Source organism: Lemur catta, chromosome 19, assembly GCF_020740605.2.
Source record: "Lemur catta isolate mLemCat1 chromosome 19, mLemCat1.pri, whole genome shotgun sequence".
Classification (NCBI taxonomy): Eukaryota; Metazoa; Chordata; class Mammalia; order Primates; family Lemuridae; genus Lemur; species Lemur catta.
In genome coordinates this window covers 28,314,657-28,458,835 of record NC_059146.1, presented here as the reverse complement: position 1 = coordinate 28,458,835, position 144,179 = coordinate 28,314,657, and the positions used below count along the sequence as shown (strand labels likewise).

At 45.9% G+C, this 144,179-nt stretch overlaps 2 protein-coding genes and 3 long non-coding RNA genes across 6 annotated transcripts; 4 read left to right on the top strand and 1 right to left on the bottom strand.

Annotated features, from left to right (window-relative positions):
- Window positions 1-28,433: 28,433 nt before the first annotated feature.
- On the bottom strand, window positions 28,434-30,010 carry LOC123624067. The gene is made up of 2 exons (XR_006730057.1): window positions 29,298-30,010; window positions 28,434-29,139 (listed from the first exon to the last, which is right to left on the bottom strand). It is a non-coding gene; the product is annotated as an uncharacterized LOC123624067 (long non-coding RNA).
- An 877-nt stretch (window positions 30,011-30,887) lies between these two features.
- LOC123624066 lies at window positions 30,888-31,918 on the top strand. The gene is made up of 2 exons (XR_006730056.1): window positions 30,888-31,107; window positions 31,417-31,918. It is a non-coding gene; the product is annotated as an uncharacterized LOC123624066 (long non-coding RNA).
- A 564-nt stretch (window positions 31,919-32,482) lies between these two features.
- LOC123624065 lies at window positions 32,483-39,232 on the top strand. The gene is made up of 2 exons (XR_006730055.1): window positions 32,483-38,031; window positions 38,115-39,232. It is a non-coding gene; the product is annotated as an uncharacterized LOC123624065 (long non-coding RNA).
- A 16,030-nt stretch (window positions 39,233-55,262) lies between these two features.
- Window positions 55,263-139,113, top strand: LOC123624063 (carcinoembryonic antigen-related cell adhesion molecule 6-like). Of its 2 annotated transcripts, XM_045531613.1 has the most exons (15): window positions 55,263-55,402; window positions 91,574-91,602; window positions 114,504-114,834; window positions 118,411-118,689; window positions 119,393-119,647; window positions 121,293-121,571; window positions 122,268-122,522; window positions 124,167-124,445; window positions 125,142-125,396; window positions 127,043-127,321; window positions 128,018-128,272; window positions 129,654-129,932; window positions 134,313-134,436; window positions 136,069-136,100; window positions 137,150-139,113. In XM_045531613.1, the coding sequence occupies exons 1-13, from the start codon at window positions 55,339-55,341 to the stop codon at window positions 134,402-134,404; spliced, it is 2,931 nt and encodes a 976-aa protein (XP_045387569.1). In that variant the 5' UTR covers window positions 55,263-55,338; the 3' UTR covers window positions 134,405-134,436; window positions 136,069-136,100; window positions 137,150-139,113. The 2 variants fall into 2 exon arrangements, with proteins under 2 accessions (XP_045387569.1, XP_045387570.1); XM_045531614.1 differs by lacking the exons at window positions 55,263-55,402; window positions 91,574-91,602; window positions 121,293-121,571; ... (7 more) ...; window positions 136,069-136,100; window positions 137,150-139,113 and adding an exon at window positions 113,435-113,578 and having other exon boundaries at window positions 114,475-114,834; window positions 119,393-119,655.
- On the top strand, window positions 90,521-105,671 carry LOC123624064 (carcinoembryonic antigen-related cell adhesion molecule 6-like). The gene is made up of 6 exons (XM_045531615.1): window positions 90,521-90,709; window positions 91,574-91,933; window positions 95,246-95,524; window positions 96,197-96,451; window positions 101,349-101,476; window positions 105,460-105,671. The coding sequence occupies exons 1-5, from the start codon at window positions 90,646-90,648 to the stop codon at window positions 101,438-101,440; spliced, it is 1,050 nt and encodes a 349-aa protein (XP_045387571.1). The 5' UTR covers window positions 90,521-90,645; the 3' UTR covers window positions 101,441-101,476; window positions 105,460-105,671.
- Window positions 139,114-144,179: the final 5,066 nt, after the last annotated feature.

The following is a 144,179-nucleotide window of genomic DNA, read 5'->3' as shown; positions in this document are numbered from 1 at the left end:
GCATAGATTGTCGGCTCATGGTGTCCACCAACTAATGCTGTGACTTCACCAGGAAGAACGGCGGCTTTATAAGTCACTCAGCATTGACTCAATCCTGTAAAGACCTGCTGAGAATTTATTGACATGAAGATTAATAGGAGAAACTATTAAAATTTATAAATGATGCTTTCAGAATGAACACTCAAAGATGCAGAGAAAATGGTCCAACTTTTATGTTTGGAGTATGGACAGCTGTGAGGCAGGCACACCCAAAGAAAGGTGCAGGTGAAACTGTCCAAATTTTACGTTTAGAGTATAGACAGTTGTGTAGAAATATGATTGGAGAAAAAGGGTATGAGCTAATTCTAACAGGCTGAGTCGCAGAACCAGTAAGGCTTTTATATTTAGATTCTGCTTGACCTCTGAGTGCGCCTTCTTCCCTTCTGGGTGCAGGGCAATGCTCTTGCTGGTATGCGGTTTTACAGCAAAAAAAAGTAAAAGGAAAATAGGTCTGATAATTACTTTATGGCCATTTTCCATAGATAACTTTGATTTTCTGGCCAGCTTTCAGAAAGAAGGGGTTCTGGCTTTTACGACCTGCCTTGCGTAGAGGGAGTCTGGTTGCTATGGCTAGCTTCAGGGAAGAATTGGCACAAGAGGCAGGCAGACAAGGCAAAGTCAGAAAATTTTTCCTTCTGAAGCCTTCGCTTTAAGTTAGTTTTTTGAATCCCATGAATATAAGATCACCTGACTGTAGACTGAAAGGAAAAAACCTTCAGGGCCAATTGTTAGCACCTCAAACACTGACACAAAGTGGCAACATGCTTTTTGCATGAGGATCAAGATTAAGCTGTTTTAAAAACAATCTAAATAGTCTCAAAACAATTTTTTTGGGGGGTGTAAACTTGAGTACATGAAATATTTATGAAGAGTAAGACTGTTTTGAGATTCTGTTGGATTTTAACCATCATTCTCTTTTCGTCTTAAAATAAATTACTACACAAAAATTAATAATTTAGGAATATTTTTCTAGGCCAAAACTTTGTTACAGCAACATAATTTACACATAACTGGCTACCTTGTAAAGAGTGGGACAAAAATGGACAAGAGCAGGGGAAAACTAAAGCTTCCAATTTAAGTTCTTCTAACTACAACTTCTAGGATACTTTGAATCCCTAACGGTACTGTTAATATCAGATGATAGTGAGAAAGAAACACCTTTTGTGTTCCTCTCTAAAGACATTGAATCGGTGGAAGTAAACTATACCTGCAGTTAGGATTAAAGGACCAAAAACAAAGTATTTTCATAAATGTCTGACCATAAGTTTGGGGTTTTTTTTTTTTTTGGTTTTTTTTTGCTCTACTTGGTGTTTGATTTATTCTAATTTGCTGACACTTAGGCACATTTGCATTTTTACTTTAAAATTAAACACATAGGTATTTTTTTGTTGGTAACTCAGATTTAGTGATTATCATTAGGCCAAATATTAAATTTACTTATCAAAAATCACACGTTATTTTGTCTTTGGCTGAGTTTATATTTTCATAACCTTATGTCAAATCTTGACACCTCAAGAACATGAAAATGTCCAGTAAAATCCAGGCAAAAAACAAACCTGTGCTGACAATTGACAACATTGCTTTACTAAATACACCTTTACTAAATACACTACATTGCTTTACTAAATACACCTTTTTATTTTTTAATACTAACCCAGCTTATTTACCAAAGATTACTAAATTCATGTGGATCATTTGGGTTTGTTTAATTTATGAGTCCTCCCTTATTTCTAAGCCAGTCTGGAACCATGTAAGCACAAACATGTAATATATGGACATACACAAAACATACCTAAACATATACGCTCTCTCACACGCACACAAAGTTCTCATAGATTTTACCCCAGAACTCCAGCCATAATATGGTAACACAAACTCACCAGTCTGTGAAAGGCAGCTGGATCCAAATTTCTTCTGATGAAACTGGAACTTGCTCACATGGCAAACTTTAGTTGCCCTGATAAGTAACCTAATGAGGCCTGTGCATCAAAGTCCTGGGTAAAGTAATTTCCATGGCATTTTGATTTTTTAAAAAAGCTCTTTACCCTTTTTTTCCCTTCAGTTCAAAATGAGTCACTCATCATGGGCGTTAATACAACAGGAAGTGGTCCTCACGAATAAGTGCGTGACACACTGACAGGAGCCATTTTCTATCTAAAGTCACTGCCCCCAAAGAGATCGGTGCCCATGTTGGCTAATGGCGCCCTTGTCAGAGGTGGAGAGAGGCAGTGGGACCCTCACATTGGGTTAGGGGAGCATAAGGAGGTCTGACTATGGGGACAAGACCTGACCATGATCAAGGACACAGGACAAGTGCCCAGGAAAACGATGGTGTTTACTAAGCGTGGTGTTTATGATCACGGAACATTTTGAAGTTCTTCTAATTCCGTGCTGGGCTGAATAAGGGGCCCCCATTTAACTGGGAACTGTTGCCTGTGCCCTGGGAAAGTTACCTGCTGTGGCAGAAGGGCTTTTGCAACGGGGAGAAAGTGTAATATCCTAATATTGGGAGATTCTGCTGGATTATCTGACTAGAGCCTAATGGGATCACACGTGTCTTTGTAAGGGAGAGGCAGAGAGTGACTTGAGTCCAGAAGAGGAAGAAGGCCATGTGAGTCTGGGTCAGGGAGAAATGGCCATGTCGGGTGGGGGCTGTGAGGCAAAGATGGATGTGGTCTCTAGAAGCGGGAAAAGGCAAAGGCTCCTCACCTCAGCAGCCCTAAGTGCCAGCCTTGACTTCATGACATACAAGGAAAACATAAGGCATCCTTAGCAAGCCAGTGGTGGAGAGAGCTGCCCCCTAGTGTACAGAGAGATCCCAGCAGCTCTTATCCCTGAATGTGGCCTCACTGGGCACCCGACTGGGCACCTGCCCTAGCCTGGTCCTAAAAGCGGACATTTGGGCTCTCACCACTTGGCTGTCTTTGTTGTTTTCTCAAAGTCGGTGTGGGTCTCCTACAGAGGATCCACACACAGGTCACGGGGATTGAGAAGTAGAATCCCCCCTCTCAGTTGTCTTGCTTTTACGCTTACACGTGTTGAGTCTGGTCTGGATGCTTGGGAGACCTGTCTGGAGGTTTGGGGTGGAGAGCAGGAGTGGGCCGTGAGGTGGGGCCTGGAAGAATGGGCTCTGAGAAGGCCAACTGGGCATGGGACAGTGTGAAGCTTGAGTAAGGATTTGGGGTATTGGGTGAGATTTGGGGTTTCGAGGCTCTAAGGGGTCCAGTGAGGAGGGCTTTCATTGGAGGAGCTCAGGATGAGCCTGTGGACTCCGAGTGGGGGGTCGGCCCACCTGGTAAGGGAAGAGCAACTGAGCTTTTGCAGTGAAGTCGAGGATGACGTTCTTCCAACTTGGACAGAGCTGAGGAGTGAGATGTGGACATGAGGGAAGGATAATTTTCTGGAAGTCACAGGTTAACGCCCTGACATTGGGGTTAGGAAGGGCCACCAGATGCACAGGCTGACTCTGCCATCAGCCAGAGCACACAGGCAAGGGGGAGAGCAGAATTCAGGAGAGTCTTGCAGGCCAGAGAGCCAGGAGGAACTGGAGGATGACAGGGTACCCTGGATGAAGACTTGAGGTGAGGGCATTAAGGGATTCAAGCCAGGAAGGATGTTTGTGCATGAGGGAGTCAGACTGGAAAACGTTCTCGAACTGTTGCCTGGGAAATGTACTAAATTCTGGAGAATCTGGAGTTGTTTATGTTTTGTTTTGTTTTTGCGTGGTGCTGGGTTTTGGTGTCCACGTTCCTGCCAGGTAGATAAGGAGCTTGCTTTTACAGCACACCATATAAATAAAAGCAAGAACAAAGACCACATATGATCCTCTCAATAGATGTAGAAAAAGTTTGTGATGAAATTCACCACTTTTTTGATAAAAACTCTTAACAAAATAGACATAGATGGATCATACCTCAAAATTGTTAAAGCCATATAGGATAAATCCACAGCCAATATCATACTGAATGGGGAAAAATGGAAAGCATTCCCGCTTGGAACTGGAACCAGACAAGGTTGCCCCATATCTGCACTTCTATTCAACATAGTGCTGGAAGTCCTTGCCAGAGCAATCAGACAAGAGTGGGGAATCCAGAGTATCCAAATCTGGCCAGAAGAGGTCAGACTCTCACTCTTTGCTGACAATATGATATTATATCTAGAAAACCCCAAGGATTCAACCAAAAGACTCCTGGAATTGATACATGAATTCAGTAAAGTCTCAGAACACAAAATCAATGCACACAAATCAGTGGTGTTCATATATGCCAATAACAGTCAAGCCGAAAATCAAATCAAAGACTATCTTTAGTGCCTTGAGGTAACATGTTCCATTCCTTCTGGGCGATTGCTCAAGGGAGGCAGATGTTTGCACATTAATCTCTTGACCTCATCACCGTGTGCAGGACAATGAGACAACTTGGCTTGCGTGCAAGACCTCAGGCCCTTGGCTATCTGCCCTAGGGAACAGTTTGCAACTTTTTGGGTATGTTTAGAATATGGACAGCTGTGTGGCAGGCACACCCAAAGAATAGTGCAAAAAAAAACCTGCAACTTTTTGAGTGTGTTTACAGTATGGACAGCTGTGTGGCAGGTACCACAAAGAAAGTGCCAAAAAAAAAAAAAAAAACTCTGCAACTTTTTGGGTATGGTTAGAACACGGACAGCTGTGTGACAGGAACACCCAAAGAAACGTGTCAGAAAAACGCTGCAACTTTTTGTGTATGTTTAGAATACGGACAGCTGTGTGGGAAGCCCAGCCAAAGAAAGATGCCAGAAAAACGCTGCAACTTTTAGGGTATGTATAGAGTATGGACAGCTGTGTGGCACGCACACCCAAAGAAAGGTGGAAGCAAAACCCTGCAACTTTTTGGGTATGTTAAGGGTATGGACAGCTGTATGGCAGGGACACCCAAACAAAAATGCAAAAAAAAGAAAAAAACTCTGCAACTTTTGGGTATGTTTACAGTATGGAAAGCTGTGTGGCAAGTAACACAAAGAAAAGTGCCAAAAAAAAAAAAACCTCTGCAACTTTTTGTGTATGTTTAGAATATGGACAGCTGTGTGGCAGGCACACCCAAGAAAGGTGCCAGAGAAAGTGCAACTTTTTGGGTATGTTTAGAGTATGGACAGCTGTGTGGCATTTTACGACAGTGCAGACACGGCAAAGGATTTATAAGTAATCATTAAACCATACTTAGTTGTGGTGGGTGACGATGCATCCAGTTTTTGAAGAAATACCTGATTTTGTTTCGGACATATTTAATATAAATCTGGTGATATAAAAATGAAGCTGTTGTCTTTAGTACAAACATCAGGATCTCATGGATTATAAACGTAGTCACCAGCTTTAAGATCATTTCCTTTTCCATTGGCCATGTTATTGCTCCAGTGAACTCATCAGTTAGGAATTTTCTCATGGCAGGCACTTCGTCTAGTAAAATTTCAAGAATCATTTTCATTATAAATGGAAAATGTGAATACATGAAAAATGATTTTAAAAAGAAAAAAAAATTAAAAGAACTGAGAAATTAAATTGATAATTAAATCAAAGGTACTTCATTAGGCAAAAAAGCCTAGAACAAAAGTAATAAAAAACCACGACCAGAAAAAAAACGAATGCATAGATTGTCGGCTCATGGTGTCCACCAACTAATGCTGTGACTTCACCAGGAAGAACGGCGGCTTTATAAGTCACTCAGCATTGACTCAATCCTGTAAAGACCTGCTGAGAATTTATTGACATGAAGATTAATAGGAGAAACTATTAAAATTTATAAATGATGCTTTCAGAATGAACACTCAAAGATGCAGAGAAAATGGTCCAACTTTTATGTTTGGAGTATGGACAGCTGTGAGGCAGGCACACCCAAAGAAAGGTGCAGGTGAAACTGTCCAAATTTTACGTTTAGAGTATAGACAGTTGTGTAGAAATATGATTGGAGAAAAAGGGTATGAGCTAATTCTAACAGGCTGAGTCGCAGAACCAGTAAGGCTTTTTATATTTAGATTCTGCTTGACCTCTGAGTGCGCCTTCTTCCCTTCTGGGTGCAGGGCAATGCTCTTGCTGGTATGCGGTTTTACAGCAAAAAAAAGTAAAAGGAAAATAGGTCTGATAATTACTTTATGGCCATTTTCCATAGATAACTTTGATTTTCTGGCCAGCTTTCAGAAAGAAGGGGTTCTGGCTTTTACGACCTGCCTTGCGTAGAGGGAGTCTGGTTGCTATGGCTAGCTTCAGGGAAGAATTGGCACAAGAGGCAGGCAGACAAGGCAAAGTCAGAAAATTTTTCCTTCTGAAGCCTTCGCTTTAAGTTAGTTTTTTGAATCCCATGAATATAAGATCACCTGACTGTAGACTGAAAGGAAAAAACCTTCAGGGCCAATTGTTAGCACCTCAAACACTGACACAAAGTGGCAACATGCTTTTTGCATGAGGATCAAGATTAAGCTGTTTTAAAAACAATCTAAATAGTCTCAAAACAATTTTTTTGGGGGGTGTAAACTTGAGTACATGAAATATTTATGAAGAGTAAGACTGTTTTGAGATTCTGTTGGATTTTAACCATCATTCTCTTTTCGTCTTAAAATAAATTACTACACAAAAATTAATAATTTAGGAATATTTTTCTAGGCCAAAACTTTGTTACAGCAACATAATTTACACATAACTGGCTACCTTGTAAAGAGTGGGACAAAAATGGACAAGAGCAGGGGAAAACTAAAGCTTCCAATTTAAGTTCTTCTAACTACAACTTCTAGGATACTTTGAATCCCTAACGGTACTGTTAATATCAGATGATAGTGAGAAAGAAACACCTTTTGTGTTCCTCTCTAAAGACATTGAATCGGTGGAAGTAAACTATACCTGCAGTTAGGATTAAAGGACCAAAAACAAAGTATTTTCATAAATGTCTGACCATAAGTTTGGGGTTTTTTTTTTTTTTGGTTTTTTTTTGCTCTACTTGGTGTTTGATTTATTCTAATTTGCTGACACTTAGGCACATTTGCATTTTTACTTTAAAATTAAACACATAGGTATTTTTTTGTTGGTAACTCAGATTTAGTGATTATCATTAGGCCAAATATTAAATTTACTTATCAAAAATCACACGTTATTTTGTCTTTGGCTGAGTTTATATTTTCATAACCTTATGTCAAATCTTGACACCTCAAGAACATGAAAATGTCCAGTAAAATCCAGGCAAAAAACAAACCTGTGCTGACAATTGACAACATTGCTTTACTAAATACACCTTTACTAAATACACTACATTGCTTTACTAAATACACCTTTTTATTTTTTAATACTAACCCAGCTTATTTACCAAAGATTACTAAATTCATGTGGATCATTTGGGTTTGTTTAATTTATGAGTCCTCCCTTATTTCTAAGCCAGTCTGGAACCATGTAAGCACAAACATGTAATATATGGACATACACAAAACATACCTAAACATATACGCTCTCTCACACGCACACAAAGTTCTCATAGATTTTACCCCAGAACTCCAGCCATAATATGGTAACACAAACTCACCAGTCTGTGAAAGGCAGCTGGATCCAAATTTCTTCTGATGAAACTGGAACTTGCTCACATGGCAAACTTTAGTTGCCCTGATAAGTAACCTAATGAGGCCTGTGCATCAAAGTCCTGGGTAAAGTAATTTCCATGGCATTTTGATTTTTTAAAAAAGCTCTTTACCCTTTTTTTCCCTTCAGTTCAAAATGAGTCACTCATCATGGGCGTTAATACAACAGGAAGTGGTCCTCACGAATAAGTGCGTGACACACTGACAGGAGCCATTTTCTATCTAAAGTCACTGCCCCCAAAGAGATCGGTGCCCATGTTGGCTAATGGCGCCCTTGTCAGAGGTGGAGAGAGGCAGTGGGACCCTCACATTGGGTTAGGGGAGCATAAGGAGGTCTGACTATGGGGACAAGACCTGACCATGATCAAGGACACAGGACAAGTGCCCAGGAAAACGATGGTGTTTACTAAGCGTGGTGTTTATGATCACGGAACATTTTGAAGTTCTTCTAATTCCGTGCTGGGCTGAATAAGGGGCCCCCATTTAACTGGGAACTGTTGCCTGTGCCCTGGGAAAGTTACCTGCTGTGGCAGAAGGGCTTTTGCAACGGGGAGAAAGTGTAATATCCTAATATTGGGAGATTCTGCTGGATTATCTGACTAGAGCCTAATGGGATCACACGTGTCTTTGTAAGGGAGAGGCAGAGAGTGACTTGAGTCCAGAAGAGGAAGAAGGCCATGTGAGTCTGGGTCAGGGAGAAATGGCCATGTCGGGTGGGGGCTGTGAGGCAAAGATGGATGTGGTCTCTAGAAGCGGGAAAAGGCAAAGGCTCCTCACCTCAGCAGCCCTAAGTGCCAGCCTTGACTTCATGACATACAAGGAAAACATAAGGCATCCTTAGCAAGCCAGTGGTGGAGAGAGCTGCCCCCTAGTGTACAGAGAGATCCCAGCAGCTCTTATCCCTGAATGTGGCCTCACTGGGCACCCGACTGGGCACCTGCCCTAGCCTGGTCCTAAAAGCGGACATTTGGGCTCTCACCACTTGGCTGTCTTTGTTGTTTTCTCAAAGTCGGTGTGGGTCTCCTACAGAGGATCCACACACAGGTCACGGGGATTGAGAAGTAGAATCCCCCCTCTCAGTTGTCTTGCTTTTACGCTTACACGTGTTGAGTCTGGTCTGGATGCTTGGGAGACCTGTCTGGAGGTTTGGGGTGGAGAGCAGGAGTGGGCCGTGAGGTGGGGCCTGGAAGAATGGGCTCTGAGAAGGCCAACTGGGCATGGGACAGTGTGAAGCTTGAGTAAGGATTTGGGGTATTGGGTGAGATTTGGGGTTTCGAGGCTCTAAGGGGTCCAGTGAGGAGGGCTTTCATTGGAGGAGCTCAGGATGAGCCTGTGGACTCCGAGTGGGGGGTCGGCCCACCTGGTAAGGGAAGAGCAACTGAGCTTTTGCAGTGAAGTCGAGGATGACGTTCTTCCAACTTGGACAGAGCTGAGGAGTGAGATGTGGACATGAGGGAAGGATAATTTTCTGGAAGTCACAGGTTAACGCCCTGACATTGGGGTTAGGAAGGGCCACCAGATGCACAGGCTGACTCTGCCATCAGCCAGAGCACACAGGCAAGGGGGAGAGCAGAATTCAGGAGAGTCTTGCAGGCCAGAGAGCCAGGAGGAACTGGAGGATGACAGGGTACCCTGGATGAAGACTTGAGGTGAGGGCATTAAGGGATTCAAGCCAGGAAGGATGTTTGTGCATGAGGGAGTCAGACTGGAAAACGTTCTCGAACTGTTGCCTGGGAAATGTACTAAATTCTGGAGAATCTGGAGTTGTTTATGTTTTGTTTTGTTTTTGCGTGGTGCTGGGTTTTGGTGTCCACGTTCCTGCCAGGTAGATAAGGAGCTTGCTTTTACAGCACACCATATAAATAAAAGCAAGAACAAAGACCACATATGATCCTCTCAATAGATGTAGAAAAAGTTTGTGATGAAATTCACCACTTTTTTGATAAAAACTCTTAACAAAATAGACATAGATGGATCATACCTCAAAATTGTTAAAGCCATATAGGATAAATCCACAGCCAATATCATACTGAATGGGGAAAAATGGAAAGCATTCCCGCTTGGAACTGGAACCAGACAAGGTTGCCCCATATCTGCACTTCTATTCAACATAGTGCTGGAAGTCCTTGCCAGAGCAATCAGACAAGAGTGGGGAATCCAGAGTATCCAAATCTGGCCAGAAGAGGTCAGACTCTCACTCTTTGCTGACAATATGATATTATATCTAGAAAACCCCAAGGATTCAACCAAAAGACTCCTGGAATTGATACATGAATTCAGTAAAGTCTCAGAACACAAAATCAATGCACACAAATCAGTGGTGTTCATATATGCCAATAACAGTCAAGCCGAAAATCAAATCAAAGACTATCTTTAGTGCCTTGAGGTAACATGTTCCATTCCTTCTGGGCGATTGCTCAAGGGAGGCAGATGTTTGCACATTAATCTCTTGACCTCATCACCGTGTGCAGGACAATGAGACAACTTGGCTTGCGTGCAAGACCTCAGGCCCTTGGCTATCTGCCCTAGGGAACAGTTTGCAACTTTTTGGGTATGTTTAGAATATGGACAGCTGTGTGGCAGGCACACCCAAAGAATAGTGCAAAAAAAAACCTGCAACTTTTTGAGTGTGTTTACAGTATGGACAGCTGTGTGGCAGGTACCACAAAGAAAGTGCCAAAAAAAAAAAAAAAAACTCTGCAACTTTTTGGGTATGGTTAGAACACGGACAGCTGTGTGACAGGAACACCCAAAGAAACGTGTCAGAAAAACGCTGCAACTTTTTGTGTATGTTTAGAATACGGACAGCTGTGTGGGAAGCCCAGCCAAAGAAAGATGCCAGAAAAACGCTGCAACTTTTAGGGTATGTATAGAGTATGGACAGCTGTGTGGCACGCACACCCAAAGAAAGGTGGAAGCAAAACCCTGCAACTTTTTGGGTATGTTAAGGGTATGGACAGCTGTATGGCAGGGACACCCAAACAAAAATGCAAAAAAAAGAAAAAAACTCTGCAACTTTTGGGTATGTTTACAGTATGGAAAGCTGTGTGGCAAGTAACACAAAGAAAAGTGCCAAAAAAAAAAAAACCTCTGCAACTTTTTGTGTATGTTTAGAATATGGACAGCTGTGTGGCAGGCACACCCAAGAAAGGTGCCAGAGAAAGTGCAACTTTTTGGGTATGTTTAGAGTATGGACAGCTGTGTGGCATTTTACGACAGTGCAGACACGGCAAAGGATTTATAAGTAATCATTAAACCATACTTAGTTGTGGTGGGTGACGATGCATCCAGTTTTTGAAGAAATACCTGATTTTGTTTCGGACATATTTAATATAAATCTGGTGATATAAAAATGAAGCTGTTGTCTTTAGTACAAACATCAGGATCTCATGGATTATAAACGTAGTCACCAGCTTTAAGATCATTTCCTTTTCCATTGGCCATGTTATTGCTCCAGTGAACTCATCAGTTAGGAATTTTCTCATGGCAGGCACTTCGTCTAGTAAAATTTCAAGAATCATTTTCATTATAAATGGAAAATGTGAATACATGAAAAATGATTTTAAAAAGAAAAAAAAATTAAAAGAACTGAGAAATTAAATTGATAATTAAATCAAAGGTACTTCATTAGGCAAAAAAGCCTAGAACAAAAGTAATAAAAAACCACGACCAGAAAAAAAACGAATGCATAGATTGTCGGCTCATGGTGTCCACCAACTAATGCTGTGACTTCACCAGGAAGAACGGCGGCTTTATAAGTCACTCAGCATTGACTCAATCCTGTAAAGACCTGCTGAGAATTTATTGACATGAAGATTAATAGGAGAAACTATTAAAATTTATAAATGATGCTTTCAGAATGAACACTCAAAGATGCAGAGAAAATGGTCCAACTTTTATGTTTGGAGTATGGACAGCTGTGAGGCAGGCACACCCAAAGAAAGGTGCAGGTGAAACTGTCCAAATTTTACGTTTAGAGTATAGACAGTTGTGTAGAAATATGATTGGAGAAAAAGGGTATGAGCTAATTCTAACAGGCTGAGTCGCAGAACCAGTAAGGCTTTTATATTTAGATTCTGCTTGACCTCTGAGTGCGCCTTCTTCCCTTCTGGGTGCAGGGCAATGCTCTTGCTGGTATGCGGTTTTACAGCAAAAAAAAGTAAAAGGAAAATAGGTCTGATAATTACTTTATGGCCATTTTCCATAGATAACTTTGATTTTCTGGCCAGCTTTCAGAAAGAAGGGGTTCTGGCTTTTACGACCTGCCTTGCGTAGAGGGAGTCTGGTTGCTATGGCTAGCTTCAGGGAAGAATTGGCACAAGAGGCAGGCAGACAAGGCAAAGTCAGAAAATTTTTCCTTCTGAAGCCTTCGCTTTAAGTTAGTTTTTTGAATCCCATGAATATAAGATCACCTGACTGTAGACTGAAAGGAAAAAACCTTCAGGGCCAATTGTTAGCACCTCAAACACTGACACAAAGTGGCAACATGCTTTTTGCATGAGGATCAAGATTAAGCTGTTTTAAAAACAATCTAAATAGTCTCAAAACAATTTTTTTGGGGGGTGTAAACTTGAGTACATGAAATATTTATGAAGAGTAAGACTGTTTTGAGATTCTGTTGGATTTTAACCATCATTCTCTTTTCGTCTTAAAATAAATTACTACACAAAAATTAATAATTTAGGAATATTTTTCTAGGCCAAAACTTTGTTACAGCAACATAATTTACACATAACTGGCTACCTTGTAAAGAGTGGGACAAAAATGGACAAGAGCAGGGGAAAACTAAAGCTTCCAATTTAAGTTCTTCTAACTACAACTTCTAGGATACTTTGAATCCCTAACGGTACTGTTAATATCAGATGATAGTGAGAAAGAAACACCTTTTGTGTTCCTCTCTAAAGACATTGAATCGGTGGAAGTAAACTATACCTGCAGTTAGGATTAAAGGACCAAAAACAAAGTATTTTCATAAATGTCTGACCATAAGTTTGGGGTTTTTTTTTTTTTTGGTTTTTTTTTGCTCTACTTGGTGTTTGATTTATTCTAATTTGCTGACACTTAGGCACATTTGCATTTTTACTTTAAAATTAAACACATAGGTATTTTTTTGTTGGTAACTCAGATTTAGTGATTATCATTAGGCCAAATATTAAATTTACTTATCAAAAATCACACGTTATTTTGTCTTTGGCTGAGTTTATATTTTCATAACCTTATGTCAAATCTTGACACCTCAAGAACATGAAAATGTCCAGTAAAATCCAGGCAAAAAACAAACCTGTGCTGACAATTGACAACATTGCTTTACTAAATACACCTTTACTAAATACACTACATTGCTTTACTAAATACACCTTTTTATTTTTTAATACTAACCCAGCTTATTTACCAAAGATTACTAAATTCATGTGGATCATTTGGGTTTGTTTAATTTATGAGTCCTCCCTTATTTCTAAGCCAGTCTGGAACCATGTAAGCACAAACATGTAATATATGGACATACACAAAACATACCTAAACATATACGCTCTCTCACACGCACACAAAGTTCTCATAGATTTTACCCCAGAACTCCAGCCATAATATGGTAACACAAACTCACCAGTCTGTGAAAGGCAGCTGGATCCAAATTTCTTCTGATGAAACTGGAACTTGCTCACATGGCAAACTTTAGTTGCCCTGATAAGTAACCTAATGAGGCCTGTGCATCAAAGTCCTGGGTAAAGTAATTTCCATGGCATTTTGATTTTTTAAAAAAGCTCTTTACCCTTTTTTTCCCTTCAGTTCAAAATGAGTCACTCATCATGGGCGTTAATACAACAGGAAGTGGTCCTCACGAATAAGTGCGTGACACACTGACAGGAGCCATTTTCTATCTAAAGTCACTGCCCCCAAAGAGATCGGTGCCCATGTTGGCTAATGGCGCCCTTGTCAGAGGTGGAGAGAGGCAGTGGGACCCTCACATTGGGTTAGGGGAGCATAAGGAGGTCTGACTATGGGGACAAGACCTGACCATGATCAAGGACACAGGACAAGTGCCCAGGAAAACGATGGTGTTTACTAAGCGTGGTGTTTATGATCACGGAACATTTTGAAGTTCTTCTAATTCCGTGCTGGGCTGAATAAGGGGCCCCCATTTAACTGGGAACTGTTGCCTGTGCCCTGGGAAAGTTACCTGCTGTGGCAGAAGGGCTTTTGCAACGGGGAGAAAGTGTAATATCCTAATATTGGGAGATTCTGCTGGATTATCTGACTAGAGCCTAATGGGATCACACGTGTCTTTGTAAGGGAGAGGCAGAGAGTGACTTGAGTCCAGAAGAGGAAGAAGGCCATGTGAGTCTGGGTCAGGGAGAAATGGCCATGTCGGGTGGGGGCTGTGAGGCAAAGATGGATGTGGTCTCTAGAAGCGGGAAAAGGCAAAGGCTCCTCACCTCAGCAGCCCTAAGTGCCAGCCTTGACTTCATGACATACAAGGAAAACATAAGGCATCCTTAGCAAGCCAGTGGTGGAGAGAGCTGCCCCCTAGTGTACAGAGAGATCCCAGCAGCTCTTATCCCTGAATGTGGCCTCACTGGGCACCCGACTGGGCACCTGCCCTAGCCTGGTCCTAAAAGCGGACATTTGGGCTCTCACCACTTGGCTGTCTTTGTTGTTTTCTCAAAGTCGGTGTGGGTCTCCTACAGAGGATCCACACACAGGTCACGGGGATTGAGAAGTAGAATCCCCCCTCTCAGTTGTCTTGCTTTTACGCTTACACGTGTTGAGTCTGGTCTGGATGCTTGGGAGACCTGTCTGGAGGTTTGAGGTGGAGAGCAGGAGTGGGCCGTGAGGTGGGGCCTGGAAGAATGGGCTCTGAGAAGGCCAACTGGGCATGGGACAGTGTGAAGCTTGAGTAAGGATTTGGGGTATTGGGTGAGATTTGGGGTTTCGAGGCTCTAAGGGGTCCAGTGAGGAGGGCTTTCATTGGAGGAGCTCAGGATGAGCCTGTGGACTCCGAGTGGGGGGTCGGCCCACCTGGTAAGGGAAGAGCAACTGAGCTTTTGCAGTGAAGTCGAGGATGACGTTCTTCCAACTTGGACAGAGCTGAGGAGTGAGATGTGGACATGAGGGAAGGATAATTTTCTGGAAGTCACAGGTTAACGCCCTGACATTGGGGTTAGGAAGGGCCACCAGATGCACAGGCTGACTCTGCCATCAGCCAGAGCACACAGGCAAGGGGGAGAGCAGAATTCAGGAGAGTCTTGCAGGCCAGAGAGCCAGGAGGAACTGGAGGATGACAGGGTACCCTGGATGAAGACTTGAGGTGAGGGCATTAAGGGATTCAAGCCAGGAAGGATGTTTGTGCATGAGGGAGTCAGACTGGAAAACGTTCTCGAACTGTTGCCTGGGAAATGTACTAAATTCTGGAGAATCTGGAGTTGTTTATGTTTTGTTTTGTTTTTGCGTGGTGCTGGGTTTTGGTGTCCACGTTCCTGCCAGGTAGATAAGGAGCTTGCTTTTACAGCACACCATATAAATAAAAGCAAGAACAAAGACCACATATGATCCTCTCAATAGATGTAGAAAAAGTTTGTGATGAAATTCACCACTTTTTTGATAAAAACTCTTAACAAAATAGACATAGATGGATCATACCTCAAAATTGTTAAAGCCATATAGGATAAATCCACAGCCAATATCATACTGAATGGGGAAAAATGGAAAGCATTCCCGCTTGGAACTGGAACCAGACAAGGTTGCCCCATATCTGCACTTCTATTCAACATAGTGCTGGAAGTCCTTGCCGGAGCAATCAGACAAGAGTGGGGAATCCAGAGTATCCAGATCTGGCCAGAAGAGGTCAGACTCTCACTCTTTGCTTACAATATGATATTATATCTAGGAAACCCCAAGGATTCAACCAAAAGACTCCTGGAATTGATACATGAATTCAGTAAAGTCTCAGAACACAAAATCAATGCACACAAGTCAGTGGTGTTCATATATGCCAATAACAGTCAAGCCGAAAATCAAATCAAAGACTATCTTTAGTGCCTTGAGGTAACATGTTCCATTCCTTCTGGGCGATTGCTCAAGGGAGGCAGATGTTTGCACATTAATCTCTTGACCTCATCACCGTGTGCAGGACAATGAGACAACTTGGCTTGCGTGCAAGACCTCAGGCCCTTGGCTATCTGCCCTAGGGAACAGTTTGCAACTTTTTGGGTATGTTTAGAATATGGACAGCTGTGTGGCAGGCACACCCAAAGAATAGTGCAAAAAAAAACCCTGCAACTTTTTGAGTGTGTTTACAGTATGGACAGCTGTGTGGCAGGTACCACAAAGAAAGTGCCAAAAAAAAAAAAAAAACTCTGCAACTTTTTGGGTATGGTTAGAACACGGACAGCTGTGTGACAGGAACACCCAAAGAAACGTGCCAGAAAAACGCTGCAACTTTTTGTGTATGTTTAGAATACGGACAGCTGTGTGGGAAGCCCAGCCAAAGAAAGATGCCAGAAAAACGCTGCAACTTTTAGGGTATGTATAGAGTATGGACAGCTGTGTGGCACGCACACCCAAAGAAAGGTGGAAGCAAAACCCTGCAACTTTTTGGGTATGTTAAGGGTATGGACAGCTGTATGGCAGGGACACCCAAACAAAAATGCAAAAAAAAGAAAAAAACTCTGCAACTTTTGGGTATGTTTACAGTATGGAAAGCTGTGTGGCAAGTAACACAAAGAAAAGTGCCAAAAAAAAAAAAACCTCTGCAACTTTTTGTGTATGTTTAGAATATGGACAGCTGTGTGGCAGGCACACCCAAGAAAGGTGCCAGAGAAAGTGCAACTTTTTGGGTATGTTTAGAATATGGACAGCTTTGTGACAGGCACACCCAAGAAAGATGCCAGAAAAAGTTTAACTTTTTGGGTATGTTTAGAGTATGGACAGCTGTGTGCCAGGCACACCCAAGGAAAGGTGCCAGAAAAGCTCTGCAACTTTTAGGGTATGTTTAGAATATGGACAGCTGTGTGGCATTTTACGACAGTGCAGACACGGCAAAGGATTTATAAGTAATCATTAAACCATACTTAGTTGTGGTGGGTGACGATGCATCCAGTTTTTGAAGAAATACCTGATTTTGTTTCGGACATATTTAATATAAATCTGGTGATATAAAAGTGAAGCTGTTGTCTTTAGTACAAACATCAGCAACTCATGGATCATAAACGTAGTCACCAGCTTTAAGATCATTTCCTTTTCCATTGGCCATGTTATTGCTCCAGTGAACTCATCAGTTAGGAATTTTCTCATGGCAGGCACTTCGTCTAGTAAAATTTCAAGAATCATTTTCATTATAAATGGAAAATGTGAATACATGGAAAATGATTTTAAAAAGAAAAAAAAATTAAAAGAACTGAGAAATTAAATTGATAATTAAATCAAAGGTACTTCATTAGGCAAAAAAGCCTAGAACAAAAGTAATTAAAAACCACGACCAGAAAAAAAACGAATGCATAGATTGTCGGCTCATGGTGTCCACCAACTAATGCTCTGACTTCTCCAGGAAAAGCGGCGGCTTTATACGTCACTCAGCATTGACTCAATCCTGTAAAGACCTGCTGAGAATTTATTGACATGAAGATTAATAGGAAAAACTATTAAAACTTACAAATGGATGCTTTCAGAATGAACACTCAAAGATGCAGAGAAAATGGTCCAACTTTTATGTTTGGAGTATGGACAGCTGTGAGGCAGGCACACCCAAAGAAAGGTGCAGGTGAAACTGTCCAAATTTTATGTTTAGAGTATAGACAGTTGTGTAGAAATATGATTGGAGAAAAAGGGTATGAGCTAATTCTAACAGGCTGAGTCGCAGAACCAGTAAGGCTTTTATATTTAGATTCTGCTTGACCTCTGAGTGTGCCTTCTTCCCTTCTGGGTGCAGGGCAAGGCTCTTGCTGGTATGCGGTTTTACAGCAAAAAAAAGTAAAAGGAAAATAGGTCTGATAATTACTTTATGGCCATTTTCCATAGATAACTTTGATTTTCTGGCCAGCTTTCAGAAAGAAGGGGTTCTGGCTTTTACGACCTGCCTTGCGTAGAGGGAGTCTGGTTGTTATGGCTAGCTTCAGGGAAGAATTGGCACAAGAGGCAGGCAGACAAGGCAAAGTCAGAAAATTTTTCCTTCTGAAGCCTTCGCTTTAAGTTAGTTTTTTGAATCCCATGAATATAAGATCACCTGACTGTAGACTGAAAGGAAAAAACCTTCAGGGCCAATTGTTAGCACCTCAAACACTGACACAAAGTGGCAACATGCTTTTTGCATGAGGATCAAGATTAAGCTGTTTTAAAAACAATCTAAATAGTCTCAAAACAATTTTTTGGGGGGGTGTAAACTTGAGTACATGAAATATTTATGAAGAGTAAGACTGTTTTGAGATTCTGTTGGATTTTAACCATCATTCTCTTTTCGTCTTAAAATAAATTACTACACAAAAATTAATAATTTAGGAATATTTTTCTAGGCCAAAACTTTGTTACAGCAACATAATTTACACATAACTGGCTACCTTGTAAAGAGTGGGACAAAAATGGACAAGAGCAGGGGAAAACTAAAGCTTCCAATTTAAGTTCTTCTAACTACAACTTCTAGGATACTTTGAATCCCTAACGGTACTGTTAATATCAGATGATAGTGAGAAAGAAACACCTTTTGTGTTCCTCTCTAAAGACATTGAATCGGTGGAAGTAAACTATACCTGCAGTTAGGATTAAAGGACCAAAAACAAAGTATTTTCATAAATGTCTGACCATAAGTTTGGGGTTTTTTTTTTTTTTTTGGTTTTTTTTTTGCTCTACTTGGTGTTTGATTTATTCTAATTTGCTGACACTTAGGCACATTTGCATTTTTACTTTAAAATTAAACACATAGGTATTTTTTTGTTGGTAACTCAGATTTAGTGATTATCATTAGGCCAAATATTAAATTTACTTATCAAAAATCACACGTTATTTTGTCTTTGGCTGAGTTTATATTTTCATAACCTTATGTCAAATCTTGACACCTCAAGAACATGAAAATGTCCAGTAAAACCCAGGCAAAAAACAAACCTGTGCTGACAATTGAAAACATTGCTTTACTAAATACACCTTTACTAAATACACTACATTGCTTTACTAAATACACCTTTTTATTTTTTAATACTAACCCAGCTTATTTACCAAAGATTACTAAATTCATGTGGATCATTTGGGTTTGTTTAATTTATGAGTCCTCCCTTATTTCTAAGCCAGTCTGGAACCATGTAAGCACAAACATGTAATATATGGACATACACAAAACATACCTAAACATATACGCTCTCTCACACGCACACAAAGTTCTCATAGATTTTACCCCAGAACTCCAGCCATAATATGGTAACACAAACTCACCAGTCTGTGAAAGACAGCTGGATCCAAATTTCTTCTGATGAAACTGGAACTTACTCACATGGCAAACTTTAGTTGCCCTGATAAGTAACCTAAGGAGGCCTGTGCATCAAAGTCCTGGGTAAAGTAATTTCCATGGTATTTTGATTTTTTAAAAAAGCTCTTTACCCTTTTTTTCCCTTCAGTTCAAAATGAGTCACTCATCATGGGCGTTAATACAACAGGAAGTGGTCCTCACGAATAAGTGCGTGACACACTGACAGGAGCCATTTTCTATCTAAAGTCACTGCCCCCAAAGAGATCGGTGCCCATGTTGGCTAATGGCGCCAATGTCAGAGGTGGAGAGAGGCAGTGGGACCCTCACATTGGGTTAGGGGAGCATAAGGAGGTCTGACTATGGGGACAAGACCTGACCATGATCAAGGACACAGGACAAGTGCCCAGGAAAAGGATGGTGTTTACTAAGCGTGGTGTTTATGATCATGGAACATTTTGAAGTTCTTCTAATTCCGTGCTGGGCTGAATAAGGGGCCCCCATTTAACTGGGAACTGTTGCCTGTGCCCTGGGAAAGTTACCTGCTATGGCAGAAGGGCTTTTGCAACGGGGAGAAAGTGTAATATCCTAATATTGGGAGATTCTGCTGGATTATCTGACTAGAGTCTAAAGGGATCACAGGTGTCTTTATAAGGGAGAGGCAGAGAGTGACTTGAGTCCAGAAGAGGAAGAAGGCGATGTGAGTCTGTGTGAGGGAGAAATGGCCATGTCGGGTGGGGGCTGTGAGCCAAAGATGGGCGTGGTCTCTAGAAGCAGAAAAAGGCAAAGGCTCCCCACCTCAGCAGCCCTAAGCACCAGCCTTGGCTTCATGACACCCAAGGAAAACATAAGGCATCCTTAGCAAGCCAGTGGTGGAGAGAGCTGCCCTCTAGTGGACAGAGAGATCCCAGCAGTTCTTGGCCCTGAATGTGGCCTCACCAGGCCCCTGACTGGGCACCTGCCCTGGCCTTGCCCTCAAAACGGACATTTGGGCTCTCACCACTTGCCTGTCTTTGTTGTTTTCTCAAAGTTTGTCTGTGTCTCCTACAGAGGATCCACACACAGGTCACGGGGATTGAGAAGTAGAATCCCCCCTCTGAGTTGTCTTGCTTTTACGCCTACACGTGTTGAGTCTGGTCTGGATGCTTGGGAGACCTGTCTGGAGGTTTGGGGTGGAGAGCAGGAGTGGGCCGTGAGGTGGGGCCTGGAAGAATGCGCTCTGAGAAGGCCGACTGGGTGTGGGACAGTGTGAAGCTTGACTAGGGATTTGGGGTGTTGGGTGTGATTTGGGGTTTTGAGGCTCTAAGGGGTCCAGTGAGGAGGGCTTTCATTGGGGAGCTCAGGATGGGCCTGTGGACTCCGAGTGGGGGGTCGGACAACCTGGTAAGGGAAGAACAACTGAGCTTTTGCCGTGAAGTAGAGGATGACGTTCTTCCAACTTGGACAGAGCTGAGGAGTGAGATGTGGACATGAGGGAAGGACAATTTTCTGGAAGTCACAGGTTAACGCCCTGACATTGGGGTTAGGAAGGGCCACCAGATGCACAGGCTGACTCTGCCATCAGCCAGAGCACACAGGCAAGGGGGAGAGCAGAATTCAGGAGAGTCTTAGAGGCCAGAGAGCCAGGAGGACTGGAGGATAACAGTACCATTGACACAGACTTGAGGTGAGGGCATTTAGGGATTCAAAACAGGAAGGATGTTTGTGCATGAGGGAGTCAGACTGGCAAACGTTCTCGAACGGTGGCCTGGGAAATGTACTAAATTCTGGAGAGTTTCGAGTCGTTTTTGTTTTCTTTTGTTTTGTTTTGTGTTTTGTGTGGTGCTGGGTTTTAGTGTCCACGTTCCTACCGGGTAGATAAGGAGTTTGCTTTTACAGCACACCATATAAATAAAAGCAAGAACAAAGACCACATATGATCCTCTCAATAGATGTAGAAAAAGTTTGTGATGAAATCGCCACTTTTTTGATAAAAAATGCTTAACAAAATAGACATAGATGGATCATACCTCACAATTGTTAAAGCCATATAGGATAAATCCACAGCCAATATCATACTGAATGGGGAAAAATGTAAAGCATTCCCGCTTAAAACTGGAACCAGACAAGGTTGCCCGGAATCTCCAGTTCTATTCAACATAGTGCTGGAAGTCCTTGGCACAGCAATCAGACAAGAGTGGGGAATCCAGAGTATCCAAATCAGGGCAGAAGAGGTCAAACTCTCACTCTTTGCTGACAATATGATATTATATCTAGAAAACCCCAAGGATTCAACCAAAGGACTCCTGGAATTGATACATGAATTCAGTAAAGTCTCAGAACACAAAATCAATGCACACAAATCAGTGGTGTTCATATATGCCAATAACAGTCAAGCTGAAAATCAAATCAAAGATGCAACACTTTTCATGATAGCATGAAAGAAAATTAAACCTTTAGGCCAGGCGCGGTGGCTCACGCCTGTAATCCTAGCCCTCTGGGAGACCGAGGCGGGTGGATCGCTCAAGGTCAGGAGTTCGAGACCAGCCTGAGTGAGATCCCGTCTCTACTAAAAATAGAAATAAAAATTATCTGGACAACTAAAAATATATATAGAAAAAATTAGCCGGGCATGGTGGCGCATGCCTGTAGTCCCAGCTACTTGGGAGGCTGAGGCAGTAGGATCGCTTAAGCCCAAGAGTTTGAGGTTGCTGTGAGCGAGGCTGACACCACGGCACTCACTCTAGCCCGGGCAACAAAGCGACACTCGCTGTCTCAAAAAAAAAAAAAAAAAAGAAAGAAAATTAAACCTTTAGAAGTATATTTAGTTAAACAGGTAAGAGACATATATTGGGAGAACTGAGAAATACTGAGAAAAGGAATTGTAGAAGATGTAAACAGATGGAAAACCTTACCATGCCCATGGATTGGCAGAATGAATATAGATAAAATGTCCCTACTGCCTAAAGTGATCTACAGATTCAATGCAATCCTTATTAAAATATCATCATCATTTTTCACAGATCTCGAAAAAATATTCCTATGCTTCGTATGGAACAAGAGAAGACCCTGTGTAACCAACGCAATCTTAAGCAAAAAGCCCAAATTGGGAGGCATCAGTCTACCAGACTTCAAGCTATACTACAGGCTATAGTAACCAAAACAGCATGGTACTGGCACAAGAATAGAGATATAGACCTTGGGAACAGGACTGAGAACCCAAACATAAAACCATCCTCATAGTGTCATCTCATCTTTGATAAAGCAGACAAAAATATTCACTGGGGAAAAGAATCTCTATTCAACAAATGGTGCTGGGAAAATTGGATAACCACATGCAGACGATTGAAACTGGATTCTCACCTCTCACAAAAATCAATACATGATGGATAATGGACTTAAACCTAAGACAGGAAACCTTAAGAATTCTAGAAGAAAATGTTGGGAAAACTGTTACAGACATTGGCTTAGGCAAAGAATTCATGAAAAAGACCCCCAAAGCAGTCACAGCAGCAACAAAAATAGATAAATGGGACTTGATCAAATTGAAAAGCTTTTGCACAACCAAGGCAACTATCATGAGAGCAAACAGACAACCTACACAATGGGAGAAACTATCTGAATGCTACACATGTAACAAAGAGCTGATAACTAGAATCTATATGGAACTGAAGAAAATTAACAAGAAAAAATCAAACAACCCCATTAAAAAGTGGGCAAAGGATATGAAGAAAAACTTTGCAAAAAAAGACAGAATAATGGCCAGCAAATATATGAAAGAAGTGCTCAACATCTCTAGTCATCAGGGATATGTAAATCAAAACCACAATGAGATATCACCTAACTCCAGTAAGAATGCGTTTTATCAAAAAGTCCCCAAACAACAAATGTTGGCATGGATGCAGAGAAATAGGAACATTCTTATACTGCTTGCTGGTGGGACTGCAAATTAGTACAACTTCTGTGGAAAGTAATTTGGAGATATCTCAAAGAACTAAAAATAGAAATATCATTTGATCCAGCAATCTCACTACTTGGCATCTACCCAAAGGCAAAAAAGACATTTTACAATGAAGACATCTGCACTCAAATGTTTATGGAAGCACAATCCACAATTTCAGTGATGTGGAAACAACCCACGTGGCCATCAGTACATGACTGGATTAATAAAATGTGGTGTATGTGTAAAACAAAACAGGTAAAAAACAAAACAATGGTAAACTAGCACCTTGTATATTATCCTGGGTGGAGCTAGAGCCCATTCTTCGAAGTGAAGTATCACAAGAACGAAAAAACAAGCACCATGTGTACTCGCCATCAAATTGGTATTAACTGGGAAAAGGAAAATAGGTACTAACTGACCAACACTTAGGGGCTCACATGGCAGTAATATTCATCTGGTGCCGGGCAGGTGGGACAGGAGTGAAGGCGATGGAAATTCATAACTAATGGATGTGGAATGCACTGTCTGGGGGATGGGCATGCTTGTAGCTCTGGCTTGGGCCATCCAAAGGCAATATATGTAACCAATATGTTTGTACCCCCATAATATTCTGATATTTAAAAAAGGAAAATTCATTAACTAATTCAAAAAATAAAAATCAGAAACAAACATAAAAAAAAAAAAAAGAACGTAACATTTCCTGTAGTGTCATGGATGATAGAAGAATTCTTTGTTACACTAGTACCTGAATTTTGAATAATTGTAGAGGTTCCCCAGTGGACTTGCGTGGGTGGCTCTTGGAAGCAGTATGAGGAAAAATCTCTTCAGCACAACAGTTTGGTCCCCCGTCAGTATTGAAACCATCCCCATTCTTCATCCACAGCACCACTTCCATGTCACCTAGTAGGTCTTGTTTATATGAGTCCCACTGAATTCTTCCCATCTTTGATATCATGTTTCCAAATCTATTTCATAAATTGTGAGCTCCTCAAGAAAGCATAAAGATTGGCTTTGCATCCTATTTCTTCATGATTCTCATGCAGCACTGATAGCATGGAGCGATGCCGTTTCTTGGAAAGGGTTGAGGGCTATTGCACATCGTTCCCTAAAGATGTGAGTCCAACAGGCTGCTGCTGCCAAGAGAGCAACCATTTTTAAAAATTGTGATAAAATACACCTAACATAAAATTTAGCATTTTAGCCACTTTTGAGTGTTTAATTCAGGGGTGTTAATTACATTCACATCGTTATGCAGCAATCACCACTGTTTATGTCCAGAAGTCTTTTCATCTTGCAAAACTGAAACTCTGTACCCATTGAACAATAAATTTCCTTTCCCTCATTCTCCCAGCCCATGGAAACCACCATTCCACTTTCTGTCTTAAAGCATTTGACTACTCTAGGTACCACATGTAAGTGGAATCATACACTATTTGTCCTTTTGTGTCTGGCTTATTTCACTTAGCATCGTGTCCTCAAGGTTTATCCATATTGTAGCACGTGTCGTATTTCCTCACTTTAAGGCTAAATAATATCGCGTTGTATGTCTATATAGTATTTTAAGTATCCACTCATCTATTGATAGACACCAGGGCTGCATCTACACCTTGACTATTGTGAGTAATGCTGCTGGGAACACTGGTATACTCATATCTAAGTCCCTGCTTTCCATTCTTTTGTGTATATGCCCAGGAGGGGAATGAGCTGCTAAAGCATACTGTAATTCTCTGTGTAATGTTTTCATGAACTGCCACACTGCTTTCCACAGTGGCTGCACCATTTCATTCCTACCAGTAATGTATAAGCATCCAGTTTCTCTACATTTTCACCAGCACTTTTTATTTCCTGGTTAGTTTTTTAAATTATAGCCATATTAATGGGTGTGAAATGGTTATCTGTTCTAAAATACAGGGTGCTAATAGAAAATTTGAGGTATAGCAAGTCCAACAGATCAAGAGAGGATTGTTATTTAAAAGGTGATCCTTATCCAACTTCCTAACCATAGCCCACAAAGCCCTACTTTAGTGCCCCTCACAGTGTGGGTCTCGAATAAGATACAGAACTTCTACCAGAAGGTCAGTCAACTCACTGCTTCCATGGAGAGAGTCTTGCAATGGGAAAAAGATGTCACCTGAAAAATTAGGGCACACAGTGATGTGGTTGATTTGCATTCTGGCCAACCTCCCCAGCTCTGTACAGATCACCCTTTAGGTCGCGCTGCCCTGAACAGTCTGGGCCCTACCTGTGCTGCTTCTCTCATTGTACTCAGCCCATCTGTTCTGGCCACAGTGGCTTCCTGACCATTCCTTCAACATGCCAAGATGCCCCTGCCCCAGGGCCTTTGCACAGTTATTCCCATCCTGAAACAATCTTACTCTGGAGACCTACCTGACTCTCTACCTCTCTGCTATGGTTTTCTGTGTCCCACAAAAGTCTGTGTGTTGCAAACCTAATTCCTTTGCCTTCATGAATGGATAAATGTCAGTTCTTCCCTCATGAATGGGTTATTAGATTTACAAGGGCTCTGCATTTATGAATGGAGTGGTATCACCATCACAGGAATGGGTTCCTTACCCTGGAGTGGCTTTGTTACAAAGCGAGCTCTCTGTGACATGTGCTCTGTTACCTTTCACCATGTTATCATGCAGCAAGGAGCTCCTTGGTAGATGCGATGCTCCTGGACTCCCCAGCTTCCAGAGTCTGTGGAAAACAAATTTCTTCTCTCTTAAATTGTCCAGTCTGTGATATTCCATTGTAGTAACAGAAAACAAACTAAGACACTCCCTTCCTCAGGTCTCTGCTTAAATATCACCTCATTATGGAGGATTTCCCTGACCACCTGACATAAATTAGAAGGCCCCCCCGGTCTACCCATTCCCTCTCTCCTTCACCTTGCTTTATTTTCCTGGGGAGGACATAGCTCCTTCTGAAATATTGCTTGTTTATTCCACGAATGCCTCTGCCTCCTCACTAGAACATTAGCTCCATGAAGTCATTGACTGTGTCATTACCCTCTGGGTCCCTGCAAGCACTATAAGCCGACACGTAGTGTGTGCTCAATATCTCATTGTTCAAATAAAGTGTTAACTCACTCATGGATTAATACACTAGGAATTGAGTAGAGCCAGGAGTCACTGTGTGTAAAATGGGGACAACTCCAGCCCTGTCAACCTGTAGGAATCACATATAGGGGCCCCTTTGCTGATACCTATTGCTATGTAACAGAACATCCCTAAGTTAGTGGCATAAACTATCCAGCACTGAATTGTGCTCATGGATGCTGTGGGCCAGGGACTCAGATTGCGAGAGTGGAGGTGACTTGTCTCTGCCAGACGATGTCTGAGGCCTAAGATGGAAAGAGTCCAATGGCTCTAGGGGAGGAAAAACTCTACCTTCATCTTCTTAGGGTCTTGGCAGGGCTGGAGACTAAAATGGACATGAGGCAGATTAACAGAAGGAAAGCATACACATTTATTGAATACAAGTTTTACATTGTCTGGGAGCCCTAATGAGGAAATGAAGACCCCACAGAAGCAGTTAGAGTCAATCACTTAAATACTGAGTTGGACAAAGAAGAGTGAGTTCTGGAATGTGATAAGGCAAAGGACTTTGTGCTGGGTAGTGAATGAGGTAGAGAAGTGACCAGGGAGATACGGGTTAGTGGGATGAGGTTTGTTTGTGAGATTTCCCTTGACTTCAATTTCCCATTCTTGATGAAGTTCAGAGTGAATTTCTTGCATGTGCTGTTTGTTTATGTGTTTGAACACAAAAAAAGGCAATATCACGGAACAGCGTATCTCGGGTGGCATAACCTTAACTCCTCCATCTGGAACGGCCGGGGCTGGAATCGTCTGGAGGTATTGGCAATCACTAGTCTGTGTGTGGGCTGTGATGGCTCCAAGGCTGAGCTAGGAAGGTTGACTTGAGCAGCTACAGGTGCCTCCCAAGGTCAAGAGTGTAGAGTGCTTGTGGTCCTGAAGATGCCTTGAGTGCAACCCAGTAAAACCCACTGTGGGTTTTATTTATAGCAGCCTTAGGAAACTAATTCAATTACTAATCACACCAGCAAAGCTTATATATTGATAAATGTGTCTTCATTAAGTCCTTAACTGTTTTTTCTTTCAAAGGTTCTTTTTAAATCAAGCACAACAGTATTTTTGTTTTAAAACCACAGGGCCTGAGCAGTAGGCTTCTGATAAAATAAAAATAAAGGCTCTGAGGCCCAGTGAGAGTCCTGCAGCATTCAAGATGCAGAAGGGGAAGCTCTGCTCTACCCCAGGGGAATTGTCTGTCCCAGATGCGGCCTCTCTGGAACTGTCAGTGCACCCCTCAGAGGAGCAGACTCAAGGTCTGGGGCGTTAGTGGAATTTCAGCCTATCCTTGGGAGAGGGTGTGGACCTGGTGAAGTCTGTGGGAGATGACGCAGTGGCCTGTAAGGTAAGTGGGGGTATGTGGCCCTCAAGAATGCAGAGGGAGGAACATGCAGGTGAGGAGAGGAAGCCCTAGATACGGACAGCACACGGAGTCCCCAGGGCAACATCCTGAGGTTTTGTTGCTAACGAAGATGGATTTGAAAGCAGCAGTTGCTCTGAATCCCCGTCCTGCAGTCTACTTGCTGTAACCACTCCAAGGTGCCTTCTCCCCTCTCACACCCCAGCCGGGATCACCTGGGCACGGAGGAGAGGCCAGGGGTTCTGAGGCTTCAGATCCAGGGACCCTGCAAGTGAAAGAAGCAGCAGGACTCTTCCCCTGCCCCTGTCAAGAGGTTGTCTTGGTGTATCTCTCCGTCAAAACTGTGGGGAGCTCTGCTTCTGTGCTGCGTCCTCCCCTCTTCTGCCACATCCTGCCTGTGTCACCATCAGGGCACTAATGCAGCTCAGTGTCTGCAGAAGAGCCTCTAAAAGCCTCCGAGTCCCACAACCCAGAAGGGACTGTGGTGGCACTCACACGCTCTGCCCCTCCCCTCGTGGTGGTCACTGGGTTGTCTCTGTGTCTCCCCTTTGGGTTTCATCCCCACCAGCCAACACCACTTCCCCCAAGCTCGCTTACCCACCTGTGTCCTCCAGGGGGCCAGGCTGCCCTGCTCCTGTTTGGGATAGCTTTCCTCCACCTCAAGTAAGGAAAGGTATCTCCAAACACCAAGGTGGATGCCACTTCCGGGTCCAGCTTCCCTTCCCGGACAGGAGCTTCCGTCATCCCCCTGGGCTATTCAGCCCAGAATTTTGGCCTTTGACAGCCCTCTTTCCTGTTGGGTCAACCCCTTGTGGGCTGCAGCCCCTCAGCACCTGAGGCAGCCGTGGACACCTCTTCCATCCAATTGCCTGGGCTTTTTCCACCCTTACACCTTTCCCCTCCTCTGGGTCCTGGTCTTAGACCCTGAGCCCAAGAGGAGATAGACGGAAGCCACTACAGAACCAGGCAACAGGGCTACAATGCCTTTTGTGATCATTCTGTTTATTTGCTCACATACAAGCCAGTCTTCTCAGGACAGCAGCCGCAATGGGCCAAAAAGGAGGAAATCCAAGAGCGTAGGACACATTCTCCAGACAGTGGCTGATATCATGCCAGGAAAATCACCATCATCCACCAGCACACGGTCCTTTAACCACACTCGATCTCTTATGAGTCCTTAAACCACAATCACATCTGTTGGTTTCTGAAACATCTTCTTTGGGAAAAGTATATGGGATGCACGCAGTGCTTGCTTCCTGCTGATTCATGGAGTACAGGTATAATTTGTGGGCATATCGGGTATCGGTGAAGTCAAGGCTTTTGGTGCACCCATTACTTGAATAACATACGTTGTAGCCATTAAGTGATTTCTCCTCTTTCACCCTCCCACACTCCCCAGCCTTCCAAGTCTCCAGTGTCTGTCATTCCACACTCGAAGTCCATACCTACACATTATTTAGCTCCCACTCATAAGAGAGAGAGAGAACGTGTGGTGTTGCTTTTCAGTCTCTGGGTTGTTTCACTTCCGACCGCGGACTCCAGATCCATCCACGTTGCTGCCAAAGACATGACACCATTCTTTTCCTGTGGCCGAAGAGTATTGCACTGTGTATATATGCCACCTCTTTTCTCCAATCATCCACCGACAGATATTTCGATTGATTCCATATCTTTGCCATTGTGAATAGTGCTGCAATAAACATATGGGTGCAGGTATCTTTCTGGTGTAATGATGTCTTTCCCTTTGGGTAGGTGCCCAGCAGTGGGCTTGGAGGATCAAATGGTAGTTCTCATTCTGGTCTTTGAGAAATCTCCATAACGTTGTCTGCAGAGGTCGTACTGACTTACTTGCCACCAACAGCGTGTAGGCATTCCTTTTCTCCATATCCTCACCAACATCTGTGAATTTTCATCCCTGTAATAGTAGTAGCCATTCTGTCTGGTAGATCATTTCTGGTTGTGCTTTGAATCTGCATTTCTCCGAGGATTAGTGATGTTCAGGATTTTCTCATTTGCTCGCTGGCCATTTGCAAGTCTTCTTTGCACGGATGTCTGTGTGTGTCCTTTGCCCAGATTTTAATGGGATTATTTGTGCTTTTTCTGGTTAGTTGCTTGACTTCCTCACATATTCTCGATGATACTCTCCCTTCCGATGCATAGATTGTAGTACTTTCTTACATTCCGCCAGTTGTCTGTTACTGTTTTGCTGTGCAGAAGATTTTGAGTTGACTTAGGCCCCTGTGTCGATTTGTTTTTCTTTTGTTGCCTGTCCTTTTGAGCTCGTAGTCATGAATTCTTTCCTGAGACGAATGTCCAGAGAAGATTTCCACAGGCATTGTTTGGGTGTAAAGTATAAAGTTTCAGGTCTCACATTTATGTCTGTAAGCACTCATGAGTTGATATCTTTTTTGCTTGTTTGCTTGTTTTTGTTTTGAGCCAAATTTTCACTCTGTCGCTGGCCCTAGAGTGCAGTGGCATCAACATTCCTCAAAGTAACTCTTGGGTCCAAGCGATCCAAGCGCCTCAGCCTCCTGAGTAGCTGGCACTACAGGCACACACCAGCATGGCTGGCTAAGTTTTCTGTTTTTTGTAGAGATGGGGGTCTCGGTCTTGGGCGGGCTGCTCTCAAACTCCTGGCCTCAAGCGATCCTCCCACCTTGGCCTCCCAAAGTGCTAGGATGACAGGCATCAGCCACCACACCCAGCCTGATTCTTCACACGGTCACAAGCAGGAGTCCAGTTTTATTCTTCTGCACATGGAAATCCAATTTACCCAGCATCGTTTGCTGAAAAGGGTGACTTTTTGCCCAGAGTACGTTCTCGCTGACTTTGTCCAAGATCAGTTGGCTGTAGATATGTGGCTTTCTTTCTGGGTTCTCTCCTCTGTTCCATTAATCTTTTTGTCTATTTCTTCCACCAGTACGATGATGTTGTCATCCTCATGATGGCCTCGTAGAATAGGGGTGTCATTTTTCAAAGATAGAAAAATCAGGTCACTGACAACTGACAACCCTTTCTTCACGGACCAGAAAAGTATCTTCTTCAACAAAAGAAATGTAAGCATCTCCCTGAATGAAGAGTTCTGCCCGTTTCCTGGACATGTCATGAATTCCTGTCCTAGATACATGCTTCCCATGTACAGGATACATGAAGCCACAGCATCCGTCATCAATTCCATGGCTCTCTCTTTTAGGGCCAAAATCAAGGAGTCCTTGCAGAACATGCTGAGTGTGCCTCCTAGCTGCAGTAGCCTGGGTGCTCCTCACACAGGAAGAGTCATCCTTTTATACAAGTTTCAGGAGTGTCATACGCTGAGCCCACCCACACTTGCACAAGCTATCCGGAGCTCGGCCAATCAGTTTCTACCAAGACAACAACAGCTCAACCAATCACCTTCTGCCAAGGCATCACGCCCCACCCAGTTTCAGCACTTCCCTCTGACTGAACGGGGACCGGACTGAAAGTCTCAAAACATTCAGCATTTTGCTGTTGTAAGGAGGAAGCAACTGCAAATTGCACTGAGGAAGTTTACGCCCACATCGTTGATGTTTTGAGTGTTTCGTTTTCCGCGCAACAAAGAGCGAGCTACCTTGTTGTTTGGCAAAAGCAACAAAGCCCGAACTTCAGCTCAGCATCTGCGGAAACCACCAAGATAACGGTAACGTGGGAAAGCACTGTGTAACATTTCTGTCCACTGTGTCGACTTGTTGCGTGTTTCTTGTTTGGGGCAGCAAGAAGGAGATGTGGTCTTTTCAGACACACACACACACACACACACACACACACACACACACACACACACACACACACAAACACAGTGAATCTGCCTCTCCTGAGACAAAAGCTGAAAACAAGGAAGCTGACAGAATGTTAAACGGGTAACCTGCTCGGGTGATATTTTGAGACTACGTTTTCCTTGCTGCAAAGATCGAGATAGGATCCTTGTCTTTTTGCTTGTTTGTTTCAGAAAAACAAGAAGGAAGTGAAGTCAGCCATGCTGCCCAAGACACATATGCTCTGCTTCTGCAACCCAGGAAGGAACTCAGCCTTGCCTAGGCTGAAAAGAACACGAAACTAATGAAGCCCTGACTCGGTTTAAGCCATGAAAGCATTTCGACCTGCACTTCACTGTCACCAGGTCCTTGTTTTATCAGGGTGGTTAGGGCTGTTTTGACTGTGTGTTAAGCAGTGCCCGCTGGTTCCCGGTCTCAGAACTGGCTGTATAATTAACCGACTTCATCATCTTCACTTCCACTTTCTTCTCCACTAACTCCAACGTTGAGACATAACTTGATTCCTCTACGAATTACAGACTGAAGAATCTCTACATCAGCCCGTGACCTATATGCCCTTCAAAATATTTCTCCTTTTCAGACCAAAGCAATGTACGTGTTTCATACAGAAATTTATGCCTTTGGCTAGACGTGCTGCCTCCCGAAAATAAATGAAACCGAACAATAATCCAACTACCTCCCGACCACTTACTCAAGGCTTCTTGCGTTTGTGTTTTCCCTGGGCCACCGTCACTCCCACTGAATGAAATAAACCTCTTTAAAATATTTGACACAGTTTAAAGTTTCCACTAACATTGCAGAGCAAAGGACAGAGCCAGTGTGAGGTCCAGCAACTGTGTTTCAAAATGACTTCCCTGGAGTCCCATAGGTGCCCTACAGGATGCACAGAGTCGTGAGCACTTTCTGCCACTCTCGATGCCAATGACAGTTTGGGACATTTGTTTTACTTCTGTGATAGTTTCAGTTTCAATAGGGAGCGCCGCTCTGTCTTGTAATGCCCTTCCTTCCTGGTGCTCCAATATGCCAAGCCCTGGCTCCCCTGCGTGGGGCAGGGTGTCCCAGGTCTCACAGCCACTAGGCACAGGAGTCACCAGGCAGCCCTCTTGATGGGTCCACGACTCACCCAGGAGCCCCTGATCTCACTGGAAAGGCTCCTTTTGGCAAAACGACAAAAGGGGAAGTGGTTGTTAACCTTAAGTGTGAGAGACTGTTTTGAAGAAACGGTTGAGGAAAGCGTTTTTCCTTTCTCTTCTTCTTTCTGGTAACACGGAAAGTTAGTGCAAAATACTTGGTCTCCTTGAGCCAAGGGGCACAAAGTCTGTTTCGTGCGGCTCATTTGAAAGCTGCTTAACAGTATTGAACACTCTGCACCAAAAGCCTTCGCTCCAAGGGCCGAATCACTACAGCGAAGGAAACGGTGAACACCAAGGACTCCTTCCACACACGGACACTGGAGACTATGATCTCAGCCCTGGCTCCCAGCCCACAGGTTCCCTCAAGAAATCACTCCCCCGAGGGCTTGCTATCTGGAAGCTTCTGCTGGCTCTCTGACTCGGGGCTGTGCGGCCCAGGACGGTGTCCTTCCCTCAGGAACCCAAGGCAGAGACTCAGGGTCTTCTCAGAGCCCTTCCCTATGTTTCTCTCTCACTCCCTCACATGCCTGGTCAGTGTGTTGGTGCTGAGGAGGCTGCTGGTATTTCCCTTAGTGTTGTCATGTGGATTTGGCTATTTCCGATTACTGTGATAGTTGTCAATTTGGGCAGACCTGGCCCGGGTTGGGCCCCATCAGGATGACAACAGTAAGGCTGGAGAAGGGTACCGCAGGCTGGGAACTACTTCTCCAGGGCTCACGGTCCCCCAGCTGAGGAAAGGGGTGGGTCGAGTTGCCCACGTGGAATCCAGGAGAGGGGACGAGGGCACCAGGAAGAGTAGAATCCGGCCGGGGGGTCAGAGTGGGGAAAGCAAGAGGAGGAGAAGGGAGGGAGCATAGATAGTGCAGAGGCAGATGGCGGCCACACCAGGGGTGTGAGGCCATTCAAGAGGGGACCCGCATTTGAACCTCGTGGTTTCTGAACAGACGTGCTTCCGGGACAGCAGCCTGGAAAAAGAGTGGCCATGCAGGGTGAGGGCAAGGGTGGGGGACAGGGTGGAGACAGGGCTTTTGCAGAGTGACGGCCAGGCTCTTCCAGTGCCCAGCTCTGACCAGGGTGAGACGTGGGCAGCTGGCCATTCAACTTGGCCTTCCCTTGGCAGTGGCAGCAGTGCCAGGCCAGGCTGCAGAGAGAGCCACATGTCACCCACAGCACTCCAGGGTCTCCTAGAGCCTAGAAAACAAGCCAGCTAGTCTGTCCTGAAGCTGGGGGTGTCACCAAGGCAGGGAGCCAATCAGAGAGATGTGGTCCCAGGGAGTGGCTGATTGGTTGTCTGTGGGCAGGAATGAGAGGCGGAGACATGAGAAGGCCCAGTGTGGGGGGTGAGGAAGGAGTGCGGGTTGGATGTTCCAGAATCCAGCTCTGAGATACCATGAAGAAGGGAGAGGGATGGGAGCCCGGGTCCTACGTAAGTCGGGTGGGCTCCAGGTGGCGGGTACCTCGCAGGGCACCAGAGCTTTCCACGCAGACTTTTCCGACTTCATACTTCAAAGGGCCATGATAGCATTATGATTCAGGCAGGTTCCTGGCCAGCAGCTCGTGAAGTTGTTATTTTTCCACGAAAGATTTGTTAGAAGTGAAACCAGCCAGTTTTCAAAAACTGTTCATTCCACCGCCACGGATATATTTGTCCCAATGGAAAGCCTTTTCTCCATCGGAAGCCCGTGGCACACCGCTCCTGCTGCGGCCTGCCAAGGGGTGGAGAGTGTGCTGGAGACCACCGGGCAGGGCTGCCACCTGACCCAAAAGGCTTATCGGGATGGCTGCCCTGGTATTTGGTTCCCAGGTGACCCAGGTGCTGTTTTTGGCCCATAGGAGGCCAGTATTTACCTGCTAGGAGTCGCTTGGTGATGCTGTAGAACCTCATCTTTGTAGGCTGCAGGTCTCCAGATGAGGCTCCATAGGCCTGCAAGTCCCACACAGCAGCGGGGGACTGTGGTCGAAATGGCAACTTCTGCCCCCTACCCTCGTGGTGGTCACTGGGTTGTCTCTGTGTCTCCCCTTTGGGTTTCATCCCCACCAGCCAACATTACTTCCCCCAAGCTCACTTCCCCACCTGTGTCCTCCGGGAGGCCAGGCTGCCCTGCTCCTGTTTGGGATAGCTTTCCTCCACCTCAAGTAAGGAAAGGTATCTCGAAACAACAAGGTGGACACTGCTTCTGGGTCCAGCTTCCCTTCCCGGACAGGAAGGTCTGCCATCCCCTGGGCTCTTCAGCCCAGAATTTTGGCCTTTGACAGCCCTCCCTCCTGTTGAGTCAACTCCTTGTGGGCTGCAGTCCCTCAGCACCTGAGGCCCCGTTGACACCTCTTCCATCCCATTGCCTGGGATCTTTCCACCCTGAGACCTTTCCCATCCTCTGGGTCCCAATCTCAGACCCTGAGCCCAAGAGGAGATACATGGAATCCACTACACAACCAGGCAACAGGGCTACAATGCCTTTTGTAATCATTCTGTTTATTTGCTCACATACAGGCCAGCCTTCTCAGGACAGCGGCTGCAATGGGCCAAACAGGAGGAAATCCAAGAGCGTAGGACACATTTTCCAGACAGTGGCTGATATCATGCCAGGAAAATCACCATCACCCAGCAGCACATGGTCCTTTAACCACACTCGATCCCTTCTGAGTCCTTGAAACACAATCACATCTATTGGTTTCTGAAACATCCTCTTTGTAAAAGTATATGGTATGCACACAGTGTTTGCTTCCTGTTGACTTATGCAGTACAAGTATAATTTGTCACGTGGGTATATCAGGTATCGGTAAAGTCAAGGCTTCTGGCGGATCCATTACCTCAATAACATATGTTGTAGCCATTAAGTGATTTCTCCTCTTTCACCCTTTCACACTCCCCACCCTTCCAAGTTTTCAGTGTCTGTCGTTCCACACTCTATGTCCATACCTAGACATTATTTAGCTCCCATTCAGGAGAGAGGGAGAGAACGTGTGGTGTTGCTTCTCAGTTTCTGGGTTGTTTCACTCCCGACCGTGGACTCCAGATCCATCCAAGTTGCTGTGAAAGACATGACGTCACTGTTTTCCTATGGCCAAAGAGTATTGCACTGGGTATATATGCCACCTTTTTTTCCCAATTATCCACTGAGGGACATTTAGGTCCACTCTGCTCTGAGCCTTATTTTTGTAGACAGTCACACACAGGAGTCCAGTTTTATTCTTTGCACATGGAAATCAAATTATTCCAGCATCATGATTTCAAAAGGTTGACTTTTTGCCCAGTGTATGTTCTTATTGACTTTGTCCAAGATCAGTTGGCTGTAGATATGTGGCTTTATTTCTGAGTTCTCTATTCTGTTCCATCAGTCTTCATGTCTACTTTTCAACCAGTACAACGATGTTGTCACCATTATTGCCTTGTAGGATAGGCATGTCATTTTTCAAAGACAGGTGGACCATCAGGTCAGGTATTACTGGCAACCCTTTCTTCAGGCACCAGAGAAGTATCTTCTTCAACAAAAGAAATGTAAACATCTCCTTGAATGAAGAGTTCTGCCCGTTTCCTGGACATGTCATGAATTCCTGTCCTAGATACATGCTTCCCATGTACAGGACACATGAAGCCACGACATCCATCATCAATTCCATGGCTCTGTCTTTTAGGATCGAAATCAAGGAATCCTTGCACAACATACTGAGTGCACCTCGTGGCCGCAGTGGCCTTGAGGAGTCCTCACACAGGAGAGTCATCCTTTTATTGAACTTGCATTGGTGAAGTACACTCATCCCACCCTCACACCCCAGGCCAGCAGGAGCTAGGCCAATCAGCTTGTGCCTGAGGGGGAAGCCCCACCCAGTTTTAATGTTACACTTTGACTAAGCTCTGATCAGACACAACGTATCAAAACAATCACAATTTTTTGCTCTTATTAGGTGGAGGCACGTGGAATTGAACCGTTGAATTTTACGCTCACATTGTTGGTGTTTTGAGCCCTCCGTTTTTCTTGCAACAAAGAACGAGATATGTTGCTGTATAACAAAGTGAACAAAGCCCAAGGTTCAACTCAGCATCTGAGAAAATCATTTTAAAAAAAAGAAAGAAAAAAAAAACCCCAGTAAACCAGAAAAGCACTATTTAACTGGTTAAATCATTTGGCTCTCCAACGTTGACTTGTTGCAGGTTTCTTGCTTTGGGAAGCAAGAAGGATATATGTTCTTTTTACAGAGACCAAGAAAAAGTAGTCAGTCTGCCTGTCCTGAGAACAAACTGCAAAACCAGGAAGCTGAGAGAAGGTTAAAAGGGTAACCAGCATCGTTGATGTTTGAGTAATTCGTTTTTCTTGCAATCAAGATCGAGATGTGTTTTGGTTTTTGTTGTTACTTACAAAGGCATCCAAGCTTAGAAGTCAGCAATGCCTCTGAGGAAATGTTGAAGAAAATGGTAAAAAGCAGGCAGATAACATGATTTCATTAGTGAAATCTTCTCGATTTTCTGTGTCGACTTGGTGCGTGGTTTCTGTTTGGTGTAGCAAGAAGGAGATAGGGTCTTTTTGTAGAGATAGAGTAAAAAATTCAGCCTGCCTCTCCTGAGATGACCTAAAAAACAAGGAAGCTGAGAGAAGTTTAAACCAGTAAACTGCACTGTTGATGTGCTGAGTACTTAATTTTTCTTACAGCAAAGATCGAGATACGTTGGGATTTTCTTGTTGAGAAAAGCAACGTAGCTGCAAAGTCAGCAATGCCTCTGAGGAAACCGTCCACACAACAGCGAAGCAGAGAAATACGATTTCACTAGTTGAATCTTTTAGATTTTGTGTGTTGACTTTTTTCGTGTTTCTCCTTCTGGGTACCAGGAAGGAGATAGGGTCATTTACAGAGAGCAACAGTAAAAGCCAGTCTTCTGCCTCTTCTGAGACCAACATAAATGAAGAAGCTGAGAAAATGCTACATGGGTAGCCTGGACTATTGATGCTTTGGGAACTCAGTTTTTCTGGCAGCGAAAATCGAGCTATGTTGTGAATTCAGTCCTTTCACTGAGGAAAGCATCCAAAACGTGGTAAAGCACAGGAAGACGATTTAACTGGTTACGTCTTTTAGGTCTCCTGTGTCGACTTGCTGTGTGTTTCTTGTTTCGGGCAGCAAGAAGCGCATACGATCTTTTCACAGACAGAAAGAAAAAAAGTCGTTCTGCTGCTCGTGAAATGAAACTTAAAAACAAGGAAGCTGAGAGAAGCTTAAACCGGTAGTACCCTGCATTGCTGATGTGCCGAGTACTTCATTTTTCTCACAGCAAAGATCGAGATATGTTGGGTTTTTCTTGTTGAGAAAAGCAGGAAATCTGGTAAGTCAGAAATGCCCCTTAGGAAACTGTCAAGAACACAATTTAACTGTTTCAATCTTTTAGATTTCCTGTGTTGACTTATTCCATGTGTCTTGGTTGGCAGCAAGAAGGAGATATGTTGTTTTTAGAGAGACAAAGAAGAAAAGTCGGTCTGCCTCTCCGAAGACCGACATAAAATGAAGAAGGTTAGAGAATGTTAAACGGGCAACCTGCACGGTTGATGTTTTGAGTACTCGTTTTTTTTGCAGCAAAGCTCAAGATATGTTGATTTATTTTTCTATTTGCAAAATCAAGAAATCTGAGAAGTCTTCCCTGTCACTGAGGAAACCGTGCAGAATTCGGTAAGAAAGAAAAACACCATTTAATCCGTTAAATATTTTAGATCTACTTTGTTGACTAGTCGCATGATTCTTGTTTGGGGCAGGAACAAGGACATATGGTCTCACTATAGACACAAAGAAGAAAAGTCAGTCTTTCTCCCCTGAGAGGCACATTCAACGGAGAAGCTGAGAGAAGGTTAGTAGGTAACCTGCATTGTCGCTGTGTTGAGTACTTCATGTTTCTTGAGGCAAAGATTGAGATATGGTGTTGTTGTTGTCATTTTTTTTTCAATATTGAAAAGCAACAAAGCTGACAAGTCAGCAATGCTTCTGAAGAAACCATCAAAAAAACAGTAAAGCAGAGAAATCACAATTGAACTGGTTAAATCTTTTAGATTTCCTGTGTGTGTTGTATGTTTCCTGTTTAGAACAGCAAGAACGAGATATATTCTTTTTACAGAGACAAAGAAACAAAGTCGGTCTGCCTCTCCTGAGTCCAGCCTAAAATGAAGAAGCTGAGAGAATGTTAAACGGGTAACCTGCACGGGTGATGTTTTGAGACTACGTTTTTCTTGTGGCAAAGATCGAGATATGATTCTTGTTCTTTTGCTTGTTTGTTTCAGAGAAGCAAGACGGAAGCAAAGTCGGCCGCGTCGCCCAAGCGACATATGCTCTTGTTCTGCAACAGAGACAGGATCTCAGCCTTGCCTAGGCTGGAAACAACACGAAAATGATGAAGCCCTGACACGGTTTAAGCCACGAAAGTATTTCGACCTGCACTTCTCTGTCACCAGGTCCTTGTTTTGATCAGGGTGGTTAGGGCAGTTTTGACTGTGTGTTAAGCAGTGCCCGCTGGTTCCCGGTCTCAGAACTGGCTGGATAATTAACTGACGTCATCTTCTTCACTTCCACCTTCTTCTCCACTAACTCCAACTTTTAGATATAACTTGATTGCTCTACCAATTACAAACTGAAGAATCTCTACATCAGCCTGTGACCTATATGCCCTTGAAAATATTTTTCCTTTCCGGGCCAAAGCAATGTACATGTTTCATACAGACATTCGTGCCTTTGGCTACAAGTGCTGCCTCCTGAAAATAAATGAGACCAGACAATAATCCAACTACCTCCAGACCACTTACTCAAGGCTTCTTGCGTTTGTGTTTTCCCTGGGCCACCGTCACTCCCACTGAATGAAAATAAACCTCTTGAAAATATTTGACACAGTTTAAATTTTCCATTAACATTGCAGAGCAAAGGACAGAGCCAGTGTGAGGTCCAGCAACTGTGTTTCAAAATGACTTCCCTGGAGTCCCATAGGTGCCCTACAGGATGCACAGAGTCGTGAGCACTTTCTGCCACTCTCGATGCCAATGACAGTTTGGGACATTTGTTTTACTTTTGTGATTGTTTCAGTTTCAATAGGGAGCGCCGCTCTGTCTTGTAATGCCCTTCCTTCCTGGTGCTCCAATATGCCAAGCCCTGGCTCCCCTGCGTGGGGCAGGGTGTCCCAGGTCTCACAGCCACCAGGCACAGGAGTCACCAGGCAGCCCCCCTGACGGGTCCACAACTCACCCAGGAGCCCCTGATCTCACTGGAAAAGCTCCTTTCGGCAAAAGGACAAAAGGGGAAGTGGTTGTTAACCTTAAGTGTGAGAGACTGTTTTGAAGAAAACGGTTGAGGAAAGCGTTTTTCTTTTCTCTTCTTCTTTCTGGTAACACGGAAAGTTAGTGCAAAATACTTGGTCTCCTTGAGCCAAGGGGCACAAAGTCTGTTTCGTGCAGCTCATTTGAAAGCTGCTTAACAGTGTTGAACACTCTGCACCAAAAGCCTTCACTCCGAGGGCCGAATCACTACAGTGAAGGAAACGGTGAACACCAAGGACTCCTTCCACACATGGACACTGGAGACTATGATCTCAGCCCTGGCTCCCAGCCCACAGGTTCCCTCAAGAAATCACTCCCCCGAGGGCTTGCTATCTGGAAGCTTCTGCTGGCTCTCTGACTCCGGGCTGTGCGGCACAGGACGGTGTCCTTCCCTCAGGAACCCAAGGCAGAGACTCAGGGTCTTCTCAGAGCCCTTCCCTATGTTTCTCTCTCACTCCCTCACATGCCTGGTCGGTGTGTTGGTGCTGAGGAGGCCGCTGGTATTTCCCTTAGTGTTGTCATGTGGATGTGGCTATTTCCGGTTACTGTGATAGTTGTCAATTTGGACTGTCCTTGCCTGGGTTGGGGCGCATCAGGATGACAATAGCAAGGCTCCTGGAGTAGACCCTGGGCTGGGAACTATTTCCCCAGGGCTCACTGGTCCCCAAGCTGAGGAAAGGCGTGAGTGGAGTTGTCCATGTGGAATCCAGGAGAGGGGACGAGGGCCTCGGGGAGAGTAGAATCCGGCTGGGGGGTCAGAGTGGGGAAAGCAAGACGAGGAGAGGGGAGAAAGTATAAATAGCACAGAGGCAGTGGCAGCAGCACCAGCGGTGTGAGGCCATTCAACGGGGGACCTGCATTTGATCCCAGTGGTTTCTGAGCAGACGTGCTTGCAGGACACCAGCCTGGAAAAAGAGTGGCCATGCATGGTGAGGGACATAAATTGTCCTCCTCTGGTTACAAGCGACCCCTGGCTAAACTGAGCTCTCCGTTGAGAGAAGCCATTCCAAACCCTGAGTCATAGTCTAGTTGGTGTTGAAGGATAGTTCACGTCTTGCGCCCCCCACCCTGGGCCCCTCCTTCAGTGTCAAGATGCCTGTGGTGGGCATTAGTTGCCCCACTCCAGACTCCAGACTCCCCATGCAGGGCTGTTCCCAAACCAGCTACTGGCCTCAGTCAGAGGCCAGATCAGTGCAAGCTTGAGCTTGAGGCACCACCCTGCAGATTGCCCCAACTCCTGATCCCATCCCGGGGAGGTGGCACACCTCCCTACCCTGGCACATGCATGGCTGGGGGTGGGGACAGTCGGGCAACAAGCACCCCCCAGCTCTGTTGCTGCACGGCAGTGGACCATGCTTACTGATTCCCCCTTCTTCCAGGGGAATTCGAGTGTTTAAGTAAAAAACAGTATACCGTTAACTTAACTCCAGGCCTTTAAGATTGTATTAGGTGACTAAACGTGAAATGTCCAACCTCATCCATCCTCGAACCAAATAAGGAAATTGAACGTTTCCTACGTAATAACCCAACACACAAGGGATCTCATCTCATTTACCTTGCCTTTGACAGAATAATTGCAGTTATAAGACAGTATAATTCAAGGTTTCATTTAACAGCTACTTCTCACACTCCAGCACATATATTGGATTACAATAATACCATTTTCCTTAGACATAGGTTTGCAGCTATAAGTTAACCATTCAGCCAAAATTTTTCCCAAGGGACATTTAGATGGAACTTTTCTATGTTGCAACAAAACCCACAAATAACAAACAAAGACAATACAGAGAATTCTAAACACAAAATGCCAGGCCTATCAAACAAATGGGAATCCAAAGGAGAGAGACATCACCCCAAAATGCCCTGCCATAGGGCTAAAAGGTTCGAAAATCTCCCCAAATGGTAGCTTAGTCTCCCTGTTCCCTGAGAACTGCAAATGAGCTCCATCCAAACCAGGTCCCCTAGTTCCACTTAACCCTGTGATTTCACCCCACAAACGGTGTGCCTTGGAAACCAATAGAAAAGTATGAAAACCCTCCCTAAATGGGTACAATTGGTGTCTCTGGGTGCACCCTGGGGAACTTACCAAACAAATGGCCATGGTGTCTGGACATTTCCCAAATCCATTTTCTTTCCCTCAAGTCAGTACAGGTTGCAGGGAGCTGTGTCTACTTCGGGGAAACAGAGTCAGGAGTTCCCTGGAGTTAGGCTACAGCAGCTGCTGGGACCATCCCACACTCTCTCCCCTTAAGAAGAAGCTGTTTCTCCCAGTAAAGACCCACAGCGCGGCCAGAGCTATTCTCCTGTTCTGGGGGGCCGTTTCACTGGGCTGCCAATTGGCCCCACCCAGGGAAGCCAAAATCTGTCATCAAAGCTCGGAGCTTGTCCACAAGGCCACATCAGAAGAATGAGGAGAAGGAAAGAGAAATTTGTTACTTTGCCAGAAAAGGAGGATGAACGGCAGATTATCATTTGGAAATCCAAATTCCTGTACACAAGCTCAAGTACAGAGGTTTTAGAGGGAGTACCCTCAGTTCTAGGCTATTGTCATTAATGATTCTAATCATTATATCTCTGCTGAAGTCAAAGGCGTGACCTCCGCCCACCTGGGAGGCCCACCCAGACCTCCAGAGGCCAGGCGCTGGACCTGGGTTGGAGCTGCAGTTCGGCTAAGCTACCTCCTGTAACACAGAGAACAAAAGAAATTCCCCTGCCCCTCCCAACTACCTTCAAGAGACAGAGATTGAAGGCCTCAGTTCCCAAAAAGACTGGGGGAAGTTTTAAAGAAACAGAAAACATATTTTGCCATTTTTTTTCCCCAGGCCATTCCCTCTGTTACAAAATCAAGGCCAGAGTATAGACTACTGTGGCCTGGGGGGCTGAGCTGGAGTGAAAATTGGGGTAGGACCGAGGCCAGAGGGGACCATTTGAAAAGTGTGGTGCCGGTGAAGCCCCTTCCTCCCCCGCCCTCTGGCAGGGGCAGGAGAACCCCTGCATGGGTAGGGCAGCTGCCCAGGAGTGGGTGTGTGGGATACACCTTTCCCATGGAAACACCCGGGCTCCTGAGGGCAGTCCCCACAGGCGCAGCCTGCCATGTTCTGTCTGTTTACCTTTTGAGCTCTTGTGCATCAGCTACAGGCCAGAGGGCTTCTCTTGTCTCAAAGCTGGACTGTCATCTCACAGACTCTTGGCCATCTCCTCAGAGTCACAGGCTTCTGGTGGGCCGGCTTCAGCCACTTTCAGATGCTAACAGGGAACTGGGTGGGTAAGACAGATGCCTGCGTGAGACTGCTCAGGGTGGAGCAGAAGGGCACGGATGCACAGCACCCGGTGCACTGGGGAAGGATGACTGTGGATGGTGTTTGGCATTTGCTGATCCTCTGATGTTCCCTTTCCTGGAAGAAAAGAATCCCCTTCTCTTTTCTATTAACCCATTTCTATCCTAACCCTTTAGTTGCTCCCAAGGAGTACACCATTGACATACCCTCAGTGCAGCCAACAGGGCAGTCCTCAGAAGCCCCCAAAACCACACTGCATGGAATGGAAAACCAAAGAAGAAACGCCCTCTGGCCCATGCACCTGTGCCACAGATCACGGGACTGCTCTCTGTTGCTGCTGTCCCATAGGCAGGCTTACCTGACCAGTCCAGTCCTCCTGTCCTGTCAGGTCTGTGTCCACCTCCACGCATGTGCCTGCCCCCATCTCTTCTGATTGTGGTCAGAAATGACTAGCTGCTTTTGGACACCTCTACCTTCCTCACCCTGGGATTCAATGGGAGCAGGGATTGTTGCTGTTTAAATGACTGACTTCCTCTTTTTCATGTGCAAAATACATTTCTTATCAGTGTTTAACTAATGCCAAATAACTCTTTTCTGTATGTGGCCTTAGGACTAGCTGTGACTTATGACTAAATGATTGCTCTGCTAATGCTCCCTATGTTTCCATAAATTTCTTTGCCTGGGAATAAAAAAGGCAATGACATGTGCTGTGCCCTCTGTCGGACAAACAGATTCCTACACCCCACATTCTCAGTGGTTCCCACCAAAGACCCTCACGCCTCCACTGGGGGCCCCAGGCAGACAGAAGCCCTGCCCCTCAGGGTCCTCATTTACATCCCTGATGTCCCCACCAGTGCACTTTCCTTGTGGTTTTCAGGAATTCAGCATGCCTCTCTGAAACAGAGTCAGTAAACAGGATATATGGAATAGGAAATAGAATCCACCTTTCGGGATATGTGGTTCTTGCAGCTCAGGTGGTCTTCTGTGTCTGGAGCTGAGCCCTTGAGAGACATGGTGGTGAGGGATGTTTGGACACAAGAGGGGACTGAGAAGGAGGGCCTGCTGGGACTAATCCATGATGCATATTGTGGAGTGACAAGGCTGGATGGCAGGAGCTGGCGGTCAAGGGCAAGACCCAGTGAGTTGGGACATGGATTGTGATCCTTTGAGTCAGTGAGTGTCCACTGCAGTGACCCAATCACCCTGAATGTTCTCTGTGAGTATCTGGGTTCCTCCATGGCCCAGGCTGCAGCCCAAATCCACATTACTAGACCCAGGTCACTCAGTCCCTCTCAGGTCCAAGTACACAGCACCTCACCCTCGGAGACCCAGGCTGGCTATGACTTTTTGTCCCAGGCAAACCCGGGTCCTTTCTTGACCAAGAATAGAAAGAAGGGGCTGCTCCCATCCTGGGCTGTTCCTGTCCTGGGGGCCACATACCTGTCTGGAAGCAACAGGTTAATGTTTCGAGTTCAGCGAGCACCGAGTGGGTATGATTGGGACACTTTAAAACAAGGTTAGGACAGGGCTCAGAGGGATAGTGTGGCCCTTGTACAGACCAGAAGCTTCCTCTTCCCTCTGAGGACATTATATGTGGCTTTATTCTGTTTGCCCCAGATGGTCCTTCATCCTCACAGTTTCCCCTCCAGGCTTTCATTCCTGTCTAGGGCAAAGCTCAGGGTCTCCCGCCACACAGCGTCTAACCCACCTACACAGTCTTCGTGGCTTATCAATGGGAGTCTCCACCAATCCACACGAGTCCTTTATCCCTAATATCACTGCAAATAATAGCATATCCTATGCTTAATTACAGAATTGCATCCATAATTCTGTCACTAGTCTCAATAGAACCATATCAAGAGTATCAAAGGCTCTGGTAAGTGAATCTCTGGACCATAGGCATTGACCCCTGGGGTGGAGTCTGTTGGAGTTATTACCCAACCTGTGCCCCACGAGCATTCACAAATTCCAGATTCTTACCTGGGACCTTCCCTCTCCATCTCTGCGGACTCTCCACCACTTGCTTTTCTGATTTCTCTTGGATGACTTTGGGTCCAGCCTGGAATGTAGGGAGAGGGTTCTTCTAGCCTAAGAATGTCCCATATATGCAAGGGGCTTTATGGAGAAGGAAGGACGAAGTGTCCTCAAGATCAAGTTGTTGCTTTTTGTCATTGAAGTGCAGGAGTTCTTCAGATATTCTATATATGAATCTCTTACCAGATATATATTTGCAAATGTTTTCCCCCATTCCAGTGGTTGCCTTCTCAGTCTCTTGATTGGTCCTTTCAAACCTAGAAGTTTTTTATTTCTGTTTTCATTTTTTTTAATTTTTATTTAATTTCAAAATATTTTTGTTACATGAATACCTTATATGAGGCTTAAGTTGGGGCTTTTAGTGTGTCATCACCAGAACAGTATTCATTGTACCTGACAGGTAAGTTTTTACCCCTCCTTCCTCCCACCTTCCCCCCTTCTTGGATTCCAATGACCTTTACATCACTTTGTGCCATGAGTGCCCATCATTTAGCTTCCAATTATTAAAGAGTACATGTGGTGTTAGTTTCTCTGCTCCTAAGATACTTCACTTAGGATAGTGGTCTCCAGTTCCATCCAAGTTGTTGCAAAAGACATTATTTCATTCCTTTTTAGGGCTGAGTAGTACTCCATGCAGTGTATCTACCACCTTTTCTTTATCTACTCATGAGTTGCTGGGCATTTAGGTTGATTTCATAGTTTTGCAATTGTAAATAGTGCAGCAGTAAACATTCAGCTGCAGGTGTATTTTTAATAAAATGACTACTTTTCCCATGGGTAAATCCCAGTAGTGGGATTGCTGGATTGAGTAGTAGGTCTACATTTATTTCTTTAAGGAATCTCAACACTGTTTTCCATAGAGGCTGCACTAACCTACAGCCCCACCAACAGTGTACAAGCATTTCTTTCTCTCTGCATCTACACCACCATCTATTGTTTTTTGACTTTTTAATAATAATAGCCATTCTGACAAGGGTAAAGTGATATCTCATTGTAGTTTTAATATGCATTTCCCTGATGATTAGTGATTTTGAGCATTTTGTCATACATTTGTTGGCCATTTGTCTATCTTCTTTGGGAAACATCTGTTGACGTCTTTTGCCCACATTTTAATGGGGTTGTTTGTTTTTTCGTGCTGATTTATTTGAGTTCTTTGTAGATTCTGTATATTAGCCCTTTATCAGATGTGTAGATTGCAAATATTTCCTCCCATTCTGTAGGTTGTCTATTAACTCTCTAGATTATTTCTTTTGCTGTACAGAAGTTTTTTAATTTAATTAAGTTCTGTGCATTTATTTTTGTTGTTGCTGTATTTGCCTTTGGGATCTTAGTCATAAACTCTTTGCCTAGGCCAATGTCTGGAAGAGTTTTCCCTGTGTTTTCTTCTAGAACTTTTATGGTTTCACACTGTATAATCAAGTCTTTTATCTACTTGAATTCATTTTTATGTATAGTGAGAGATAGGCATCCTGTTTCATTCTTCTGCATGTGGCTATCCAGTTTTCCTAGCACCATTTATTGAACAGGGCTTCCTTTCCCCAGTGTGTGTTGTTGTCTGCTTTGTCAGAGATCAGTTGGTTATAGGTAGATGATTTTACTACTGAGTTCTCTATTCTGTTCTTTGGTCTATGTTTCTACATTTATACCAGTACCATGCTGTTGTGGTGACTATAGCCTCGTAGTAAAATTTGAAGTCTGGTAATGTGATGCCTCCAGAATTGTTCTTTTTGCTTAAGATTGCTTTGGCTCTTGAGGCTTTTTATGTTGTTCCAAATGAAGTGCAGAATTGCTTTTTCCAGATCTGTGAAATATGATGTTGGTATTTTGATGGAGATCACATTGAATCTGTAAATCACTCTGGGCACTATGGACAATTTTAACAATGTTGATTTTACCAATTCATGAGCATGAGATGTTTTTTCATTTGTTTGTGTCATCTATGACTTTTTTCATCAACGTTTTATAGTTGTTCTTGTAGAGATCTTTCACCTCCTTGGTTAAGTACATTCCTAGATATTTTATTGTCTTTGCAGCTATTTTAAATGGTATTAAGTCCTCGATTTGAATCTTAATTTGACTATTGTTAGTATATAGAACTGCTATTGATTTTTCAAAACTGATTTTGTAACTTGAGACTTTGCTGAATTTATTTATCAATTCTAGGAGTCTTTTGATGGTGTCTTTAGGGTTTCCTAGCTATAACATCGTATCATTAGTGAACAGAGATAGTTTGACCCCCCTCTTTCCTGATTTGGATACCCTTTCTTTCTTTCTCTTGCCTCATTGCTTCTGGCTAGGACTTACACTACTATGTTGAATAGAAATGGTAACACTGGGCATCTTGTTCTTGTTCCAGTTCTTAGGGTGAATGCTTTCAGCTTTTCCCCATTCAGTATGATGTTGACTGTGGGTTTGTCAAAAATGGCTTTTATAATTTTGAAGTATACGCCCTTTATGCCTTGTTTGTTGAGAGATTTATCATGAAACGGTGTTGAATTTCATCAAAGGCTTCTCTGGCACCTATTGAGATGATCATATGGTTTTTGTTTTTGCTTCTGTTTATGTGCTGAATCACATTTACTGATTTGCGTATGTTGAAGTATCCTTGCACCCCTGGAATGAAACCCACTTGATCATGGTGAATTTTCTTTTTGATGTACTGCTGAATTCGGTTTGCTAGTACTTTGTTGAGGATTTTTGCATCTATGTTTATAAGCGATATTAGTCTGTAGTTTTCTTCTTTCATTGTGCCCTTTCCTGGCTTTGATATCAAGGTGATACTGGCTTCATAGAATGAGTTAGAGAGGATTTTATCCTTCTCAATGCTATAGAATGATTTCTGCAGTATAGGTATCTCTTCTTCTTTGTAGGTTGGTAGAATTCTGCTGTGAATATGTCTGGTCGGGGGCTTCTTTTTTTGAAAGTTTTTTTATTCTTGCTTAAGTCTTGCTGCTTGTTATTGGTCTGTTCACGGTTTCTATTTCTTCCTGATTCAGGCTTGGTGTGTTTCCAGGAATCTATCCAATTTCCCTATGCTTTTGAGTTATTGTGTGTAGAATGTTTGGTAGTATTCTCAGGTGTATTTTGTATTTCTCTGGTGTCAGTTGTAATTTCTTCTTTTTGATTTCTGATTGAGCTTACTTTAGTCCCTTCTCTTCTATTTCTGTTTAATTTAGCTAGTGGTCTACCGATTTTGTTTTTTCAAAGAACCATCTTTTTGTTTCTTTGATCCTTTGTATTGTTCCCCGGCCCCTGCCCTGCTCCCCATTTCATATAGTTCTGCTCTGAGCTTTGTTATTTCTTTTCTTCTCCTGGCTTTGGGTTTGGTTTGTTCTTCTTTTAATAGTTCCTTCAGATGATGACATTAGGTTGTTAAATTGTAATCTTTTTTGTCTTTTTTATGTAAGCATTTAAGGCTATGAATTTTCACCTTAGGACTGATTTTGCTGTATTCTATAGATTATGAAAGCTTGGGTCCCCTTTATCATTCAGGTCAAGCAATCTTTTGATTTGCATTTTAATTTCATCATTGACTCAAGGATCATTAAGCAGGAAGTTGTTTAATTTCTATGATTTTGTGTAGAATTGACTGTTTCCCTTGGAATTGATTTCTAGTTTTATTCCACTGTGGTCTGAGGAGGTACATGGTATGATTTCAATTTTTTTAATTTTATGAGACTTATTTTGTTTCCTAAGATATGACCACTCTTGGAAAATGTCCCATGTGCTGATGAGAAGAATGAATATTTGGTAGTTTTTGGGTAGAATGTCCTGTAAAGGTCCGTTAGGTCCATTTGTTCTAGAGTTTCATTTAAGTCCAGTGTTTCTCTATTTACGTTCTGTTTTGATGATCTATCCAGCTCTGTCAATGGGGTGTTGAAGTCCCTGGCAGTTATGATGCTACTGGTTTATTTGTTTGCTTAGTTCTAGTAGAATTTGCTTTATGAACCTGGGAGCTTCTGTGTTATATGCATATATATTAATATTTAGGATTTTTATGTCTTATTATTGAATTGCTCCCTTTACCATTATAAGATGACCATCTTGGTCTATTTTTAACGATTATTGATTTAAAATCTATTTTATCTGATATGAGAATGGCTATACCTGCTCACTTTCGGTTTCCATTTGCATGGAATATTACTTTCCATCCCTCTACCTTGAGTTTGTGTGAATCCTTCTGAGTTAGATACATTTTTTGGAGACATCATATGCTTGGGGTGTTTTTTCATCCATTCAGCCAGTCTATGTCTTCTAAGTGGGGCATTCAGACAATTCACTTTGAGTGTTAGTATTGATATGTGGGACACTGTTCTGTTCATCATGTTGGATGATACCTTGTTGTTTGGTTTTCCCTCCAGTGCTATTGTTTTATTAGAACTGTGAGATTCAAATTTATGCTGTTTTTACACTGGTAGATATCTATTGTGCTCTTCTATGTAGAGTGCAGTTTTCAGTATTTCCTGGGCAGGTCCAGTAGTGAAAAATTCCCTTAGTGTTTGCTTGTCTGGAAAAGTCTTTATTTCTCCATCAGTTATGAAACTTAGTTTTGGGGGGGAAAAATTTCATGGCTGGTAGTTTTACTGTTTAGGAAGACTAAAAATAGGGCTCTAATCCCTTCTGGCTTGTAAGGTCTCTGCTGAGTGGTCTGCTATTATCCTGATGGGTTTTCCTTTGTATGTTAGTTGTTGCTTTCATCTTGCAGATGGTAGAATTTCTCCTTCATTTTGACTTTGACCAGGTTGATGCCTGCATGTCTTAAAGATGTTCTATTTGCTATGAATCTTTTCTGTATTTGATGACCATCTTGTATCTGGATATCTGACTCTCTGGTCATACCAGAAGTTTTCCTCAATAATTCCCTTGAATAGATTTTCCATACTTTTCACTTTTTCTTCTTCTCCCTCTGGGATACCCAAAATTCATATATTGGCCTGCTTTGCTTTTTCCCATACTTCTCTGAGTGATTGTTCATTCTTCTTTAATCTTCCTTTTCTGCATCTTTGACTGACTGGGTTCATTGGAAAGCCTTGTCTTCAAGCCCTGAAATTATTTCTTCTGCTCAGTCAAGCCTGTTGCTGAGGTTTTCTGCTGCATTTTGAAATTCTCTAAATGACTCTTTCATTTATTTAAGCTCTGTTATATCTTTTCTAATGGTGCCTATCTCTTTAGCAAGTATTGCATTTTTTATTCATGTCCTGAAACTTTTTTTTGTTTGTTTCTTCGTGCTGGTGTTCAATTTTCTCTTCAATCCCATTCATTTTATTTGCCATCTGTATTCTGAATTCCATCTCTGACACTTTGAACATTTTCTGTAGGTTGGCGTCCATTGACATCCTTTGGGGGTGTCAAAACAGCTTCTTTTTTTCATGTTGCCAGAGTTCTTATTCTGGTTCCTTCTCATCTGAAATCAATTCTCCCAGCTCAAGACAGATAAGCATGTAGTGCACCTGTTCTCCCCTGCTGGGACTCTCCTACGTAGTGCGAAGAAGAGGTCCCTGGATGGTGCACATGCGTCATACTCAATCATTGATCTGGCCGAGGATGGGTGGCTGTACTGTGAGTGTTTAACACTACTGATCTCCTGTGTCTCCTGCCTTGACATTCCCCTGTGGTTGTCACTGGTGGTCCCAACATTGCAGAGTGAGTGAATGCCCCACCTGGGTCTGTCGGCTATTGGGAATGTCAGCCCGAGCCAGCTTGAGAGCAGCTCCACTCAGATCCACATGCAGTGGCATTTGTCAGGCTACACCAGCTTGAGCACACCCCTACCCACACCTGTGGGTGGCACTGATTTTCTGCCCACATTGGCTTAGGAGCTGCCCTGCTCAAATCCACAGGTGGCAGCATTTGTTCTCCATGTGGCTTGAGTGTAGTCCTGCTCAGACCTTCCAGTAGTGGCAATTGACAGGCTCAACCAGCTTGAGGGCCAACCATTCGGATCTACAGATGGCAACATTTGTTGGCTGTGGGCCAGCTTGAGCACAGTTCCACCTGTGCCTGCAGGGGTGATGACTGTCAGCCAGTCTGGGCTGAGAGATGCCCTGTTCAGATCCTCTGCCTACAGAGTTTGTGAGCAGGAAGCTGGCTTAGGTTCAGCCCACCCACATCGACAGGCAGCAGTGATTGTCAGATTGCACAGGTCCCCCACTTGCAGTGGGGGCATGTGGCACCTGCCCACAAGACTCAGGACAGTGCCTGGCCTCCCTGCTCCCACCACATACCACAGACTGGCAGGGGCGATGAGGAGGCAGCAGCAATGGTATTGACACCTGGGTAAAGGCAGCACTCTGGGTCTAGGGTTTAAAATGGCATGTGCAGGCTGCTCCGAGTCCGCCGTATTGGCCCCAAGACTGAAAGGTTTTTGTTTTGATGTACTCCAATTTCTCTACTTTTTCCTTTGTTGTATACACTTTTGGTGTCCTAACAAAGAAACCATTGCTAAATCCAATATCATGAAGTTTTGCCCTATGTTTCTCTAAGACTTTTGTAGTTTTAGGTCTTACATTTAGGTCTGTGGTCCATTTTCAGTTCATTCTTGTGTGAGGTAAGGATCCAATGTTGGCATTATGTGGAGAATATAAAATCCTCATACTCGACAGGTGGGAATATAAAATGATGCAGCCACTTTGGGAAACACTGTGGCTGCTCTTCAAAAACTAAAGATAGAATCATCATATGAAACAGCATCAACTCCTGGGTACATACCCAAAGAACTGAAGACAGAGACTCAGATACATGCATGGAATGTTCACTGTAGCAATTTTCCCAATAGGTAAAATGCGGAAACAACCCACGTGCCTAACAGCAAGTGATGGATGAACACATCTGGTGCATGCATTCAACAGAATGTTAATCACCAATAAAAGGGAATGAAGCTCTTATGCCTGCTACAACATGGATGGACCTTGGAAGCAGCGTGCTAAGTGAAATAAGCCAGAAACAAAATGACATATGTTGTATGATTTTGCATATATGAAATATCAAGAATAGGTAACTTCATAGAAACAGAAAGTAGATTAGAGTTTATCAAAGTCTGGAGGCACGGAGGAATGGGGGGGTCATTGTTTAATGGATACAGAATTTCTGTTTGGTGTGATGAAAGTTTCCAGTAGCAAAATAGTGGTGATGGGTGTTTAACTTTGTGAACTATAGTTCATTCCACTTAATTACACACTGAAAAATGTTGAAGTTGCACATTTTTCAAATATATTTTAAAACAATTTTTAAAAGTCTTTGACGGAAAAATAACCCACCACATAAAACACACTCACTGTGATCAGAGAGTCCTCAATATAATCATGTATGGTTATATTCCACTTAATAGTGGAATAGTTCATTCCACTTAATTACACACTGAAAAATGTTGAAGTTGCACATTTTTCAAATATATTTTAAAACAATTTTTAAAAGTCTTTGACGGAAAAATAACCCACCACATAAAACACACTCACTGTGATCAGAGAGTCCTCAATATAATCATGTATGGACTACAGACACCTCATGACCCTCTGTAAGAAAGATCCAAACATTTAGCGACATGAGGCTGACCAGCCAACCGCGGATGCACAAAGTAAATGTATTTGCAAAGAGACTGAGGGTTAAGCTGGACACACAGACCACAGCACTCCCAGGACATGCACGCTTCCGGTGGCTTCTGATTTTATCTGACCCCACCCACTATTCAGATCTTGTTTTGGGGTTCAATTAGGGGAGATAATAGGCCTGTCCCCTGGACAGTCTGCCTGAGGACACAGGGCCCTCCACTAGGTCTCTACACTCATCTCTGACCATCTGGACATTGTGAGGAGGACTCTAGCATGGGCTCAAGGACAACACAAGAGAATCAGCTACTGAGAGGAACCCAGGGTTGGAAGAGCTGATTGATGAGCCAGAACTGGGTCCCTTCAGGTTGTGATTCAAGCTGACCATGAAGCAGGACCTCTTGCAATCCGGGCACCCCCGAGACAAAGTTCCCTCCTGGGGCTTCCTCCCTGGTGACACATCAGGGTCCCTCATGATCAAGCTGTCCAGAGAGTGCAGCACCTTGGACAGCGCCAATCTCAGCTCCACCCTTCTCCCCTACCCGGGATCAGGGCTCAGAACACATGGCAGAGGCCAGTGAAGCCAGAGATTGAGAGGGGGCGAGGGCGACCACAGGAGCAGCTGCCTGGAATGGGAGCAGGTCGGGGCACTAACCTAGGCAGCAGCAGAGGCCCAGGGAGAAGGTGGTGCAGGGAGAAAAACCCAGGCAGGGGCAGGAGAGGAGAGGAGGACACAGGCTCTGTGTGGGAGTGCAGTGTGGGACAGTGAGTGTGACGCCATCTCAGCAGGTGAGGCCAGGTGCAGGTGAACAGAAGAGGAAGCAGCTCCACCTCCCCCGTGCCAGGACATGAAGTGTGTGGTGCTGTGTCCCCAGAGTCTGGGTCCCCTGTTCTGGTCCCTGGGAGTGAGAAGTGAAGTTACCCTGTCTCTCCTTTCCTCCTTGCGCCCCTGACACTGACTTTCCTCTCCTGCCCCTCCATCTTCCACTCCCGGACCTCCACTCGGCACTCGGCCCCAGACATCACTGTCCCCCCGGGGGACATGCACAGTGCAACCTACGGCAGACAAACACAGACAGACTGGGACTCACAGAGCTGGAACCTGATGGAGCTTTGACAACACATAGGCAAGACCCAACGGGAAATGTCTACAGGTGGATGTTGAACAAAACACGCCCCCTGGTCCTGCGCCTCTGCCCTCTACACTTTCCCCGCTGCCCACCAGGGGGCGGCAACGTCCCCCAGCTGGAGCCTCCCCCGGCGCCGACCTCCCTCAGTGCCTCCCTCAGCCCGGCAGGGACTGACCCTCACCGGCTGCGCCTCAGCCCATGGTGCTCCTCTCTCTCCAAGCTCCCCAAACCACACTGTCACCTACTCCGCCACCAGGCGTCCGCCACCTGAAGGCCGCTCCCCCTGCAGGCGGCTCCTGCCTTGTGCACCTGCGTCCTCCCCAAAAGGGCACTTTCCCTCATGACCTTCTCTCCAGCCTCATCGCCTATCTGCACCTACTCACCAAATGCCGCCCGGCTGCGCCTGTCCTGGTCCCTGGGGAATCAGGGCCCAGCCCGGAGCTGACACGGAAGAGGGGCTCCTTGACGGTGGAAGGAAATGGACCAGACACACGGTGACCTGCCCCGCAGTGTGTGAAGACAGGACACAGGCACCGTGGAGGTGTGACCACCCGACCCCTGCTCTCTGGCAGATGTGGGGCCTCGACCCCCCATGACTGGGGAGGGAGGACACAGCTCGACAGGTGGACAGGGGTGAGGGAGGAGCCCCTTCAGTTCCCAGGCTCAGCCCACCCCCACCGCCCCTGAGCTGTGAGCAACTTTACCCCCCTCGCACACACGGGCTCTCTGGCCACTGCCTGTCCTTCCTCTGCACAGAGGGGCTCGACCAGGCCCTAAAACCCTCACCCAGGTGAGTGAGCAAGGGGAGGGCTGAGCCCTCCTGGCCACAGAGGCCGTCAGAAGCCAGCACGAGTCTCTCCAGGCCTGAGCCCCTGCTCTGCAACACCTGCCCCCTCCTGGGTCTCTGAGAGGTGCATCCTTTGGGGTCCCCGTGCAGCTGCACACCCCCCTGCACCACCCATGGGAAGGCAGGTTCACCACAGGACAGTCAGCAGCACAAAAGACAGAGGCCACACAGGACGGTCAGGGACAACCTGGATGGGCCCTGAGTCACGAATCAGCTACCAGACCCCAGGGAGCCAGACAGTGCCTGAGACCTGTCCCTGGTGACCACAGGGCCCACAGCCCCCAACTGACCCACCAGCACAGGCCTCTCCTCAAAGGACAAATGAGAGCCTCACACTCACACCTCCAGGAAGGACAGTTCCCCCTGGGACACCTGGGTCCTGGAAGCTGTGGCCAAGCTAGACCCAATGAGAGAGGGAGGGTCCCTGTCACTAGTCATCACTCAGCTTGCCCGATGCACAACCTCTGTGTCTCTGTGTATGTCTGAGTCTGTTTTGGTTGTACCTGTGTGTGTGTGTGTGTGTGTGTGTGTGTGTGTGTAGGTTGGGGTGAGCAAATCCTTGCTGAAAAAGGCAAAGGCCTCAGGAGGTTTCGGAGGCCTGAAATGTGGACAGAGGGAAAGGGGAAGGAGGGACAAGGAGGTAGGATTGAGAGGGGAGGGGACAGGGAGGTATCCTAAGCACAGACCCCGCCCCAATCCCCTGACCCTGGAAAGTGCTCCTGCCCCAGGGGGAGGCTCAGCACAGAGGGAGGAAGGACAGCAGAGCTGACAGGTCAGACCAGTCCTGCTCCGGAGCGTTCCTGGAGCCCAAGCTCTTCTGCACAGAGGACGGAGCAGGCAGCAGAGACCATGGAGCCCCCCTCAGCCCCTCCCCGCAGAGGTCGCGTCCCCTGGCAGGGGCTCCTGCTCATAGGTGAGATGGACAATGCCCTGGGGGTGGGTGGGAGGAGGGAGCACAGACACTGGCCTGGGTCTCCTGGGGAGGACGGGGCTCTGGGAGGGACAGGTCTTCTATTGGAGCCTGAAGAGGTAAGTGGACAACAAAGCGGGAAAGGAGGTCACTACCTGAAGGTCACATTGAACTGGAATTGGAAAGAGGCAGGACAGTCTCAATCGCTCTGTGTTCTCCAGGTTAATCATCAATGCTCACTGCATTTTGAAAATGGTAATAACTATGTCAGGGTGACGCTTCAGGTAAACATAACCAGGGGCACTGAACATGGCCCTTACCCACTAGTGTCAGATATTATCTTATGTTCATTGTGAAATAACCACCAGGACATGGAGGGCCCTGGGAACGCTCATTCACTCACCCACAGGTGTCGCAGCCTGTCCCAGGCTCTGGGGCACAACAAAGGTCAGACACGTCCCTGCCCTCACGGAGCTCACGTCCCAGTGGGAGGAAGACAGACAAGCAGAGAGATCTCAAATGTGAGGCCAGCTGTGGACAAGAGCCACGGAGGGATCAGGCAGGGAAAGGTCGGGAAGGGAAGACCCAGGGTCCCTAGAGGAGGTGGCCAGGGAAGGTCCCTCCCAAGGACGGCCCTGAGTGTGAGCAGGGATCTGAGGGCAGTGGGGGGTGACCCATGCAGACACCTGGGAAGAGGATTCCCAGCAGGGGCATGGCCAGTCCAGAGGTGCTGGAGTGATGGTGGTCACACTGCTGACCTTGACACAGAGGACACACTCACACACTCATACAGTCACACACATGCCCCAAGGCTGAGGGTGAAGAGACTCCTCAGGACCCAGGGCCCATCTTTCCATCCCAATTCCAAGGTCCCAATATGGATTGATTCTCTCTTCTCCCTCCTAGTCTCACTTGTAACCTTCTGGAACCCGCCCGCCACTGCCCAACTCACTGTGGAATCCGTGCCGCCCAATGCTGTGGAGGGGAAGGACGTTCTTCTAGTCGTCCACAATCTGCCACAGGATGCTATAGGCTACAAGTGGTACAGAGGGGACCAGACGGACAGCAACCGTAGAATACTAACATATATCATAGACACTGGAACTATTTTCATGGGGCTTGAACACACTGATCGAGAGACAATATACCCCAATGGATCCCTGCTGCTCCACAACGTCACCCAGAAGGACACAGGATACTACACCCTGGACCTTATAAGGAAAAATCCTCTAAGTAAAGCAGTAACTGGACAGTTCCGCGTGTACCGTGAGTGACCCCTCTGTGACCTTTGGGTGTTGGGGGAGTTAGTTCTACTTCACACACGTGAGGTGGTCAGGCCTGGACAGTCCCTACCTCCCTCTGCATTATGTCCCATGCTGGGGTTTGGGCTCTTAGTACAGGACACACAGTGTGGGACAAATGTCAGAAGATCAGAATCCTTTCCTGCATCCAGACCCTGCAGACATTCCCTGTGGAGGAAGAACCAGTGTGCCAGGTACCTCAGCAGGGGAAGATCAGTCTCAGACCAGCCCCTGTGCCCTCCGCATAAACATGGCCCATAGAAAAACCCTGTAGGATCCGGTCAGGACCTGGCTTGAGGAGCCTCCTGGGATTCTCACAGAGAAGCTCAGGCAGAGGGCTCCTGAGTCCAGCTGACCCTGGGGAGCCCGTGATCAAGGTCGGGGTTGGCCCCCTGAGCAGGTCTGACTGGAAGCCATGATCTTCCAGATGTCTGAGGACTGTGGTTCCAGGAGCTGGTCACCAGCCAGGGCTGACCCCACAGCCTCATCTGGGCAATCACAGTGCCTGGTAAGTCAACGAAGACTCAGTGTGAATGGCACAGACGGACAGTTTCCTCAGGCCATGAGCTCACTGTTCTGGGGGACTTAAGAGACTTCAGGGAAGTCAGTGTCCCCATGGGGAGGGACAGAGGACAGAGGACACTCCTGGAAGCTGCCTGTCCACCAGGGATCAGTCCGAGAGGTTCTCATGGATCCAGCAACAATCGATGATGTTTATTTGGGCAGCTCCTCTGTACGAAGCTTTAGGTCATGTAATTGTGAATATTTTAATGTTAATTCACAGATAAGATAAGCCAGAGACCATTTACCATGTATCCTATTTTATTGAGGGGAAAGTGAGGCACAGGGCAACAGAGTCATTGAATTAGTGTCACACAAAACATGACTGAAGATCAGAGTCACAGGAGGCCTGTCTGCACCCACAGCCTCAACCTCCCTCAACTCCAGGGGCCTTATTAGGCATCGGGGGACCCCAATGCCAGTGGTGGGTTCAGCTGCATCTGCAGCTCAGAGGAGGAGATTCTGGTCTAGGGAGTGAAGAGCAAATGGAGAATTAGTCAGTTTCACTCTAGAACTAAATCACCTGTCTCAACAAGCAGAGTCAGTGTCAGGAATGCCCGGCCTCCCCGTCAGCCACACCCCCCACTGGACTCTAAACCAGGTGCTTCCTGGTGTGTCCGTGTCACTCCCACGGAGGGTACAGGAGAGGACGTAGCTTTCTTTCTTCCCACTCACACGCTGCACCAGCACAGGGCCCAAGGTGCAACACTCTCAGTTCTCTGATGGAGGGAAGGAAAGATTGAATGAATGAATGATCCATAACCTCTTCAGAGACTGGATCCTGGATGCAGAATCCTAGGAAGTTCTGACCACGGCTGTTCCCTCTCCCTCAGGGGCTGAAACCTATGACCCACCCCTCTGACTCCTGTCCCTAAAGCCACCAGGAACCTCATCCCGTGTGACTCTGGGGCTTCCCAGCTGTGGGTGGTTTCAGGACTCTCTAATTCTGGTCCTGGGGTCTCTGAAGTCCCTGGAACCCCCCTGCTCACTGCCATGGCATGTCTGCCTCTTTCTGCTTCTCTGTGTCCCTCATCTTCCTCCCCCTTCATTCCAGCTGGGACTATGCCTGCCCTGCACAGCTTCCTCCACCCTCCAGCTTTCCCCTGACACTCCAACTAACAACAGATGCCTGTCCTGGTCCCTTCCCACTAACCCTGTGGACAGACCCACCTCCCAGGCAATAGTAAAGGCAGAGAAATCAGTCAGAGTAGCCACACTTGCGAGGCTCCATCACAAGCCAATGTCCCCAGGTCACCAGGAGAACAACCTTCTACTGTGTCCCAACCAGGGCTTTTTCCTTCTATGTGGCCAAAAAGTGGGACAGAGCATGGGACATAGATGGGTGATCCCTCCATCTACTCTCAACACTGCCTGACCAGGGGTCAGAGGAGAAGGACAGGTCTGCAACTCCCAAAGCCACAGGCTCATTTCACCGACTGACTACTGATCGCAGCCTCGTCCTGGCGTGGGGCTCACATCCTCCATGGTTCCTGGGACCTTCCCAGGTGGAGCTGGCCAGACCAGTGCTCTCTGAGGGATGATAGCCTGCTCCACAAGCACCTGCATCCCACATGATGACACCAATATGAGCAGGTGGCATCCCTCAGATGGTGAGATGCACGAGCCAGGGTGCCTCACGTAGACTCTGCCCAGTTTGCACAAATTTGATCAAACCCTACTTGTGTTTCCTGCGGTCAACAGAAAGGAAGAAAGTGTTCACATGCCTTGTCGGGCTTGTCCCCATTTTGAATAACTCTCCACAGGAATCAGGGACCTGGAGCTCTTTGTAAATTGACTAACATCACACATATCACTTCTCCTGCTTTAGTATCTTTCTTTTCTTATTATTGAGACATCTCAGACTTCCCTCTGACCAGTTCTGTCCTCCCAACAGCAATCACGTATCTCTCTCGACCCAGGGAGTCACCGATTCCAAACCAACTTCAGCATCTTCCTTTGAGCGTAATGTGACCTGCTGGACTGCAGAGCTTGGTCCAAGACCTTATCCTGCTCTCTAGAGAAATATTCCTCCCAGCAATTGGTCTTAGATCCTGAGTATTAATAATACGTTTCAGACACGCAAGAAACTTAACTTCTCATATTCCTATCCCATCTGCCCAACACACGAGGTCCATGAGGCCAGATTCCAGCACGTTCGTGCTCCCCACTTTGCACCAGTCAGCTCTGCATTTGCAAACGTCCATGTGTATTTCTGGAATGATCCACACACAGTCCTCACCTGCCCTCTGCATGGGGAGAAGGGACATTAAGGACCAAGGGCAGGGAACATGGCTTTGCTCCAAACTCACCAGCTCCTACCTGTCCCTTCACTCTTTTCTAGATCATTCCTTGGACTCCGTTCTACCTTTTAGGAGACACTGGCTCATGTCAGTCACCATCAAGCAACTTGGAAAAACTGCCCCTACCTGTGGCCCCACAGCCTGACTGCTGAGCTGATCTCCAGGCTGGCTCCTGCTCTCCCTGCGTTATTTATGCTCAAACACCCAGGCCCAGGCCAGGCTGCCCAGTAGCTTCAGGGTCTAAGGACAATGGGAAGTCCCATCAGTACCCATCTCTGCGATATCTGAGGACAGCCTCAGAGAAACACACCTAGGGGGGCAAAGTAGGATTATGAAGGTAGGAGGGACCTAACGCCTACACATTCCAGGTGGGGACCACAGGGTCAGTCAGGCAGTCAGGGAAGGACCAGGAGAGGCGTCAGGGTGGGGGTGCAGGGGCACTCTGTCTCCAGGTGCTGTGTCCGTCCACCACCCAATGCTGCTGCTCAGTTGAGAAAGTCTGTGCATCTCCCACACACAGAGCAGGTGGCCTCACGTTCTCTGAGCCCTCAGATCATCATGCATGTGTCTTGTGACACACACTCCTGCCTTGGTCTTTTAATCACTCAGGTTGGCTGACAGGTGAGAGATGCCAACCCTGATTGAAGGATGCCTTTAGAGGAATCAAAGGTACCACACAGGGCAAACTTCTTTCTATTATCTGCACAGCGGAGTTACCCAAACCCTCCATCACAAGCAACAACTCCAGCCCCATGGAGGACAAGGACTCCGTAGCCTTAACCTGTGAACCAGAGCATCTGAACACAACTTACCTGTGGTGGAAAAATGGTCAGAGGCTCCAAGACAGTGACAGGCTACTGATGTCCCTGAACAACAGGACCATTATTTTACTCAATATCACAAGGAATGACACAGGACCCTATCAGTGTGAAAACTGGAGCCCAGTGAGTGCCAGCCGCAGTGACCCGGTCACCCTGGATGTGCTCTGTGAGTATCTTCTGTTCCTCCACGGCCCAGGCTGCAGCCCAAATCCACACAGCCAGAGACCAGGCCATTCAGTCCCTCTCGGGTCCAAGTACACAGACCCTCACCCCTGGACACCCAGTCTGGCCAAGACTTCCTGCCCCAGGCAAACCCAGGCCAGCCCAGCCTTGAGCAAGAATAGGAGGGAGGGGCTGCTCCTGTCTTGAGATGCTCATGGTCAACAGCCTGTGATGACAGAAACAGGTCAATGTCTCAATGTCTCAGACACAGGTTATGGTTGGGAGTTTTTTTTTTGTTTGTTTGTTTTTTTAAGATACAGGGTCTCACTTTCTTGCCCAGGCTGAACTACACTGGTGGGATCATAGATCACTGTAACCTCAAACTCCTGGGCTCTAGCAATCCTGCTGCCTCCTGAGCAGCTAGAACTACAGGTACTCACAACCAAGCCCAGTTAGTTTTCTTAATTTGTTGTAGAGACCGGTGTCACTATCTTGCCCAGACTGGTCTCAAACTCCTGGCCTCCCACCTTAGCCTCCAAAAGCACTGGGATTACAGGTGTGAGCCGCCACACCTGGCCAGGTTGTAACTTTTTAAACAAGATTGTGACAGGATTCAAAGGGACACAGTGGCCCTTCTACAGACCAGGAGCTTCCCCTTTCCTCTGATGACATCACATGTGGCTTCATTCTCTTTGTCCAGATGGCCCCGACGTCCCTACCATTTCCCCCCCAGACTCCTATTACCGTCTAGGTGCAAACCTCAACCTCTCCTGCCACGCGGCCTCTAACCCACCTGCACAGTATTCCTGGCTTATCAATGCGAGTCTCCAGCAATCCACACAAGAGCTCTTCATCCCCAATGCCACTGTGGATAATAGCGGATTCTATGCCTGTATCGCCTACAACTCTGCCACTGGCCGCAACAGGACCACAGTCAAGACTATCACAGTCAAGTTTCTCCCAGTTTCTGGTAAGTGAATCCCTGGAGAAGTGGCATTCAGTTTTGGCATGGACTATTTATTTCTGGTAGTCACACAAGGGCCATAAAGAAGTTTTCTTTCCCAGCCTGAGTTCTGGACACAAACATGTCCCAGGTTCTCCGTGCCCCGCCCCCCCCAAACCCTCCCACTCCATCTTTGCCGATTTTCTCCTCCCCTGGCTTCTCTGATTTCACACACATGACCTTGGGTTCAGCCTGGAGTGTGGAGAGGGGGTTCCCCCAGCCCCAGAGAGACCCATCTAGTGGGACGGGCTTCACAGAGGGGAGAGGAGGAAGAGGCCTCAAGATCAAGTGGCTTCTCTCTGTCACCAAGTCCCTTTCTGTCACAGTTTTCTTTTCTTTTACCTACACCATGAGCTCCAAGGAACACAGGAGGTTTTAACTTAGGCTCACATTATTTTTGCCCAAATGAGAAGATTAAACTCCCTTGGTGGAAACATGAGCATCTTGGAGCTCTGCTCCCTACTCGCCTGGTGACCAGCTGTGCTGTGACTTCATCCAGGGTGGACGGGTGTTTACAAAGACCGTGAAGGTACCAGCCACTATATAGCATATATAGTGGTGAAATATACATAACAGAACTTTTTCATCTTACCATATTAAACTCTGTGCTGAATAAAGCTAATTCTAATTCTCTATTCCTTGTCCCCAGAGTCCCTGGTCCACCATTCTATTAATACTTTCTTTCTATATGTAGTCAACTATTCCAAGTACCTCATATAAATGGAATCATACAACATTTGTCCTTTTGAGTCAGTCTTATTTTGCTTAGCATAACTTGTCTTCAAGGTGCAACTCTGTTGCAGCGTCTATCAGAATGGTATTCCCTGTTTAGACTGCATAACATTCCATCATATGGATGTACCTCATTTTGCCTATCCACTTATCTTTCGATGGGCTTTTGAGTTGTTTGCACAATATGTCTATTGTGAATAATGGTGCTGTGAATATGGGTGTACAAATATCTGTTTGAATTCTTACTTTTGGCCAGAACTGGAATTGCTGGATCACATGGTAATTCTTTGTTTAATTTTTTGAGGAATTGTGATACTGTTTTCCACAGGACCATTTTACATTCCCACCAGCAATGCATAAGAGTTCCAATTTTCCCACCTCCTCAAAAACACTTCTTTGAATTTTCCTTTCTTATCAAAGCCAGCCTAATGTATGTGAAGTCATATACCATTGTGGTTTTGATTTGCATCTCCTAAGTATTAGTGGTGTTGAGCATCTTTTCATGTTTTTATTGGCCATTTGTATGTCTTCCTTGAAGAAATGTCTATTTTACTCCATTGCCCACTTTTAATTGGAGTTTTGTTGCTGTTGAGTTCTAATAGTTCTTTATATATTCTGGAAATTAATCCCTTATCAGATATATGATTTGCAAATATTTTTCCCTTTCCATGGGTGGCCTATTCACTTTGTTGCTAGTGTCCTTTCACATACAAACATTTCTAGTCTTCATGAAGTCCAATTTATCTACTTTTTCTTTTGTTGCATATGCTTTTGGTGTTATAGCCAAGGAATCATTGCCAAATCCAATCTCATGAAGCTTTTACAGGATGTTTTCTTCTAAGAGTTGTATACTTTTACTTCTTACATTTAAGTCTTTGATCCTTCTTGAGTTTATTTTTGCATATGATGTTACGTAAAGGTTCAACTCATTCTTTTGTGTGTATATTCAGTTTTCTCAAAATCATTTCTTGAAAAGACTATCCTTTCACCATTGAATAGTCTTGGTACCCTTGTCAAAAATCATTTAGCCATATATACCAGCATCTATTTCTGGACTTTCTATTCTTTTCCATTGGTTTCTATGTCTGTACCAAACTGTATTGATTTGGCTTTGTAGTAAATTTTTAAATCAGGGTGTGAATCCTCCAGCTATATTCTCACATTTCAATATTGTTTTGACTATTTAGCATCCCTGAGATTCCATATCAATTTTAGTATACATTTTTCTATTTCTGCAACAATGTCCCTGGGATTCTGATAGGGATTGCATTGAATGTGTAGATCACTTTGGGTGGTATTGTCATGTGAATAAGTCTTCCAACCTATGAAAATAAAATATCTTTCTATCCATTTACATCTTCTTTAATTGTTTTTGGCAATGTTTCCTAGTTTTCAGGGTACAATTCCTTCACTTTCTTATTCCTAAGCACTTTATTCTTTTTTACACATCAATTGAATTATTTTCTTAATTTCATTTCAGATTGCTTATTGTTAATATATAGAAATACAACTCCTTTTGGGATGTTGATTTTGTATCCTGTAACTTCACTGATTGCGTTTATTAGTTCTAACAGTTTTTGAAAAAATTGTTCAACTTTTCTACATATATGTTTCTGACATCTGCAAAGAGAGATAATTTTACGTCTTTCCAATTTGGATGTCCTTGTTTTTTCTTGCCTAAGTCTCTGACTAAGGATTCCAATACTATGTTGGAAAGAAGTGGCAAAAGCAGGTATCCTTGTCTTTTTCCTAATCATAAAGGAAAAGCTGTCAGTTTTTCACCATTGAGTATATGATGTTAGCTTTGGGCTTTGCGTATATTGCCTTTATTATGGTGAACTAGTTTCCTTCTGTTTATACTTTGAGTGTTTTCACTAGGAAACAATGTTGAATTTTGTCAAATGTTCTCATTGATTTAATCTCCTTACTAGTTATAGGTCTATTCAGATTATCTATTTCTTCATGATTCCATCATGGTAGGATTTGTGTTTCTAGGAGTTTCTCCATTTCATGCAGTTATCCCATTTGATGGCAAAAATTATTTCTAGTACTCTAATAATCTTTATTATTTCTGTAGAATTCGTAGTAATGTCTCTGCTATCATTTCTGAATTTTGTGATTTGAATCTTCTCTATTTCTTTCCTTAGTTAATCTTGATAAACATTCAATCTTTTTTTAAGAACCAAGTTTTGGTTTCATTGATTTTCTGTATTGTTTTTCTCTTCTTCACTCTAATTTTTATTATTTCCTTCATCTGCTATCTTTGAGTTTAGTTTGCACTTTTTTGGCAGGGGAGACAGAGTTTCACTCTGTCACCCTGGGTAGAGTACAGTGGTGTCATTGTAGCTCACTGCAAACTCAAATTCCTGGGCTCAAGTGATCCTCCTGCCTCAGCATCCCAAGTAGCTGGGACTACAGGCACAAGCCACAATCCCCCCCTAATTTTTCTGTTTTTAGTAGAGATAGGGTCTCACTCTCATTTAGGCTGGTATCAAACTCCTAAGCACAAGCAATCTTCCCACCTTAGCCTCCCACAGTGCTAGGATTACAGGTGAGAGCCAACGCACTGCCTTGTTCTTATTCTGTCTACTTACATTGTAAAGCTAGGCTGTTGATTCAGATCTTTCTTCTTTTTAATATGTTTACAGTTATAAATTTCTTGCACAAGATTATTAACTTGTGCAAGCAAAAATTGCAACAAGGGTACCTACTTCATAGTATTGTTTTAAAGATTTGAATATTAATACTCAATTGCATCTTATCAAAATGCCACACACAGACGAAATGTTCTATAAAAGTTAGCTGCTATTATTACTTTTCTTACCATTAGGCTTGAAGTCAGGTAGTGCTAGAGTCAAATCTCAGATCCACCTTTCACCAGCCATATGACTTTTGGTAAGTTTTTTCATCACTGTAAGCCTCTGTTTTTTTCATTTGTAAGATGGAAATAATGTATTTCTGACAGAGTTACTGTACATTTCTAATGAGATACTCATAAAGGGTTTAGCACAGGGCCTAGCACATACTAAATACCCCACAACAGTAGCTAACATTAGCATTAATTGTCAACCTTGAATTGACTGCCAAAGGCTAAGCCCCAAGTGGTTACAACACAAATAAAGAAGAAACAGAAACAAAACATATTGTGTGTGTGTGTGTGTGTGTGTGTGTGTCTGTGTGTGTGTGTCTGTGTGTATGAGTGAATGGGGGGCATTACACAAGAAAACCCACTGGGACATGGTTACTGACTAAATATGGGAGGGGAAAAAAGGAGCTAAGTGCAAAGTCTCAAGCCTGGTACATTCATTTTCATCCACTGAGATGGAGACATACTGGGATTACACACACAGGATAATTTCTTGGGGAAAATGCCTGTGAGGGAGAGTGGGGCAGGGGTGGGAGGAGCCTGGGAGAGCCCTCAGACCACACTGCAGATCTGATGCCTGTGAGGGACAAAGAGAAGCGCGTTTCAGGCTGCAGTGCAGCTCTAAGGGAGTTTCTGCAAGGCTGATGGGGCGTCCTCAAGCCAGTCACCCATCAGAGGAAACCAGCGCCTGGCGGAATCAGGCTTCCCTTCACACCGCTGCTGGGAGCCCCTGGAAAGCAAGGTCTCTGTGCAAACGAGGTGGTGAACCCAGAATGCACTGGCCTGGGCCTTCTGTCAACTCAGTCCCTGCCACAGAGACCTGACAGGCTCATATTCATGGCTCTGGGACACTGAGAAAAAGATGCAACCACAAAGAGGTGGAAAGTTCTAATAACATACACAAATTGCAATGAGCCTTTCTCATATTTCAAAGCCTTCAAAAATATCTGAGCCCAGAAAGCCCAGGACAGAATTGACCAAGGAATGATCACCAACCTAAAACATGGTGACAGGGGAATAGAAATTGCAAGGATAGAGTTGGTTAATCACCTCCCAGCACCCTTTCCACACACACAAAACTACTCCTTGAAGGAAAAAATAGAGACTACCTCATGCTGGCAGTCGTTTTCTGGGGTGCCCCCAACTGTAAAACAATTCCACTTCATTCCTTCTCTTCTTTTCTTCCCATGCAGATGGTTCAATACACAGAAATTCTCTGAGCCTATCCACTGGAGCCATTGCTGGCATTGTGATTGGAGTCCTGGCTGGGGTGGCTTTGATAGCAGCCCTGGTGTATTTTCTGTACTTCAGGAAGACTGGTGGGTATGATGGCCTTTCCTCTGTTTGGTTTCTGCCAGGCTAACTGCCATGCTCGGAAGAGGGAAAGAAGGTCTTCACCTGTCTCTGGGCCTGGAGCTCCTCCTCCTCCCCCTAAACTCCTACTTCTCGGCACTAATTCCTGCAGGTCTCTTCTTCCCTCGTCTTCATGCTCCCTGCACCCCACTGTCTCCTGGACACGGCTATTTCCCAGGCCTTGCTCATTTCTTCCCCACATTCAGCACACTGTCAGAGCCTCTCAATCTTTTTGTAACATCTCCCACTTATGTCGTTCTCTCCATTTCCATAAACCTAGCTAACCAAGGCCCTCAACAGCTGCTCCCAGCACTGCATGACTTCCTCTCTCCAGACTCTCTGAACCCTCCTGCATACCGCTGCCTCACTACCTTCCTGAGAACTAGTTCACCCTCCTACTCAAGAATCCATAGTGGCTTACTCTGGCCTTTTCGATAGGTTCAAATTTCTTCTCTTTACTAATCCTTCTGACTTCTTTACCACTACGCCCTAGTATAATCCACCATCCTACTTAGATCTGTCTCCCTACACAGCCCTGCACTCTCACCCCATACACACATAGAATTCTTAGTTTCCATGCTATGCCTAGAACCATTCCAAACAGGGTGATGTCCCCTCCACTGTCTGCACTCTGGAGTTACCCACACTTCCACACAACCACGAATCTCTGACCTCGTGGAGAACAAAGACTGTAGCCTAAACTGTGAACCTGGCACTCAGGACACAACCCACCAGTGGTTGAGAATCTTTTGCTGATGACTAATTCTTGTGTTTTTCATTTACAAACTTTATGTCCCTCAGGGAAGATAACACCTAAGGCCAAAGAGAATATCTGAGAAGCTCCTATTCATAATATTCAAATAATTATCATACAAAAATAGAAAAGAATAAATGCCACAGGAAGACAGAAAAATCTATTGGGAAACATGGCTACACATAAGAATCCCCGGGAAACTTTTTAAAAGATCAACTGATGCTCAGACTCAACCCACAAATTCCAATTTAAGTGGTCTGCAGTGGGACCCAGGCATTGATAATTTTTAAACCTTCCCAGATGCTACTGATATGTAGCCAAGATGGAGACCCCACTATTATAGGTAGGACCTGGGCCTAAATCTGTGGTTCTTAGCTAGGAGTAAGCATCAGAATTACTTAGAGAACTTTTTCAATGTACAGGAGCCTATACTTCGCTGGACCTTTTCATTAATGGGCTCCACCCTGAACACAGCAATTCAATTAAGAAACAAGCTAAATTGAGAAGCCACCTTATTTGATATGTCAAATTATATGGGAAGAATTGTCAAATAATATGTGATGGTGAACCTTCTCTAAGTTATTACATTTATTGCTATGTTATTGACATGAGGGTTCTAACACTTATATGAGATTCCCAGATATCTAACATGTTATCAATCATTATGTCATAAGCCACAGAAATAATCAGATTTCCTTGTGGATTGTGTCATTATCATAATGAACTTGCATCAGATTTTTAATCATAGACATTTTAAGTCTTTGTCGTTCACAGATTGTTGCTTTGATGCTTTTCTGAAAGCATTTGCAATCAGCTAGAGTCCAAAATTGCTTCTTCTTCAAGGAGATTTATGGAAAAGACTCTGACAAGTGTTCTTGAATACAGGTTTCTGATAACTTTACGATTATACCATTGGATTGCCTAGAAATTTCCAAAACCTTAATAAAGAGACTGATAGCTTCCTGAAGCTGCTAACCAAGATCAAGCAGGGGAAAAAAGTAATTACATGGGACTAAATGAACTAATGAGCACAGTTTTTATGACTTTTTATTTGGAATTTTACTTGTTCTTTAAATGTTTTGTTTTCCAGATTTAAGGAAACGTTTTTCTTTTAAGCTATTTATACCTTATAGGTATTTGGTAAAGTACACTTTGGGAACAAACACAGAATCATTTACTTTTTCTCCCTACCTAGTTCCTCCCCAGAATTGGGAAACTATTTAGAAGTATTCATATTTGTATGGTAATAGAACTATTTGCATAAATTTAGTATGAATCTGCTCTTCTTGTAATAGGATACATTTGAAAATATTAGTTAAGTTACCAAGGCTTTCACTGGGATGCCGTACTTGAGAATGTACCTAGAATGCACCCATAGGGACTGCACGCAAAGTCTGAAGTCTGCCTAGTTTGGCTTCCTAGTCTTGAGAGGTTTTCAAAAGTTTAATCTGAGATATCTTATCAAAAGTTCCAGCAAAATGAATTTAAAAAGAACCTATGTAGTCCATTGCTATTCTTGCTGCACTTACGTAAATAACCAGGCCAAGTTTTATGAGACTAAACCTATTTTGCAAACAAATTAGTCTTACTCTGATTACCTCTGGTAGAAATAGGGATGACCATAGAGAGAAAAATTATGTTTCAAAAGAAAAATTACACTACACCTGTTATTCAATTGTACCTCTGTTCATTGCTTTTGAGATTTTATTATCTACCTGTAGACTGGAACCTGAACTCTTCTAGTTCCTCCAATCCAATTTTCTCCCATGGGATCAGTAAGAACAAAAACTGCGGCGTTCCTGAAGCCCTAGAAGTCAGAGCTGGACAGCTCAGTGTAAATTTCCAGGCACAACTTTTGTGCCTGGTGTGTGGGCCACTCAGAAAGGTCACAGCATGTCCAATACCATAACTAGAGACACGCACACTGCAAACCAGGACAAGAAGCCAATGACTTCGCGCTGTGGACACAAGACTCCCTGTGATAACGATACTCTTACCCCTCTTAATATTTCCCTGCTCATGCCCACCTATTTCATTAGGCAAGATAATGCTATAAGTATAATTTCATAATCAGTAGCTTGTGCAGGTCACTTGAGGGAGTCTTGGATCTGTCATGTCATCATGTCGAACCCAAATCTTTACATGACCTAAGGGATCCTCTATTCCACTTAGCAAGCAACGTTAGCAGCATCCCTAACACAACAGCTTATTCAAATTGAACGAGGGGTCTCCTTTGCAGTGAGACTTCTAGACTTACTTGTTATCCCTGTTTTAACTTAACCCAGCCATGAGATGCTACATAATAGAGCTGCTACCTACTAGCGAAACAGAGAGAGGTCTGTGCATTTGCTGACACTTCTTGATGCACATCAGATATTATAGACTCAATTGCAAAAATTAACAAACGTGCTACTTGGTTAAAATGGGTAGACTCCTTATCTGGATGGTTCTTTGATCTACTGTCTTTTAGTTGGTTTGGCTCACAGGGACCCTGCCTAAGGAGCATCCTCCAAACTCTTGGCGTCACCCTCCTGATGGTTGTAAGAGTCTTCTCCCTGCTGTATTGTATTCACTAAACATTTTAAATGTTTGCATGCAGCCCAAACATCAAGTGGTCTCTCTTCCAATGGAACGGCAGAAACTCAAAGAAATGTGTGACTGGGAGGACACAGTAACCGTGAATGATGCCTTGCGACTGGAAGCCCAAAATGAGGATAACTGAGAGTAGTACCACTGCCTTAACTTTTGGTCACAATCTCTCCTAGGTGAGAGCCTACTGGCTCCAAAACGGAGTCACTCATGCAAAATGCCACATACTCAAACTGAAACTTTAAGGAAACCTAAAGAACCCAAAAAGGAGCAGTTTTTCCTGAAAAAAGAAGATTCCAGTCTGAGTCAGCATAATAGGGAAGTTCCCTTTGTTTTCACTCTTATGAATAAGTAACCTGAAGTACCTTGATTTTAACAATCAGTTTTCTATTGTTCTGTTTCCTCCTTCTCATTTCATAAAACCTGCTGCTCTGCTGTTGTGTTGCCCAGTGGGAGCTATGATTGTATCTTCTGGAATAGAAGCAGCCCCATTCGTGAATCACAAATAAAAGCCAATCAGATCGATAACTAAATGTGTTGTAATTTTTTCTTTAGAGACATCTTCAAAGCCAGCCATGGCCAGAGGAGTCCTCACTCCACGTGATCCTGACCCCGGCTCTCCTGCCTCCTCTTCCACTTACCAGGACCCTTCTGATTACACAGGGCCACCCAGACAATCCAGAATCATCTCCCCATCTCAGGATCCTTAACTTCATCACACCTCTAAAATATTTTCCTTCTTTTTCTTTCTTTTTTTTTTTAATCAAATAAAGTAACATCGAAGGGCTCCAGGGACTGGGAAGTAGACATTTGTGGAGGCCATTAGTCTGCCTAACACAGGTGCCTTTTATAAACTTGACCCACAACAAAAACTGGCTTTGCCTTCCTTCTGTATCTCTCACTTTCCTGTCTCAACAACAAGCAAGAGCACAAACTTCGAGGTGAAACACACAGCTCTGCCATGCACGGGCTGGATGACCCTGACCAGTCAGTTCACCTCCCTCAGCCCCTTTTCTCATCTGCAGCACAAGGTGACGCTGACTGCATCAGGACCTGCCCGTGGAAGAGGAATTAACGTGAATGACGAATTAGGCACAGGGCCTGGAAGCTGTGAGCCCTCGGGGACATCCCACCCGGTCCTTTCCCTTCGCCATCCTTTTGCTCTCACCTCGCCCATCTCTCCTCTGTCTTCCTTCTCCCCAGGGACTTACTCAGTCTAACCTGCCAGTTGGCAAAGATGCCACCCTACCCATTCTCTCATGATTCTGCTGGAATGTTCTCATGACACAGTCTGCTAGCGACTCAAGGCAGCCACTGTGTTTATAGGGAGATGCCTGCTTAAAAAAGAAGGCCTTTTTATGTTCACATGAAATTTATACATGCGACCTCTCAACTTACACACACCAATCCTACTCCCACCCTGTTATTGTAGACTGGCGTTTGCTTCTCTCATCCTTCTTCAGTCTTTCTCTTTACACCTTGTAAATAAGGAGAGTACAGAGACAGAAATTATATCCTGGACCACAAGAGGGGATTCCTTTAGCAACATGGAAGCTTCCCTTGAACAAGATGAGTGCTTTCCTTGGCCAAGATCAATGCTGTTTGCAAGGCACCCTGAATCCTGTTTCCAGGCTTGGCTTTCAGGGAAACCATTTGACTCAAGGACACATACCTTGACCCCCCAGAAGACAATAACTGTGACAGAAGCCACACCCACTCTGTATATTCCTGCTGTTGGGTAAAGGTATTTTCCAGAATGTTGTGCATGAGCTCCTGCACCCTAATCCTTCCACTCCTGGAAGTTAAGCCTCCCCCTTAACCATTTTCATCTCCAGCCGGCCTGCCAGGGGCTGCAAAACACCCCCCACCCTAGATGACCAGGTGGCCCCTATTCCCATAACTACGAGAGCTCACACTGACTCAGCACTCACTGTGTGCCAGGCACAATCCTGTGGGCTTTATTTGTACTTACTGTACCAAAAATCCTGTGAGCATAATCACCCCCGTTTTTACAGATTAAAAAAAACAAGGCAGAGAAATTACACACCTAACATGGCCAAGTCCATAATTTCACCTCATCCCCCACCCTATCTGGGCAGAGGATGCCCTAAGGTTTCTGAGGTCTCCTGAATGGCATCCACCTTCCAGAATAATTGTTGCCCCCTCTACTTTCAGGATGTGACAAACAGCATTTTGTTTTCTGTCACACTGTTCACCTGTGCACCTACTCCCTAACACCACACTCACAACCGCACAGCCCTCCATAAAAGCTTGATGTTATGAAATTCAGTCTCTCTGGGGACAAAGCAGGGCCACACAAGCTCATAAAAAATGACTCTTACTGAATTGTCAACTATTTGCACAGCCATTCTCTGCCCATAAATGGGGTGCACCAGGGAAAGAACATATGAGAAGGAATGAGGCAAAGAACGTATAAGGAGAAGGAATTATGAGGAGGGCAAGTCCCTGGAATGGCCACAGAGGGGAGAAGATTCTAAACCCAGAAATAGTCATAAAAGACACCCAGAGTTTGTGGCCTTGGAACAACTGCAGTCCCACCTGTCTCTTTCCATGCCTGCTCACATCTGACTTCCTTCTCAGCTGCCTCTCCTGGCCTTGCCTTCTCAGACCAACACTAGAGGCCTGGGAGCTGGGGCCAGACCAGAGCACCCAGCACTGAGCTGTGGGGGTGGAGGAGGCAGAAAAGGGAGACAAGGGTTCCATTCCTAGAGGACCTAGCTCACCTAGGTACACATCACCTGGGCAGGGAATGGATCAGTGAAGGGGTATGCAGGACTCACAGCTTAGGGACTTGCTGCACTAAGGAGTTCTACTTCCTTGGTGTTGTCTGAGAACAAAGGGGTGGGTGTGGAAGGCATCACAACTTTCTCCCAATTAGAAACTCACTGTCCCTCCCTTCCCCCTCTGTTGGGTTACCTTTCTCTGTCCACTTATTTACTCAGCTGTGTTCCAGGAAAACAAAAATCAGTTGAATTCCTTAAGCTTTCAGTTCAGTTCAAGAATCTCCATCATCTTAGTGATAACCAGGTGCAAATATTTTTAAAAGGCTTTGGAGGAAATTTCAATAAGAGCCTTTGCACCACCCACAATACCTCTGTCAACCATTCAGTGGAAGGAACCTGTGATGTGCTGGGGACCTTTATGTTTGCACTTCATCTAATACTCACAATGGCCTTTTTTGAAGTAAGTGTGACTATCCCTCTATTGCAAGATGTCAATCAACTTCTCCCTTGCCTCAGAACTGGTAAAAGATGGAACCAGGATTCATACCCACATATTTCTGAATCTAAAGCTCATGTTTCACTCCACACCATTGTATCCACCAGAATTCAAAGAAAGGAACCATTTCTGCTTCTAACAGAAAAAAAAACACACAGGGTTTTTTCTCTTCAATGAAGAGACAGGATCTGAAATGGGCCTTAGGATGAAGAACAGTTCAGGAGTGGTAAGGCAAGGGATTATTAAAAGAAGGAAAAGAATGAGAATAAGTTCAGACTTGAGAAAGTGAAATGTGGGTCAGGTCATTCTATGTAGATCAAGGGAGTAGATTGGGGCCGTGCTATGGGGGCTTTGAATGGCAGCCTAGGGAATTTGCACTTTATCCTGTAGATGATAGGAATCACTGGAAAGCTTTGAGGAGGTCAGACACATGACAAAAAAGCATTTTCAGGAAGATTACTCTCACAGTATTAGGCAAGAGAACCAAGGAACCGGTTCTGAACATTGGCAACTCACTAGAAACACCTGGAAGCTTGCTTTTCTTTTCTTTTTTTTTTTAACTTTTTGAAATAATTTCAGACTTTCAAAAATGTTCCAAAAATAATGAGAGTCCCCATACACATTTTACGCAATTTCCCCAAATATTCACATTTTAGATAACCACAATGCAACCATAAAAATCAATAAATTATCACGGGCATCGCACAACTAATTAATATACAGGGCGTGTTCAAATTCCATCTATCTTCCCACTGACGTCCTTGTTCTGGACCAGGACCCAATCTAGGATCACACATTGCATTTAGTTATTTTGTCTCCTTAGTCTCCTCTAACCTGGAACAGTTCCTCAGAATTTCTTTTGCCTTTATGATTTTTTTCTTTTTTTTTTTTTTTTGAGACAGAGTCTCACCCTATTGCCTGGGATAGAGTGCCATGGTGTCAACCTAGCTCACAGCAACCTTAAACTCCTGGGCTCAAGGAATCCTTCTGCCTCAGCCTCCTGAATAGCTGGGACTACAGGCATGCACCACCATGCCTGGCTAATTTTTTATATATATTTTTAGTTTTCCATATAATTTCTTTCTATTTTTTTAGTAGAGACGGGGTCTCGCTCTTGCTCAGGCTGGTCTCGAACTCCTGACATCGAGCGATCCACCTGCTTCGGCCTCCCAGAGTGCTAGGATTACAGGCGTGAGCCACCGCGCCCGGCCCTCTTTTGCCTTTATGACCCTAACACTTCTGAAACATACTGGCCAGTCATTTTGTAGCATGACCCTCAGTTTGGGCTTATTTAATATTTTGTTATGGTTAAACTCGGGTTGCACGGTTTGGGCAGGAACAATAGAAGAGATACTGTGCCTTCTCGGTCCATGATATTGGGAGGCCCAGGATGTGGATACCTCTGATCACTGGGATGTTAACTTTGAGCACTAGGCTGAAGTCCCTCCACTGTGAAATGATTGTTTCACTGGGAAGCATTCCCAAACTACCAATGTCTGGGCCACACCACACACCAATCAAATCACACTGTCTTGCACTAAGGCACAGGCATTGGTAGGTTTTAAATGCCCTAATGGGCCGGGCACTATGGCTCACATCTGTAATCCCAGCACTTTGGAAGGCCAAGGCAGGAGGATCACTTGAGCCTAGAAGTTCAAGACTAGCCTGGGCAATAGTGAGACCCTGCCTCTACAAAAAATTTTAAAAACATAGCTGGGCATAATGGCACATGCCTGTAGTCCCACATACTCCGGAGGCTCAGGCAGGAGAACTGCTTCATCCCAGGAGTTTGAGGTTGCTGTGAACTAGGTTGACGCCACAGAATTGTAGCCTGGGCAACAAAACAAGACCCTGGGTAAAAAAAAACATGTGTGTGTGTCTGTGTGTGTGTGTGTGTGTGTGTGTGTGTGTGGTGTGTGCACAGATCATTCTAACCAACAACCAGGGTGGGAAATCAACAGCTTAGACAGTGAAAACTGGAATTCCAGAAATCAGCTAGGAAGACATTCTTGGGCCTCTCTTTTTAAAAGAACATCCAATTCCAGGCACAGATAAATATATCTGGACTTTGTCATGGACTCATGACTGGGGAAAGGGAAGGCCAAAATCCCCTGATTGAGAAGGTGATGGGTGAGTAGACTGCTGTCCAATAACAAGAGAAGGCAGGAGCCTAAATGAATTCTCCACCCCACCTGGCCTATTTTCTCTCCAGACATTAGAGAAACCTGTGCTGCAGGGAAAGCACAAACCAAGTAATTTTACTATCATAAGCCAGACATGAGTCCCAACTGCCCTGGCCTAGAGGGATGATGAACTATGTGATACAAGCACATGACCACACATGCAAAGTTGCACAGTTCCAGGTACACTGAATGAACAATTCACAGCATCCAGGCCAGAGGTAAGTGACCCGCCCCGCCCCCCCTTAAATAATCTTCTTCTCGGCACTTGGTCTTTTGTCCTTAATCTCTTCAGAAGTAAAAGAATAAAGACCCTGGTGTAAATTTCCTGAAATAGGAAAGTGTACACATCTCCTGCTACCAGGCTGTTGAAGCAATAAGACACTGTGCTCAGCTTCCTTAGAGTCATTATCCTGGGGTTTCCATAAAGCAATTTCATCAATCCCTCCCTTAGAGGGGCCATCTGATAACACACAAAAGGAAACACAGATTTAACCAAAATCCAGAGGCAGGAAGGACCCTGACAAAAGCAATCCCTAAGATGTTCACAAGAACCACCAGGGTCTGGACGCTAGTGCAGGAGGAACTGCTGCTAGGCAACAGCTGAGAAAAAGAGAAAGTAGTTTCAACACTCAGGAAGTACTAACCAAAGAATTAACTGAATTACCGCTCAATTATCACACAGCCTCTATCCTTCGAGCCGCCCTATGGGGGCTCACTGAGAGGGCTGGCACATGACTAAATGCAAACACAGGTGAGATGATTTATGGAAGGGTGGGATCAACTGGGTCCGGAATGGCTGGGAAAGTTTCCATGAAAGAGGCAGGATTCAGGTCAGGCCCTGATTGGTTAAGCCTCAGGAAAGCAGAGACAAGGAGAAATATGAGCCCTCGGACCCAGGTGTCAGGCACCACCATAGATGCTAGTTTTGAAGAGGCCCTCAGGAAGGAGAGTGGGTTTCCATGTTATTTTATTCATTCCTCCCAGCCAACATACGGGGTTATTTCAGAGGAGGAAGCTGATCCTCAGAAAGGTGAAGGAACCTGCCAAGGCTGGTGGTGGGTCTGGGATGAGAAACTGGGACAGTGTAGCCCCAGAGCCCATCCCAGCACCCCCACCCCAGAGAGAGAACTGAACGCAGCACATTTAGGGGACAGGAAGGAGCAGGGAGAGAGAGCTGGTGCAGAAAGAGAGGATTAAACAATAGGGAAGTTAGGTAAGCTTGCAAAGGGGGCCATATGTTGTGGAGCCATGAACACTAGACAGCGACATTTGAACTTGATCTTGTGGTTACAGAAGAGCCACTGAAGGTTTTGAGTAAGGGAGTAACCAAGGTGACACCTTGAGCAAGACCAGGGGGATGGTGAAAATGGGTCCTGGGTTCCTAAGCTAAAGAGATGTTACTCACAACAGCAAGGGAGGCCACATGATGCAGTGGAGCAAGAACTGGCCAAAGAGGCCATAGCCCTGGGTTTAAATGCAAACTAAGGTCATGGCTGTGTTAGGGAAGTTATATGCTCTCCCTGGGCTTCAGTCTCTCTTCAGCCACAAATCAGGAGCAGGGAGAATTAACCTAAGTCACCCTGAAGTCTTGCAACTCAAAGTGTGGTCCCCAGCCAGCAGCAATGGCATCGTCCAAACACCCACCAGAAATGCGGAACCTCAGGCCCCACCAGAACAATCAGAATCCGTATTTAAGCAAAAGCTTTGGGTGATGCAAAGCACGGTACAGTTTGTGAAGCGCTTCTCTAAAGTGTCTTCCAGTTCTTTTATTTCACACTCACCTCGACTCTGTCACTTCACAGGAGAAGGAAAAATAAAAAAGTCTACCTGTTCACCTCCTTTGTGCCCTTTCCTAACCCTAACAGGCCCTCTCGGACTCGCCCACATCCGGGTAGCGCATTAGGGAACACCGGTGGGGCAGTGCTGCCACCGTGTGGCCATAGTCGGTAAATGCACGTAACTATCGGACTCCGGTGAAGGAGCGGGAGGGGCTGGGGTGAAGTCCAAGTCACAGACTAGACAAGAGAATCACACTGGCCCACATCGACTGAAAATAACGGTCTGAGGGAGCTCAGCCTGCACCATGCAGCGATGTCACATTTCAAAGGACAGTTTTTATAATACCTAATATGGTGTATCGGGGGAAACCTGGGTTCCAAGCCAAGCTCTGCCCTTGCAACCTTAGAAATCACTCTGACAGGTATGTTCAGACACCCAGTCCCCACCTGAACTCCGCCAGTAAACTTGTAATTTTCTAAGGAAATTTACTCTCCTGTCACAATTCTTTTTCATCCTGAGCCAAAGTGTGTCTGATACATGCCACAGGACTCCAGCCCCCATTTGGCACCACACCCCATTCAGAAAGCCAAACCCCACACCAGCTGATCTGGGGACACTGACTCCCTGCTTGTGCTTCTGCTCAGCCATCCCACACCTGCATAGGTGTAGACTTTTTATTCAATTTTATTTTTTAAGACGCGTGTCTTGGAGCCTGCTCTGCACTGTGTGCTGGAGAGACAGAGATGATCAGACCTGGTCCCTGCCCTCACAGAGCTCCAGGCCACAGAGGGACCCCCACCCACAGCCAGACCAGTTCCGCTCAGTGAGACACACCACGAGAGCCACAAACACAGGCTTCTTTCGCCCATCTCACCAATGCCCTGTGGGAAACCTTCCACTTGGTTTTCTGGGCTCAGTTTTCCTCATTTCAAGCTCACAGTGAAAACAAGAGAATGCAAATGTCCCCAGCAGTCCTTTGCACAGTCACAGTTGGACCAGGGGTTTCCTTCTGGCTAATCCAGGGTGTTCGGGGCTCCTGCTTCATTCTGAATGTTCTCTCTTCTGTCGGAGCTCACCACACCTGCACGTGCAGCAGCCGGTAGCTGCACACCAACAGAAAATCTAGCAAGTCAGGAAATTTGTCTTACCCCCATGGCTTCCAGGCTGGCTGACTGTACGATGTTAATTAATCCTATAACTTCCCTGCACTTTGATTGTCACTTCTGTAAAACACGGCAGGTGGATCAGGTCACCCACGGTCTGTGTGTACAGTGAGGGCTCCCCCGAGACAGCACCACCCCTCATCTCCTCAGTGTCCACCATCGAGCAAATACCAGGCACACATCAGGCACTGAAATGTTCACTGAATGTGTGTGTGAATAAACGACTATTACTTGAACAATAGTCGTGGAATTGATCAACAAATATTTCCAAATGTCTACTACACTGGAGAATGGGGAAACCAAATACCCGAGGAGAATGGTGTTTTCTCCCTACCTTCCCCTCACCCCCTGCCTGGCAGAAGCCTTCGCACCTCAGAGGGATAAAGAGTGTTCTCGAGATGGGTCATAAGAAGTTGTCAATACTAACAAGAGAAAAGTCCATTAGTCTCCGAGGAGTTTTATATCAATGGACCTCAGGGACCCAAAGCCCCCTCCTGTGACCCACAGGATGCCACCCCCACCCCAAGTCCATGGAGGAGAACCAGACGGAGTGAAGGGAGCCAGGGCCTGGGAGAACAGAGGGGTAAACAGACTGAGGGGCCCAATGGGAGCATTTTCGGTAAGATTTTCTTGCTGGTAATGGGGTGCACTTTCACACACTTTCTAACATATCAGGCCTAGTTAAGGGGTCACAAAACTATCACTCAGTTCAACAAACATTTATAGAGTAACTCCCAAAGTGCAGGCCCTGCATAAGTTCAGGAAATACAAAGACAAACAATAAAACCTCTGCCCTCAAAGACCCCCAACCAATAACCTCCAGAGAGTCCCTATGCTACGACATGCCCCTCTCTGCCCTCCGCCAATGCAGCCCTACCCCACCTGTGAGAACAGCTCAAGTTCCACCCAAGCCCGAGTCCCAAGCCAAAAGTCAGAGTCCCTCTTGGTCCCCAGGGCACTCCTGCCACTTCTGAAACTCGACTGCACTTGCACCTCTAGGTTTTATGAAGTGTATTCATCTCCCCGGCTAGACTTGAGCCTCCTGAAGACAGAGACCATTTTTAGAATTTTCCAGAAATAATCCACATCCACGGTTTTTACAAAACCAAGCCCAGGCCAAGCCTGAGCCTTCAACTCGAAGACAGTGTCCACTGCCCAGCACAGTGCCCGGCCCCTGCGGGTGCTTTATAAACTCTGTGGTAGCAAAGCTACAATCAACTCTCCAACATGCCAACAGGCTGGGACTATTTGAAAACTGAGAGACAAAGAATAATCAAACAAATCTCAAAAGGGGGTTCACTCATGCCTCGCCCCTTCTCCCCTCTTAGTGGAAACAAAGTCATCCCACCTGCTCTCACTCCCACCTGGAGGCTTCCAGGGGGAGCTTCCTGTTAACCTTTCCTTCAGCCCCACAAATATCACCCAGCATTCAAGCCCAGCCTCTCCTCTTTCTCTGAGCACATTTCCTATTGTCTCCCATAACCCTTAACGTTTACTGTAAGTATTATTAACATTACCTTTCTTCTTTTGCCTGGGGCTGTTTACAAACAAGGTCTGGAGCCAGGAGCCCCAGCAGCTGGGCAGACACACTTTAGGGCTCCTTCCGTCCTGTGGCTCCTGTTTCTCAAACCCTCTTGGACCTGAAGCTCTGGGGGATCTTCCACAACCCACTTCCCTCTCCTTTAGGCTGCAACAGCCAAGCCTCGGGCACCTCCCCGACAGATGGAGGAGGAGGCCTGACTGAACCCACTGCTCTAGGGCCAGCGTCTTGGGCAAGGGGGAGCTGCCTCTTCTCCTGGATCCTGCTCTGCTGCCACCTTGCGTGGCTACAGAATTGGAGGGAAATGTGAACAGAGCAAGGACAGGGCAACTTCCCAGGCAACAACACTAATGTGACCGATATTGTGCCAAGGATGGGAGCGGGAGGACAGAGGGGAACACAGACCATGTCATTCTCTCTTTTTCCAGCACTTAACACCCCCTTTCCTGACAGATATTCAGCTAGAGAGAATCACTGCAAGGTATAAGGAAATCCAAACAAGGAAAAAAAGACTTGAGGAAGAAATAACGCACCGGGGTGGGGAGGCGGGCAGGAGTACAGGAGGGAACAAGCACTGCTGCCAAGTTATCAGTCACCTTCTTATGTTCTTAAGAGTGCTGCACTTCTTTTGTTTGACCAGTTTTACCTCCCAGATTCCCATAACACACATGATCTGATCTGTTACCTAACAGCAAAGTCAGCGTCACCTCATCTGTTCTTGCCCTCTCGTGGGAACACTGGCCTGGGAGTAATGTGCAGACTGACCGCCAGGCCAAGTACCTGCCCTGAACCACCCAGAGAGATCAGGACCTTCTAACTGGGAATCTTCATCCACACTTGCAGCCACTCAGCACAGCACTGACAGTCACAATGAAAGTTCTAGGCTCTTCCCTCCTTCTGTTGCTGCCACTAATGCTGATGTCGAGGGACTCTAGCAGCCCAAATCCAGGTAAATAAGATCAATTGTCTATGGAGGGAGAAAGGAGGAGAAAATGTGCCAAAACGGGACACACCTGCATCACAATGTAGCTACAGGGATTTGGGATGTGTGACCCTTTCTCAGTGCCATTTACCAAAAGGAGGAACCGTACTTGCACCCAAATGGTGATGTGAGGGTTAAATGAGATATTGTGTGTAGAAGTGTCTGCATCTGTAGCTGCCAAAATATGTATATATAGGTAAATACTAGATCAACACAGATTTGCTCCCTTGCCTTCTCCCCCAACCCCTTTGTGGAAAACGGATGTATTTCCCCAAGACCAAACTTAGTGGTGGTGGTGGGAGGCTGTTGAAGGCAACTATACATTCACAGAAGACAAGGAAGTCCTTGTTGATGTTCTTTACAGTGCACTGGACATGCCACCAACACTGATTTTGTAACTTGAGACTTTGCTGAAGTTATTTATCAATTCCAAGAGTCTTTTGGTGGAGTCTTTAGGATTTCCTAGATACAACATCATATCATCAGTGAACAGAGATAGTTTGATCTCCTCATTCCCAATTTGACTACCATTTATTCTTTCTCTTGCCTGATTGCTTCTGGCTAGGACGTCCAGTACTATGCTGAATAGAAGTGGTGACACTGGGCATCCTGCTCTTGTTCCAGTTCCTATGGGGTATGTTTTCAACTTTTCCCCATTCAGTATGATGTTAGCTGTGGGTTTGTCAAAAATGGCTTTTATAATTTTGAGATATGTTCCCTCTATGCCTTGTTTGTTGGTTTTATCATGAAAGGGTGTTGAATTTCATCAAATGCTTTTCTTGCACCTATTGAGATAATCATACGGTCTTTGTTTTTGCTTCTGTTTATGTGGTGAATCACATTTACTGACTGCGTATGTTGAACTGTCCTTGCAAGCCTGGAATGAAACCCACTTGATCATGGTGAATTTTCTTTTTTATGAGCTGCTGAATTCGGTTTGTTGAGGATTTGCTAGTACTTTGTTGAGGGTTTTTGTGTCTATGTTCATAAGGGACATTGGTCCGTAGTTTTCTTCTTTCATTGTGTCCTTTCCTGGCTTTGATGTCAAGGTGATACTGGCTTCTTAGAATGAGTTAGGGAGGATTTTCTCCTTCTTGATGCTATGCAGTGATTTCTGCAGTATAGGTACCAAGTCTTCTTTCTAGGTCTGGTAGAATTCTGCTGTGAATATGTCTGATTGGAGGCTTCTTTTTTTGAAAGATTTTTTTTATTATTGCTTTAATCTCACTGCTTGTTACTGGTCTGTTCAGGATTTCTATTTCTTCCTGATTCAGCCTTGGGAGTTGTGTGTTTCCACGAATTTATGCATTTTCTCTAGCCTTTCTAGTTATTGTGTGTAGAGTTTTTTTGGTACTATTCATGGGTGATATGTTGTATTTCTCTGGTGTCAGCTGCAATTTCTTCTTTTATGTTGGTCCATAGATTATTATTGCTATATTAGAGACAGAGATGTTCTCAGGAGTTTTGCAGGGCTTTGCTCTGAAGGAATATGTGAACATGTTAGCTCGCATATCAAAAGCTGCCTCCCCTCAAGAGGGCATCTCAGAGGTCAGTGGCAGTTGCTTTCCAAAGTGATGCTGCAGTCTCAAACCAGTGGTCTTCACCTGCTTTGAAAGACAAAGCAGGTTTTCATGGAGCCATGGGATGAAAACTGATCAGAGTGCCCGCCAGAGAGACAGACACCTGTGGCTAAAAGCAATTAGCCCAAGAGACAGCTCTTGCTTGACTCCTGATTACCTGTCTCAATCCACAATAACTAGGTAAAGAAATATGGAGCCACTATACCTCTGTTTAACTTTTCTGCTAAAGTGACAGTTTTATCTTAGAACTTAGAAGTTTGTCTTAGAAAGATTTTGTAATCATTAGCTCACATAGATAGAGTTAATTAAGGGATCCCTGGAAGTCTTTTGGGAGACTTTGAAAGTAAAACCAACTACCTGTTATTATGTAAATCTGTTACCCCTGGCAACCCATCACTGTACCCATAAATACTGATGTGAAACTTCACTCATGGCCTCACAATTTACAGGAATATTGTGGGGTCTCCCAAGCCCCCCCTTTTCATAAATCTATTCTTTATAAAACTGTACCTTTGTCTCTGTGTATTCCTTTATTTCTATATTCTATTATTTTCTATTTCTTATTACTTCCTTATCGTTTGCAACAACCCTTGCCTGGGGGACCCGATTCTTTGCTGGGAGCGTAGCTAACTCCCTGCACTTTTTCATTTCTGATTGAGTTTACTTTAGTCCTTTCTCTTCTAGTTCTGGTTACTCTAGCTAGTGGTATACTAATTTTTTATTTTCAAGAACCGTCTTTTTGTTTCTTTGATCCTTTGTATTGGTTTTGTTTGTTTGTTTATTTGTTTCAACTTCATATAGTTCTACTCTGAGTTTTGTTATTTCTTTTCTTCTGCTGACTTCGGATTTGGTTTGTTCTTCTTTTTCTAGTTCTTCGAGATGTGACCTTAGGTTGTTAGTTTATGATCTTTTTGTCTTTTTGATGTAGACATTTAAGGCTATGAATTTTCACCTTAAGACTGATTTTGCTGTATCACATAGATTTTGTGGGGTTTTTTATTTGTATTTTTTTATTTTTTTGAGACTAAGTCTCACTCTGTTGCCTGGACTAGAGTGCCATGGCACACGCCTAGCTCACAGCAACCTGAAACTCATGGGCCCAAGCAATCCTCCTGCCTCAGCCTCCTGAGTAGGTGGGACTACAGGTGCTCACCACCACGCTCAGCTAATTTTTTGCCTCTACTTTTATTTTCCTGGATAATTTTTTCTAAGGGGTCTCACTCTTGCTCAGGTTGGTCTTGAACTCCTGACCTCAAGCGATCCTTCTGCCCTGGCCTCCCAGAGTACTAGGATTACAAGCAATGAACCACCATGGCCTTGTCAGTATCCCATAGATTTTGAAAGCTTGTGTTCCTTTGTCATTCCAGTCAAGCAATCTTTTGATTTCCATTTTAATTTCATCCTTGACCCAAGAATCATTCAGCAGCGAGTTGTTTAATTTCCTTGATTTTGTGTAGATTTCTTTCTCTTGGAATTGACTTCTAGTTTTATTCCACTATGGTCTCAGAAGGTACATGGTATGATTTCGATTTTTTTGAATTTGCTGAGGCATTTTTGGTGTTCTAAGATATGATCGATCTTGGTGAATGTCCCATGTGCTGATGAGAAGAATGTATATTCAGTAGTTTTGTGGTAGAATATTCTGTAAAGGTTCATTAGATACATTTGTTCTAGAGTCTCATTTAAGTCCAGTGTTTCTTTATGTATTTTCTCTTTTGATGATCTATCCAGCTCTGTCAGTGGGGTGCTGAAGTCTGTGCAATTATGATGCTACTATTTACATGTTTACTTAGTTCTAGTAGAATTTGCTTTATGAATCTGGGAGCTTCTGTGTTACATGCACATATATTTAGGATTGTTATGCGTTATTGTTGAATTGCTCCCTTTCCCATTATGAAATGATCATCTTTGTCTTTTTTTACCCATTATTGATTTAAAGTCTATTTTATCTGCTAGGAGAATGGCTACCCCTGTCCACTTTCGGTTTTCATTTGCGTGGAATACTGTCTTCCATCCCTCCACCTTGAGTCTGCGAGTCCTTGTGAGTTAGATACCTTTTTTGGAGACAGCATATGCTTCAGGTATTTTTTTTTTTTTATCCATTCAGCCAGTCTATTTCGTCAAAGTGGAGCATTAGGACCATTCACTTTCAGTGTTCATAGTGATAGGTGGGACACTGTTCTGTTCATCATGTAGGATGATACCTTGTGGTTTTGAGTTTCCTCTGGTTCTATTGTTTTATTAATACTATGAGATTCAAATGTGCGCTGTTTTCACACTGATAGGTATCTACTGTGCTCTTCCCCATAGAGTGCAGTTTTCAGTATTTCCTGGGCAGGTCCAATAGTGAGAAATTCCCTTAGTGTTTGCTTGTCTGGAAAAGTCTTTATTTCTCCATAAGTTATGAAACTTAGTTTTGTGGAAAACAAAAAATTCAAGGCTGGTAGTTTTCCTGTTTAGGAAGACTAAAAATAGGGCTCTAATTCCTTCTGTCTTGTATGTCTCTGCTGAGTGGTCTGCTATTATCCTGATGGGTTTTCCTTTGTATCTTAGTTGTTGCTTTCATCTTGCAGATGGTAGAATTTCTCCTTCATTTTGACTTTGACCAGGTTGATGCCTGTTTGTCTTAAAGATGTCCTATTTGCTATGAATCTTTTTCTTGTTTGATGACCATCTTGTATCTGATATCTGACTCTCTGGTCATGCCAGGGCAGTTTTCCTCAATAATTCCCTTGAATAGATTCTCCATACTTTTCACTTTTTCTTCTTCTCCCTCTGGGATACCCATAATTCGTATATCAGCCTGCTTTGCCTTTTACCATACATCTCTGAGTGGTTGTTCATTCTTCTTTAATCTTCCTTTTCTGCATCTTTGACTGACTGGGTTCATTGGAAAGCCTTGTCATGAAGCCCTGAAATTATTTCTTCTGCTCAGTCTAGCCTGTTGTTGAGGTTTTCTGCTGCATTTTGAAATTCTCTAAATGACTCTTTCATTTTTTTAAGTTCTGTTATATCTTTTCTAATGGTGCCTACCTCTTTAGTAAGTATTGCATTTTTTTTATTCATGTCCCGAAACTTTTTTTTTGTTGTTTCTTCATGTTGGTTATCAATTTTCTATTCAATCCCATTCATTTTATTTGCCATCCATATTCTGAATTCCATCTCTGACACTTTGACCATTTTCTGTAGGTTGGCGTCCATTATTTGAGACCTACTGACATCCTTTGGGAGTGTCAAAACAGCTTCTTTTTTTCATGTTGCCAGAGTTCTTATTCTGGTTGCTTCTCATCTGAAATCAATTCTCCCAGCTCAAGACAGATAAGCATGTAATGCACCTGTTCTCCCCTGTTGGGATTCTATGTACTGTGAGTATTTAATAATACTGCTCTCCTGTGTCTCCTGCCTCATCATTCCATTGTGGTTGTCACTGGTGGTGCCCATATTGCAGAGTGAGTGAATGCCCCACCTAGTTCTGTCGGCTATTGGGAATGTCAGCCCAAGCCAGCTCGAGAGCAGCTCCACTCAATCCCCATTTGTCCAGCTACACCAGCTTGAGCACAGCCCTACCCACACTGTGGGTGGCACTGATTTTCTGCCCACATTGGCTTAGGAGCTGCCCTGCTCAAATCCATGGGTGGCAGCATTTGTTGTCCCATGGGGCTTGAGTGTAGTCCTGCTCAGGCCCTCTAGTGGTGGCAATTGACAGCCTGAATGAGCTTGACACCCGTGCACTCAAATCCACAGATGACAACATTTGTTGGTTGTGGGTCAGCTTGAGCACAGCTCCACCTGTCCATGCAGGAGTGATGATGTCAGCCACGCTGGCTTGACAGCTGCCCTGTTCAGATCCTCTGCCTATAGCGTTTGTAAGCAGGAAGCTGGCTTAGGCCCAGCCCACCCATGTCGACAAGCAGCAGTGATTCTCAGAGCACACAGGTCCCCCACTTGAGTGGTGGCATGTGGCACCTGCCCACAGGACTCAGGACAGTGCCTGGCCTCCCTGCTCCCACCCCATACTACAGACTGGCAGGGGCGATGAGGAGGGAGCAGCAATGGAACTGACACCAGGGTAAAGGCACCACAATGGGTCTAGGGTTTAAAATGGCAGCAGCCACAGCACCCAGGGTTTACAAGCCACTGGGTCACTGCTGTGTCCTCTCTCCAGAGCAATGCCTCTGCAGTTTCCAAATACCTCCCTATGTCAGTCCTGTGGTCTTCTGCAGTGCTGGGTCCCTCCCACAGGTTGGATAGCAATGATTGTGGGGCAGTGTGGAGCCCTGGGATTCCCTCCTTTGTGCTTTCCCCACGTGTGTGCTCGTCTTTCCTGTGTACCTCCAAAGCACAGCACAGGTCACCTGTCTTCCCCCTTCTTCATTTTGGGTGCCTACTGTCACCTCTCCTTTGATTCACAGTGCCATCTAGAGGTGGATACCATACTCACCACCTTCAAGCCTCTCCAGGGGAGTGGCATGCGCAGGCTGCTCCTAGTCCGCCATATTGGCCCCAAGCCTGAAAGGTTTTTGTTTTGATGTACTCCAATATATCTACTTTTTCCTTTGTTGTATACACTTTTGGTGTCCTAACAAAGAAACCATTGCTAAATCCAATATCATGAAGTTTTGCCCTATGGCTCTCTAAGACTTTTTGAGTTTTATGTCTTACATTTAGGTCTGTGGTCCGTTTTCAGTTCATTCTTGTGTGAGGTAAGGGTCCAATGTTGGCATTACATGGAGAATATAAAATCTTCATACTCGACAGGTGGGAATATAAAATGGTGCAGCCACTTTGGGAAACACTGTGGCTGCTCTTCAAAAACTAAAGATAGAATCATCATATGAAACAGCATCGACTCCTGGGTACATACCCAAAGAACTGAAGACAGAGACTCAGATACATGCATGGAATGTTCACTGTAGCAATTTTACCAATAGGTAAAATGTGGAAACAACCCACGTGCCCAATAGCACGTGATGGATGAACACATCTGGTATATGCATTCAACAGAATGTTAATCACTGATAAAAGGGAATGAAGCTCTTATGCCTGCTACAACATGGATGGACCTTGGAAGCAGCGTGCTAAGTGAAATAAGCCAGAAACAAAATGACATATGTTGTATGATTCTGCATATATAAAATATCAAGAATAGGTAATTTCATAGAAACAGAAAGTAGTTTAGAGTTTATCAAAGTCTGGAGGCACGGAGGAATGGGGGGGGTCATTGTTTAATGGATACAGAATTTCTGTTTGAGGTGATGAAAGTTTTCTGTAGGAAAATAGTGATGATTGTTAACTTTGTGACTATAGTTCATTCCACTTAATTACACACTGAAAAATGTTGAAGTTGCACATTTTTCAAATATATTTTAAAACAATTTATAAAAGTCTTTGATGGAAAAATAACCCACCACATAAAACACATTCACTGTGATCAGAGAGTCCTCAATATAATCATGTATGGACTACAGACACCTCATGACCCTCTGTAAGAAAGATCCAAACATTTAGCGACATGAGGCTGACCAGGCAACTGCGGATGCACAAAATAAATGTATTTGCAAAGAGACTGAGGGTTAAGCTGGACACACAGACCACAACACTTCCAGGACACGCATGCTTCCGGTGGCTTCTGACTTTATCTGGCCCCGCCAATTATTCAGAACTTGCTGTGGGGTTCTGATAGGAAAGATAATGGTCCTGTCCCCTGGACAGTCTGTGTGAGGACACAGGGCCCTCCACTAGGTCTCCACACACAGCTCTGATCATCTGGACATTGTGAGGAGGACTCTAGCATGGGCTCAGGGACAACGCAAGAGAATCAGCTACAGAGAGGAATCCAGAGATGGAAGAGCTGGTCAATGAGCCGGAGCTGCACTCCTGCAGGTCACCAGTTCAGGCCATCCTGAAGCAGGACCTCTTGTAATCCGGGCATTCCTGAGACACAGCTCTGTCCTGAGGCTTCCTTCCGGGTGACACATCAGGGTCCCTCATGATCAAGCTGTCCAGAGAGTGCAGCACCTTGGACAGCGCCAATGTCAGCTTCACCCTTCCCCCCTCACAGGGCTCAGAACACATGCCAGAGGCCAGTGAGGCCAGAGATTGAGACAGGGCGAGGGCGACCACAGGGGCAGCTGCCTGGAATGGGAGCAGGTCGGGGCACTAACCTAGGCAGCAGCAGAGGCCCAAGGAGAAGGTGGTGCAGGAAGGAAAACTCAGGCAGGGGCAGGAGAGGAGAGGAGGACACAGGCTCTGTGGGGTGCAGCGCAATGTGGGACAGTGAGTGTGACACCACTTCAGCAGGTAAGACCAGGCGCAGGTGAACAGGAGAGGAAGCAGCTCCACCTCCTCCGACCCAGGACATGAAGTGTGTGGTGCTGTGTCCCCAGAGTCTGGGTCCCCTGTTCTGGCCCCTGGGAGTAAGAAGTGAAGTTGCCTTCTTCTTCCTTCCCACTGTGCTCCCTTGACACTGACCTTCCTCTCATGCCCCTTCCTCTTCCACTCCCTGACCTCTACCCAGTGCTCAGCCCCAGACATCGCTGTCCACCCCACTCACCCCAGGGACACGCACAGTGTAACCTACCACAGACAAAAACGGACAGATTGTGACTCACAGAGCTGGAATTTGATGGAGCTTTGACAATACATAGGCAAGACCCCACAGGAAATGTCTACCTGTGGATGTTGAACAAAACATGCCCCCTGGCCCTGCGCCTCTGCCCTCTACACTTTCCCCGCTGCCCACCAGGGGGCGGCAACGTCCCCCAGCTGGAGCTTCCCCCGGCGCCGACCTCCCTCAGTGCCAACCTCAGCCAGGCAGTCTGACCCTCAACCCCAGTGCCTCAGTTGACTGTGCTCCTGGCTCTCCAAGCTCCCCACACCACACTGTCATCTCCTCCGCCACCAGGCGTCCGCCACCTGAAGGCCGCTCCCCCTGCAGGCGGCTCCCGCCCTGCGCACCTGCGTCCTCCCCAAAAGGGCACTTTCCCTCATGACCTTCTCTCCAGCCTCATCGCCTATCTCTGCACCTACTCACCAAATGCCGCCCGGCTGCGCCTGTCCTGGTCCCTGGGGAATCAGGGCCCAGCCCGGAGCTGACACGGAAGAGGGGCTCCTTGACGGTGGAAGGAAATGGACCAGACACACGGTGACCTGCCCCGCAGTGTGTGAAGACAGGACACAGGCACCGTGGAGGCCGTGACCACCTGACCCCTGCTCTCTGGCACATGTGGGGCCTCGACCCCCCATGACTGGGGAGGGAGGACACAGCTCGACAGGTGGACAGGGGTGAGGGAGGAGCCCCTTCAGCTCCCAGGCTCAGCCCACACCCACCGCCCCTGAGCTGTGAGCAACTTTACCCCCCTCACACACACGGGCTCTCTGGCCACTGCCTGTCCTTCCTCTGCACAGAGGGGCTCGACCAGGCTCCGAAACCCTCCAGGCCAGACCCCAGGTGAGTGAGCAAGGGGAGGGCTGAGCCCTCCTGGCCACAGAGGCCATCAGGAGTCAGCACGGGTCTACCCAGACCTGACCTACTGCTCTGCCCCACCAGCCTGAGTCTTTGAGAGGTGCATCCTTTGGGGTCCCTGTGCAGCTGCCCACCCCCCTGCACCACCCATGGGAAGGTAAGTTCACCACAGGACAGTCAGCAACACAAAACACAGAGGCCACAAAAGATGGTCAGGGACAACCTGGATGGGCCCTGAGTCACGAATCAGCTACCAGACCCCAGGGAGCCAGACAGTGCCTGAGATCTGTCCCTGGTGACCACAGGGCCCACAGCCCCCAGCACAGGCCGCTCCTCAAAGGACAAATGAGAGCCTCACACTCACACCTCCAGGAAGGACAGTTCCCCCTGGGATACCTGGGTCCTGGAAGCTGTGGCCAAGCTAGACCCAGTGAGAGAGGGAGGGTCCCTGTCACTAGTCATCACTCAGCTTGCCCGATGCACAACCTCTGTGTCTCTGTGTATGTCTGAGTCTGTTTTGGTTGTACCTGTGTGTGTGTGTGTGTGTGTGTGTGTGTGTGTAGGTTGGGGTGAGCAAATCCTTGCTGAAAAAGGCAAAGGCCTCAGGAGGTTTCGGAGGCCTGAAATGTGGACAGAGGGAAAGGGGAAAGAGGGACAAGGGAAGCAGGACTGAGAGGGGAGGGGTCAAGGAGGCTTCCTAGACACAGGCCCCGCCCCAGTCCCCTGACCCTGGAAAGTGCTCCTGCCCCAGGAGGAGGCTCAGCACAGAGGGAGGAAGGACAGCAGAGCTGACAGGTCAGACCAGTCGAGCTCAGGAGCATTCCTGGAGCCCAAGCTCTTCTGCACAGAGGACGGAGCAGGCAGCAGAGACCATGGAGCCCCCCTCAGCCCCTCCCCGCAGAGGTCGTGTCCCCTGGCAGGGGCTCCTGCTCATGGGTGAGAGGGACGATTCCCTGCTGGTGGGTGGGAGGAAGGAGCACAAACACTGGCTGGGGGCTCCTGGGGAGGGACAGAGGGCTTCTGTTGGAGCCTGAAGAGGGGAGGGGACAACAAAAGGGGAGAGGAGGTCACAACAGGAAGTAGCATTGAACTGGAATTGGAAAGAAGCTGGACAGTCTCGATTGCTCTGTGTTCTCCAGGTTAATCATCAATGCTCACTGCATTTTGAAAATGGTAATAACTATGTCAGGGTGACGCTTCAAGTAAACATAACCAGGGGCACTAAACATGGCCCTTACCCACCAGTGTCAGATATTATCTTATGTTCATTGTGAAATAAACACCAGGACGTGGCTGGTCCTGGGAACGCTCCCAGTGGGAGGAAGACAGACAAGCAGAGAGATCTCGAATGTGAGGTCAGCTGTGGACAAGAGCCACGGAGGGAACAGGCAGGGAAAGGTCGGGAAGGGAAGACCCAGGGTCCCTAGAGGAGGTGGCCAGGGAAGGTCCCTCCCAAGGACGGCCCTGAGTGTGAGCAGGGATCTGAGGGCAGTGGGGGGTGAGCCGTGCAGACACCTGGGAAGAGGATTCCCAGCAGGGCATGGCCAGTCCAGAGGTGCTGGAGTGATGGTGGTCACACTGCTGACCTTGACCCAGAGGACACACTCACACACTCACATTCACACACAGACCCACAGTCCCCCACACACTCACACAGTCATACACTTACATACACACTGACACACACTGACACACATGCCCCAAGGCTGAGGGTGAAGAGACTCCTCAGGACCCAGGGTCCTTCTTTCCATCCCAATTCCAAGGTCCTAATATGGATTGATTCTCTCTCCTCCCTCCTAGTCCTACTTGTAACCTTCTGGAACCCACCTGCCACTGCCCAACTCACTATGGAATCCGTGCCGCCCAATGCTGTGGAGGGGAAGGACGTTCTTCTAGTCGTCCACAATCTGCCACAGGATGCTCTTGGCTACAACTGGTACAGAGGGGACAAGGTGGACAGCAGCTATCGAATTGTATCATATGTGACAGGCACTCAAGTAAACACCACAGGGCCTGCATACAATGGTCGACAGACAATTTACCCCAATGGATCCCTGCTGTTCCAGAACGTCACCCTGAATGACACAGGACACTACACTCTACACCTCATAAAGGCAGATCTTCAGAATGAAGAAGTAACTGGACAGTTCCGCGTGTACCGTGAGTGATTCCCTGTGACCTCTGGGTGTTGGGGGGTCAGTTCTACTTCACACACACGGACTTGTGAGGCCTGGACTGTGCCTGCCTCCCCCTCTGCATCATGTCCCATGTTGGGGTTTGGGCACTTAGTGCAGGACACACACAGGGGAGACAGACTTCAGAAGATCAGAATCCTTTCCTGCGTCCAGACCCTGCAGACCGTACCTCAGCAGGGGATCGGTCTCAGTTCAGCACCCTGTGCCCTCCCCATGGACATGACCCTGGCAAAGACCCTGCAGGACTCAATCAGGTCCCTATCCTCAACTCCAGGGGCCTTATTAGGCATCAGGGGACCCCAACGCTAGTGGTGGGTTCAGCTGCATCAGCAGCTCAGAGGAGGAGATTCCAGTCTGGGGAGTGAGGAGCAAATGGAGAATTAGTCAGTTTAACTCTAGAACTAAATCACCTGTCTCAACAAGCAGAGTCAGTGTCAGGAATGCCCGGCCTCCCCTTCAGCCCCGCCCCCTTCATTGGACTCTAAACCAGGTGCTTCCTGGTGTGTCCGTGTCACTCTCACAGAGGGTACAGGAGAGGATGTGGCTTTCTTTCACCCTCCACACTGACATCTGAACCAGCACAGGGCCCAACTTGCGACTCAGGAGTTCTCTGATGAAGGAAGGAGGGAATGAATGAATAAATGATCCATAACCTCTTCAGAGACAGGATCCTGGATGCAGAATCCTAGGAAGATCTGACCACGCCTGTTCCCTGTCCCCTCAGGTTCTGAGACCCAGCTCCATCCCTCTGACCCCTGCCCCAAAGCCACCAGGAACCTGTCTCATGTGACTCTGGGGCTTCCCAGCTGTGGGTGGTTTCAGGGCTCCCTGGTCCTGGTCCTGGTGTCTCTGAAGTCCCTGGAACCCCCCTGCTCACTGCCATGGCACATCTAGCTCTTTCTGCTCTTTCGTGTCCCTCATCTTCCTCCCCCTTCATTCCAACTGGGACTGTGCCTGCCCTGCACAGCTTCCTCCACCCTCCAGCTTTCCCCTGACACCCCCACTAAGAACCACTGCATGTCTTGGTCCGTTTGTGCTAACACTGTGGCCAGGCTCACCTCATGGGCAATAGTAAAGGGACAGAAGTTAGAGCAGCCACTCCTGCCAGGCTCCATTATGAGCCAATGTCCCCAGGTCACCAGGATAACGACCTTCCACTGTGTCTGCACCCAGGGCTCTTTCCTTCTCAGGCCAAAAAGTGGGAGAGGGCATGGGACAAGGACGGGTGACCCCTCCATCTGCTCTCTACACTGCCTGACCACGGGTCAGAGGAGGACAGGTCTGCAGCCCCCAAAGCCACAGGCTCATTTCACTGACTGACTCCTGACTCCAGCCTCCTCCTGGCGTGGGGCTCACATCCTCCATGGTTCCTGGGACCTTCCCAGGTGGAGCTGGCCAGACCGCTGCTCTCTGAGGGGTGACAGCCTGCTCCGCAAGCACCTGCATCCCTCATGATGACACCGATATCAGAAGGTGGGGTCCCTCCGATGGTGAGATGCACGAGCCAGGGTGCCTCACGTAGACTCTGCCCAGTTTGCAGAAATTTTATCAAACCTTAGTTGTGTTTCCAAAGCTCAACAGAAAGGAAGAAAGCGTTTCACATGCCTTGTCCGGCTCCTCCCCATTTTGCATAACTATCCACAGGAATCAGGGACCTGGAACTCTTTCTAAATTTATTACCATCACACATATCACTTCTCCTAATTTGGTATCTTTCTCTTCTTATTGCTGTTGAGACACCTCAGACTTCCCTCTGACCAGCTCTGTCCTCCTAACTGCACTCACGCGTCTCTCTCAACCCAGGGAGTCACCGATTCAAAACCAACTGCAGCATCTTCCTGTGAGCGTAATGTGACCTGCTGGACTGCAGAGCTTGGTCTAAGACCTCATCCTGCTCTCTAGAGAAATATTCCTCCCAGCAATTGGTCTTAGATTTCGAGTATTAATAACATTTTTCAAACATGGAAGAAACTTAACTTCTACTATTCCTATCCCATCTGCCCAACACACGAGGTCCATGAGGCCAGATTCCAGCATGTTCTTGCTACCCCCCTTCACCAGTCAGCTCTGAATTTACAAACGTCCGTGTGTATTTCTGAAATGATCCACACACAGTCCTCACCTGCCCTCTGCATGGGGAGAAGGGACATTAAGGACCAAGGGCAGGGAACATGGCTTTGCTCCAAACCCACCGGCTCCTACCTGTCCCCTCACTCTTTTCTAGATCATTCCTTGGACTCCATTCTACCTTTTAGGAGTCACTGGCTCATGTTAGTCACCATCAAGCAACTGGGAAAAACTGCCCCAACCTGTGGCCCCACAGCCTGACTGCTGAGCTGATCTCCAGGCTGGCTCCTGCTCTCCCTGCGTTATTAGTGCTCAAACACCCAGGCCCAGGCCCAGTAACCTCAGCGTCTAAGGACAACAGGAAGTCCCGTCAGTACCCATCTCTGCGATATCTGAGGACAGCCTCAGGGAAACACACCTAGGGGGGCAAAGTAGGACTATGAAGCTCGGAGGGACCTAACACCTGCACATTCCAGGTGGGGACCACAGGGTCAGTCAGGCAGTCAGGGAAGGACCAGGAGAGGTGCCAGGGTGGGGGTGCAGGGGCACTCTGTCTCCAGGTGCTGTGTCCGTCCACCACCCAATGCTGCTGCTCAGTTGAGAAAGTCTGTGCATCTCCCACACACAGAGCAGGTGGCCTCACATTCTCTCAGCCCTCAGATCATCATGCATGTGTCTTGTGACACACACTCCTGCCTTGGTCTTTGTTTTTTGTTTTTGTTTTTGTTTTTGTTTTTTTGGTTTTTTGGGTTTTTTGTTTGTTTGGTTGGTTGGTTTTGTTTTTTTTTGTTTTTTTTTTTGAGACAGAGTCTCACTCTGTTGGCCGGGCTAGAGTGCCGTGGCATCAGCCTAGCTCACAGCAATCTCAAACTCCTGGGTTCAAGCAATCCTTCTGCCTCAGCATCCCGAGTAGCTGGGACTACAGGCATGTGCCACCATGCCCGGCTAATTTTTTTCTATATATGTTTTAGCTGTTCAGATCATTTCTTTCTATTTTTAGTAGAGACGGGGTCTCGCTCTTGCTCAGGCTGGTCTCAAACTCCTGACCTCGAGTGATCCTCCTGCCTTGGCCTCCCACAGTGCTAGGTGCCTTGGTCTTTTAATCACTCAGGTTGGCTGAGAGGTTAGAGATGCCAACTCTGATTGAGGGATGACTTTAGGGGAATCAAAGGTGCCGCAAAGGGCAAACTTCTCTCTGTTATCTGCACAGTGGAGTTACCCAAACCCTCCATCACCAGCAACAACTCCAGCCCCGTGGAGGACGAGGACTCTGTCGCACTAACATGTGAACCTGAAACTCAAGACACAACTTACCTGTGGTGGATAGATGGTCAGAGGCTCAAGGACAGTGACAGGCTGGTGATGTCAATGGACAACAGGACCATCATTTTACTCAGGATCACAAGGAATGACACAGGACCCTATGAGTGTGGAAACTGGAACCCAGTCAGTGGCAACCGCAGTGACCCAGTCACCCTGAATGTGCTCTGTGAGTATTTTCTGTTCCTCCACGGCCCAGGCTGAAGCCCAAATTTGCACAGCCAGAGACCAGGCCATTCAGTCCCTCTCAGGTCCAAGTGCACAGACCCTCAGCCCTGGACACCCAGGCTGGCCAAGACTTCCTGCCTCAGGCAAACCCAGGCCGGCCCAGCCTTGAGCAAGAATAGGAGGGAGGGGCTGCTCCTGTCTTGAGATGCTCATGGTCAACAGCCTGTGATGAGAGAAACAGGTCAGTGTTTCAATGTCTGAGACACAGGTTATGGTTGCGATTTTTTTTTTAAGCATGTTGACCAGGCTGAGAAACAGTGTTGGGATCACAGGTCACTGTCACCTCAAACTCCTGAGCTCAAGCAATCCGCCTGCCTCATCCTCCTGAGTACCTAAAGCTACAGGCATGCACCACCAAGTCCAGTTAGTTTTTTTAATTTTTTGTAGAGAGGGTGTCTTGCTATATTGCCCAGGCTGGTGTTGAACTACTGGCCTCCTACCGTGGCCTCCAAAAGCACTGGGGTTACAGGTGTGAGCCGCCACACATGGCTGGGTTGTAACTTTTTAAACAAGATTGTGACAACATTCAAAGGGACACTGTGGCCCTTCTACAGACCAGGAGCCTCCCCTTTTCTCTGATGACATCACATGTGGCTTTGTTCTCTTTGTCCAGATGGCCCCGACGTCCCCACCATTTCCCCCCCAGACTCCTATTACTGTCCAGGTGCAGACCTCAACCTCTCCTGTCAAGCAGCCTCTAACCCGCCTGCACAGTATTCCTGGTTTTTCAATGGGAGTCTCGAGGAACCCACACAAGAGCTCTTCATCCCCAACCTCACTGTGGATAATAGCGGATCCTATGCCTGTTTCGCCTACAACTCTGCCACTGGCCACAACAGGACCACAGTCAAGACTATCACAGTCTCCAGTAAGTGACTTTCTGAAGGATTGGCATTAAGTTTAGACATGGACTATGTCTAGTGTTCAGAGAAGAGCCATAAAAAAGTTTTCTTTCCCAGCCTGTGTCCTGGGCACAAATGTGTCCCAGGTTTCCCCCTGAGCCCTCCCACTCCATCTCTGCAGACTTTCTGCTCCCCTAGCTTTTCTGATTTCACACACTTGACCTTGGGTTCAGCCTGGGGTGTGGAGAGGGGGTTCCCTCAGCCCCAGAGAGCCCCATCTAGTGAGAGGGGCTTCACAGACGGGAGAGGAGGAAGAGGCCTCAAGAGCAAGTGGCTCCTCTCTGTCACCAAGTCCCTTTCTGTCACATTTTTCTTTTCTTTTACCTACCCCATGAGCTCCAAGGAACACAGGAGGTTTTAACATAGGCTCACATTATTTTTGCCCAAATGAGAAGATGAAACTCCCTTGGAGGAGGCATGAGCATCTTGGAGCTCTGCTCCCTGCTCGCCTGGTGACCGGCTGTGCTGTGACCTCATCTAGGGTGGACAGGTATTTACAAAGAGAGTGAAGGTAACAGCCACTATATAGTATATATAGTGGTGAAATATACATAACAAAATTTACCATTGTAACCATTTTAAGTGGAAAGTTCTGTGCTATTAAGTACATTTATAGTGCTGTGCAACTATCACCACTATCCATTTCCAGAACTTTTTCATCTTACCATATTAAACTCTGTGCTCACTGAAAAGAATTCTCTAATCCTTGTCCCCAGAGTCCCTGGCCCACCATTCTATTAATACTTTCTTTCTATATGTAGTCAACTATTCCGAGCACCTCATATGAATGGAATCATAGAACATTTGTCCTTTTGAGTAAGTCTTATTTTGCTTAGCATAATGTCTTCAAGGTCCAACCCTGTTGTAGTGTGTATCAGAATGGTATTCCTTGTTTAGACTGCATAACATTCCATTGTATGGATGTACCTCATTTTGCCTATCCACTTATCTTTCGATGGACTTTGGTGTTGTTTGCACAATTTGTCTATTGTGAATAATAGTGCTGTAAACACAGGTGTGCAAATATCTCTTTGAATTCTTACTTTCGATTCTTTTGAGTACTTGGCCAGAACTGGAATTGCTGGATCACATGGTAATTCTTTGTTTAATTTTTTTCAGGAATTGCGATACCGTTTTCCATAGGACCATTTTACATTCCCACCAGCAATGCATAAGAGTTCCAATTTTCCCACCTCCTCAAAAACACTTCTTTGAGTTTTCGTTTTTTATCAAAGCCATCCTAATGTATGTGAAGTCATATATCATTGTGGTTTTGATTTGCATCTCCCTAAGTATTAGTGGTGTTGAGCATCTTTTCATGTTTTTATTGGCCACTTGTATGTCTTCCTTGAAGAAATGTCTATTTTACTCCGTTGCCCACTTTTAATTGGAGTTTTGTTGCTGTTGAGTTCTAATAGTTCTTTATATATTCTGGAAATTAATCTCTTATCAGATATACGATTTGCAAATATTTTTCCCTTTCCATGGGTTGCCTATTCACTTTGTTGCTAGGGTCCTTTCACATACAAACATTTCTAGTCTTCATGAAGTCCAATTTATCTACTTTTTCTTTTGTTGCATATGCTTCTGGTGTCATAGCCAAGGAATCATTGCCAAATCCAATGTCATGAAGCTTTTACATGATGTTTTCTTCTAAGAGTTGTATAGTTTTAGTTCTTACATTTAAGTCTTTGATCCTTCTTGAGTTTATTTTTGTATATGATGTTACGTAAAGATTCAACTCATTCTTTTGCGTGTATACTCAGTTTTCCCAATATCGTTTGTTGAAAAGACTACCCTTTCCCCATTGAATAGTCTTGGCACCCTTGTCAAAAATCATTTAGCCATATATACCAGCATTTATTTCTGGGATTTCTATTCTTTTCCATTGGTTTCTCTGTCTGTACCAAACTGTATTGATTTGGCTTTTAGTAAATTTTGAAATCAAGATGTGAATCCTCCAGCTATATTCTCTCTTTTCAAGATTGTTTTGACCACTAGAGTCCCCGAGATTCCATATGAATTTTAGTATACATTTTTCTATTTCTGAAAAAATGTCCCTGGGATTCTGATAGGGATTGCATTGAATGTGTAGATCACTTTGGGTGGTATTGTCATCTGAATAATAAGTCTTCCAACCCATGAAAATAAAATATCTTTCTATCCATTTACATCTTCTTTAATTGCTTTTGGCAATGTTTTCTTATTTTCAGGGTACAATTCTTATACCTCCTTATTCCTAAGTACTTTATTATTTTTTATACTAATGTGAATTGAATTATTTTCTTAATTTCATTTCAGATTACTTATTGTTAATGTATAGATATACAATTCATTTTTAGATGTTGATTTTGTATCCTGCAACTTCATTGATTGCGTTTATTAGTTCTAACAGTTTTTGAAAAAACTGTTAGGGTTTTCTACATAAATGTTTATGACATCTGCAAACAGAGATAATTTTACTTTTTCTTTCCAATTTGGATGTCCTTTTTTTTTCTTGCCTAATTCTCCAGCTAAGGATGCCAATACTATGTTGAATAGAAGTAGCAAAAGCAGGCATCCTTGTCTTGTTCTTAATCATAAAGGAAAAGCTGTCAGTCTTTCACCATTGAGTATATGATGTTAACTTTGGGCTTTTCACATGTTGCCTTCATTATGTTGAGGTAGTTTCCTTCTATTTATACTTAGTGTGTTTTTACTAGGAAAGAATGTTGAATTTTGTCAAATGATCTCATTGATTTAATCTCCTTACTACTTATAGTTATTCAGATTTTCTATTTCTTCATGGTTCCATCGTGGTAGGGTTTGTGTTTCTAGGAATTTCTCCATTTCATCTAGTTATCCCATTTGATGGCAAAAATTATTTCTAGTACTCAAATAATCTTTATTATTTCTGTAGAATTCGTAGTAATGTCTCTGCTTTCATTTCTGATTTTGGGGATTTGAATCTTCTCTATTTTTTTCCTTAGTCAATCTAGTAAAGATTGTCAATCTTTTTTGAAGAACCAAGTTTTGGTTCTATTGATTTTCTGTATTGTTTTTCTCTTCTCCACTCCAATCTTTATTATTTCCTTCATCTGCTATCTTTGACTTTAGTTTGCCCTTTTTTGCAGGGGATGGGGTGAAAGATTTTCATTCTCTCGCCCTGGGTAGAGTGCAGTGGCGTCAATGTAGCTCACTGCAACCTTAAACTCCTGAGCTCAAGTGATCCTCCTGTATCAGCCTCCCCAGTAGCTGGAACTATAGGCATGCACCACAACAGCCCCCTAGTTTTTCTATTTTTAGTAGAGATGGGGTCTCACTCTCATTCAGGCTGGTATCCTGAGGATTGCTCATGCAGTCCTCCCACCTCAGCCTCCCACAGTGCTAGGATTACAAGTGTGAGCCACAGCACCCAGGCTGTTTCTATTCTATCTCCTTAAGTTGTAAAGCTAGGCTGCTGATTCGGATCTTTTCTCTTTTTTAATGTGCTTATGGTTATAAATTTCTTACACAAGATTCTTAACTTCTCTGAGCCTCAGATTCCTCAACCAAAAATTGCAACAAGAGTACCTGCTTCATAGTATTGTTTTAAAGATTTAAATATTAATAGTCAATTAAACCTTTAGGAAAATACGACACACAATGGAAATGTTGTATAAATATTAGCTGCTACTATTGCTGTCATTATTATTAGCGCTGAAGTCAGGTAGTCCTAAAGTCAAATCCAAGGTCCACCTTTCAACAGCCATATGACTTTGGGTAAGTTCTTTCATCACTGTAAGCCTTTGTTTTTATCATTTGTAAAGTGAAAATAATGTATCTCTGACACAGTTATTATACAGGTCAAATGAGATACTCATAAAGTGTTTAGCACAGGGCCTAGCACATAGTAAGTACCCCACAATAGTAGCTAACATTAGCATTAATTGTCAGCCTTGAGCTGACTGGTGAAGGCTAATCCACAAATGATTGCAATAGAAATAAAGAAGAAACAGACAAAAAAGGTATTTTACACGTGTTTGTGTGTGTGTGTGTATGTGAATGGGGGGCATTACACAAAAAACCCACTGGGACATGGTTACTGACTAAATATTGGAGAAGGAAATAAAGGAGTTAAGTGCAAAGTCTCAAGCCTGGTACATTCATTTTCATCCACTGAGATAGAGACATACCGGGATTACACACACAGGATAATTTCTTGGGGAAAATGCCTGTGAGGGAGAGTGGGGCGGGGAGGAGCCTGGGAGAGCCCTCAGACCACACTGCAGATCTGATGCCTGTGAGGGACAAAGAGAAGGGCGTTTCAGGCTGCAGTGCAGCTCTAAGGGAGTTTCTGCAAGGCTCATGGGGCGTCCTGAAGCCAGTCACCCATCAGAGGAAACCAGCGCCTGGCAGAATTGAGCTTCCCTTCACACCCCTGCTGGGAGCCCCTGGAAAGCAAGGTCTCTGTGAAAGGAGGTGGTGAACCCAGAATGCACTGGCCTGGGCCTTCTGTCAACTCAGACCCTGCCACAGAGACCTGACAGGCTCATATTCATGGGTTTGAGAAAAAGATGCAACCACAAAGGCACGGAAAGTTCTAATAATATACAAAAATTGCATGAGCCTTTCTCACATTTCAAAGCCTTCAAAAATATCTGAGTGAAGAAAGCCCAGGATGGAATTGACCACAGGCTGATCACAAACCTAGAGCATGGTAAGAGGAAAAACATTGCAAGGACGGAGTTGGTTAATCACCTCCCAACAACCTTCCCACACACAAAATATGTACTCCTTGAAGGAACAAGTAGAGACTACTTCACGCTGACAGTCGTTTTCCAGGGTGCCTGCACTGTAAAACAATTCCACCTTCATTTCTTCTCCTCTTTTCTTCCCATGTAGGTGGTTCATCACACAGAAATTCTCTGAGCCTCTCCACTGCAGCCATTGTTGGCATTGTGATTGGAGTCCTGGCTTGGGTGGCTTTGATTTAGCAGCCCTGGTATATTTTCTGTACTTCAGGAAGACTGGTGGGTATGATGGCCTTTCCTCTGTTCGGTTTCTGCCAGGCTAACTGCCATGTTCAGGAGAGGGAAAGAAGGTCTTCACCTGTCTCTGGGCCTGGAGCTCCTCCTCCTCCCCCTAAACTCCTGCTTCTCGGCACTAATTTCTGCAGGTCTCTTCTTCCCTCATCTTCATGCTCCCTGCACCCCACTGTCTCCTGGACACGGCTATTTCCCAGGCCTTGCTCATTTCTTCCCCACATTCAGAACATCGTCAGAACCTCTAAATCCTTTTGTAACATCTCCCACTTATGTCGTTCTCTCCATTTCCATAAACCTAGCTAACCCAGGCCCTCAACAGCTGTTGCCAGCACTGCATGACTTCCTCTCTCCAGACTCTCTGAACCCTCCTGCATACCGCTGCCTCACTACCTTCCTGAGAACTAGTTCACCCTCCTACTCGAGAATCCATAGTGGCCTACTCTGGCCTATTCGATAGGTTCAAATTTCTTCTCTTTGCTAATCCTTCTGACTTCTTTACCACTACGCCCTAGTATAATCCCTCATCCTACTTAGATCTATCTCCCTACACAGCCCTGCACTTTCACCCCATACACACATAGAATTCTTAGTCTCCATGCTATGCCTAGAACCATTCCAAACAGGGTGATGTCCCCTCCACTATCTGCACTCTGGAGTTACCCACAACTTCCACACAACCACGAATCTCTGACCTCATGGAGGACAAAGACTGTAGCATAAACTGTGAACCTGGCACTCAGGACACAACCTACCAGTGGTTGAGAATCTTTTGCTGATGACTAATTCATGTGTTTTTCATTTACAAACTTTATGTCCCTCAGGGAAAATAATACCTAAGGCCAAAGAGAATATCTGAGAAGCTCCTGTTCATAATATTCAAATAATTATCATACAAAAATAGAAAAGAATAAATGCCACAGGAAGACAGAGAAATCTATTGGGAAACATGGCTACACATAAGAATCCCCGGGAAACTTTTTAAAAGACAAGCTGAGGCTCAGGCCCAACCCACAAATTCCAATTTAAGTGGTCTGCAGTGGGACCCAGGCATTGATAATTTTTAAACCTTCCCAGATGCTACTGACATGCAGCCAAGATGGAGACCCCACTATTAAAGGTAGGACCTGGGCCTAAATCTGTGGTTCTTAGCTAGGAGTAAGCATCAGAATTACTTAGAGAACTTTTTCAATGTACAGGAGCCTATACTTCGCTGGACCTATTCATTAATGGGCTCCACCCTGAACACAGCAATTCAATTAAGAAACAAGCTAAATTGAGAAGCCACCTTATTTGATATGTCAAATTATATGTGAAGACTTGTCAAATAATATGTGATGGTGAACCTTCTCTAAGTTATTACATTTATTGCTATGTTATTGATATGAGGGTTCTAAAACTTATATGAGATTCCCAGATATCTAACATGTTATCAATCATTATGTCATAAGCCACAGAAATAATCAGATTTCCTTGAGGATTGTGTCATTATCATAATGAACTTGCATCAGATTTTTAATTATAGACATTTTAAGTCTTTGTCGTTCACAGATTGTTGCTTTGATGCTTTCTAAAAGCATTTGCAATCAGCTAGAGTCCAAAATTGCTTCTTCTTCAAGGAGATTTATGGAAAAGACTCTGACAAGTGTTCTTGAATACAGGTTTCTGATAACTTTACGATTATACCATTGGACTGCCTAGGAATTTCCAAAACTTTAATGAAGAAACTGATAGCTTCCTGAAGCTGCTAACCAAGATCAAGCAGGGAAAAAAGTAATTACATGGGAGACTAAATGAACTAATGAGCACAGTTTTTATGACTTTTTATTTGTAATTTTGCTCATTCTTTAAATGTTTTGTTTTCCAGATTTAAAGAAATCTTTTTTTCTTTTATGTTTTGTTTTCCAGATTTAAGGAAATCTTTTTTTCTTTTAAGCTATTAATACTTTATAGCTATTTGGTAAAGTACACTTTGGGAACAAATATACAATCATTTACTTTTTCTCCCTACATGGTCCCTCCCCAGAATTGGGAAACTATTTAGAAGTATTCATATTTGTATGGTAATAGAACTATTTGCATAAATTCAGTATGAATCTGCTCTTCTTGTAATAGGATACATTTGAAAATATTAGTTAAGTTACCAAGGCTTTCACTGGGATGCCGTACTTGAGAATGTACCTAGAATGCACCCATAGGGACTGCACACAAAGTCTGAAGTCTGCCTAGTTTGGCTTCCTAGTCTTGAGAGGTTTTCAAAAGTTTAATCTGAGATTTCTTATAAAAAGTTCCAGCAAACCAAACTTCAAAAGAACGTAAGTGGTCAATTGCTATTCTTGCTGCACTTATGTAAATAACCAGGGCAAGTTTTATGAGACTAAACCTATTTTGCAATCAAATTAGTCTTACTCTGATTACCTCTGGTAGAAATAGGGATGACCATAGAGAGAAAAATTATGTTTCAAAAGAAAAATTACACTACACCTGTTATTCAATTGTACCTCTGTTCATTGCTTTTGAGATTTTATTATCTACCTGTAGACTGGAACCTGAACTCTTCTAGTTCCTCCAATCCAATTTTCTCCCATGGGATCAGTAAGAACAAAAACTGCGGCGTTCCTGAAGCCCTAGAAGTCAGAGCTGGACAGCTCAGTGTAAATTTCCAGGCACAACTTTTGTGCCTGGTGTGTGGGCCACTCAGAAAGGTCACAGCATTTCCAATACCATAACTAGAGACACGCACACTGCAAACCAGGACAAGAAGCCAATGACTTCGCGCTGTGGACACAAGGCTCCCCGTGATAACGATACTCTTACCCCTCTTAATATTTCCCTGCTCATGCCCACCTATTTCATTAGGCAAGATAATGCTATAAGTATAATTTCATAATCAGTAGCTTGTGCAGGTCACTTGAGGGAGTCTTGGATCTGTCATGTCATGTCAAACCCAAATCTTTACATGACCTAAGGGATCCTCTATTCCACTTAGCAAGCAATGTTAGCAGCATCCCTAACACAACAGCTTATTCAAATTGAACGAGGGGTCTCCTTTGCAGTGAGACTTCTAGACTTACTTGTTATCCCTGTTTTAACTTAACCCAGCCATGAGATGCTACATAATAGAGCTGCTACCTACTAGCAAAACAGAGAGGGGTCTGTGCATTTGCTGACACTTGTTGCACATCAGGTATTATCAAGATTCAATTTCAAAAATTAAAAAACGTGCTACTTGGTTAAAATGGTCAGACTCCTCATCTGGATGGTTCTTTGATCTATGGTCTTTTAGTTGGTTTGGTTCACAGGGACCCTGCCTAAGGACCATCCTCCAAACTCTTGGTGTCACTCTCCTGATGGCTGTGATAGTCTTCTCCCTGCTGTGTTATATTCTCTGAATGTTATAAATGTTTGCATGCAGCCATATTTCAAACATCAAGTGGTCTCTCTTCGACTGGAATGACAGAAACTCAAAGAAATGTGCAACTGGGAGGACACAGTAACCATGAATGATGCCTTGCGACTGGAAGCCCAAAATGAGGATAACTGAGAGTAGTACCACTGCCTTAACTTTTGGTCACAATCTCTCCTAGGTGAGAGCCTACTGGCTCCAAAATGGAGTCACTCATGCTAAATGTTGCATACTCAAACTGAAACTTAAGGAAACAGAAAGAACCAAAAAAAAAAGAAGAGCAGTTTTTCCTGAAAAGAGGAGATTCTAGTCTGAGTCAGCATAATAGGGAAGTTCCCTTTGCTTTCACTCTTATGAATAAGTAACCTGAAGTACCTTGATTTTAACAATCAGTTTTCTATTGTTCTGTTCCTCCTTCTCATTTCATAAAACCTGCTGCTCTGCTATTGTGTTGCCCAGTGGGAGCTATGACTATATCTTCTGGAAAAGAAGCTCCCCCATTCGTGAATCACAAATAAAAGCCAATCATATTGATAACTAAATGTGCTGTAATTTTTTTCTTTAGAGACATCTTCAGAGCCAGCCATGGCCAGAGGAGTCCTCACTCCACGTGATCCTGACCCCAGCTCTCCTGCCTCCTCTTCCACTTACCAGGACCCTTCTGATTACACAGGGACACGCAGACAATCCGGCATCTTCTCCCCATCTCAGGATCTTTAACTTACTCACATCTCTAAAGTTGATTTTACCAAATAAAGTAACATCAAAGACCTCCAAGGATGCAGACCTGACTGGTGCAAAGCAGGGAGCACAAACGTGCTGGAATCTGGCCTCATGGACCTCGTGTGTTGGGTAGATGGGACAGGAATATGAGAAGTTAAGTCTCTTCCATATCTCAAGAGTATTATTAATACTAAGGATCTAAGACAAATTGCCGGGAGAAATATTTCTCTAGAGAGCATGATGAGGTCTTGGACCAAGCTCTGAAGTCCAGCAGGTCACATTACGCTCACAGGAAGATGCTGCAGTTGGTTTGGAATCAGTGACTCCCTGGGTCGAGAGAGAAGCATGAGTGCCCTTAGGAGGATAGAATTGGTGAGAGGGAAGTCTGAGGTGTCTCAACAGTAAAAACAAGAGAAAGATACCAAATTAGGAGAAGTGATATGTTTGATGTTAGTAAATTTAGAAAGAGCTCCAAGTCCCTATTTCCTGTGGAGAGTTATGCAAAATGGTGAGGAGCCCGACAAGGCATGTGAAACGCTTTCTTCCTTATCTCACCCTTCTTCAGTCTTTCTCTTTACACCTTGTAAATAAGGAGAGTACAGAGACAGAAATTATGTCCTGAGCCACAAGAGGGGATTCCTTTAGCAACATGGAAGCTTCCCTTGAACAAGATGAGTGCTTTCCTTGGCCAAGATCAATGCTGTTTGCAAGGCACCCTGAATCCTGTTTCTAGGCTTGGCTTTCAGCAAAACCATTTGACTCAAAGACACATTCCTTGACCCCCCCAGGAGACAATAACTGTGACAGAAGCCACACCCACTCAGGGTATTCCTGCTGTTAGGTAAAGGTATTTTCCAGAATGTCGTGCATGAGCTCCTGCTCCCTAATCCTTCCACTCCTGGAAGTTAAGCCTCCCCCTTAACCATTTTCATCTCCAGCCGGCCTGCCAGGGGCTGCAAAACACCCCCCACCCTAGATGACCAGGTGGCCTCTATTCCCATAACTACGAGAGCTCACACTGACTCAGCACTCACTGTGTGACAGGCACAATCCTGTGGGCTTTACTTGTAGTTACAATCCTCACCAAAAATCCTGTGAGCATAATCACTCCCAGTTTTATAGATTAAAAAACCCAAGGCAGAGAAGTTAAGTAATGCACCTAATGTGGCCCAAGTCCATAATTTAACCTCATCCCCCACCCTATCTGGGCAGAGGATGCCCTAAGGTTTCTGAGGTCTCCTGAATGACATCCACCTTCCAGAATGACTTTTGCCCCCTCTACTTTCAGGATGTGACAAACAGCATTTTGTTTTCTGTCTCGCTGTTCACCTGTGCACCTGTTCCCGAACACCACACTCACAACCGCACAGCCCTCCATAAAACCTTCATTTTATGGATCTTGGTCTCTGGGGGGAAAGCAGGACCAGCTATTCAGTCTCATAAAAAGTCACTTTTACTGAATTATGAACTATTTGCACAGCCATTCTCTGTCCATAAATGGGGTGCACCAGAGAAAGAACACATAATGAGAAGGAATTAGGCAAAGAAGTATAATGAGAAGGAATTATGAGGAGGGCAAGTCCCTGGAATGGCCACAAAGGGGAGAAGATTCTAAACCCAGAAATAGTCATAAAAGACACCCAGAGTTTGTGGCCTTGGAACAACTGCAGTCCCACCTGTCTTTTTCTATGCCTACTCCCATCTGACTTCCTTCTCAGCCGCCTCTCCTGGCCTTGCCTTCTCAGACCAACACTAGAGGCCTGGGAGCTGGGGCCAGACCAGAGCACCCAGCACTGAGCTGTGGGGATGGAGGAGGAAGAAAAGGGAGACAAGGGTTCCATTCCTAGAGGACCTGGCTCACCTAGGTACACATCACCTGGGCAGGGAATGGATCAGTGAAGGGGTATGCAGGACTCACATCTTAGGGACTTGCTGCACTAAGGAGTTCTACTTCCTTGGTGCTGTCTCAGAACAACAGGGTGGGTGTGGAAGGCATCACAACTTTCTCCCACTTAGAAACCCACTGTCCCTCCCTTCTCCCTCTGTTGGGTTACCTTTCTCTGTCCACTTATTTACTGAGTTGTGTTCCAAATGAAAAGAATTTCCAGTTGAATTCCTTAAAGTCCCAAGCATTCAGTTCTGTTCAAGAATGTCCATTATCTTAGTGATAACCAGGTGCAAATATTTTTAAAAGGCTCTTCAGGAACTTCTGATAAGAGCCTTTGCACCACCTACAATACCTCTGTGAACCACCGAGCCATAAAATTGAAGTAGAAGTCACCTGCTATGTGCTGGGGACCTTTATGTTTGCACTTCCTCTAATACTCACAATGGTCTTTTTTGAAGTAGATATGACTACCCCTCTACTCCAAGATATCAAACAACCTGTCACTTTTCTCAGAACTGGTAAAAGATGGAACCAGGATTCAGACCCACATATTTCTAAATCTAATGCTCATGTTTCACTCCACTCCATTGTAACTACCAGAATTCAAAGACAGGAAACATTTCTGCTTCTAACAACAACAACAACAAAAAATCATGCACGGCTTCAATGAAGAGACAGGATCTGAAATGGGCCTTAGGATGAAGAACAGTTCAGGAGTGGGAAGGCAAGGGTATTATTAAAAGAAGGAAAAGAATGAGAATAAGTTCAGACTTGAGAAAGTGAAATGTGGGTCAGGTCATTCTACGTAGATCAAGAGAATAGATTGGGGCCATGCTATGGGGGCTTTGAGTGGCAGCCTAAGGAATTTGCACTTTATCCTGTAGATGACAGAACTCACGGGAAAGCTTTTAGGAGGTCAGACAAATGACAAAAAAGCATTTTCAGGAAGATCACTCTCACAGGATTAGGCAAGAAAACTAAGGAACCGGTTCTGAACATTGGCAACTCACTGGAAACACCTGGAAGCTTTCTTTTTTCTTCTTTTTTTTAACTTTTCTTTTTGAAATAATTTCAGACTTTCAAAAATGTTTCAAAAACAGTGAAAGTCCCCGTATACTTTTTACTCAACTTCTCCAAGTATTCACTTTTTAGATAACCACAGTACAACCATCAAAATCAATAAATTATCATGGGCATCGCACAACTAATTAATATGCAGGGCGTGTTCAAATTCCATCTATCTTCCAACTGATGTCCTTTTTCTGGACCAGGACCCAATCTAGGATCACACATTGCATTTAGTTGTTTTGTCTCCTTAGTCTCCTCTAACCTGGGACAGTTCCTCAGAAGTTCTTTTGCCTTTATGACCCTAACACTTCTGAAGCATATTGGCCAGTCATTTTGTAGCATGACCCTCAGTTTGGGCTTATCTAATATTTCATCATGGTTAAACTCGGGTTGCACGGTTTGGGCAGGAACAATAGAAGAGATACTGTGCCTTCTCGGTCCATGATATTGGGAGGCCCAGGATGTGGATACCTCTGATCACTGGGATGTTAACTTTGAGCACTAGGCTGAAGTCCCTCCACTGTGAAATGACTGTTTCACTGGGAAGCATTCCCAAACTACCAATGTCTGGGCCACACCATACACCAATCAAATCACACTGTCTTGGGGTAAGGCACAGGCATTGGTAGGTTTTAAATGCCCAAAGGGGCCAGGCACTATGGCTCATGCCTGTAATCCCAGCACTTTGGGAGGCCGAGGCAGGAGGATCACTTAAGCCTAGAAGTTCAAGACTAGCCTGGGCAATAGTGAGACTCTGTCTCTACAAAAAATTTTAAAAACATACCTGTGCATAGTGGCACATGCCTGTAGTCCCAGCTACTCCGGAGGCTGAGCCAGGAGGACTGCTTCAGCCCAGGAGTTTGAGGTTGCTGTGAACTAGGTTGATGCCATGAAACTCTAGCCTGGGCAACAGAAGGAGACCCCGTCTAAAAAAAGTGTGTGTGTGTGTGTGTGTGTGTGTGTGTGTGTGTGTGTGTGTGTGTCTTTGTGTATGTACGTATATGCACTACAGGTCACTCTAACCAACATCCAGGGTTAGAAATCAATAGCTCAGACAGTGAAGATTAGAATTCTGGAAATCAACTAGGAGGCCATTCCTTGGGCCTCTTTTTTTAAGAGAACATCCAATTCCAGGCACAGACAAATATATTTGCACGTTGTCATGGACTCATAACTAGGGAAAGGGAAGGCCAAAATCCCCTGATTGAGAAAGTGATGGGTGAATAGACTGCTGTCCAATAACAAAAGAAGGTACGAGCCTAAATGAATTCTCCAGCCCTCCTGGCTTATTTTCTCTCCAGACATTAGAGAAATTTTTGCTGCAGAGAAAGCACAAACCATGTAATTTTACTATCATAAGCCAGACATGAGTCCTAATTGCCCTGGCCTAGAGGGATGATGAGCTATGTGATATAAGCACATGACCACACATGCAAAGTTGCACATTTCCAAGTACACTCAATGAACAATTCACAGCATCCAGGCCAGAGGTATGTGACCCACTCCTCCTTAAATAATCTTGTTCTCTGCACTTGGTCTTTTGTCCTTAATCTCTTCAGAAGTAAAAGACTAAAGACCCTGGTGTAAATTTCCTGAAATAGGAAAGTATTACACATCTGCTACCAGGCTATTGAAGCAATAAGACACTGTGCTCAGCTTCCTTAGAGTCATTATCCTAGGGTTTCCATAAAGCAATTTCTTCAGTCCCTCCCTTAGAGGGGCCATCTGATAACATACAAAAGGAAACACAGATTTAACCAAAATCCAGAGGCAGGAAGGACCCTGACAACAGCAATCCCTAAGGCGTTCACAAGACCACCAGGGTCTGGACGGCTGGTGCAGGAGGAACTGCTGCTAGGCAACAGCTGAGAAAAAGAGAAGGTAGTTTCAACACTCAGGAAGTACTAACCGAAGAATTAACTGAATTACTCCCTCAATTATCAGACAGCCACTATCTTTCAAGCTGCCCTATGGAGTCTCATTGAGAGGGCTGGCACATGACTAAACAATAACACATGGGTGAGATGATTTATGGAAGGGTGGGATCAACTGGGTCCAGAATGGCTGGGAAAGTTTCCATGAAAGAGGCAGGATTCAGGTCAGGCCCTCACTGGTTAAGCCTCAGGAAAGCAGAGACAAGGAGAAATATGAGCCCAGGGAGCCAGATGTCAGGCACCACCATAGATGCTAGTTTTGAAGAGGCCCTCAGGAAGGAGAGTGGGTTTCCATGTTATTTTATTCATTCCTCCCAGCCAACATACGGGGATATTTCAGAGGAGGAAGCTGATCCTCAGAAAGGTGAAGGAACCTGCCAAGGCTGGTGGTGGGTCTGGGATGAGAAACTGGGACAGTGTAGCCCCAGAGCCCATCCCAGCACCCCCACCCCAGAGAGAGAACTGAAAGCAGCACATTTAGGGGACAGGAAGGAGCAGGGAGAGAGAGCTGTGGCAGAAAGAAAGGATTAAACAATAGGGAAGATACGTAAGCTTGCAAAGGGGGCCATATGTTGTCGAGCCATGAGCACCAGACAGCGACATTGATCTTGTGGTTACAGAAGAGCCACTGAAGGTTTTGAGTAAGGGAGTAACCAACGTGACACCTTGAGCAAGACCAGGGGGATGGTGAAAATGGGTCCTGGGTTCCTAAATTATAGAGATGCCACTCACAACGGCAAAGGGAGGCCACATGATGCAGTGGAGCAAGAACTGGCCAAAGAGGCCATAGCCCTGGGTTTAAATGCAAACTAAGGTCATGGCTGTGTTAGGGAAGTTATATGCTCTCCCTGGGCTTCAGTCTCTCTTCAGCCACAAATCAGGAGCAGGGAGAATTAACCTAAGTCACCCTGAAGTCTTGCAACTCAAAGTGTGGTCCCCAGCCAGCAGCAATGGCATCGTCCAAACACCCACCAGAAATGTAGAACCTCAGGCCCCACCAGAACAATCAGAATCCGTATTTAAGCAAAAGCTTTGGGTGATGCAAAGCACGGTACAGTTTGTGAAGCGCTTCTCTAAAGTGTCTTCCAGTTCTTTTATTTCACACTCACCTCGACTCTGTCACTTCCCAGGAGAAGGAAAAATAAAAAAGTCTACCTGTTCACCTCCTTTGTGCCCTTTCCTAACCCTAACAGGCTCTCCCAGACTTCCCACATCCAGGTGGACCTTTAGGGAACATCAGTGTGGCTGTGCTGCCACCGTGTGGTCATGGTCGGTAAATGCATGTAACTCAGTGTCATGAGCGAAGGAGCCTAGTTAAGGGCTCAGGAAACTGTCCCTCAAATTGACAAACACAGAGTATTCCCCAAGTGCCCAGCCCTGCGTAATTTCAGGACATACAAAAAACAAACAATAAACAGCCTCTGCCCTCAAAGACCCTGCTGTTCCACACGTCCCCCAGCCTGGAGCCTCCCGGGGAGCGACCTCCCTCAGTACTGGCTCCTCAATACACTGTGCTCCTGGCTCTCCAAGCTCCCCACACCACTCTGTCACCTCCTCCGCCACCAGGCGTCCGCCACCTGAAGGCCGCTCCCCCTGCAGGCGGCTCCTGCCTTGTGCACCTGCGTCCTCCCCAAAAGGGCACTTTCCCTCATGACTCTCTCCAGCCTCATCGCCTATCTCTGCACCTACTCACCAAATGCCGCCCGGCTGTGCCTGTCCTGGTCCCTGGGGAATCAGGGCCCAGCCCGGAGCTGACACGGTAGAGGGGCTCCTTGACAGTGGAAGGAAATGGACCAGACACACGGTGACCTGCCCCGCAGTGTGTGAAGACAGGACACAGGCACCGTGGAGGTGTGACCACCCGACCCCTGCTCTCTGGCAGATGTGAGGCCTCGACCCCCCATGACTGGGGACGGAGGACACAGCTCGACAGGTGGACAGGGGTGAGGGAGGAGCCCCTTCAGTTCCCAGGCTCAGCCTACCCCCACCGCCCCTGAGCTGTGAGCAACTTTACCCCCCTCACACACACGGGCTCTCTGGCCACTGCCTGTCCTTCCTCTGCACAGAGGGGCTCGACCAGGCCCTAAAACCCTCCAGGCCAGACCCCAGGTGAGTCATCAGTGGGAGGCTGAGCCCTCCTGGCCACAGAGACAGTCAGGAGCCAGCACGAGTCTCTCCAGGTCTGAGCCCCTGCTCTGCCCCCACCTGCCCCCTCCTGGGTCTCTGAGAGGTGCATCCTTTGGGGTCCCCGTGTAGCTGCCCACCCCCCTGCACCACCCATGGGAAGGCAGGTTCACCACAGGACAGTCAGCAGCACAAAAGACAGAGGCCACACAGGACGGTCAGGGACAACCTGGATGGGCCCTGAGTCATGAATCAGCTACCAGACCCCAGGGAGCCAGACAGTGCCTGAGACCTGTCCCGGGTGACCACAGGGCCCACAGCCCCCAACTGACCCACCAGCACAGGCCTCTCCTCAAAGGACAAATGAGAGCCTCACACTCACACCTCCAGGAAGGACAGTTCCCCCTGGGACACCTGGGTCCTGGAAGCTGTGGCCAAGCTAGACCCAATGAGAGAGGGAGGGTCCCTGTCACTAGTCATCACTCAGCTTGCCCGATGCACAACCTCTGTGCCTGTGTGTATGTCTGAGTCTGTTTTGGTTGTACTTGTGTGTGTGTGTGTCTGTGTGTGTGTGTAGGTTGGGGTGACAGAATCCTTGCTGAAAAAGGCAAAGATCTCAGAAGTTTTCAGGGGCCTGATGTGAATAGAGGGAAAGGGGAAAGAGGGACAAGGAGGTAGGACTGAGAGGGGAGGGGACAGGGAGGCGTCCTTGGCACAGACCCCGCCCCAGACCCATGACCCTGGAAAGTGCTCCTGCCCCAGGATCAGGCTCAGCACAGAGGGAGGAAGGACAGCAGAGCTGACAGGTCAGACCAGTCCTGCTCTGGAGCGTTCCTGGAGCCCAAGCTCTTCTGCACAGAGGACGGAGCAGGCAGCAGAGACCATGGGGCCCCCCTCAGCCCCTCCCCGCAGAGGTCGCGTCCCCTGGCAGGGGCTCCTGCTCACAGGTGAGACAGACGATGACCTGGGGCTGGCCAGAGGAGGGAGGAAAGAGGGGTCTCCTGGGGAGAACGGGGCTCTGAGAGGGACAGAGGGCTTCTGTTGGAGCCTGAAGAGGGGAGGGGACAAAAAAGGGGCAGAGGAGGTCACAACAGGAAAGTAGCATTGAACTGGCATTGGAAAGAGGCAGGACAGTCTCAATTGCTCTGTGTTTTCCAGGTTAATCATCAATGGTCACTGCATTTTGAAAATGGTAATAACTATATCAAAGTGACGCTTCAAATAAACATAACCAGGGGCACTAAACATGGCCCTTACCCACCAGTGTCAGATATTATCTTATGTTCATTGTGAAATAAACACCAGGACGTGGAGGGCCCTGGGAACGCTCATTCACTCACCCACAGGTGTCCGCAGCCTGTCCCAGGCTCTGGGGCACAACAAAGGTCAGACACGTCCCTGCCCTCACGGAGCTCACGTCCCAGTGGGAGGAAGACAGACAAGCAGAGAGATCTCAAATGTGAGGTCAGCTGTGGACAAGAGCCACGGAGGGAACAGGCAGGGAAAGGTCGGGAAGGGAAGACCCAGGGTCCCTAGAGGAGGTGCCCAGGGAAGGTCCCTCCCAAGGACACCCCTGAGTGTGAGCAGGGATCTGAGGGCAGTGGGGGGTGAGCCGTGCAGACACCTGGGAAGAGGATTCCCAGCAGGGGCATGGCCACTCCAGAGGCGCTGGAGTGATGGTGGTCACACTGCTGACCTTGACCCAGAGGACACACTCACACACTCATACAGTCACACACACTCCAAGGCTGAGGGTGAAGAGACCTGCTCCGGACCCAGGGCCCATCTTTCTATCCCAATTCCAAGGTCCTAATATGGATTGATTCTCTCTCCTCCCTCCTAGTCTCACTTGTAACCTTCTGGAACCCCCCCGCCACTGCCCAACTCACTATGGAATCGGTGCCACCCAATGCTGTGGAGGGGAAGGATGTTCTTCTAGTCGTCCACAATCTGCCACAGGATGCTCTTGGCTACAACTGGTACAGAGGGGACAAGGTGGACAGCAGCTATCGAATTGCAGGATATGTAACAGTCACTCAAGTAAACACCACAGGGCCTGCATACAGTGGTCGAGAGACAATTTACCCCAATGGATCCCTGCTGTTCCAGAACGTCACCCTGAATGACACAGGACACTACACCCTACAACTCATAAAGGCAGATCTTCAGAATGAAGAAGTAACTGGACAGTTCCGCGTGTACCGTGAGTGATTCCCTGTGACCTCTGGGTGTTGGGGGGTCAGTTCTACTTCACACACACGGACTTGTGAGGCCTGGACTGTGCCTGCCTCCCCCTCTGCATCATGTCCCATGTTGGGGTTTGGGCACTTAGTGCAGGACACACACAGGGGAGACAGACTTCAGAAGATCAGAATCCTTTCCTGCGTCCAGACGCTGCAGACAGTCCCTGCAGAGGAAGGACCAGTGTGACGGGTGAATCAGCAGGGGATCAGTCTCAGTTCATCCCCCAGGACCTCCCCATGGACATGACCCTGAGAAGGTCCCTGTAGGACTCAGTCAGGGCCTGGCCTGAGGGTCCCCCTGGATCCTCACAGAGAAGCTCAGGCCCAGGGCTCCTGAGTCCAGGTGACCCTGGGGAGGGCTGAGTTTTGGTCTCCTGACCTGGGGCCACAATTTACCAGCTATCCGAGGGCCATGGCTCCAGGAGCTGGTCACCAGCCAGGACTGACCCCACAGCCTCATCTGGGCAATCACAATGCCCAGTAAGTCACCTGAGACTCAGTGTGGATGGCACAGATGGACAGTTTCCTTAGGCCATCAGCTCACTGCCCTGGGGGACTTAAGAGACTTCCGGGGAAGTCCCTGTCCTTATGAGGAGGAACAGAGGACAGAGGAAGCCCCTGGAAGCTGCCTGTCCACCAGGGACCAGGCTGAGAGGTTCTCATGGATCCAATAACAATTGATGCTGTTTATTTGGGCAGCTCCTCTGTACGAAGCTTTAAGTCAGGTAATTGTGAATATTTTAACATTAATTCACAGACAAGATAAGCCAGAGACCATTTACCATGTATCCTATTTTATTGAGGGGGAACTGAGGCACGGGGCAGCAGAGTCATTGAATTACGGTCACTCAGAATATGACTGAAGATCAGAGTCACAGGAGGCCTGTCTGCAGCCACAGCCTCAACCTCCCCTCAACTTCAGGGACCTTATTAGGCATCGGGGGACCCCAACGCCGGGGGTGGGTCCAGCTGCATCTGCAGCTCAGAGGAGGAGATTCTGGTCTAGGGAGTGAGGAGCAAATGGAGAATTAGTCAGTTTAACTCTAGAACTAAATCACCTGCCTCAACAAGCAGAGTCAGTGTCAGGAATGTCCGGCCTCCCCCTCAGACACTTCCCGCACTGGACTCTAAACCAGGTGCTTCCTGGTGTGTCCATGTCACTCCCACAGAGGGTACAGGAAGGGACGTGACTTTCTCTCTCCACACTCACACCCTGCACCAGCACAAGGCCAAGGTGCAACACTCTCCATTCTCTCATGAAGGAGGGAATGAATGAATGAATGATCCATAACTTTTCAGAGACTGGATCCTGCATGCAGAATCCTAGGAGGTTCTGACCACGCCTGATCCCTGTCCCCTTAGGGGCTGAGACCCAGCTCCATCCCTCTGACTCCTGCCTCTAAAGCCACCAGGAAACTGTCTCATGTGACTCTGGGGCTTCCCAGCTGTGGGTGGTTTCGGGGCTCCCTGGTCCTGGTCCTGGTGTCTCTGAAGTCCCTGGAACCCCTCTGCTCACTGCCATGGTGTGTCTGGCTCTTTCTGCTCATTTGTGTCCCTCATCTTCCTCCCATTTCATTCCAGCCGGGACTGTGCCTGCCCTGCACAGCTTCCTCCACCCTCCAGCTTTCCCCTGACATTCCCACTACCAACAGATGCCTGTCCTGGTCCCTTCCTGCTAACAGTTTGGCCAGGCTTACCCCCTGGGCAATAGTAAAGGCACAGAAATCAGTCAGAGCAGCCGACCCTGCCAGGCTCCATCACGTGCCAATGTTCCCATGTCACCAGGAGAATGACATTCTACTGTGTCCCCACCCAGGGTTCTTTCCTTCTGTGAGGCCTACAAGTGGGACAGGCCATGGGACAAGGACGGGTGACCCCTCCATCTGCTCTCTACACTGCCTGACCACGGGTCAGAGGAGGACAGGTCTGCAGCCCCCAAAGCCACAGGCTCATTTCACTGACTGACTCCTGACTCCAGCCTCCTCCTGGCGTGGGGCTCACATCCTCCATGGTTCCTGGGACCTTCCCAGGTGGAGCTGGCCAGACCGCTGCTCTCTGAGGGGTGACAGCCTGCTCCGCAAGCACCTGCATCCCTCATGATGACACCGATATCAGAAGGTGGGGTCCCTCCGATGGTGAGATGCACGAGCCAGGGTGCCTCACGTAGACTCTCCCCAGTTTGCACAAATTTTGTCAAACCCTAGTTGTGTTTCCTGCGGTCAAGAGAAAGGAAGAAAGCGTTCACATGCCTTGTCGGGCTCCTCCCCATTTTGCATAACTCTCGACAGGAATGATGGTCGTGAAACTCTTTGTAAATTTATTACCATCACAAATATCGCTTCTCCTAACCTGGTATCATTTTTCTGTGTTTATTACTGAGACACCTCAGACTTCCCTCTGACCAGCTCTGTCCTCCTAACTGCACTTGCGCGTCTCTCTCGACCCAGGGAGTCACCGATTCAAAACCAACTGCAGCAGCTTCCTTTGAGCGTAATGTGACCTGCTGGACTGCAGAGCTTGGTCCAAGACCTCATCCTGCTCTCTAGAGAAATATTCCTCCCGGCAATTGCTCTTAGATCCCGAGTATTAATAACACTTTTCAGACATGCAAGAAACGTAACTTCTCATATTCCTGTCCCATCTGCCCAACACACAAGGTCCATGAGGCCAGATTCCAGCATGTTTGTGCTCCCCTCTTTGCACCAGTCAGCTCTGCATTTGAAACCATCCACGTGTGCTTCCGGAATGATCCATACACAGTCCTCACCTGCCCTCTGCATGGGGAGAAGGGACATTAAGGACCAAGGGCAGGGAACATGGTTCTGCTCCAAATCCACCAGCTCCTACCTGTCCCCTCACTCTTTTCTAGATCATTCCTTGGACTCCGTTCTACCTTTTAGGAGTCACTGGCTCATGTTAGTCACCATCAAGCAACTGGGAAAAACTGCCCCAACCTGTGGCCCCACAGCCTGACTGCTGAGCTGATCTCCAGGCTGGCTCCTGCTCTCCCTGCGTTATTAGTGCTCAAACACCCAGGCCCAGGCCAGGCTGCCCAGTAACCTCAGCGTCTAAGGACAACGGGAAGTTCCATCGGTACCCATCTCTGCGATATCTGAGGACAGCCTCAGGGAAACACACCTAGGGGGGCAAAGTAGGACTATGAAGCTCGGAGGGACCTAACGCCCACACATTCCAGGTGGGGACCACAGGGTCAGTCAGGCACTCAGGGAAGGACCAGGAGAGGTGCCAGGGTGGGGGTGCAGGGGCACTCTGTCTCCAGGTGCTGTGTCCGTCCACCACCCAATGCTGCTGCTCAGTTGAGAAAGTCTGTGCATCTCCCACACACAGAGCAGGTGGCCTCACGTCCTCTCAGCCCTCAGATCATCATGCATGTGTCTTGTGACACACACTCCTGCCTTGGTCTTTTAATCACTCAGGTTGGCTGACAGGTGAGAGATGCCAACCCTGACTGAAAGATGACTTTAGAGGAATCAAAGGTACCACACAGGGCAAACTTCTCTCTGTTACCTGCACAGCGGAGTTACCCAAACCCTCCATCACGAGCAACAACTCCAGCCCCGTGGAGGACGAGGACTCCATAGCCTTAACCTGTGAACCTGAGACTCAGGACACGACCTACCTGTGGTGGATAAACGGCCAGAGGATCCAAGACAGTGACAGGGTAGTGATGTCCCTGAACAACAGGACCATTATTTTACTCAATATCACAAGGAATGACACAGGACCCTATGAGTGTGAAAACTGGAACCCAGGGAGTGGCAACCGCAGTGACCCGGTCACCCTGGATGTGCTCTGTGAGTATCTTCTGTTCTTCCACGGCCCAGGCTGCAGCCCAAATCCACACAGCCAGAGACCAGGCCATTCAGTCCCTCTCAGGTCCAAGTACACAGACCCTCAGTCCTGGACACCCAGGCTGGCCAAGACTTCCTGCCCCAGGCAAACCCAGGCCGGCCCAGCCTTGAGCAAGAATAGGAGGGAGGGGCTGCTCCTGTCTTGAGATGCTCCTGGTCAACGGCCTGTGATGAGAGAAACAGGTCAAACTCTCAATGTCACAGACACCAGTTATGGTGAGGAGTTTTGGGGGTTTTTTTACAGGGTTTCACTCTGCTGCCCAGGCTGAAGTTCACTGATGTGATCATATAGCTCACTGTAACCTTGAACTCTTGGGCTGAAGCAATCGATCCTCCTGCCTCATCCTCCTGAATAGCTAGGACTACAGGCATACACAACCAAGCCCAGTTAGGTTTTTTAATTTTTTGGAGAGATGGGGTCAGGCTATGTTGCCCAGGCTGGTCTCAAACACCTAGCCTTAGGCAATCCTCCTATCTCGGACTCTCAATCCACTGGATTTAGGTATGAGCCACCAGACCTGGCCAAATTGAAACTTTTTAAACACTGTTGTGACAGGATTCAGAGGGACACAGTGACCCTTCTACAGACCAGGAGCTTCCCCTTTCCTCTGATGACATCACATGTGGTTTTGTTCTCTTTGTCCAGATGGCCCCGACGTCCCCACCATTTCCCCCCCAGACTCCTATTACCGTCTAGGTACAAACCTCAACCTCTCCTGCCACGCGGCCTCTAACCCGCCTGCACAGTATTCCTGGCTTTTCAATGGGAGTCTCCAGCAATCCACACAAGAGCTCTTCATCCCCAACCTCACTGTGGATAATAGCGGATCCTATACCTGTATCGCCCACAACTCTGCCACTGGCCGCAACAGGACCACAGTCAAGACTATCACTGTCTTTGGTAAGTGAATGCCTGGAGGATTGGCATTAAGTTTTGGCTTCGACTATGTCTGCTGTTCAGAGAAGAGCCATAAGAAGTTTTCTTTACAGCCTGTGTCCTGGGCACAAACGTGTCCCAGGTTCCCCCTGAGCCCTCCCACTCCATCTCTGCAGACTTTCTCCTCCCCTGGCTTCTCTGATTTCACACACTTGACCTTGGGTCCAGCCTGGAATGTGGGGAGGGGGTTCCCTCAGCCCCAGAGAGACCCATCTAGTGGGAGGGGCTTCACAGAGGTCAGAAGAAGAAAGGTAAATGGCTTCTCTGTGTCATAAACTTGTCCCTTTCTGTCAGCTTTTTGTTTTCTTTTACCTACTCCATGAGCTGCAAGCAACATGGGAGGTTTCGAAATAGGCTCCCATTATTTTTCCCCAAATGAGAGGAGGAAACCCCCTCGCAGGAGGGATGAGCATCTCAGAGCTCTGTTTCCTGCTCTGCTCCCGGCTCGCCTGGTGACCGGCTCTGCTCTGACTCCATCTGGGGTGGGACAGGCCATGTGGAGAAGGTGCCCGGGTGGCCTGGCCTGAATCCGGCCACACTGTGCTGCCAATCAATGCCAGAGCCTTCCCCTGGTGAAGCTGCAGGGAAATGGGAAGAGAGAGAGCCTGGGGGCAGACTCCTGAGCTCTGTCCTGGCTCCAAAGTCACCAACTTTGTGAGGCTGTGGACACAGCACATGCCACACACCACAGAGAACAGTGAGTGACACCCACGTGGAGAAACAGGGAGATCCACCCGTGGAATCTCTGCATGGGGGGGAAGGGCCAATGCCAAAAAATCTGTGTTTATAGAGAGGGCAAGAGTTCCAGCATATAGTGTGCGTACACACACACACACACACACACACACACACACTCTAAAACATACAGTATACACCCCTCTATATACATCTATCTATGTTATGCATATAGTGTGTAACATACATTTTACCATATTAATCCTTTTTCAGTGGACAGTCCAGTGGCATTAAGTACATTCACATTGTTCTGCTATCATCACCATCATCCACTCATAGACCTCTTTTTTTCCTTCCAAACTGAATCTCTGTGCCCACTGAACACCTGGGCAGAACTGCCCCACCTCCAGGCCCTGCAGCCTGAGAACTCAGCTGGCCCCTAGACTTGCTCCTGGTCTCCCTGTGTTATTTCCACTCAACACCCAGGCCCCGCCATCACCCATCTCTAGGGCGTCCGTGAGAGGTGAGGCCTCAGAGAAAACACACCTCGGCTGGGCAATGTAGGACTGTGCAGCTGGAAGCGGTCAGCACCCACATGTCCCGAGGCCCCTCAGGCAGTCAGCAGGTCAGGGAAAGACCAGGAGAGGTGCCAGGGAATCTCTGACTCCTGGTCCTGTGCCTGTCCACGACCCAAGGCTGTGGCTTAATTCAGGCATGAGAACGTCTGTGCGTCTCCCAGACAGAGCAGGCGGCTTCACATTCTCTGAGCCCTGAGATCATTGTGCATCTGTCTTGTGACACGCACGCCTGCTTTAAAAGTCTAGTAAGGATTAATGCTGGCTGAGAAGTAAGAGATACTGACTGTGGTTGAATGATGCCTTTGGAGGAACCAGTGGTACCACACAGGGCAAACTTCTCTCTGTTACCTGCACAGGGGAGTTACCCAAACCCTCCATCACGAGCAACAACTCCAGCCCCGTGGAGGACGAGGACTCCGTAGCCTTAACCTGTGAACCTGAGACTCAGGACACAACCTATCTATGGTGGATAAACGGTCAGAGGCTCCAAGACAGTGACAGGGTAGTGATGTCCCTGAACAACAGGACCATTATTTTACTCAATATCACAAGGAATGACACAGGACCCTATGAGTGTGAAAACTGGAACCCAGTGAGTGGCAACCGCAGTGACCCGGTCACCCTGGATGTGCTCTGTGAGTATCTTCTGTTCTTCCACGGCCCAGGCTGCAGCCCAAATCCACACAGCCAGAGACCAGGCCATTCAGTCCCTCTCAGGTCCAAGTACACAGACCCTCACCCCCGGACACCCAGGCTGGCCAAGATGTCCTGCCCCAGGCAAACCCAGGCCGGCCCAGCCTTGAGCAAGAATAGGAGGGAGGGGCTGCTCCTGTCTTGAGATGCTCCTGGTCAACGGCCTGTGATGAGAGAAACAGGTCAATGTCTCAGACACAAGTTATGGTTAGGAGTTTTGAGGTTTTTTTTACAGGGTTTCACTCTGTTGCCCAGGCTGAAGTTCACTGATGTGATCATATAGCTCACTGTAACCTTGAACTCTTGGGCTGAAGCAATCGATCCTCCTGCCTCATCCTCCTGAATAGCTAGGACTACAGGCATACACAACCAAGCCCAGTTAGGTTTTTTAATTTTTTGGAGAGATGGGGTCAGGCTATGTTGCCCAGGCTGGTCTCAAACACCTAGCCTTAGGCAATCCTCCTATCTCCACCTCCCAAACCACTGGATTATAGGTATGAGCCACCAGACCTGGCCAAATTGTAACTTTTTAAACACTGTTGTGACAGGATTCAGAGGGACACAGTGACCCTTCTACAGACCAGGAGCTTCCCCTTTCCTCTGATGACATCACATGTGGTTTTGTTCTCTTTGTCCAGATGGCCCCGACGTCCCCACCATTTCCCCCCCAGACTCCTATTACTATCCAGGGACAGACCTCAACCTCTCCTGCCACGCGGCCTCTAACCCGCCTGCACAGTATTCCTGGCTTTTCAATGGGAGTCTCCAGCAATCCACACAAGAGCTCTTCATCCCCAACCTCACTGTGGATAATAGCGGACCCTATACCTGTATCGCCCACAACTCTGCCACTGGCCGCAACAGGACCACAGTCAAGACTATCACTGTCTTTGGTAAGTGAATGCCTGGAGGATTGGCATTAAGTTTTGGCTTCGACTATGTCTGCTGTTCAGAGAAGAGCCATAAGAAGTTTTCTTTACCAGCCTGTGTCCTGGGCACAAACGTGTCCCAGGTTCCCCCTGAGCCCTCCCACTCCATCTCTGCAGACTTTCTCCTCCCCTGGCTTCTCTGATTTCACACACTTGACCTTGGGTCCAGCCTGGAATGTGGGGAGGGGGTTCCCTCAGCCCCAGAGAGACCCATCTAGTGGGAGGGGCTTCACAGAGGTCAGAAGAAGAAAGGTAAATGGCTTCTCTGTGTCATAAACTTGTCCCTTTCTGTCAGCTTTTTGTTTTCTTTTACCTACTCCATGAGCTGCAAGCAACATGGGAGGTTTCGAAATAGGCTCCCATTATTTTTCCCCAAATGAGAGGAGGAAACCCCCTCGCAGGAGGGATGAGCATCTCAGAGCTCTGTTTCCTGCTCTGCTCCCGGCTCGCCTGGTGACCGGCTCTGCTCTGACTCCATCTGGGGTGGGACAGGCCATGTGGAGAAGGTGCCCGGGTGGCCTGGCCTGAATCCGGCCACACTGTGCTGCCAATCAATGCCAGAGCCTTCCCCTGGTGAAGCTGCAGGGAAATGGGAAGAGAGAGAGCCTGGGGGCAGACTCCTGAGCTCTGTCCTGGCTCCAAAGTCACCAACTTTGTGAGGCTGTGGACACAGCACATGCCACACACCACAGAGAACAGTGAGTGACACCCACGTGGAGAAACAGGGAGATCCACCCGTGGAATCTCTGCATGGGGGGGAAGGGCCAATGCCAAAAAATCTGTGTTTATAGAGAGGGCAAGAGTTCCAGCATATAGTGTGCGTACACACACACACACACACACACACACACACTCTAAAACATACAGTATACACCCCTCTATATACATCTATCTATGTTATGCATATAGTGTGTAACATACATTTTACCATATTAATCCTTTTTCAGTGGACAGTCCAGTGGCATTAAGTACATTCACATTGTTCTGCTATCATCACCATCATCCACTCATAGACCTCTTTTTTTCCTTCCAAACTGAATCTCTGTGCCCACTGAACACCTGGGCAGAACTGCCCCACCTCCAGGCCCTGCAGCCTGAGAACTCAGCTGGCCCCTAGACTTGCTCCTGGTCTCCCTATGTTATTTCCACTCAACACCCAGGCCCCGCCATCACCCATCTCTAGGGCGTCCGTGAGAGGTGAGGCCTCAGAGAAAACACACCTCGGCTGGGCAATGTAGGACTGTGCAGCTGGAAGCGGTCAGCACCCACATGTCCCGAGGCCCCTCAGGCAGTCAGCAGGTCAGGGAAAGACCAGGAGAGGTGCCAGGGAATCTCTGACTCCTGGTCCTGTGCCTGTCCACGACCCAAGGCTGTGGCTTAATTCAGGCATGAGAACGTCTGTGCGTCTCCCAGACAGAGCAGGCGGCTTCACATTCTCTGAGCCCTGAGATCATTGTGCATCTGTCTTGTGACACGCACGCCTGCTTTAAAAGTCTAGTAAGGACTAATGCTGGCTGAGAAGTAAGAGATACTGACTGTGGTTGAATGATGCCTTTGGAGGAACCAGTGGTACCACACAGGGCAAACTTCTCTCTGTTACCTGCACAGGGGAGTTACCCAAACCCTCCATCACGAGCAACAACTCCAGCCCCGTGGAGGACGAGGACTCCGTAGCCTTAACCTGTGAACCTGAGACTCAGGACACAACCTATCTATGGTGGATAAACGGTCAGAGGCTCCAAGACAGTGACAGGGTAGTGATGTCCCTGAACAACAGGACCATTATTTTACTCAATATCACAAGGAATGACACAGGACCCTATGAGTGTGAAAACTGGAACCCAGTGAGTGGCAACCGCAGTGACCCGGTCACCCTGGATGTGCTCTGTGAGTATCTTCTGTTCTTCCACGGCCCAGGCTGCAGCCCAAATCCACACAGCCAGAGACCAGGCCATTCAGTCCCTCTCAGGTCCAAGTACACAGACCCTCACCCCCGGACACCCAGGCTGGCCAAGATGTCCTGCCCCAGGCAAACCCAGGCCGGCCCAGCCTTGAGCAAGAATAGGAGGGAGGGGCTGCTCCTGTCTTGAGATGCTCCTGGTCAACGGCCTGTGATGAGAGAAACAGGTCAATGTCTCAGACACAAGTTATGGTTAGGAGTTTTGAGGTTTTTTTTACAGGGTTTCACTCTGTTGCCCAGGCTGAAGTTCACTGATGTGATCATATAGCTCACTGTAACCTTGAACTCTTGGGCTGAAGCAATCGATCCTCCTGCCTCATCCTCCTGAATAGCTAGGACTACAGGCATACACAACCAAGCCCAGTTAGGTTTTTTAATTTTTTGGAGAGATGGGGTCAGGCTATGTTGCCCAGGCTGGTCTCAAACACCTAGCCTTAGGCAATCCTCCTATCTCCACCTCCCAAACCACTGGATTATAGGTATGAGCCACCAGACCTGGCCAAATTGTAACTTTTTAAACACTGTTGTGACAGGATTCAGAGGGACACAGTGACCCTTCTACAGACCAGGAGCTTCCCCTTTCCTCTGATGACATCACATGTGGTTTTGTTCTCTTTGTCCAGATGGCCCCGACGTCCCCACCATTTCCCCCCCAGACTCCTATTACTATCCAGGGACAGACCTCAACCTCTCCTGCCACGCGGCCTCTAACCCGCCTGCACAGTATTCCTGGCTTTTCAATGGGAGTCTCCAGCAATCCACACAAGAGCTCTTCATCCCCAACCTCACTGTGGATAATAGCGGACCCTATACCTGTATCGCCCACAACTCTGCCACTGGCCGCAACAGGACCACAGTCAAGACTATCACTGTCTTTGGTAAGTGAATGCCTGGAGGATTGGCATTAAGTTTTGGCTTCGACTATGTCTGCTGTTCAGAGAAGAGCCATAAGAAGTTTTCTTTACCAGCCTGTGTCCTGGGCACAAACGTGTCCCAGGTTCCCCCTGAGCCCTCCCACTCCATCTCTGCAGACTTTCTCCTCCCCTGGCTTCTCTGATTTCACACACTTGACCTTGGGTCCAGCCTGGAATGTGGGGAGGGGGTTCCCTCAGCCCCAGAGAGACCCATCTAGTGGGAGGGGCTTCACAGAGGTCAGAAGAAGAAAGGTAAATGGCTTCTCTGTGTCATAAACTTGTCCCTTTCTGTCAGCTTTTTGTTTTCTTTTACCTACTCCATGAGCTGCAAGCAACATGGGAGGTTTCGAAATAGGCTCCCATTATTTTTCCCCAAATGAGAGGAGGAAACCCCCTCGCAGGAGGGATGAGCATCTCAGAGCTCTGTTTCCTGCTCTGCTCCCGGCTCGCCTGGTGACCGGCTCTGCTCTGACTCCATCTGGGGTGGGACAGGCCATGTGGAGAAGGTGCCCGGGTGGCCTGGCCTGAATCCGGCCACACTGTGCTGCCAATCAATGCCAGAGCCTTCCCCTGGTGAAGCTGCAGGGAAATGGGAAGAGAGAGAGCCTGGGGGCAGACTCCTGAGCTCTGTCCTGACTCCAAAGTCACCAACTTTGTGAGGCTGTGGACACAGCACATGCCACACACCACAGAGAACAGTGAGTGACACCCACGTGGAGAAACAGGGAGATCCACCCGTGGAATCTCTGCATGGGGGGGAAGGGCCAATGCCAAAAAATCTGTGTTTATAGAGAGGGCAAGAGTTCCAGCATATAGTGTGCGTACACACACACACACACACACACACACACACACTCTAAAACATACAGTATACACCCCTCTATATACATCTATCTATGTTATGCATATAGTGTGTAACATACATTTTACCATATTAATCCTTTTTCAGTGGACAGTCCAGTGGCATTAAGTACATTCACATTGTTCTGCTATCATCACCATCATCCACTCATAGACCTCTTTTTTTCCTTCCAAACTGAATCTCTGTGCCCACTGAACACCTGGGCAGAACTGCCCCACCTCCAGGCCCTGCAGCCTGAGAACTCAGCTGGCCCCTAGACTTGCTCCTGGTCTCCCTATGTTATTTCCACTCAACACCCAGGCCCCGCCATCACCCATCTCTAGGGCGTCCGTGAGAGGTGAGGCCTCAGAGAAAACACACCTCGGCTGGGCAATGTAGGACTGTGCAGCTGGAAGCGGTCAGCACCCACATGTCCCGAGGCCCCTCAGGCAGTCAGCAGGTCAGGGAAAGACCAGGAGAGGTGCCAGGGAATCTCTGACTCCTGGTCCTGTGCCTGTCCACGACCCAAGGCTGTGGCTTAATTCAGGCATGAGAACGTCTGTGAGTCTCCCAGACAGAGCAGGCGGCTTCACATTCTCTGAGCCCTGAGATCATTGTGCATCTGTCTTGTGACACGCACGCCTGCTTTAAAAGTCTAGTAAGGACTAATGCTGGCTGAGAAGTAAGAGATACTGACTGTGGTTGAATGATGCCTTTGGAGGAACCAGTGGTACCACACAGGGCAAACTTCTCTCTGTTACCTGCACAGGGGAGTTACCCAAACCCTCCATCACGAGCAACAACTCCAGCCCCGTGGAGGACGAGGACTCCGTAGCCTTAACCTGTGAACCTGAGACTCAGGACACAACCTATCTATGGTGGATAAACGGTCAGAGGCTCCAAGACAGTGACAGGGTAGTGATGTCCCTGAACAACAGGACCATTATTTTACTCAATATCACAAGGAATGACACAGGACCCTATGAGTGTGAAAACTGGAACCCAGTGAGTGGCAACCGCAGTGACCCGGTCACCCTGGATGTGCTCTGTGAGTATCTTCTGTTCTTCCACGGCCCAGGCTGCAGCCCAAATCCACACAGCCAGAGACCAGGCCATTCAGTCCCTCTCAGGTCCAAGTACACAGACCCTCACCCCCGGACACCCAGGCTGGCCAAGATGTCCTGCCCCAGGCAAACCCAGGCCGGCCCAGCCTTGAGCAAGAATAGGAGGGAGGGGCTGCTCCTGTCTTGAGATGCTCCTGGTCAACGGCCTGTGATGAGAGAAACAGGTCAATGTCTCAGACACAAGTTATGGTTAGGAGTTTTGAGGTTTTTTTTACAGGGTTTCACTCTGTTGCCCAGGCTGAAGTTCACTGATGTGATCATATAGCTCACTGTAACCTTGAACTCTTGGGCTGAAGCAATCGATCCTCCTGCCTCATCCTCCTGAATAGCTAGGACTACAGGCATACACAACCAAGCCCAGTTAGGTTTTTTAATTTTTTGGAGAGATGGGGTCAGGCTATGTTGCCCAGGCTGGTCTCAAACACCTAGCCTTAGGCAATCCTCCTATCTCCACCTCCCAAACCACTGGATTGTAGGTATGAGCCACCAGACCTGGCCAAATTGTAACTTTTTAAACACTGTTGTGACAGGATTCAGAGGGACACAGTGACCCTTCTACAGACCAGGAGCTTCCCCTTTCCTCTGATGACATCACATGTGGTTTTGTTCTCTTTGTCCAGATGGCCCCGACGTCCCCACCATTTCCCCCCCAGACTCCTATTACCGTCTAGGTACAAACCTCAACCTCTCCTGCCACGCGGCCTCTAACCCGCCTGCACAGTATTCCTGGCTTTTCAATGGGAGTCTCCAGCAATCCACACAAGAGCTCTTCATCCCCAACCTCACTGTGGATAATAGCGGATCCTATACCTGTATCGCCCACAACTCTGCCACTGGCCGCAACAGGACCACAGTCAAGACTATCACAGTGTTCGGTAAGTGAATGCCTGGAGGATTGGCATTAAGTTTTGGCATCAACTATGTCTGCTGTTCAGAGAAGAGCCATAAAGGAATTCTCTTTCCCAGCCTGTGTCCTGGGCACAAATGTGTCCCAGGTTCCCCCTGAGCCCTCCCACTGTATCTCTGCAGACTTTCTCCTCCCCTGGCTTCTCTGATTTCATACACTTGACCTTGGGTCCAGCCTGGAATGTGGGGAGGGGGTTCCCTCAGCCCCAGAGAAACCCATCTAGTGAGAGGGGCTTCACAGAGGGAGAAGGAGGAAGGGTCCTGAAGGTCAAGTGGCTTCTGTCACTAACACGTCTCTTCTGTCACTTTTTTTTTTTACCTATTCCATGAGCTACAAGGAACATAGGAGGTTTTGAAATAGGCTTGCATTATTTTTTTCCCCAAATGAGACGAGGAAACCCCCTCGGAGGAGAGATGAGCATCTTGTCACTGTGCTCCCTGCTCTGCTCCCAGCTCCTCTGGGGACCGGCTCTGCTCTGACTGCATCGGGGGTGGGACAGGTCATGTGGAGAAGGTGCCCGGGTCTGTGGCCTGAATCTGGCTACGTTGTGCTGCTGGAGCCTTCCCCTGGTCAAGCTGCAGCGAAATGGGAAGAGAGAGCCTCAGGGCAGACTCCTGAGCTCTGTCCTGGCTCTGAAGTCCCCGGCTGCGTGCAGCTGTGGACACAGCACCTGTGACACACCACAGGGAACAGCTAGTGATGCCCCCGTAGAGAAGTAGAAAGATCCACCTGTAGAGTCTGTGCAGGGAGAAAAGTGGCAGCACGAAAAAGTTTCTATCTGTAGAGAATGTAAGAGTCTCAGCCTTTGATTAACACGAGTCCACAGACCGGGAAGTAAAAGTCCTCTTTGCACTGAGAAATCCTTTAGATCAGAACTTGTTCAGATACAAGGTCAGGAAGACTGGCTGGGCCTTCTTCATTCCCTAATAAATTATTAAGTGGAAGAAAGCGCCTCTTTTCTATGTAAAGCGACAGTACTAGGAAGGCGGCCTGATCACAGGAAGCTCTACGAAAAGGTCACACAAAAGACAATGGGAGAAACATTGCAGGTGACGATGAGGTTGCAGGACATGTGGGCTGAGAAAAGGGTCCTGGTGCGGATGCTACAGAGCTGTCCAGGGGAGTAGTCAGGGGTCAGACTGGGGTCAGAGGGGAGGTGCCGCCCTCTCCTTACAGAGCATCTCCTGAACAAAGACAGCCGACCTTCTACAGAGGGTCACAGCTGTCCCCTGGGTCACCTTTGCACAGCTCACTGTGGGACCTGACAGCTGGCTGAGATCTCTGAGGAAGGAGCATGGCCCCAGGCCCCAGGCCACTCTCAGTGGGTCACCTTCTCTGTTTGTCCACAGAACCAGTGGCACAGCCCTCCATCCAAGGCAGCAGCACCACAGTCACAGAAGACAAGGACTCCGTGGTCCTGACCTGCCTCACAAGTGACACTGGAATCTCCATCCAGTGGATCTTCAATAACCAAAATCTGCAGGTGACAGAGAGGATGCAGCTGTCACAGGACAACATCACTCTCAGCATAAACCCTGTCAAGAGGGGGGATGCCGGGGAGTATCAGTGTGAGGTCTCCAACCCAATCAGTTACCACCGAAGTGACATCTTCAGGCTGACCGTGGAATGTGAGTGACCCCTCACCCCTTCCTACTTCCTCCTGGGAGGATTACTCTGCCAAAGGTGTGCCAAATGGATAAAAGTCCATGGGGCAGAATGTCAATTACAGACCATTAGAGTAAACAGAATTGCCAAGTGGTTAAGAGCTTGGGCTCTGAATCAGATATACTTAGTTTTTTATCCTGGGTCTCGCATTTATTGTGTGACTTTGCATAACATTGTGTTCTTGTTTTTCTGTTAACATTTGTGTGTGTGTGGTAAAATATACAATACATAAGACCTACATTTTAGCCATTTTCAGTGTACAGTTCAGTGGCATTAAGTACATTCGCATCATACAACCGTCACCACTATCCATTTCTGGAACTTTTTCATCCTACCATACTAAGCCCGTGTACCCCTTAAGCAACAACTACCCACTCCCATTCCCCCAGCCCCCAAAACCACCATTCTACTTTCTATCTCTATGTATTTGACTATTCTAAGTACCTCTCATATAAGTGGAAACATACAATGTTTGTCCCTTTTTGTCTGGCTTACTTCTCTTAGCATAACATCTTCAAGGTCCATCCATGTTGTAGCACGTATTACAATTTCATTCCTTCTTAAGACTGAATAATATTCCACTGTATAGATATACCACATTTTGCTTATCCATTCTTCCATCTATGAACACTTAGGTTGCTTCCTTCTTTTGCCTGTTATGAACAATGCTGCTATGAACATGGGTATATAAATACCCATTCTAATCCTTGCTTTCAGGTCTTTTAGGTATATACCCAGAAATGGAATTGTTGGAGCAAATGGTGATTCTCTGTTTAGTTTTTTGAGGAACCACTGTATATTTTCCACCGTGGCTGTACCATTTTACATTCCCACCACCAATGACCAAGAGTTCCAATTTCTCTACATCCTTAAAAATACTTGTTTTCTGTTTTTGTTTTGTTAGCCATCTTAATGGGTGTGACGTGGTATATCACTGGAGTTTTGATTTGCATTTTGCTAATGATTAGCAATGTTTAGCATATTTTCATGTGCTTATGGGCCATTTGTTTATCTTCTTTGGAGAAATGTCTATGCAAGTCCTTTGCCCATTTTTTCAATTAGGATCTTTAGGGTTTTTTGGTTGTTGAGTTGTAGTAGCTCTTTATATGTTCTGGATATTAATCCCTTATCAGATGTATGATTTTCAAATATTTTATCCCATTTTATAGGTGGTCTTTTCACTTTCTTGATAATGTTCTTTAATGCACAAAAGTTTTTAGTTTCCATGAAGTCCAATTTATCTATTTTTTCTTTTGTTGCCCAAGTTTTTGGTGTTATACACAAGAAATCATTGCCAAATACAATGACATAAAGTTTTCACCCTATGTTTTCTTCTAAGATTTTTGTAGTTTTAGCTCTACATTTAGGTCTGTGATCAATTTTGAGTTAACTTTTGTATATGGTATTAGGAAAAGGTTCGACTTCATCTTTCACATGGATATCCAGTTTTCTCAACACCATTTGCTGAAAAGACGATCCTTTCTCCATGGAATGGTCTTGGCACCCTTGTCAAAAGCCATCTGGCCGTATATGCAAGCAATAATTTCTGGGCTCTCTAGTCTACTCCATTGGTTTCTATATCTTGTTTCATGTCAATACCACATTGTTTTGAATACCACAGCTTTGTAGTAAACTTTGAAATAAGGAAGTATGAGCACTCCAACTTTATTCTTCTTTTTCAAGATTGTTTTGGCTATTCAGGGTCCCTTGAGATTCCATGTGAATTTTAGAATGGGTTTTTCTATTTCTGTAAAAATCTCACTGGGATTTTGATGGGATTGCATTGAATCTGTAGTTCATTTTGGGTAGTGCTGCCATCTTAATAATATTACATCTTCCAGTTCATGAAAACAGGACATCTTTTCCATTTATTTATGTCTTCTGTAATTTCTTTCAGCAATGTTTTGTAGTTTTCAGGGTATAAGTCTTTCACATTCTTCTTTAAGTTGTTAATATTCCTAAGTATTTTTTTTTTTTGGAGTTCTTATAAACAGAATTTTGTTCTTAATTTCCTTTTGGATTGTTCATTGCTAGTGTACAAAAATACAACTGCTTTTTGCATGTTGATTTTGTATCCTGAAACTTTGCTGAATTTGTTTATTAGCTCTAACAGTGTTTTTGTGGAATCTTTAGGGTTTTCTACTTAAAATTTCATGTCATCTGCAAACAGAGATAATTTTGCTTCTGTCCAATTTGGATGCTTTTTTTTCTTCTTGCCTAATTCCTCTGGCCAGGACTTCCAATACTCCATTGAATAGAAGTGGCAAAAGCAGGCATCCTTGTCCTGTTCTTGACCTTAAAGGAAAAGTTTTCAGTCTTTCACGATAGAGTATGATGTTAGCTGTGGGCTTTTCATATATGCCCTTTATTAGGTTGAGATTATTTACTTCTATTCCTAGTTTGAGTGTTTTTATCATGAAAGAATGCTGAGTTTTATCCAGTGCTTCTACTGATTGAATTTCATTACTGGTTATAGGTCTATTCAGATTTTATACTTCTTTATTATTCCACCTTAGCAGGTTTTGTGTTTCTAGAAATTTGTCCATTTCACTTAGGTATCCAATTTGTTGGCATACCATTATGCCTAGTACTCTAGTAATCGCTATTTTTGCAGAATTGGTAGTAATGGCTTCACTTTCATTTCTGGTTGTAGTAATTGGGATCTTCTCTCTTTCTTTCTTAGTCAATCTAGTTAAAGGTTGTCAATTATGCTGATCTTGTTTGAAGAACCAAGTTGCAGTTTCATTGATTTTTCTCCATCGTTTTCCTATTCTCCATTCTATTTATCTCCGCTCTAATCTTTCTTATTTCCTTTATCCACTTTCTGTCAGTTTAATTTGTTCTTTTTCTTTATCCTTAAGTTCCAAAGTTAGATTGATTTGACATCTTTCTTCTCTTTTAATGTGTTTACAGTTATAAATTTCTTGCACAAGATTCTTAACTTCTCTGAGCCTCAGATTCCTCAACCAAAAATTTCAACAAGAACCTGCTTCATGGTATTGTTTTAAAGACTTAAATAGTCAGTGAAACCTTCAGCAAAATGCCACACAGATGAAATGTTTCATAAATGTTAGCTGCTATTATTACTACTGTTATCACTAGCCTTGAAGTTAGATAGTCCTAGCTAGAGTTAAATCCCAGATGCACTTCTCACCAGTCATATGACTTTGGGTAAGTTTTTTGACCACTCTAAGCCTCTATTTTTCATTTTTAAAATGGAAATAATATATCCCTAACAGGGTCACTGTATAGATCAAATGAGTTACATGTAGTGTTTAGCACAGGGCCTGGCACACAGTAAGTACCCCACAATAGTGGCTAACAGTAGCATTAATCCTCTAACTTGAGTTGACAGGTGAGAGCTAAGGCCCAAATGTTTGCAACAGAAAAAAAGAAGAAACAGGTGCAACAGGTATTTTATGTAGATATAGATATAGATGGATATATAGATATTTACACACACACATACCTATAAATATGGGAGGGAAGACGCATTACAAAAAAAAAAACCCACTGGGACATAGTTACTGACTAAATAAGGGAGGGGGGGAAAAGGAGTTAAGTGCAAAGTCTCAAGCCTGGTACATTCATTTTCATCCACTGAGATAGAGACATACTGGGATTACACACACAGGATAATTTCTTGGGGAAAATGCCTGTGAGGGAGAGTGGGGCAGGGGTGAGAGGAGCCTGGGAGAGCCCTCAGACCACACTGCAGATCTGATGCCTGTGAGGGACAAAGAGAAGCGCGTTTCAGGCTGCAGTGCAGCTCTAAGGGAGTTTCTGCAAGGTTCATGGGACGTCCCTAAGCCAGTCACCCATCAGAGGAAACCAGCGCCTGGCAGAATTGGGCTTCCCTTCACAGCCCTGCTGGGAGCCCCTGGAAAGCAAGGTCTTTGTGCAAAGGAGGTGGTGAACCCAGAATGCACTGGCCTGGGTCTTCTGTCAACTCAGTCCCTGCCATAGAGACCTGACAGGCTCATATTCATGGCTCTGGGACACTGAGAAAAAGATGCAACCACAAAGGCACGGAAAGTTCTAATAACATACACAAATTGCATGAGCCTTTCTCACATTTCAAAGCCTTCAAAAATATCTGAGTGAAGAAAGCCCAGGATGGAATTGACCACAGGCTGATCACCAACTTAGAAACACAGTGAGAGGGAAAAATAATTGCAAGGATATGGTTGCCTAATCACCTCCCAGGAACCTTCCCACACACTCAAAAAGTATTCCTTGAAGGAACAAGTAGAGACTACTTCATTCTGACAGTTATTTCCCAGGGTGCACCCACTATAAAACAATTCCACCTTCATTCCTTCTCCTCTTTTCTTCCCTTGCAGATGGTTCATCACACGGAAATTCTCTGAGCCTCTCCGCTGGAGCCATTGCTGGCATCGTGATCGGAGTCCTGGCTTGGGTGGCTTTGATTTAGCAGCCCTGGTGTATCTTCAGGAAGACTGGCGGGTATGATGGCCTTTCCTCTGTTAGGTTCGTCCAAGGCTGACTGCCATGCTCAGGAGAGGGAAAGAAGTTCTTCACCTGTCTCTGGGCCTAGAGCTCCTCCTCCTACCCCTACACTCCTGCTTCTTAGCACTAATTCCTGAAGGTCTCTTCTTCCCTGGTCTTCATATTCCCTGCACCCCACCATCTCTTGGACACGACTATTCCAATCCCCATATAGTCTAGAGGAACAGAGCCAATTATGTTCCTCTGTTCCCCAGTCAGGGAAGCCAAGCTCCAAGAAGGAAAACAAATGAGAAAACGAAAGCAGCAGCAGGAGAAAGCAAGTCATGTGCTCCACTGACCACAGTAACAGGACGAGGGAGAAACAGGACAGGAAGAGAACCTAAGAGAAAGCGCAAACAACCAAAGTCCTTTCAGGCAATACGAAAAAACAAAAAACAAAACACAAGAATCTACTCCTGGAAAACAAAACGGGAACGCTCTTAGGGTAGAAGCAGGCACAGAAGCAGTCAATAGAGAATTGACCTAAATGTGAACATCCAGCAACCAGGAAGAGTAAACCCTAGACGGGATCGTGGGCAGACTGAAGAGGCCCTAACAGGAAAGGCAGCACCAACCATGGTTTGAATGAACATCAAGGAGCCCCAAGAAATTACCTGCTGACAGTGTCCTTCCTAACTCAGGGAGCAAAGATCCTGTGCTTGGCAATAGCAGTCACAGTGTCTGATGTTTATTTAGGGCAAGCGACCAGCATGATCTCACAGAGCACAAATCCTCAGCCTCCAACCACACTAAGTAAAGCCACTCACTCAGTGAGAACTGTTATGTTCCACCATGTGCCCTGCCCTGGCAGGGAACCCTAGATTCCCAAATCTCCCTCCCTTATGATTTTTTCTTTTTTGAGACATAATCTCACTCTGTCACCCAGGCTGTAGTGCAGTGGCATCATCATAGCTCACTGCAACCTCCAACTCCTGGGCTCAAGCAATCCTCCTGCCTCAGCCTCCCAAGTAGCTGGAGCTACAGGTGTGCGCCACCACACCCAGCCTCCTTCTGAATTTTGACAGAGGGGTCTCCATTTCCCAATCTTGAGTTGGCATAGGTCCTCACCCTTCCTAGCCACAGGAGTCCCCTGAGACACAGCCACACCAGAAAGGCTCACTCCACCTAGGCCAGCCTGGCCTGAGCAAGATCCCATGATCCCGGGAGCCATTTCCTCATCCTTACTCCTCCGCCTCCTGCCTCTATTGTGGATGTGGGTGTTCTCCTTGGTGAGACTTTCCTTGTCTTTTGGGTGCTCTGGGTGCTCTGTGCCTCAGTGCCCCCCTTGCCACTGGAGCATGTTGCTGAGAAACACATCTGGGCAACAAGCAAGGCCTCGTGAACTGGTAGAAATCTTCAGAAGTGGATGGCGGCCTCCCGTGGCTCCACCTCTGCCCTCCTCTAATACTACTGCGCCGAGTCTGCACCACAGTCTCTGAGGGAAGCGAATTCCTTCACTGACGATGGGCCACCTCCCCACACCCAGCCACTACCACTGCCAGCACCCGCCACCCCTTCAGCTAGAAATCACCAGGACTTCAGTCAGCTTTGCATTTCCACGGATTGGTAACTCTTCTTTTGCTTCCCCAGGTCAGAACCACTCTGACGACTCACCTGACAAGGTAAGCACAGCCACTTTCACTGGCTCATTTTCTCATGGAAATGACTCTGTATAGAACTGGTTATTCTTGAAGACATAAATGTGAGACAAATTTGGGCTAGAGTTCTTCAGCGCAGCAACAAAGAAGTATTGCTAATCACACCCATGAGTCTACCTCACGGCAAGAATGTGCACTTTGGAATCATCCCCATCCTGTGTTGAATACTGGCTGTGACTCTCAGTAGCTCTGTGACTCTGGCCAAGTAACTTACCCTTTTTGACCCTCAGCTTCACCATCTGTAAAATGGGCTTTCTGCCTGCGTCCAAGAGAAGCTGATGGGATTAAACAAGGTACCATGTGTAGAGCACCCAGCACCATGGCCAGAATAAGGAAGACACTAAGTCATTTTCTCTCCTCTACCTTCTACCTGACTGCTCTTCAGTGAAAAGGATAATTTCCATTCTAATGGATCTGAGATCCTGCTTTCCTTTATTTCATGATAATTTCACAGAATTTTTCTCATTCTAACCTTTCAATAGAGCACACATACATACTGAAAAGTGCTAAATCATAATTATACTTTCCTGATGTATGAACTTTCACAAGCTCAACACACCCATATAAATAGCACCCAAATCAAGAAACACCACCTGACCCCCTTCCCGACACTTCCCTCCAGAGAGGAACCACTATCCTGACTTCCAGTGCTGCAGATCAGTTTCGCCTGGTTTTGCTCTTGCACAAATGAGAAATGCAGCATATCCTTATCTGTGGCTTCTTTCATTCAACATTGTGTTGTGAGTTTCATCCATATTGTTACAGTATTTGTGGTTTGCTCATTACGGTTGCTGTGCTATCGTATTCCTTTGCACAAACACCACCGTAATCTAGGTCTTCTAATGATCATTCAGCAGAATGTCAGCAAGCAGAGGATGGGTAATAAGAGCCCTTCTCCAAAGCTCAAAGTTTCAAGTGGTGACAGGTGACAGGCCATGGTGCTGAATCTCACTAAGGAAGTGAGGCCCTGACTCATGACACTGACTTAAGTGATCACTACTCGTGCTTTTCAGATCGATGAAGTTGCATATACTACCCTGACCTTCAAAGCCCAGGAACCAACACAACAAACTTCTGCTTCCCCGTCCTCAGCCACAGAAACGGTTTATTCAGAAGTGAAAAAGAAGTAATGCAACCTGTCCAGCTCACTGCACTGCTGATGTCTTCCAAGTCTCTCACTCTCATCTCTAGGAGATCCCATTACCCTAAGGGGAGAAGGGAAGAAGTCTCCCCCACCCTCTCTTCCCTAATAGGCACCTCCTGGCTGCCTGGTCACGCCCTTCCCTTCAATGTCAATACATGAAATGGTACATCCGGGAATCTGGGAGTCTGTAGGAAACCCAACCTTTCTTGTCATTGAAATTTGACAAAGGCCAACTTGCAACAGAGTTGCCAGAAGCTCCCCACCCCTCCCCCTTTCCCCAACCTGGACTTGCTTTAAACTTATCTATTTAGCACCCACCCAAGTCCTGTCCTACCAGAGTCTAACTTGAATTTGCCGTAACCTTGAGGTTATGCCCTTCTCCACTGAAGTACATGTGCCAGAAAAAAAGAGAGAGAGAGAAAGTAAAGGCAGTAATGGCCTCTCCTTTCTCTCCAAAGACTGGTGTGAACCCACCATACCCAGAAAATGAAATATATAACCCATAGTGACCTTGGAAATCCTATACTTTTGTCCACTGTCAGGGTGGTCTACCTACAGGATCAGGGTCTAGGCATCTTGCTGCTTACCTAAGCCCTTTGGAAAACCTCTCTCCAGAGAACCCACTAGAATCAACTAGGAAAACTATTTGCCAAGGCCCACAGGCACTTCCTGATGGAAAATGCAAAACTGCACTTATGTTTTAATATCTTTATGGGCTTTATTCAAGGAAGTGTTGAAAGAGGGAGGCGGTACAGCTTTGGGAGAAATAAGCCTTTTTTTATTATTTTTTTTTATTTCAGCATATTATGGGGGAAACAAGCCTTTAATAGACACAATCTGCTGGGAACTTGGGAAATGAATCAGAGAGCTACCCTTCAGAGATTATTTAAATTATTGTTTAAAACTGCACAATCTGAGGTATTGGGGTTTTTCTCCTTTTCTCTGAGACATTCTGCCATTTTAATTTTTGTAACAGTTTATTTATGTGAAAAGGGTTATTTTTACTTAGATTAGCTGTTAAGCCAATCTGACTGCCTTAGGTGAAAGAAGCCACCACAAAACCTCAGGTCTCTAGGTCAAGAGCCTCTCGAGGCTTTTTGTCAGAGGTTCCAAATAGAAAGTAAGAAGAGGCTTCCTCGTTCATGGCTAGAAATGGATCTAACTCAGTTTCTAGGCACCTCAGACCAGTCATCAACGAGCATTCTATTCCACGTCTCTCCCTGTGCATCTTCTGTCTGCCCCACTCACTGTCTCAGGAAACCTTGCCTCCGCTAAGGTGCATTTGGTCCTTGAGAAGTGGGAGTATCCTACAGGGACACTATCACCCATGCTGGTGGCATTGTTTACAACTAGACGGCTGTACTGGTGCTAATACCCTTGGGAAACAGGGCTGTGAGAGGGTGTTAGGACATGGGGGGGCTTGTTATAACTCAGCCCTAGGCATCTTGAACAGCCTGTGAGATCTATCTTTTTTCCCATGGGATCCGTGAACATGTATTAGAATAAAAAGGAAGGGCAGGAGGAGAGGCAAACGTGCTTCTCACTCAGCTTTCTTCTACACAGATGGAATCTCTTTGGGGCTCAGAGAAAGGTTTTATTCACTATTGCCTACTTGATCTCATGCTATGCCTAAGAGGCCTTCTCCAAGAGAATTAGTTGGAAATTCCATGAACTCAGGTACCTCTTTCAGGGTTTTCTAACCCTGACATGATTGTACATACTTTCCCTCATCCATGCTATGCTGTTATTTAATTTTGTCTGGCTAAGGCCACTTCCTAATTATTTGTAAAATTTGTTCTATATTTCTAATAAAAATAATATATCAGACATCAACATGCCATCTCATGGTTGATACTACTTTAGACAATGTCATCTTTACAGGCAGAAGAAATTGTTCTATGAGGAGTCAGAGTAAACCTATTTGTAAGTCTACAGATATTTGATTTAGTGATCAGAGAATTAGCTAAATTCATTCGCACACCTGCTAACAAAGTGGGTATATCTGGAAGCAACAGATGACAGCTCCAACCTGCCTATCTTCCTCTAAGAGAGAAGATAATTTCATGAGCAAAAGATCTCCAGGCCTCTTCATTAGGGGCCAACAGCACTTCCCACACAGGTGGATCCAGTGATTCAGGTGTAGCAATAGCAGGGTCTCCACAGGTTCAGTCACACAGAAACTTCCCTAGACCTCCTGTCTCCTCCCTGTTCCCTTTTTTCTGCCCTCCCAGAGGGTCAGATCTCTTCTAATACGAATAACCTTCATTTACCAATTCCACTAAGTATTAACCTCTTACCTCATTTCCTTCGCTTCCGATCAATTGACATCCGAGTGCTGCCTTTCCCTTTCCTCATCACCCAGTTCCTCCTGCCCCTGCAGTGGGGCCTCCATACCCAAGACCACGGGAAGCAGCATAAAACCAGCAACCCTCTCTTGGCCAAATGCCAAGGTATTTTCACCATCCTCACACTTTTCACTTTGACAGCATCTAAGACCACAGAAAACTTTGACCTTCTGGGGCATTCCCCCACCTATGGATTGCACCCCAACACCAAATTTAGTGCTCAGGCCCTTCTTGTCCCCCTCCTTCCTCAGCTTCAGTGACCTCTCTGCAGAGGCTCCCACATTTACATGTCCAACCCCTACTACTTCCCAGCGCTCCTGACACCCGCATCCAAGTGCCGTCTGAAATCCCTCATTTAAACCAGCCCTGCCCCGGCTCACTCACTTCCCCCAGTGACACCCACAGTTTCCCCAGCCCCTGCTCATTTGTTCCCCAGATTCAGCACATCGTCAGAGCCTCTCAATCCTTTTGTAACATCTCCCACATATGTCGTTCTCTACATTTCCATAAACCTAGCTAACCCAGGCTCTCAGCAGCTGCTGCCAGCACTGCATGACTTCCTGTCTCCAGTCTCTCTGAACCCTCCTGCATACCGCTGCCTCGCTACCTTCCTGAGAGTAGTTCACCCTCCTACGCAAGAATCCCTAGTGGCCTACTCTGGCCTATTCGATAGGTTCAAATTTCTTCTCTTTACTAATCCTTCTTACTTCTTTACCACTACTCCCTAGTGTAATCCTCCATCTTAATTTTTTTTTTTTTTTTTGTCTGTTGCCTGAGCTAGAGAGAATTGGCATCATCATAGCTCACTGCAACCTGAAACTCCTGGGCTCAAGTGAGCCTCCTGCCTCAGCCTCCTGAGTAGCAGGGACTATAGGCATGAGCCACCATGCCCACCTCCACCTGCAATCCTAATCAGATCTGTCTCTCTACACAGCCCTGCCCCTCTACCCCATATGCATATATAATTCTAAGTCCCAACACTATGGGCTAAAAACATTCCAAACAGGGCGATCTCCCCTCCACTACCTGCACTGCAGAGTTAGCCACACCCTTCATCACAAGCCATCTCTGACCTCATGGGGGACAAAGACTGAGACTCAGGACACAACCTACCTGAGGTTGAGAATCTTTTCCTCATAACTAATACATGTGTTCATGACAGTTATAGAAATGAGGAAGGCAAGGTCCCTACCCAAGGAACAGAAACTCTAAAGCAGAAGATAAGGCATGAAAAATAATTATAATGCAAAAATAGAAAGAGATAAATGCCATAAGAAGTCAAAGAAATTTAAAGGGAAATATGGCTACATACTGAAATCACTGGGAAATTTTTTAAAAGAACAATGATACTCAGGCCCCACCCACAAATTCTGATTTAATTGGTCTGCAGGGGGACCCACGCATTAGTAATTTTTAAGCCTTCCCAGATGCTACTAACATGTAGCTACGATGGAGAACCCTTGGTATAATAGGTAGGACTTGGCCCTGAATCAATGTTTTGTAGCTAGAAGTATACATCTGAATTACCTAGGGAACTTTTTCAACAAACATAAGCCCATATACCATCCCTGGGAAGCTCAAGCGGTGTGTCCAGAGTGAGTCTTGGGCTTGTGTATTTTGAAAAACTCCTCAGTGATTCTCGCATATATTCCATGTTAGGAAACAGTGATCCGAAGCATAGGTAGGATAGAAATGATGAAGAAGAGTTTGAAGAACATTCTACATGATGAACATGAGATGAATAATCTTTCTGCAGGGCACAGAGAGGTACTCAAGAAGAAACTGTTGGCAAATGGCTGAACTTTAACAAACTGACAATACCAAGTATTGTGAGCATGGGGAGCAACTGGTACTCTCATATGTTGCTGGTGGAAATATAAAATGTTACAACCACTCTGGAAAACAGTGTGACAGTTTCTTATAATGTTAAATATATATTTACACAACCCAACAATCCCACTCCTAGATATTTACCCATGAGAAATGAAAATATATATCCACACAAAGAGTTGTACATGAATGCTCATAGCAGTATTCATAGTAGTCAAAAAGTGGAAATAACCCAATCTCTATCAGCGGATGAATGGGTTAAAAAAACTGTGGACTACCCATACAATAGAATACTGATCAGTAATAAAAGGGCACAAACTACTGATAAAACAAAATGGATGAATCTCGAAAACATCATGTTATGCAAAAGAAGCCAGACACAAAGGAGCACGTGCTACCTAACACCATTTAAATGAAGCTCAAGAATTGGCAATTCTAATTAATGGTGTTAAGAATTCATCCTACGGGGTGGGATTCACTGCAAAGGTGCTCAAGTGGGCTTTGGAGCTGATGGAAATATTCTGCATCTCAATTCAGGTGGTGATGACATTTTTGGTATACATTTACCAAAAATCAAATTGTACACTTAAGATCTATATACATTTCAATGTATTTTAATTTTTAAAGATAAAATAAGGAAAGGAGCTGCTAATTCAATCTTTCCAGTACAAAGAAGCTGTATTCATTTTCCATTGCTGCATAATAAATTAACACAAATTTAGCGGCTTAAAACAACACTCACTTTTTAGTTTGCGGAGTTAGGTTCCTTGCAGTCATAGGTTGAGGTCCCCATTGTCCTCCTGTTGGCCAGTCACTCTCAGCTCCTAGAGGACCTTCCCAGGCCCTCGCCCACGACCCCTCTGTCTCAGCAAGCGATGCCTCCCTCCAGTGGAATCCCTCTCGTGCTTCCATCTCTGGTTTTCCCTTCTGAGACCAGCCTGAGAAAACTCTCCACTTTCACTGTTAAAGGTCTCGTGTGATGAGATTAGGTCCACTCAGATCATCTCTCTTTTGATTAACTCAAAATCAACTTATTTGTAACCTTAATTACATCTTCAAAATCCTGTTACTATACAAGGTTACAAAATCACAGGCGTGACATCGCATCACAGTCACAGTTCCAGAGATTAGGGCCCATTTTAGGACTCTGCTACCACAGCGCCACATAACGCTGCTCCTGCCCTCAAGAAGCCCTCAGAGTAAAGAAAAGGAGCTCACAAAACCATGAGCTGCTTAAGGGCCACCGTGATTTTATTCCCATTAATATACCCAGTACCTAACACAGAGCTTAGTATCTAGTAGGCATTCCGGAAACTAAATATTTATTAAGGGATTGACTGAATGAATGAATAGTATCAAGAATTTACTAAAATTGTGTGCAAGACACATGGAGAAGTGTTTAATCAATTTATTGGGTGCCTATAATGTGTATCTTGCTAGAAAAATCAAAAATGAAGACACAGTTTCTATCTTTAAGTTGCTTTCAGAGGAGTATGGGAAATTATATATGTACTCAGAGAACAAGGCACAAGGACAATGCAATAGGTGCTACTAAAGTTATTAAAAGGGCTATGAGATGGCCACAGCCACCACCACCTGGTTTCTAGTCTTGCTCTTCCAACTACTCTATTTATGCTGGTCTAGGTAAGAACGAACCTTTTCTACTTAGTTCAACCAAGATGGCTGTAATTTTTTAGTAGGAACTAACAAAAAGAACAAGAAAAGAAAAAATACGAAAGAATTTTTTTAAAAGACAGGAATTTTCAACCAACAATAAGTGAATCCTAACCAGAGAATTCTTACTGGATACCATATGTCTAGGTCTGAACTTCCTTGGACAAGGGATCCCGGTCCTCAGGCCACTCACCTGCATTAACAGACAGGTGTGGCCTGATTTGCTTTTCATTCCCACTCACTAGACCCCCTCTAGCCCCCTCACTGAGGGAGGAGAGCCCTTCTCTTTTCACCCTCCGGCTTCCCTGCCGAACTTTAGCCTGATCTACAGCAGCAGCTTTGGCCCTACCTAGACAGCACTCTAATTTTGAGACCCTGGATTTCTTCTGCTGCCTGAAACTTACCCTTTCTCTTTTTTTTTCCTCTGTCTTTTTTGACCTCGCTGGAAAATATGCTTTGGCCTGACCTTTGTCTGGGATGGTTCTACGTCTCAGGGTATTGTAATGGTTTTCACCAAGGGTCATATCTGGGACTGGCTCCAACAGCAGGTTCCATCTTCCTGAGGTCTTCCGAAGGTCCACCTTTGCCAAAACAAAAGAAAACAGCTTGTTTTCCCATTTCAAAGTCCCTTACCCATCTCATATAGCGCCAGGGGAAGTATAGATAATAACAACTAAGTTTGGGAAAGGAATTTGGCAATATTTATCAAGAGCCCAAGTAACTCCATTAACCAAATTATCTATTCATTTTCAGAAATACAGCCCACAGAAATAGTGGAGATGAAAAACAAGCAATGCAAAAGAATGTTTATCGTAGCAACATTTACAAGGGAGAAAAAACAGAAACAATCCAGATGTCCAACTATAGGGAAATTATTAAATAAGTTATGAATCAACCATTAATATAATGTGATAGTCATTTTTTAAATGTTTGATATAATTTTAATAATGTAAGAAAACATCACAACTAGTGAAAAATAAGTATACAAAGTTATACACATAGTATGATCTTAATAGGTAGAAAAACGAGCAAAGGAGAAAAGCCTATTGC

Coding starts and splice junctions, on each gene's coding strand:
- LOC123624063 (XM_045531613.1), top strand. CDS start 55,339: ATGGAGCCCCCCTCAGCCCCTCCCCGCAGAGGTCGCGTCCCCTGGCAG. Junction 114,835..118,410: donor TGGACAGTTCCGCGTGTACC/GTGAGTGATTCC, acceptor TTACCTGCACAG/CGGAGTTACCCAAACCCTCC. Junction 122,523..124,166: donor CAAGACTATCACTGTCTTTG/GTAAGTGAATGC, acceptor TTACCTGCACAG/GGGAGTTACCCAAACCCTCC.
- LOC123624064 (XM_045531615.1), top strand. CDS start 90,646: ATGGAGCCCCCCTCAGCCCCTCCCCGCAGAGGTCGTGTCCCCTGGCAG. Junction 90,710..91,573: donor GCAGGGGCTCCTGCTCATGG/GTGAGAGGGACG, acceptor CCTCCCTCCTAG/TCCTACTTGTAACCTTCTGG. Junction 96,452..101,348: donor CAAGACTATCACAGTCTCCA/GTAAGTGACTTT, acceptor CTTCCCATGTAG/GTGGTTCATCACACAGAAAT.